The 144,179-nt window shown below is 47.2% G+C and overlaps 1 protein-coding gene across 3 annotated transcripts; it reads right to left on the reverse strand.

The window, feature by feature from the left end:
- Positions 1 to 14,636: 14,636 nt before the first annotated feature.
- sdc2 (syndecan 2) lies at positions 14,637 to 99,992 on the reverse strand. Of its 3 annotated transcripts, XM_055631783.1 has the most exons (6): positions 99,883 to 99,992; positions 99,351 to 99,710; positions 28,927 to 29,065; positions 21,312 to 21,463; positions 20,407 to 20,551; positions 17,072 to 17,265 (listed from the first exon to the last, which is right to left on the reverse strand). In XM_055631783.1, the coding sequence occupies exons 2-6, from the start codon at positions 99,408 to 99,410 to the stop codon at positions 17,102 to 17,104; spliced, it is 660 nt and encodes a 219-aa protein (XP_055487758.1). In that variant the 5' UTR covers positions 99,411 to 99,710; positions 99,883 to 99,992; the 3' UTR covers positions 17,072 to 17,101. The 3 variants fall into 3 exon arrangements, with proteins under 3 accessions (XP_055487759.1, XP_055487758.1, XP_055487757.1); XM_055631784.1 differs by lacking the exons at positions 17,072 to 17,265; positions 99,883 to 99,992 and adding an exon at positions 14,637 to 17,014 and having other exon boundaries at positions 99,351 to 99,876; XM_055631782.1 differs by lacking the exon at positions 99,883 to 99,992 and having other exon boundaries at positions 99,351 to 99,876.
- Between the last annotated feature and the right edge of the window lie 44,187 nt (positions 99,993 to 144,179).

Here is a 144,179-nt window from a genome sequence, read left to right on the forward strand (position 1 = left end):
AGATGCTGGCTGACACAAAGAGAGGTGGACTCACCCATTCCTTCTCTCCAGAGATACTGCCTGTCCCGCTGAGTTACTCCAGCTTTTTGCGTCTATCTAAAGAAACTCCTCCTCATCTCTCCTAAAAGGACGTCCCTTAATTCTGAGGCCTTTTGTGTCTGTCAACGGATGATCGATGACTTGGTGGGCCGAATGGCCTGTTCCATGCTGTAACTTTAAATTAAACTAAATTAATGTCTGCTGAACACAATGCCAAGTGGATAAATGTGAGGTTATCCACCTTGGCAGCAAAAACAGGAAGACAATTATCTAAATGGTGTCAAGTTGAGAAAAGGGGAAGTACAACGGGATCTGGGGGTCCTTGTTCATCAGTCCATGAAAGTAAGCATGCAGGTACAGCAGGCAGTGAAGAAAGCGAATGGCATGTTGGCCTTCATAATAAGAGGAGTTGAGTATAGGAGCAAAGAGGTCCTTCTGCAGTTGTACAGGGCCCTAGTGAAACCACACCTGTAGTATTGTGTGCAGTTTTGATCTCCAAATTTGAGGAAGGACATTCTTGCTATTGAGGGAGTAGGTTCACAAGGTTAATTCCCGGGATGACGGGACTGTCATATGCTGAGAGAATGGAGCGGCTGTCCTAGTTTAGAAGGATGAGAGGATAACTCATTGAAACATATAAGATTGTTAAGGGTTTGGACACACTAGAGGCAGGAAACATGTTCCCAATGTTGGGGGAGTCCAGAACCAGGGGCCACAGTTTAAGAATAAGGAGTAAGCCATTTTAGAACGGCGATGAGGAAACATTTTTTCACACAGAGAGTGGTGAGTCTGTGGAATTCTCTGCCTCAGACAGCGGTGGAGGCAGGTTCTCTGGATACTTTCAAGAGAGAGCTAGACAGGGCTCTTAAAGATAGTGGAGTCAGGGAATATGGGGAGAAGGCAGGAACGGGGTACTGATTGGGGATGATCAGCCATGATCACATTGAATGGCGTTGCTGGCTCGAAGGGTCGAATGGCCTACTCCTGCACCTATTGTCTATTGTGTATTGTTTGACTGCATGTGATCCATATCCCACCATTCTCTGCATATCAAAGGGCATTGTACCTAACTAAACCTCTTAAGGGCCTTTCCCACTTGGGCGTCATTTGCGCGTCATTTATGCGACATCGTTTACGCGCCACAATGCTTGACGCGTATTAGGCGTGCGTGGTGACGCAAGTAGTGATGTGCGGTCGGTGGCGGCGCCCGAGGATTTTGGGATGTACAAAATCTTTGCGGGCCATCTGCGTGACGTGCAAATGGGACAAGTGGGACAGGCCTTTTAACACCAACCACTATTGTATCTGCCTCCACCACCATCTGTGTGTTCCAGGCACCAAACACAAACCCTCACACATCTCCTTTAAACTTTCCATCTTGGTTCGGTTTAGTTTACAGATACACTGTGGAAACAGGCCCTTCGGCCTGCTGAGTTCACGACAACCAGAGATCCCCATACACAAACACTGTCCCACACACACTAGGGACAAGTTGCAATTTTACCAAAGCCAATTAATCTGGCAGCTGTTGGGCGACTCGGTGGTGCAGCGGTGGAGTTGCTGCCTTACAGCGCTCACAGCGCCAGAGACCCGGGTTCAATCCCAACTACGGGTGCTGTCTGTACTGAGTTTGTACCTTCACCCCGTGACCTGCGTGGGTTTTCTCTGGGTGCTCCAGTTTCCTCCCACCCTCCAAAGACGTGCAGGTTTGTTAGCTTAATTAGCTTGTTATAAGTGTAAATTGTCCCTAGTGTGTGTGGGATAGCGTTAGTGTCAGGATCGAACCGGGGTCTACGACGCTGCAAGCTCTGTCAGGCAGCAACTCTACCGCTGCGCCACCGTGCCGCACAATTCTGCTTCCGCCCTTGCCACCTGGTCAGGTCCATTAAGTGCCACGTTTGGCTTAGCCACGAGGCATGGAAAGAATGCGGCTAGCAGTTGCACACATGCCTGGTTTGTTTCTTAGCCAAGAATTGGCAATTTAAAATGAATGAATGACAATTATAGTCACAGTAAAGTGTATCTGTCTGGAAGGTATCTGAAATATACTGTGGTCACAATGATATATAGCGCCAGACTCCCGAGTTTGATCCTGACCACTGGTGCTGTCTGTACGGAGTTTGTACGTTCTCCCCGTGACCTGCGTGGGTTTTCCTCCGAGATCTTTGGTTTCCTCTCACACTCCAAAGACGTGCAGGTTTGTAGGTTAATTGGCTTCTGTAAAATTGTCCCTGGAGTGTATATAGTAGGAATGAAGGCTTAAGGGCCTGTCCAACTTGGCGATTTTTTCGGCGACTGCCGACGTCATACCAGTGTCGCGAAAAGATTTTGAACATTTCAAAATCCAGCGGCGACAAAAAAAAATTTGCGACACTTGAAAAATCACCGCGCGTCGATACATCATCATGCTGCATCAGCGCCGCGTCATACGGTGTCACGCCGCATCACGCTGCGTATTTATCATGACATGTTACATCAGTCAATGATGCCGGCAGTCGGCAAAAAAATCAGCAAATGGGACAGGTGCTTCAGACTACTTTCTAAATGGGGAGAGAATCCAGAAATCAGAGTTGCAAAGGAACTTGGGAGCGCTGGTGCAGAAAGTTAATCTGCAAGTCGAATCGGTAGTAAAGAAAGCAAACTCAATGCTCGCATTTATTTCAAGAGGGCTTGTATACAAAAACAGGGATGTAATGCTGAGGCTCTATAAGGTGCTGGTCAGGCCGCATTTGGAATATTGTGAACAATATTGGGCCTTATATCTGAGGAAGGATGTGCTGGCTCTGGAGAGGGTCCAGGGGAGGTTTACAAGAACGATCCCAGGAATGAGTGGGTTAACCTATGATGAGCATTTGTCAGCACTGGGCCTGTACTCGCTGGAGTTTGGAAGAATGAAGGGGAACCTCATTGAAACGTACAGAATAGAGATAGGCTTGGATAGAGTGGATGTGGAGAAGATGATTCCAATAGTGGGAGAGTCTAGAATTAGAGGTCATAGCCTCAGAATTAAAGGATGTTCTTTTCGGAAGGAGATGAGAAGACTGTCTTTAGTCAGAGGGTGATGAATCTGTGGAATTATTTGCTTCAGGAGGCTGTGGAGGCCAAGTCAGTGGATATTTTTAAGGCAGAGATAGATTTTTGATTAGACCAGAGGTCAGAGGTTATGGGGAGATGGCAGGAGAATGGGGTTAGGAGGGAGAGATAGATCAGCCATGATTGAATGGCGGAGTAGACTTGATGGGCCGAATGGCCTAATTCTGCTCCTATCACTAATGACCTTATGAACTAGTTGGTGATATAGGGTGATCGCTGGTGGGCGCGGACTCGGTGGGACGAACGGCTCCGTTTCCACGCTGTATCTCTAAACTAAGAAAACCATTAAGCATTACAATTTGAAGATCAGAGTCTGCAGGAAAGTCCTGAACTGGAACGTTAGCCACCCATTCCATCCACTGATGCTGCCTGACCGGCTGAGTTCCTCCAGCACTTTGTGTTTTGCTCATGAGTTACAGCTTGGTGGGAAGAATGAGAAGAACAAGGGGTCACAGTATAAGGATAAGGGGGAAATCTTTTAGGACCGAGTTGAGGAAAACATTTTTCACACAGAGAGTGGTGAATCTCTGGAACTCTCTGCCACAGAGGGTAGTTGAGGCCAATTCATTGGCTATATTTAAGAGGGAGTTAGATGTGGCCCTTGTGGCTAAAGGGATCAGGAGGTATGGAGAGAAGGTAAGAACAGGATACTGAGTTGGATGATCAGCCATGATCATATTGAATGGCGGTGCAGCCTACTCCTGCACCTATTTTCTATGTTTCTATGTTTAAGAGGTAATAGAGATGAGAGGGCACAATTCAAAAAGTGTTTGAAGCAAAAAAGAGTTTGCGGTTTATAGAAATAAGTCATTCAAAGCGAAGTGGCAAGCTGAGAAGTTTGTAAATCTTGAAGATTGTGAGATCTGGGACTCCATAAAAATTAGACAATAGACAATAAGTGCAGGAGTAGGCCATTCGGACCTTCGAGCCAGCACCGCCATTCAATGTGATCATGGCTGATCATCCCCAATCAGTACCCCGTTTCTGCCTTCTCCCATATCCCCTGACTCCGCTATCTTTAAGAGCCCTATCTAGCTCCCTCTTGAAAGCATCCAGAGAACCTGCCTCCACCGCCCTCTGAGGCAGAGAATTCCACTGGCTTACTCCTTATTCTTAAACGGTGGCCCCTTGTTCTGGACTCCCCCAACATCGGGAACATGTTTCCTGCCTCTAGCCTGTCCAAACCCTTAATAATTTTATATGTGTCAATAAGATTCCCTCTCATCCTTCTAAACTCCAGAGTGTACAAGCCCAGCCGCTCCATTCTCTCAGCATATGACAGTCCTGCCATCCCGGGAATTAACCTTGTAAACCTACGCTGCACTCCCTCAATAGTAAGATTGTCCTTCCGCCACTGATCTATCCTGCCTTCTCCCCATAACCCCTGACATCCTTACCAATCAAGAATCTGTCAATTCCCGCCTTAAAAATACCCATTGACCTGGCCTCCACAGCCATCTGCAAGGATGAATTCCACAGATTCACCACCCTTTTATGCACCACATATATGGAACAAACTTCCTGAAAAAGTCTGCTCCAACCCTCAGTTCTTTTAAAATCGGGGCTGAAGACTTTTCTATTTGGCGCTGCCTTTGATTACTTTTAATTTAAATTAAATTAATTAATTATTCATTTCCAACACTGCACCGTAATTTTTATTCTTGTATTTTATACGTCTTATTCTATTTTAGCTTGTTTTTTGTTTCTATTCTTTTTAATGACTGTTTTTAATTGCTTTTGATTGCTTTTTAATGCTTTGTGTAACACACTTTGAATCGCCTCATTCCTGAAGTGTGCTGTATAAATATACTTGCTTGCTTGCTTCCTCTCTCTTTTTTAAAGGTACGTCCTTTTATTCTGAGGCTGGGGCCTCTGGTCCTAGACTCTCCCACTAGTGGACACATCCTTTCCACATACACTCTATCCAGGTTTAGTTTAGTTTAGTTTAGAGGCACAGAGCGGGAACAGATCTTTCGGTCAACTGAGTCCGCACCGACCAGCGATCCCCGCATATTGACACTCTCCTATGCTGGGGCCAATTTTTACACTTACTCCAAGCCAATTGACCTACAAACCTGCACGTCTTTGGAGTGTGGGAGAAAAACCGATGACCTCGGAGAAATCTTCTGCATTGCGATCCTCTGTAAGTCTCAGAGTTGCGGGCTCCTCCCAAAGTGACTTCCAAGAAAAATGGGTGCAGTCGCCAATATTCCCTCTAATATCACATCCCAGTATGTCAGGAATTTTCCCAATGTGCAATCAATTATCCAGCAACAACCTCTCAGGAAAATGTCTCAACCAGATTTTGTAGAGCTCTTTGGGATCATTTTATATTAACTAGATCGAGAAAGCAGCTGTGAAGTTACAAGCGTGAGCAGTTTAGCATGGGTTAGGAGCGAAATCCGGTGATCAGATTGTGGCCAGCGATCAGGGGAATTGCCACAGGGGGTCGGTCGGTGTTGGGACCACTGCTGTTTGGTAAATACATTAACGCTTCGGACAGAGTGGATGTGGAGAGCATGTTTCCACCAGTGGGAGAGTCTAGGACCAGAGGTCACTGCCTCAGAATTAAAGGATGTTCTTCCAGGAAGGAGATGAGGAGGAATTTCTTTAGTCAGAGGGTGGTGAATCTGTGGAATTCACTCCCACAGAAGGCTGTGGAGGCCAAGTCAATGGACATTTTTTAGGCAGAGATAGATTCTTGATTAGTACGGGTGTCAGGGGTTATGGGGTGAAGGCAGGACAATAGGTTTAGGAGGGAGAGATTGATCAGCCTTGAGTGGATGGCGGAGTAGACTTGATGGGCCGAATGGCCTAATTCTGCTCCTACCATGTATGAACTTTGGATGAACCACCCGTCAACACAAATCCTTCATGAATCTAATCCAACTTTATTCTGGTCTGAAGAAGGATTCCGACACGAAACATCACCTATTCTTTTTATCCACAGATGCTGCCTGACCCGCTGAGTTACCCCAGCATCAGGGGACTCTTTGAAACCTTGTCGGCCCCTTTGTGTGGGTATTCTTCTCCGTGGATTGTCACCTTGTCAAGGTGGAGAAGCTTGTGTGGACCTGAGATCCTGAGAGCGATGCCGTCTGGAGCTACGCTCCTGGTAGGGCCACCCATGGCGGTAAGGTCGAGGGGGAGGTCCCTGACAAAGAGCAATCCAACCAAGACCTCAACGGTGGAACAGGCGGAGGACGATGGCTGACCTTAGTGGAGTGTCACAACGGCTGGGAAGGCGGATGAAGGCTTCAGCAGAAAAGGGTCTCCGGTCGTCTTGGACTCCATGCCACTGGATCCTGACCCAGATCTGTCAAGGACCATGGGGTGGCTGTCTGTGCACCAGTCTCCCCACGTTAAACAAAGTCACGCACAGGCGTCCTCCATGAGGGGACAGTCATAGCCGTTTAGAGTGATCGCCGATGACCGTGGGTACGTAAGCAAAGAATTTCACTGTGACTTGTCACATATAACATTTTTAAGGGATTGGACAGGCTAGAGGCAGGAAAAATGGTCCCGGTTGGGGGAGTCCAGAACCAGGGGCCACAGTTTAAGAATAAGGGGGAGGCCATTTATGACAGATGAGGAAAACCTTTTTCACCCACAGAGTTGTGAATCTGTGGAATTCTCTGCCACAGAAGGCAGTGGATGCTAATTTTCAAGAGAGAGTTAGATGTAGTTCTAACAGAATCAAGAGATATGGAGAGAAAGCAGGAACAGGGTACTGATTTTAGATGATCAGCCATGATCATATTGAATGGTGGTGCTGGCTCACAGGGGCAAATTGCCTACTCCTGCACCTATTTTCTATGTTTCTATGATATGGGAGGTCTCGGCCCGAAACATCACCCATTCCTTCTCTCCAGAGATTCTGCCTGTCGCACTGAGTTACTCCAGCATTTTGTGTCTATCTTATGTTTAATGATCTTTCATCAGGGGCATCTAATGTCAAGTTGTCTGAAACTCTGTTCAGTCCACAGGTGCCAATGGTCAATGTTAATATATTGTCACACCTACCTTATGTCAGGGGTTATGCGGAGAAGGGGTTGAGAGATGAAAGATAGATCAGCTATGATTGAATGGCGGAGAAGACGATGGGCCGAGTTCTGCTCCCATTACTTATTAATATCACCAGTTTGGAATTAAATGAAGTCTTTTGTACCATGGCTATCTAGACTACATCTTCCCACCCTGCCTCCTGTAAGGACCATCCCCTACTCCCAATTCCTCTGTCTACGCCGCATCTGCTCCCAGGATGAGGTGTTCCACACTAGGGCATCGGAAATGTCCTCATTCTTTAGGGAACGGGGGTTCCCCTCCCCTAGTATAGATGAGGCTCTCACCAGGGTCTCCTCCATACCCCATAACATTGCTCTCTCTCCCCATCCCCCCACTCGGAACAAGGGCAGAGTCCCCCTAGTCCTCACCTTTCACCCCACCAGCCATCACATACAACAAATAGTCCTCCGTCAGTTTCGCCACCTCCAACGTGACCCCACCACTCGCCACATTTTCCCATCTCCTCCCCTGTCTGCTTTCCGTAAAGACCGCTCCCTCCGTAACTCTCTGGTCAATGCTTCCCTCCTCTCCCGTACCACCCCTCCCCGGGCACTTTCCCTTGCAACCGCAGGAGATGCTGCACTTGTCGCTTTACCTCCCCCCTCGACTCCATTCAAGGACCCAAGCAGTCGTTCCAGGTGTGGCTGAGGTTCACCTGTATCTCCTCCAACCTCATCCATTGCATCCGCTGCTCTAGATGTCAGCTGATCTACATCGGCGAGACCAAGCGTAGGCTTGGCGATCGTTTCGCCGAACACCTCCGCTCGGTCCGCATTAACCAACCTGATCTCCCTGTGGCTCAGCACTTCAACTCCCCCTCCCATTCCATATCCGACCTCTCTGTCCTGGGTCTCCTCCATGGCCAGAGTGAGCAACACCGGAAATTGGAGGAGCAGCACCTTATATTCTGCCTGGGCAGTCTGCACCCTAGCGGCATCAACATTGGATTCTCCAATTTCCGGTAGCCCTTGCTGTCTCCTCCCCTTTTCAGCTCTCCCTCAGCCCTCTGGCTCCTCCTCATCCTTTCTACTTCCTGCCCCCCCGCTCCCCACCCTACATCAGTCTGAAGAAGGGATTCGGCCCGAAACGTTGCCTATTCCCTTCGCTCCATAGATGCTGCCGCACCCGCTGAGTTTCTCCAGCATTTTTGTCTACCAAGTGATGCAAGTTGTGAGGAGATTAATTTCATGACCCAGGTTGATTTCAAACCTCACTGTGGTAAGTTGTTATTGATGGAGAAACAGTAGCCTTCAGCCAGTGTGAGGCCTCAAGCAAACTAGATGACAACACCTGAGGTTCCGCTTGAGTAGCTACAACCCAATGTTCTGAAGCTTGTATCTCCAAGATAAGGTCCCCCCCCCCCCTCCCCTCTTCTCCTCATGACTCTTTCCTGTGTACCTCTCCCCCCCCCCCCCCCCCCCCCCCCCCCCCCCCCCCCCCCCCCCACACACACACACACACACACACACTGGTGCCTCGACAAGGCCAGCAACATAATCAACGACCAGTCTCGGCCTGGCCACTCCCTCTTCTCCCCTCTCCCATCAGGCAAGAGGTACAGAAGTGTGAAAACGCACACCTCCAGTTTTGGGGACAATTTCTTCCCAGCTGTTATCACGCAACTGACCATCCTACCACAACCAGAGAGCGGGCCTGAACTACCATCTACCTCATTGGTGACCCTCGGACTATCTTTAATCTGACGTGATCTTAGAGTGATAGTGATACTGTGTGGAAACAGGCCCTTCGGCCCAACTTGCCCACACCGGCCAACAATGTCCAGGTGACACTAGTCTGTGTTTTGGTCCATATTTCTCCAAATCTGTCCTATCCATGTACCTGTTAATTGTTTCTTAAATGTTGGGATAGTCCCAGCCTCAACTACCTCCTCCGGCAGCTTGTTCCATACACCCACCACCCTATGTGTGAAAAAGTTACCCCTCAGATTCCGATTAAATCTTTTCTTCTACACCTTAAACTTATGTCATCTGGTCCTCGATTCCCCTACTCTGGGCAAGACACTGTGCATCTACCCGATCTATTCCTCTCATGATTTTACACACCTTTACAAGATCACCCCTCATCCTCCTGCTCTCCAAGGAAGTCCCAGATTACTCAACCTCTTATAGCTAGAGGGTCTTATAGCTTAGACCCTCTAGCCCTGGCAACATCCTCGTAAATCTTCTCTGTATCCTTTGCACCTTTATCCTGTATCTGTACACTGTGGACGGCTTGATTGTAATCAAGCTAATGGCATGTTGGCCTTCATTGCGAGAGGATTTGAGTTTAGGAGCAAGGAGGTCCTACTGCAGTTGTACAGGGCCCTGGTAAGACCGCACCTGGAGTATTGTGTGCAATTTTGGTCTCCTAATTTGAGGAAGGACATTATTGCTATTGAGGGAGTGCAGCGTAGGTTTACCAGGTTAATTCCCGGGATGGCGGGACTGTCATATGATGAAAGAATGGGCCGCTGGGCTTGTATTCACTGGAATTTAGAAGGATGAGAGGGAATGTTATAGAAACATTAAAAATTCCTAGTTGCAGGAGAAATGTTCCTGATGTTGGGAGATTGCAGAACCAGGGATCAGAGTTTAAGACTAAGGGATAGGGCATTTAGGGCATTGAGATGAGGAAAAACCTTTTTACCCAGAGAGTTGTGAATCTGTGGAATTCTCTGCCACAGAAGGCCAATTTACTGGATGCTTTCAAGAGAATTGGATTTAGTTTAGGGCTAATGGAATCAAGGGATGTGGGGAAAAATCAGGAATGTGGCACTGATTTTGGATGATCAGCCATGATCACATTGAATGGCGGTGCTGGCTCGAAGGGCCGAATGGCCTACTCCTACATTATTTTCTATGTTTCTACATATAGTCTTTCTACTGAGTGGAGAGCAGGCAACAAAAACCTTTTTGCTATACCTCATATAAGATGAAACAAAAAAGGCCGCACGGCCATTTCTCGTTCGAGTTCCCACCACTCCATTACCCTCCGGCTTTACATTCCACTCCACTTCTCACCTTATCTGACATCCTTTTATCTTCTTCTACATCTCAAGCCTTCGTCCACTCACCGACCGATCAAAACTCACCATCACCTGTACCCACCCATCACTCACCAGACTCCGTCCCGCACCCACCCCTCTTCCAGCTTTCCACCGCCATCAGTTCCAAGAGTCCTGACCCGAAATGTCACCGATCCCATGGTCCTCCATCGATGCTGCCTGACCCCAGCTGAGTTACTCCAGCACATTATGTTTTGTTCCAAGATTCCAGTATCTGCGGTTCCTTGTAACACCATCGGATGCATTCTGTTCTCTCGGTAGGCTAACATACCAAACCCTTCTTCACCCACTTCTACTTGTGATGCCACTATCAGGGCACCTTGTACCTGTATACATACACCCTGAACTTTTTTTCCCTCTCGTTTTTTACAGTACAAGCGGTTGGCCTGGCTCGAGGGTAACGGCGCTCCCATGAGGGTGGCCTGGCGCAGGGCTGAGACGCTCCCGTGAGGGCGGCCTGGCTTGAGGGTGGAACGGCGCTCACGTGAGGGCGACCCGGCTCGGGGATGGAACGGTGCTCCGGTGGCTGAGACGGCGTTCTGGCGGCGGCGGCCTGTGTCCAGGGTTTGGCCACGGGCCAGTGGACGACATCGTCAACAGCTGCGTCCGCTGGACTGCAGGGCGGCAGCTTCGACCACCCCCGGGTCGCGGAGTTTGAACCGGCCCGTTCGCGGAGCTCGGTGAGCTGCAGGACTGACTTACCATCGGCCGGTGGGGGATCGCCTCAGCGCAGAGGGAGAAGAGGAGGGAAGAGACAGCAGCCCTAAGATTTTTACCTCCATCACAGTGAGGAGGTGCTTGGTGAACTCACTGTGGTGGATGTTAATTTGTGTTTACTGTCTGTTCTGTTGTTTATTATTGTATGTATGGCTGCAGGTAACGACATTGAGGCAGTACAGCGTAGGTTCACGAGATTGATCCCTGGGATGGCGGGACTGTCATATGAGGAAAGATTCAAAAGACTAGGCTGGAGTTTAGAAAGATGAGGGGAATCTATAGAAACATATAAGATTATAAAAAGATTGGACAGGCTAGATGCAGGAAATATGTTCCCAATGTGGGGCGAGTCCAGAACCAGGGGCCACGGTCTTAGGATAAAGGGGAGGCAATTTAAGACTGAGGTGAGAAGTTGTGAATTTGTGGAATTCCCTGCCACAGAGGGCAGTGGAGACCAAATCACTGGATGGATTTAAGAGAGTTAGATAGAGCTCTAGGTGCTGGTGGAATCAAGGGATATGGGGAGAAGGCGGGCATGGGTTATTAATTGGGGATGATCAGGCATGATCACAATGAATGGCGGTGCTGGCTCGAAGGGCCGAATGGCCGCCTCCTGCACCTATTTTCTATGTTTCTACAAAAAAGCTGGAGTAACTCAGCGGGTGAGGCGGCATCTATGCAGCAAAGGAATAGATGATGGTTTGAGTGGAGACCTTTCTTCAGACTGATCCTATTTCTTCACTCCATAGATGCTGCTTCACCCGCTAAGTTTCTCCAGCTTTTTTTGTCTACCTTCGATTTTCCAGCATCTGCAGTTCTTGCTTAAACATCTGTAAGTTACTGGAGAGTATTCTGAGGGTTAGGATATACAGGCATTTGGATGGGCAAGGGCTGATTAGCGATAGTCAGCATGTTTACAGTGTACTATGTTTACATATTATGTTGCTGCTGCTGCAAGTAAAGGGCCTGTGTCCCACTTGGCAATTTTTTCGGCGACTGCCAGCATCATATCAGAGTCGCCAAAAGATTTTGAACATTTCAAAATCCAGCGGCGACAAAAAAAATGTAGTGACATTTGAAAAAACAGCGAGCGTCAATACCTCATCACGCCGCGTATTTTTCGGTGACCTGATACATCAGTCAATGATGCCAGCAGTCGCTGAAAAAAATCACCAAGTGGGACAGGCCCTTGAGAATTTAGTTGTTCTAACTGGGACACACGACAATAAAACACTTGACTCCCTATCCAAGTATTCTGCTTGGCAGAAATATCCCAATTTCTTTCAGAAAAAGGGTCTCGACCCGAAACGTCACCCATTTCTTCTCTCCAGAGATGCTGCCTGTCCCGCTGGATTACTCCAGCATTATTTTGTGCCTGTCCCAGATTTCTTTAGATCAGTTTGGAAGTTGGACATTAGTTGGATCAGATTAGTTGACTGGGGCGGCACGATGGCACAGTGGCAGAGTTGCTGCCTAACAGCGCCAGAGAGCCAGGTTCGACTCCGACTGTGGGTGCTGTGTGTATGGAGTTTGTACTTTCTCCCTGTGACTGCGTGTGTTTTCTCCGGGTGTTCCGGTTTCCTGCCACACGCAAAAGCCGTACAGGTTTGTAGGTTGCGTAAGAAAGAACTGCAGATGCTGGGTTATAAATCGAAGGTAGACACAAAATGCTGTAGTAATTTAGCGGGTGAGGCAGCATCTCTGGAGAGAAGGAATGGGTGACGTTTCAGGTCAAGATGCTGTCTGAAGAAGGGTCTCGACCCGAAACGTCGCCCATTCCTTCTCTCCAGAGATGCTGCTTCGCCCGCTGAGCTACTGCAGCATTTTATGTCTACCCCAGATTTGTAGGTAAATTGGCTTCTGTAAATAGCAAATTGTCCCTAGTGTGTAAGATAGTGCTAGTGTACAGGGCACAGGCTCGGTGGGCAAAGGGCCTCGGTGGGCAAAAGGGCCTGAATCCGCACTGTATCTTGAAAGTAAAGGCTTATCAATAACTATTATGGGATCCACAAATATTCTTTTGATAGATTTCCTATTCCCTGGAGCGCAGGAGGACGAGAGGTGATCCTATAGAGGTGTATGAAACTATGAGAGGAATAGATCGGGTAGATGCACAGTCTCTTACCCAGAGTAGGTGAATCGAGGCCCAGAGGACATAGGTTTAAAATGAGAGGGAAGGGGGGGGGGGGGGGGGGGGGAGAATTTAATAGGAATCTGAGGAGTAACTTTTTCACACAAAGGGTGGTGGGCGTATGGAACGAGCGGCTGGAGGAGGCAGTTGAGGCTGGGACTATCCCAATGTTTAAGAAACAATTAGTCAGGTGCATGGATAGGACAGATTTAGAGCGATATGGGCCAAACGCAGGCAGGTGGGACTGGTGTAGATGGGACATGTTGGCCGGTGTGAGCAAGTTGGGCCGAAGGGCTTGTTTCCACGCTGTAACACTCTATGACTCTTTAAGTGCAGGAAGGAACTGCAGATGCTGGTTTAAACCAAAGATAGACACAAAATGCTGGAGTAACTCAACGGGTCAGGCAGCATCTCTGGAGAGAAGGAACGGGTGACACTTCGGGCCGAGACCCTTCTTCAGACTGAGAGGAACTCTTGCTTTCCATCCCTCCTCCATTCCAGATCTCCGACCAGTCTGGCTGTCCTCCTAATTAAATTTTATCTCTGTATGCTTCGTTGTCACCTTTGCCCAACTAACAGTTCGACATTTTCCTTGAACCTCAGCCCCTTTGATCTCTCCTTTTCACTAGATACTTGTGCGGAGACGGAAGCGGGTTACGGAAACATCCTCGAAAAATAAAAGTTATTTGGTAAAAATCTTCTCCTCATTTTCAGAATTATATTTCATTATCACAAACTGTTCCCCTGCAACGTTGATTACACTGCGGGTCGGGTCGGGTCGGGTCGGGTTACGGAAATGGGTGAAAAAAAGGACCATGTTCCGCTCCGTTGCGTACTACACATCAGCCCATTGCATTTAGCAGGAGTGATCTATCTTGCTCCGCTATAGGATCTTTGGACCATGCAACATGTTGACCGTTGATCATTTATCCATTAAAAGTGATAACAAGAAAATCATTCACCTCACGCCCCCAACCTTGGCACAGTACAAGGAGCAGGAGGAGAGATTATGTGGTGGTATTAAATTGTACAAGGGTCTCTTACCCTTGTCGATTCATACAGCATGGAAACAAGACCGAAACGTGGGCGGCACGGTGGCCCAGCGGTAAAGTTGCTGCCTCACAGCGCCAGAGACCTGGGTTGGATCCCGACTGTATGTAGTTTGTACGTTCCCCCCGTGGGTTTTCTCCGAGATCTTCAGTCTCCTCCCACATGCAGGTTTGTAGTTAATGATTGGCTTGGTACAATTGTAAATTGTCCCTGGTGTGTGTGTAGGATAGTGTTAGCGTGCGTGAATCGCTACTTGGTGCGGACTCGGTGTTTCCGTGCTGTATCTCTAAAACGGAAACGTCGCCTATTCCTTTTCTCCGCGGATGCTGCCTGACCCGCTGGGTCATTCGTCATTCGTTTATCCATGTTCGGCATGGACATTGTGGGCCGAAGGGCCTATTCCTCTGCCATCCAACTGGTCCAAGTTTGGAACACAATTGAAATTCTTTTTTGATCGAAGAATGCAATAAATATATATCTCGTTAATATTTTTATTTGGTCCCTGACATGACTACAAAGGCGAAATTCACGTTATATATCGGTAACAACCTTCGGTAACCAGAGTTTTGTCAAAGACACGTGAAAAAGGCAAATGATAATTATTGGTGGGCTACACAATTTATTCAGTAGTTTATGTCCCCCCCCCCCTCCCCAATCAGATTAAAACTCGTGTTAAAATGGTAAAAACCGTAGCACTTTTAAATTACCTGGTCGTACATATCACCATACATTCCCTTATACTTAAGGGCCTGTCCCACTTATGCGACTTTTTCGGCGACTTGCTGGCACCTGTCATAGGTTGCCGAAGATTTTCAACGTGCTACAAATTCAGCAGCGACCAGAAAGACGCTACGACTCTTTGGGCGACTACTCACAACCACACACAGGCGAGGGGTGAAGCCTGTATGGGAGTCAAGTTGGGAAAAGGGGAAGTACAACGTGATTTGGGGGTCCTTGTACATCAGTCTATCAAAGTAAGCATGCAGGTACAGCAGACAGTGAAGAAAGCGAATGGCCTGTTGGCCTTCATAACAAGAGGAATCGAATATAGGAGCAAAGAGGTCCTGCAGTTGTACAGAGCCCTAGTGAGACCACACCTGGAGCATTGTGTGCAGTTTTGGTCCCATAATTTGAGGAAGGACATTCTTGCTATTGAGGGAGTGCAGCGTAGGTGTATCAGGTTAATTCCCAGGATGGCGGGACTGTCATATGCTGAGAGAATGGAGCAGCTGGGCTTGTACACTCTGGAGTTTAGAAGGATGAGAGGTGATTTTTAAGGGTTTGGACACGCTAGAGGCAGGAAACATGTTCCCGATGTTGGGGGAGTCCAGAACCAGGGCCACAGTTTAAGAATAAGGAGTAAGCCATTTAGAACGGAGACGAGGAAACACTTTTTCTCAGAGAGTGGTGAGTCTGTGGAATTCTCTGCGGTGGAGGTGGGTTCTCTGGATGCTTTCAAGAGAGAGCTATACAGGGCTCTTAAAGATAGTGGAGTCAGGGGATATGGGGAGAAGGCAGGAACGGGGTACTGATTGGGGATGATCAGCGATGATCACATTGAATGGTGGTGCTGGCTCGAAGGGCCGAATGTCCTACTCCTGCACCTATTGTCTATTGACATGTTGCGGGGTGAAGCCTACATGGTTGTGTGTAGTCACCCAAAGAGCCATACCTTGTTCTGGTCGCCTCTGGATTTTCAAATCTCAAATTTGAAAATCTCTCGGAGACCTGCGGTGGTCATAGATCGCGGGGAAAAAAAATGGCGTAAGTGGGACAGGCCCATAAATTAAAGATACAAGGCAAAGAGATTTGCAGGTACTTCATAGGTGTGTGTAAAACCTGTACCTTGTTGATTTAGGAAAAAAACCTCTGGTCCAAAGTTGGCATTTCCTACCAAATTTTAAAACAAAATTAATACATAATCGATAAAATTAACACACAAGTCTGTCATTGTACAAGGTTAGGCCTCAGCTGAAGTCAATCGTCTTTGGGTGTGTCGATGATTAAGCATTATTTTTATATCAGACCTCACGCGCAGTGGATCCGCAAATACAGCGTCCGGGGCCACGATTTTTACAGGTTTTGCCAAAAAATAAATTTTGTAACTCTCGTCTGCCCACGTATTCATTTGCTAGATGCATTATCCAGTGCAGTGTGAACTGATCATGAAGCACAGTTGGAATCCAGATTTACTTGCATCCCAGAGCAGAAATTACATTTGCACATATCCGTATTATGTTTGGAAAAGACAAATTGCACCAACGAAAACTATAGGAAGGCATCTTAACATATCTGAAACAAAGAAGATAAATTAATGAACATTTTACTTGCAAGATCAATTTTATATGCATTATTGTGACTAGAATTATAGAACTCTGATAGAAAATTTAAGAAAACAGAAATATTTTTCGTACTTTCTGTTTGCAGATGCAGCTTTTAAACTTGTCTCTTCAAAAATTCAGTGAGCCAATATTTACTGTCAACATCTTTCAAGCGTTAAGAATAGATCAGATGGCATTTTTTTTTAAAGAATACAGGAGAATGTTTTAAATACAACAGGGTTTTGTTACAAAGAAAGCCAGATAAGATGGCTGTTCGTTAAGAAAAGATCTTCATTTATCTCTATGCAAAAACAAAAGAGCTTTAATTATTATAGTTCAGTGATCTCACAAATGGAGATATCTTGAAGGTTTACGCGTAAAACTCCTTGGTGGGTGCCTTCTGATAAGCCGTGGTGGAAGGTTTACGCTCTCCAAGATCGTAGCTGCCTTCGTCCTTCTTCCTCATGCGGTAGATCAAAAGCAAGATGAGGAAAATGGCGAACAGGAAACCGATGACCCCTCCCGCAATGACAGCTGCGAGAAAGACATTTGGATTAGTCGGAGGTAGACCCAAAATGCTGGAGGGTTCAGTGATCTCACAAATGGAGATATCTTGAAGGTTTACGCGTAAAACTCCTTGGTGGGCGCCTTCTGATAGGCAGTGGTGGAAGGTTTACGCTCTCCAAGATCGTAGCTGCCTTCGTCCTTCTTCCTCATGCGGTAGATCAAAAGCAAGATGAGGAAAATGGCGAACAGGAAACCGATGACCCCTCCAGCAATGACAGCTGCGAGAAAGACATTTGGATTAGTCGGAGGTAGACCCAAAATGCTGGAGAAACTCAGCGGATGAGGAGGCAGCGTCTATGGAGCGAAGGAATAGGTGACGTTTCGGGTCGAGACTCTTCTTCGGATGGATGTGGGGGTAGAGGGGGGCGGGAAGAAGAAAGGAAGAGGCGGAGACAGTGGGCTGTGGGAGAGCTGGGAAGGGGAGGGGAAGGAGGGAGAAAGCAGGGACTACCTGAAATTGGGGAAGTCAATGTTCGTACCGCTGGCGTGTAAACTACCCAAGCGAAATACGAGTTGCTGCTCCTCCAATTTGCGGTGGGACTCACTCTGGCCATGGAGGAGGCCCAGGACAGAAAGGTCGGATTCGCAATTGGAGGGGGAGTAGAAGTGCTAAGCCACCGGGAGATCAGATTGGTTATTGCGAACCGAGCGGATGTTTTTCCAATAGATAATAGGTGCAGGAGGAGGCCATTCGGCCCTTCGAGCCAGCACCGCCATTCAATGTGATCATGGCTCATCATCCCCAATCAGTACCACGTTCCTGCCTTCTCCCCACATCCCCTGACTACGCTATCTTTAAGAGCCCTATCTAGCTCTCTCTTGAAAGCATCCAGAGAACCGGCCTCCACCGCCCTCTGAGGCAGAGACTAGTCATAGTCATCTCTGCAGAAACGGACAGTTACATGAGAGCACCTCGCGCGCCAACGAACCGCAGATGCTGGTTCACACCAAAGGTGGACACGGAATGCCGGAATAACTCGGCGGGACAAAGGCAGCATCTCTGGAGAGAAGGAATGTCGAGGCTCATTCAGGCCGCACCTTTGGGCACCCCGATATCTGCGGAAGGACGTGCTGGCTCTGGACCTGGTCCAGAGGAGGATTACAAGAATGCTGAACATTTTTCAGCCGTCGCCGGTAGCGGGGGAGGCCTATAAATAATGCCATCTATAGAAAGCAAACTCAATGCTAGCATTTATTTCACGAGGGCTTGTATACAACAACAGGGATGCAATGCTGAGACTCTATCAGGCTGCATTTGGTCAGGCCGCATTTGGAGTAATGCGAGCAATTTTTGGGCCCCATATCGGAGGAAGGATGTGCTGGGCTCTGGACAGGGTCCAGAGAGGTTTACAAGAATGATCCCAGGGATGAGCAGGTGAACCAACGATGAGTGTCAGCGCTGGGCCTGTACTCGCTGGAGTTTAGAAGGATGAGGGAGGACCCTCATTGAAACATACAGAATAGTGAAAGGCTTAGATAGAGTGGATGTGGAGAGGATGTTTCCATTAGTGGGAGAGTCTAGGACTAGAGGTCATAGCCTCAGAATTAAAGTACGTTCTTTTAGGAAGGGGATGAGGAGACATTTCTAGAGGCCAAGTCAGTGGATATATTTACGACAGAGATAGATAGATTCTTGATTGGTACGGGCGTCAGAGGTTATGGGGAGAAGGCAGGAGAATGGGGTTAGGAGTGAGGGAGAGATCAGCCATGATTGAATGGCAGAGTAGACTAATTCTGCCCGTATCGCTTATGAATGGGTGAAGTTTCGAGTCGAGACCCTTCGTCACCCATATAACCATATAACAATTACAGCACAGAAACAGGCCATCTCGGCCCTACAAGTCCGTGCCGAACAACTTTTTTCCCTTAGTCCCACCTGCCTGCACTCATACCATAGCCCTCCATTCTCTTCTCATCCATATGCTTATCCAATTTATTTTTAAATGATACCAATGAACCTGCCTCCACCACTTCCACTGGAAGCTCATTCCACACCGCTACCACCCTCTGAGTAAAGAAGTTCCCCCTCATGTTACCCCTAAACTTCTGTCCCTTAATTCTGAACCCATTTCCTCTATCCAGAGATGCTGCCTGTCCCGTCTTAAATGGAAACACTTTTAGTATAGAGATACAGTGCGGAAACAGGCCCTTCGGCCCACCGAGTCAGCGCCGACCAGCACTATCCTAAGATTGATTAGTAGGACTGAATGTTACAATCCCTAAGGTTTTTCACTACAATTGACATTTGATATTCTTGGGGGTGACCACTAGGTGATTTTGCTACCAATCAGACACATCTTCAGTTGTGTACCTCAACGTCACTGGGTGTTTCGGCCTTTTATCACAAGACACCCTCAGTCAAGGCAGGCCCACCGCAGGTTGATCAGACCTGGGTGTGTGTCTACCTCTTATGGTCTGACTGTGGCCGGTTGGGCTCTGGACTCGTGTCCGTTGGTGGAACAGTACTTGGTTGAGTTTGGCCTGGGGTGCTGATACCCTGTGGACTGTGGTGGTTAATCTGCCACTGGGCTTCACTCCACTGATTTGGCCTTCCTCTTAGAAAGTACACATTAGGGACAATTTATAATTGATGCTATTGATGGATGTGAAGCAGAAACATTTGAATACTCCAAGATGACTACAGTTCACCTTGATGGAAACAGAGGAAGAAAGAACCCCCTAAGACTCTAAGCACCACTTCAATGTTTCTATAAAACTTGGGCAGTCACGGCGGCTCAGCGGGAGAGTTGCTGCCTTGCAGCGCCGGAGACCCGGGTTCGATCCCGACTACGGGCGCTGTCTGTACGGAGTTTGTACATTCTCCCCGTGACCTGCGTGGGTTTTCTCCGAGATCTCCGGTTTCCTCCCGCACTCCAAAGACGTGCAGGTTTGTAGGTTAATTGGCGTAAATGTAAGAAATCGTCCCTTGTGTGTGTAGGATAGTGTTAGTGTGCGGGGATCGCTGGTCGGCACGGGCACAATAGGACGGTGGAGGCCGGTTCTCTGGATACCTTCAAGAGTGAGCTAGATTGGGGTCTTAAAGTTTGCGGAGTCAGGGGATATGGGGAGAAGGCAGGAACGGGGTACTGATTGCGGATGATCAGCCACGATCATATTGAATGGCAGTGCTGGCTCGAAGGGCCGAATGGCCTACTCCTGCACCTATTCCTTTTCTCTCCAGAGAGGCTGCCTGACCCGCTGAGTTAATCCAGCACTCTGTGACCGTCTTTGATTTTATTTATGCAGGGTATATCTGATCTGTTTGGAGTTTTAATGTGCAAGGCAAAGCTTTTCACGGTACCTCGGTACACGGGAGGATCGTAAACCTTAACGCAAGGGAACACGATGCTTGCAATTACCTGCCAGCACTTCTGTTCTCTGGAAAAGACTTTCCGAATGTTTCTCTGCAGAGACGTCATCTCCGTCCGTGTTATGAGTTGGTTTCTCAATCACAAAATCATCTCCTTTCTTTGTCTCCTCTTTAACCAGGGTGTCGACAGTTGTCTAAGTTCAAAAGAGCAATGAAATGAGAAATCAATTCCAAGAGTAACGGAGCGGAATGGAAACAAAAACGTTGTTGGGTTCAATCCTGACTACGGGTGCTGTCTGTATGCAGTGGGGTTTCTCTGGGTGCTCTGGTTTCCTCCCACACTAGAAACATGTGCAGAGACCCGGGTTCGATCCTGACTACGGGTGCTGTCTGTACGGAGTGGGTTTTCTCTGGGTGCTCTGGTTTCCTCCCACACTAGAAACATGTGCAGGGTTGAGGGTTCATTGGCTTTGGTAAAGTTGCAGATTGTCCAGTGTGTGTGAATGTGTGTGTGTGTGTGTGTGTGCGAGTGTGTGTGTGTGTGTGTGTGTGTATATGTGTGTGTGTGTGTGTGTGTGTGTGTGTGTGTGTGTGAATGTGTGTGTGTGTGTGTGTGTGTGAGTGTGAGTGAATGTGTGTGTGTGTGTGTGAGTCTGAGTGTGTGTGTGTGTGTGAGTGTGAGTGTGAGTGTGTGTGTGTGTGTGTGTGTGTGTGTGTGTGTGTGGGTGTGTGTGTGAGTGTGTGTGTGTGAGTCTGTGTGTGTGTGTGTGTGTGTGTGTGTGTGTGTGTGTGTGTGTGTGTGTGTGTGTGTGCAGGATAGTGCATTCGGCCCATCAAGTCTACTCCACCATTCCATCATGGCAGATCTATCTGTCCCTCCTCACCCCATTCACCTGCCTTCTCCCTGTAACCCCTGACAACCCGCACTGACCGATCTAAGCTGCGATTACTTGCCTCCGTTCGGACGGGTTTCCTGCCCGTTTTCTTCTGCGTGGTGGTCTCCACTCGCACAGTCGCTGCTCGCGAGGCGTCTACAGTGGGCTTGGCCTCTGGGTTGACTTGTGCCAGGTTAAAGGTCACCATTTCAATCTCCGTTTCAAAATTCCCTGCGGATACAGAAATATCCATGTCAAAACATATCGGAAACTCCATTTTAGAGGCACCACAGTGGCGCAGTTCAGTTCTGTGTCTATTTCAAGTCAACATTATTTGTCACATACACATACAATATGTACAGTGAAATGAAAGTGGCAATGCCTGCGGGATTGTGCAAAATAACAGAACCAGCTGCCAGAGGAGGTAGTTGAGGCAGGTACCATCGCAACGTTTAATAAACATTTCGGTAGATACGCAGATAGGACAGGTTGAGAGGGATAGCGGGCCAAATACAGGCAGGTGTAGATAGGGCTTGTTGGTTAGCGTGGGCAAGTAGGGCTGAAGGGCCTCTTTCCACACTGTATGATCTATGACTCTATGACCTATTTTCCCCTCTCATACCTATTCTGCTTGTGCTGTATCTCTAAACAAAAGTATCTCTAAAGTGCTTGAAAACAAGCAGCAACAATGCTAGTTTGGTTTGTTTATCTTCCTCAAAACGGGCGGGCACTGTGGCGCAGCGGTAGAGTTGCTGCAGTATAGCGCTTGCAGCGCCGGAGACCGGGGTTCCATCCCGAATGCGGCCACTGACTGTACGGAGTTTGTACGTTCCCCCCCGTGACCTGTGTGGGTTTTCTCCGAGATCTTCGGTTTCCTCCCTCATTCCAAAGACGTGCAGGTTTGTAGGTTAATTGGCTTGGTGTAAGTGTGTGTGGGATGGTGTTAATGTGCGGGGATCGCTGGTCGGTGCGGACTCGGTGGGCCGAAGGGCCTGTTTCCGCGCTGTATCTGTAAAACTATAAAAGAAAAACTAAATAGTTAACAAAATATAAAATTAAACCATTTAATCGTCAATGAAGTATTGCGACCAGTTTATAGGAAGGATGTTGACAAGCTGGAAAGAGTGCAGAGATTTAGAGGATGTTGCCAGGACTCTGGGGGCCAGAACTGCAGAGAAAGCAGTTGGGCAGCCTGGGACTTTATTCCTTGGAGCTCAGGAGGCTGGAACAGTGATCTTATAGAGGTGTACAAAATCATGAGGGGAATAGATAGGGTGAATGTATAGTCTTTTTCCCAGGGTGCGGGAATCAAGAACAAGTACCCCTCGACTCCATCCAGGGACCCCGACAGTCTTTCCAGGTGAGGCAGAGGTTCACTTGCACCTCCTCCAACCTCATCTGCTGTTCCAGGTATCAACGCCTCTAAATTGGTGGCAGGCTCGGCGATCTTTTCGCTGAACACCTCCGCTCAGTCCGTCTTAACGTTCACCTGATCTCCCGGTGGCTCAGCACTTCAACTCCCCCTCCCATTCCCAATCTGACCTTTCTGTCCTGGGCCTCCTCCATGGCCAGAGTGAGGCCCAGCGCAAATTGGAGGAGCAGCTTGGGTAGTTTGCACCCTAGCGGTATGAACATTGATTTCTCTAACTTCAAGTAACCCATTGCTTTCTCTCTCCATCCCTCCCCCTTCTTAGTTCTCCCGCCAGTCTTACTGTCTCCGACTACATTCTATATTTATCCCGCCCCCTCCTCTGACATCAGTCTGAAGATGGGTCTTGACCCAAAACGTCGCCCATTCCTTCTCTCCAGAGATGTTGCCTGTCCCGCTGAGTTACTCCAGCATTTTGTGTCCATCCAAGAACCAGAGGACATTTAATGAGCAAGTGGGATAACATAGATCTAGTGCAAATAGGTGATTGATGTGGACTCAATGGGCCAAGGGGCTGTATGCTCTATGCTGTATCTTTATACTAAACTAAAATCTGTAGCAAACACAGTGCCAAGTTGATCTCCTTTGCCTGCACCCGATTCATATCCCACCGTTCCTTCATTCATTAATTTGGAACTGCATGGTGGGTCGAAGGGACTGTTTCCATGTTCATAAGCCATAGGAGCAGAATTAGGCCATTTCACCCATCAAGACTACTATGCCATTCAGTCATGGCTGAACTATCTTACACTCGTAACCCCATTCTCCTGCCTTCTCCCCATAACCCCTGACACCTGCACTAATCAAGAATCTGTCCTTCTCTGCTTAAAAAATATCCATAGACTTTGGCCTCCACAGCCGTCTGCGGCAAATAATTCCACAGATTCACCACCCTCTGACTAAAGAAATTCCTCCTCATCTCCTTCCTAAAGGAACGTCCTTTTATTCTGAGGCTGTGACCTCTGGTCCTAGACTCTCCCACTAGTAGAAACATCCTCTCCACATCCACTCTATCCGTGTCTTTCACTATTTGGTACGTTTCTATGAGGCCCCCCCCCCCTCGACCTTCTAAACTCAATGCTGTCCCTCAATATTTTCCATGCTGTATCCTTCAGCCAAACAACCAATCACTCACAAGTAGCATCTTACAGACAGACTTCATTTTCTTTTTTAAAAGTTCAAAAGACAAAATGGCCGACATGCCAAATGTAACAGGTGTCAAATTAAAACATGCAATATTTTAACATCGCAGATTAAACTGATCAGATGATAAGTGATAGTAGGATTAGGCCATTCGGCCTCAAGTCTACTCCGCCATTCAATCATGGCTGATCTATCTCTACCTCCTCATCCCATTCTCCTGTCTTCTCCTCATAACCTCCGAGGGGTGGGAGCTTGCAACCTTCACGTGGTCCGCCCTGTTTCGACGAATGCACAATCAAATATGATCAAATAGAACACGTTGTCCTGCGACTTTAGGCCGTGCACGCCATACGCAAGAAGAAGATAGAACCTCTGACACCCGTATTAATCAATCAAGAATATATCATATTTCTGCCTTAAAAATCTCCACTGACTTGGCCTCAACAGCTGTCTGTGGCATTGAATTCTCCAGATTCACCACCCTCTGACTAAAGAAATTTCTCCTCATCTCCTTCCCAAAAAGGCTATTCTAAGGCTACGCCCTCTAGTCCTAGACTCTCTCTCCCACTAGTGGAAACATCAGATGGTCGTTCGGAGGCCGGAGGTGGTTAGATTTGCAGCGCTTTGTAATGAACATACGAGAAATAAAGTGTTATCTGATGTTAGATTGAGCAGTGGCAGCAACGGAGGTGGTTAGATTTGCAGCGTTTTGTAACGAACACACGAAAACCATAAATAAAGTGTTATCTGATGTTAGATTAAGCAGTGGCAGCAACGTTTATCTCCACACTGGTTTAACAAGTGTAAGTCTCACAACAGTCCCAGCAGGGTTCAAACTAAATAACACCTGGAAACTGCAATAACCTAAAAATAAGTTGGATTTTAACATTTATTTAAACAGTTGTGCAAGTAGAAAGGTTTAGAGGAAATAAGAACTTGTTTTCTTTTTGGTTGGGTTGGCCACCATGTTATAGGAAAGACGTTGTCAAGCTGGAAAGGCTGGAAGGAAAGAGAAGATTTACGAGGATGTTGCCAGGACTCGAGGGCCTGAGCTGTAGGGAGAGGTTGAGCAGGCTGGGGCTTTATTGCTTGGAGCGCAGGAGGATGAGGGGTGATCTTATAGAGGTGTACAAAAACCATGAGTGAAAAAGATGGGGTAAATGCACAGTCTTTTGCCCTGAATAGAGGAATCGAAAACCAGAGGACACGGGTCTAAGGTGAAGCGGGGGAAGAGATTTAATAGGAAGCTGAGGGGTAACTTTTTTTTACATAAAGGGTGGTGGGTGCATGGAACGTGCTGCCAGAGGAGGTATGTGGAGGGAGGAACAGCAGATGCTGGTTTAAACCGAAGATAGTCTATCTTGCAGAGGAGGTAGTCGAGGCAGGGAGGATTGATCGCAACATTTGGACAGGTACATGAATAGGGCAGGTTTGGACGGATATGGCCAAACGCGGGCAGTTGGGACTATTGTAGCTGGGGCTTGTCGGTCAGCATGGACAATTGGGCCAAAGGGACTTTACGATGATTCAATTTGTTACTTCTGTACGGAGAGGATTTTGTTTTCATGCTTTTTAGGTGAGAGTGGCAAAGTTCAAATTAGATCAATGGACCAAAAAAACAGCTCAAAACAGATTAAAAAAACCAGCTTTTTTCCACGAGTAGTAACTCTACTGAATAACCAAAAATCTGTAGCCTCCTTTTGCTCTGGTAATTTAATTCCCATGTTTAATCAATAATGTTTTATTATTAATGTTGAATGTTTTATGCGTCATTCCTAACTGTCACTGTATGTCATGTTGTCACTTGCGGATGGAGCACCAAGGCAAATTCCTTGTATGTGAATACGTCAATAAACTTATTCATTCATGTGGGGCTGTAGGCAAGGCATTTATTTCCCACACCGCACCTGTATGTGAATTTCCCATTACCTTCATTCCTGTTCATTCATTCTTCTTGGTCAAAGGTGCTTAATCGGCACAAAACACACTGTGACATTCTGTATTTACATACAGTAGAGAAAGAGAGAGAGAGACATAGAGAGACAGAGAGAGAGAGAGAGAGAGAGAGAGCGAGAGAGAGAGAGAGAGAGAGAGAGAGAGAGAGAGAGAGAGAGAGAGAGAGAGAGAGAGAGAGAGAGAGAGAGAGACAGACAGAGACAGACAGACATAGAGACAGAAAGACAGAGAGAGATACAACCTGTGGGCTTATGACTTGAATATTACTTATCCATGAGTACGTCACAATGCAGCTTTATAGGACTTTGGTTAGGCTGCATTTGGAAAATTGGGTGCAGTTCTGGTCACACACAATGCAGGAAGGATGTGGAGGCTTCGGAGAGGGTGCAGAGGAGGTTTACCACAATGATGCCTTGATTAGAGGGCATTCACTACAGGGGGAGGTTGGACAGACTTGGATTGCTTTCTCTGCCTCCTGTATCATATCTGCCTCCACCACCACCCCTGCCAACACGCCGCCACACATCTCCTTTCGACTTTGCCCTCCTCACCTCATAGCTATGGGGCGGCTGGGCATATATACTCTGGAATTTAGAAGGATGAGAGGAGATCTTATTGAAACATATAGGATTATTAAGGGTTTGGACACGCTAGAGGCAGGAAACATGTTCCCGATGTTGGGGGAGTCCAGAACCAGGGCCCACAGTTTAAGAATAAGGGATAAGCCATTTAGAACGGAGACGAGGAAACACTTTTTCACACAGAGAGTGGTGAGTCTGTGGAATTCTCTGCCTCAGAGGGCGGTGGAGGCCGATTCTCTGGATACTTTCAAGAGAGAGCTAGATAGGGCTTTTGAATATAGCGGAGTCAGGGGATATGGGGTAAAGGCAGGAACGGGGTACTGATTGGGGATGTTCAGCCATGATCACATTAAATGGCGGCGCTGGCTCTATGCCTTTCTAGTCTAGTTCAATTTTTGGTCACGTGCACCGAGGTAGTGATTAGGTTTTGTTGCGTGCTAACCAGTTAGCAGAAAGACAGTACAGGATTCCAATCCAGCCGTATACATGATAAGGAAATAACCTTTAGTGCAAAGTCCAATCAAAGATAATCCGAAGGTCCCCAAATGAGGTAGATCATGGGTGGGGAACCTGGGGCCTTTTGAATGAATCCAAATTTTGTAGAACAAATCCTTTTATTTTTATTATATGTTTTTGTTCGTCTTTTACTATTTTTATATTAATCTTAAAATGAACGTATTTAAAATATCACAGAGTAAAAGAAAATTCAACAAAATAATCCTCCCGACTGACGGCCACAATTAAAACATTAGTAAGTCATGAGGGCTATTTTAACAAAATAATGTACATTTTGAAGTATATCAAATTGAGATTTCTTGGATGCGGCCTTATTAGATTACAGCTAACTTGATGCGGCATTCCAACATGAAAACGTTCCCCACCCCTGAGGTAGATAGTAGTTCAGGGCTTAGCGTAGTTTAGAGATACAGCGCGGAAACAGACCCTTCGGCCCATCGAGTCCGTGCCGACCAGTGATCCCCGCACATTAACATTATTTACATATACACCAAGCCAATTAACCTAGAAACCTGTACGTTTTTGGAGTGTGGGAGGAAACCTACGCAGGTCACTGGGAGAACGTGCAAACTACGTACAGACAGCACCCCTTGTCGGGATCGAACCCGGGTCTCCGGCATTGCAAGCGTTGTACGGCAGCAACTCTACCGCTGCGCCACTGTGGACGGCCAATTACTCTAGTTGCGGTAGGACGATTCAGTCACCTGATCCTAGTCTTGGGCATTTCCACCCTGGGAAAAAGACTCTGACTGTCTACACTATCTATGCCTCTGTTAATTTGATATACTTCTATCCGGGCTCCCGACAGCCTTCGACAAACAATCATTGTGTCGGGAGACAATCTGACTATTGTTGAATGTCGAACAAGTCAACACTGTTCAGAGAAAGCAATCTCAAAGTTTGCCTAAGTTCGCCTTAGGGATAATGTCTTCAGACCCAGACAGTGACTCAATATTAAGTCTGAAAGACAGCAAAGCAGAAGGTGGAAGACGTTTCCTGTAACGCAATACTAATGGGAAATAAATGCCTTGCCTACAACCCCCCCCCCCCCCCCCCCCCCCACATGAATGAATAAGTTTATTGGCCAAGTATTCACATACAAGGAATTTGACTTGGTGCTCCGCTTGCAAGTGACAACATGACATACAGAGACAGTTAGGAATGAGACATAAAACATTAATAATAAAACATTATCGATTAAACATGTGAATGAAATAAAATACCAGAGCAAAAGGAGGCTACAGATTTTTGGTTATTGAGTAGAGCTACTGCTCGTGGATAAAAGCTGTTTTTATGTCTGGCTGTGGCAGCTTTGACAGTCCGGAGTCGCCTTCCAGAGGGAAGTGGTTCAAATGATTCACATGATATAAAAGAGCACACTTATCAATGCTAGAGTATCAGGAGGACAGAAAGGTCTGTATCTTTATAATAAGTTCCAGCAGAAGAATAAGGCCATTCGGCCCATCAAGTCTACTATGCCATTCAATCATGGCTGATCTATCTCTCCCTCCTAACCCCATTCTCCTGCCTTCTCCCCATAACCCCTGACACCCGTACTAATCAAGAATCTATCTATCTCTGCCTTAAAAATATTAATTGACTTGGCCTCCACAGCCTTCTGCAGCAATGAATTCCACAGATTCACCACCCTCTGACGAAAGGAATTTCTCCTCATCTCTTTTCTCAAGGTGCGTCCTTTTGTTCTGAGGCTATGTCCTCTAGTTCTGGACTCTACCACTAGTGGAAACATCCTCTCCACGTCCAGTCTGTTAACCCGATCATTTTGGTGCAGCAGCAACTGAAAACATGGTGAATCTCCACAGAGGATGGATGGTCATCATGGACTCAGTGGGCCGAAGGGCCTCTGCTCTGTATCTCTAATGTCTAAAGGGATATGGGTCACCATGGACTTGGTGGGCCGAAGGGCCTCGATGGGCCGAATGGGCCGAAGGTCCTGTTTCTGCACTGTATCTAAAGGGCATTAGTGTCTAAAGGGATATGGGTGGTCAGCATGGACTTGGTGGGCTGAAGGGCCTGTGCCCATGCTAGGCTGCTATAGTCCAGCTTACCAGAGCCTGATCCAGAGGTGTCGTAGTCATCATCGTCGACTGGCCAGTTGCCGGACTCCACGGGCTCTCCATTGTCGATCGACTGCTCGAGATAAAACTCCTCACGCCAAGGCATCTTAGTGGCCGACACAGACTGCCGCTGCGGAAGGAGGGAGAACACTGTCGATTACCAATGACCAATTCACACCCCTTCAAGTACTGGTCCACCCAGCGATTTGCCTTGGTTCCCACCCTTGGTTCCAGGGCCTTGCTGGATTATCCGCTCTGCCTTACCAACAGAGGTCACGGCCTCTGAGCGGAGTCCAACGGTACAGGGACGTTCCGCCTAGACCGGCGGCGGGGGGGGCCGAGATACCGGCTCTCAAAGCCCGGCCTCGGAAGTCGGCAATGGGAACAGATTTGCCGGCTAGCCGGGTCGCAGTTCCGGAGCCCCGGCCGCAGGGAGCAGATTCAACTCGACGATTGGCCGCGGAAGTCCCGATGGAGTCGAGATTGGCCGCCTCACCCGGCCTAGGGGCCACATTTTCGGGGGGAGGATTAAGAGGGGGGGGGGGGCACCAGTTACTGGAAGATCAGGGTGGACCGGTACAAGTTATTCTTTTTCAATCAAACACAAAACCACAATTTGCTTTTTACTTCTTGTATTCGCTGGAATTTAGAAGAATGAGAGGGGATCTTATAGAAGCACATAACATTCGTCAAGGATTGGACAGGCTAGATGCAGGAAAAGTGTTCTCCATGTTGGGGGAGTCCAGAACCAGGGGTCACAGTTTAAGAATAAGTGGTAGGACTGGGATGAGGAAAAACTTCTTCACCCAGAAAGTTGTGAATCTCTGCCAGTGGAGGCCATTTCACTGGAGGTTATCAAGAGAGTTATGCCCCTGTCCCATTTAGGAAACCTGAACGGAAACATCTGGAGACTTTGTGCCCCACCCAAGGTTTCCGTGCAATTCCCGGAGGTTTTTGTCAGTCTCCCTACCTGCTTCCACTACCTGCAACCTCCCGCAACCTCCGGGAACCACACGGAAACCTTGGGTGGGGTGCAAATTCTCCAGAGGTTTCCGTTCAGGTTTCCTAAGTGGGACAGGGGCATTAGATTTAGCTCTTAGGGCTAACAGAATCAAGGGATATGGGGAGAAAGCAGGAACGGGGCACCGTTATGTTGTATAATCAGCCATGATCATATTGAATGACGGTGCTGGCTCGAAGGGCCAAATGGCCTACTCCTGCACCAATTGTCTATTGTTTATTCACAACTCTCTGGGTGGAGAAGTTTTTCCTCGTCTCCGTCCTGGCCTACCCCTTATTCTTAAACTGTGACCCCCTGGTTCTGGACTCCCCCAACATCATGAAATATTTTTCCTGCATTCAGCCCTGTCCGATCCCTTAAGAATCTAAATCTGAAACTAAAGGGTTCCAACAGGTCTGTGGACAAATGTGTGTGGTGCTCTCCAAGGCCCCAGGGAGGCGGAAAGAGTTGTTCTCTCGCTATCTGCTCGCTGACTTAACTCACATTTTCCAATGCTCTTTTTCTCAGGCCGCTCACCCTCCCACACTAAACCCACACTCCATTCATCGGTCTGCTAATCTCAACCTCAAGAGTGTAATGGGCATTACAAGCTGTGTCTCGTAGCTCCCACATGTTGGGGCCAGGAACTGCAGCTAGCTGAACGTTTACAACAACAACAACCAAGTGCTGGATTAACTTATTGGGTCAGGCGGCATCTCTGGAGGACATGTGTAGGAAGGAACTGCAGATGCTGGTTTACACCCAAGACAGACACAAAATGGTGGAGTGACTCAGCGGGTCGGGCTGCATCACTGGAGCGAAGGAATGGGCGACGCTTCGTTTCGAGACCCTTCCTCAGACTGACTCTGTCTGCCTGTGGAGAAGACATTCCACTTGTATAGTTTACAAGCCATCGGTATTATAGACAATAGGTGCAGGAGTAGGCCATTCTTCCCTTCGAGCCAGCACCGCCATTCAATGTGATCATGGCTGATCATCCCCAATCAGTACCCCGTTCCTGCCTTCTCCCCATATCCCCTGACTCCGCTATTTTTAAAAGCCCTATCCAGCTCTCTCTTAAAAGATACAGAGAACCGGCCTCCACCGCCCTCTGAGGCAGAGAATTCCACAGACTCACAACTGTGAGAATAAGTGTTTCCTCGTCTCCGTTCTAAATGGCTTACTCCTTATTCTTAAAGGTTGAGAGGGATACGGAACAAATGTGGTCAAATGGGACTAGCTTTGTTTGAGCATCTTGATTGGCATGGATAAGTTGGGCTGAAGGGCCTGGTTCTTTGTGACTCTATAACGGTAACTCGCACCCCGCACCCACTGCAAAAGAAGCGGTCATCGGTCATGTAATTCCTGCCATGTTCACTGTCTGAAGAGACACAGTGTGGCTGGAGTAACTCAGCAGGTCAGGCAGCATCTCTGGAGAAACAAGGATGGGTGACGTTTCGGGTTGAGGTCCTTCTTCTGACTGAGAGTCAGGGGAAAAGGGAAATGCGAGACACCAGCGTTGATGTAGGACAAATGAATGAAAGATAGACACAAAATGCTGGAGTAACTCAGCGGGACAGGCAGTGGGTCAGTCTGAAGAAGGGTCTCGACCCGAAACGTCACCCATACCTTCTCTCCAGGTATGCTGCCTGTCCCGCTGAGTTACTCCAGCATTTTGTTCCTATCTCAGGAAAGATGTTGTCAAGCTGGTTTAAACCAGAATCTGCAGTTCCTAACTACACACACACACAAATGAATGAAAGATATGCCTAGATGTTGTCCTAAAGACGGCCAAAAACTACACACGCCCTTTCTAAAAAAAGCGCACTTTTTATTTTGGCATCTTTTGATCCAAAATTAAATTTATTCAAAAGTTAAAATTATCTTTGCAATATTTTAGTACAGTATGAGCTGTTTCAATGCAAACGTTTAACAAACAGTTAGTTCTATTTACATGCACCATTGCCATATGTCATGACAAATGTTGCCACTATTGAACACTAATGTACCAGGGATGAGGCAATGTTAAGGGCAATCTTTGGTTTGTATCATTGCAACTGGAGCATGGGCCTGTCCCACTTAGGCTTCATTTGTGCCACATAATTTACGCGTCACGAGGTGCATGGTGCATGGTGATGCGCAGTCGCCGCGGCACCCCAGGATTTTGGGATGTACAAAATCTTTGCGCTGCTGCACTCCATGGGCTGCACTACATCGGGACGGGAGAGGCGGGGCCGGACGTGGCGCTCCGACCCAACAGTCCCCTCGACCTGAGTAGTAGCAGTAAAATACGGGACAAGGGCCGTCACGTACGGGACAAACCAATATACGGGATGTCCCGGCTAATACGGGACAGTTGGCAACCCTAGAATGGGGTGACATTTCGGGTTGAGACCCTTCTTCAGACCGAGAGTCAGGGGAGAAAGAAACAAGAGATATGGAAGGTTAAGGTGTAAAAAGGAGAGATCAAATGGAACAAAGTTTAAGTAAAATATCGAATAGGTCATTGTTAGCTCGGGGAAGGTGACAACGAGGAGTACAGAGATAAAATTTGATCAGGAGGATGGTCAAACTGGTCGGAGAACTAGGATGGGAGAGGGGATGGAGAGAGAGGGAAAACAAGAGAATGGAGCGGCTGGGCTTGTACACTCTGGAGTTTAGAACGATGAGAGGATATCTTATTGAAACATTTAAGATTGTTAAGGGTTTGGGCACGCTAGAAACAGGAAACATGTTCCTGATGTTGGGGGAGTCCAGAACCAGGGGCCACAGTTTAAGAATAAAGGGTAAGCCATTTAGAACGGAGATGAGAAAACACTTTTTCTCACAGAGAGTGGTGAGTCTGTGGAATTCTCTGCCTCAGAGGGCGGTGGAGGCAGGTTCTCTGGATGCATTCAAGAGAGAGCTTGATAGGGCTCTTAAAGATAGTGGAGTCTGGGGATATGGGGAGAAGGCAGGAACGGGGTACTGATTGAGGATGATCAGCCATGATCACATTGAATGGCGGTGCTGGCTCAAAGGGCCGAATGGCTTACTCCTGCACCTATTGTCTATTGTCTATTGTCTAAGGGTTACTTGAAGTTAGAGAAGTCAATGTTCATACCGCTGGGATGTAAGCTGACCAAGCGAAGTATGAGGTGCTGTTCCTCCAATTTGCGCTGGGCTTCACTCTGACAATGGAGGAGGCCCAGGACAGAAAGGTCAGTGTGGGAATGGGAGGGGGGGGTTTAAAGTATTCAGCAATCCATTCTCCGACGAGAGTTCCACAACATTTTATTCCACATGATCTCCCTCCCCATTGATCCGTAGCCTAACAAAATCCACACAAAATAGCCGCCATCACGCAAGTTCACAGGTCCTTGCAAATGGCCACAGATTTGAAAAAAATGCACTCATTTTCATGAATGACCCGGAGTACAACAATGTACTAATGCTACGGAAATACTTTAAATGCCCCAGTATTGAATGTCCAGGCAAAGCTGAGGGGGACGCTACAGTATACATGGCAGCTGCTAACAGCAAAAGCACCTCTTGGTTTTAGTTTAAATGTATCATAGGAGTACGAGAATGATCCCAGGAATGAGCCTTTGACGGCGCTGGGTCTGTACTCGCTGGAGTTTAGGATGAGGGTGGGGGGGGGAGGGGGGGGCCTCATTGAAAATTAACCGCATAGTGAAAGGCCTGGATAGAGTGGATGTGGAGAGGATGTTCCTAGTGGGACTAGTGGGAGAGTCTAGGACCAGAGGTCGTAGCCTCGGAATTAAAGGACTTTCCTTCAGGAAGGAGGTGGAAGAGGCATTTCTTTAGTCTAAAGGTGGTGAATTTGTGGAATTCTTTGCCACAGAAGGCTGTGGAGGCCAACTTAATGGATATTTTTGAGGCAGAGATAGATAGATTCTTGATTAGTATGAGTGTCAGGGGTTATGGGCAGAAGGCAGGAGAATGGGGTTAGGTGGGAGAGATAAATAGACAATAGACAATATGACAGTCCCGCCATCCTGAGAATTAAACTTGTAAACCTACACTGCACTCCCTCAATAGCTAGAATATCCTTCCTCAAATTAGGGGACCAAAACTGCACACAATACTCAAGGTGTGGTCTCATTAGGGCCCTATACAACTGCAGAAAGACGTCTTTGCTGCTATACTCAACTCCTCTTGTTATGAAGGCCAACATGCCATTCGCTTTTTTCACTGCCTGCTGTACCTGCATGATTACTTTCATTGACTGATGAACAAGGACCCCCATATCTCGCTGTACTTCCCCTTTTCCCATCTTGACAGCATTTAGATAATAATCTGCCTTCCTGTTTTTGCTACCAAAGTGGATAACCTCACATTTATCCACATTAAACTGCATCTGCCATGCATCTGCCCACACACCCAACCTTTCTAAGTTACCCTGCATTCTCATAGCATCCTCCTCACAGTTCACACTGCCACCTAGTTTTGTGGCATCTGCAAATTTGCTAATGTTACTTTGAATCCCTTCATCCAAATCATTGATGTATATTGTAAATAGCTGCGGTCCCAGCACCGAGCCTTGTGGTATACTGCCTGCCATTCTGAAAGGGACCCGTTAATCCCTACTCTTTGTTTCCTGTCTGCCAACCAATGTTCTATCCATGTCAGCACTCTACCCCCAATACCATGTGCCCTAATTTTGCCCACTAATCTCCTATGTGGGATCAGTCATTATTGAATGGCAGAGTAGACTTGATGGGTCGAAAGGCCGAATTCTGTTCCTATATCTTGATGGGCCGAATGGCCTAATTCTGCTTTATCACCTATGAATTTATGAGCTTACAAACAGGTCCTTGGGCCCCCGGCATTCTCCCTATGACTGTCTGGGTGCCCACATCAATCCCAAAGACGTGCGGGTTTGTAGGTTAATTGGCTTCTGTAAAATTGTCGCGAGCGTGTAAGGTGGATGAGAAACTGGCTTAACATAGAACTGGTGTGAACGGGTGATCGATGGTCGGCATGGACACAGTGGGCTCGTTTTCATGATGTATCTCTTAACTAGTTTAGTTTAGTTCAGAGATACATCGCCCCTGAATACATACATTTACAGATACATCAGCCATGATCACATTGAATGGCGGTGCTGGCTCGAAGGGCCAAATGGCCTACTCCTGCACCTATTGTCTATCGTGGAAGTAGGCCCTTCTGCCCACTGAGTCCGCACCGATTAGCGATCCCCGCACATTAACACTGTCCTACACACACTGAGGTCAATTTACAATTTTACACCAAGCTAATTATCCTACAAACCTGTACGTCTTTGGAGTGTGGGAGGAAACCAAAGATCTTGGAGAAAACCCACATCGGTCACGGGGAGGAGGTACAAACTCCGTATAGACAGCGCCCATAGTCAGGATCGAACGCGGGTCTCTGGCGCTGTGAGGCAGCAACTCTACCGCTGCGCCACCGTGCTGACTTTTACAAAGCAGAATAGCCTCTAGTTTGTCAATATTAGGCCCTAAAATCTATAAACTAAAACAGAGCTCGGAATTCCCTCGCTAGTTTGATCAATAATTATCCCAAAATCAACACCAAAACAAGAATGAATAATCCATCTCACTAATTAACTAATTCCCTGCTGCACAGGGTGGCACAGTGGCACAGCGTTAGAGTTGCTGCCTTACAGCACCAGAGACCCGGGTTCCATCCTGACTAGGGGTGCTGTCTGTACGGAGTTTGCATGTTCTCCCCGTGACCTGCGTGGAGATTTACTCCAGGATCTCCGGTTTCCTCCCACGCCCCAAAGACGTACAGGCTTGTAGGTTAATTGACTTCGGTAAAATTGTAAATTGTCCCGAGTGTGTGTCGGGTAGTGTTAGTGTGCGGGGATCGCTGGTCGGCACGGACTCGGTGGGCCGAAGGACCTGTTTTCTACGCTGTATCTCTAAACTAAACTAAACTAAAATTTGCTGCCATTTTAAAGTACTGTGAACACCAAGCCTTACATCATTTCTTTGCTCAAAGTCGTACCATCTGTAAGCAATTAAATCATGTACAAAAGAAATAGCTAGCATCAGTAGTTTTAAAATATCAGCATAATTTCCTCAGCGTCGACGTTATGTGAATTAATATCCAGGACACTCACTAAACTTTACGCACGTCTGTGAAGGAGTTGTGTTTATTTAATATCTTCAACCATGTTTGCAACACAAGTGCATATTCTCTTTAACAAAAATGCAGCACAGAATGATTGTGCCCCTCGGAAAATCTCAGAACATTCCAACCTCCTAAAAAAACAGTGGATACCAAATACAAACATAGCGACAGACAGCAGCAAGTTTGGGATGAGGGTGGGAGAAGCAGCAAGCTGGTGGTGTTTAAATGGTGGGGGACAGGGAGGGGGGGAGAGAGTGAGGGAGAGAGGGAGACAGAAATAAATTAATATTGAATTGCTAAACTTGCTATTGTGTTGTACAGCTTACAGCTGCAAGAACGTGTAGCAATCAATAAAGGGCTATAGGTCTATTGCGAGTACGTGTACAGGGACATATCTATCCATGCACTGTTTACTTGTATTTATATTTATGCATTTTAAATACAGTATGTATGTTATGTTTTATACTTTGGCAAAATAACGATGTATTTTATCATGCCAATAAAGTTTTTTAAATTGAAATTAAATTGGAAAATTGTGAGAGAGAGAGAGAGAGAGAGAGAGACAGAGAGAGAGAGAGAGAGAGAGACAGAGAGAGAGAGAGAGAGAGACAGAGAGAGAGAGAGAGAGAGAGAGAGAGAGAGACAGAGAGAGAGACAGAGAGAGAGAGAGAGAGAGAGAGAGAGAGAGAGAGAGAGAGAGAGAGAGAGAGAGAGAGAGAGAGAGAGAGAGACAGAGAGAGAGAGAGAGAGAGAGAGAGAGACAGAGACAGAGAGAGACAGAGAGAGAGACAGAGAGAGACAGAGACAGAGAGAGAGACAGAGAGAGAGAGAGAGACAGAGACAGAGAGAGACAGAGAGACAGAGAGAGAGAGACAGACAGACAGAGAGAGAGACAGAGAGAGAGAGAGAGACAGAGAGAGAGACAGAGACAGTGAGAGAGATGACTGAGACTGAGAGGCCAAGACTGAGAGACACACACGCACATGATGGCAGAATTTAAACAAAAATAACTTTTTTTTTAACCAAATATTGCTTTTAATTCTCAGGGACCTAGGTGCGATGGGAAAGATGTATTAGGAACCCGAGAGGCAACATCTTCCACACAGAGGATGGTGGGTGTATGGAACGAGCTGTCAGAGGAGGTAGTTGAAGCAGGGACTAGAACAGCATTTAAAAGACACTAGACCAAGTGCAGACCCATCGGGTCTGTTTCCCCAACGCATGTTTTGTAGGGGGGGGGGGGGGGGGGGGGGGAGGGGAGGGGAGGGAGGGGAGGGAAGGAGGCAAGGAGGCATGAGAGTGGAAGGGGAGAGAGGGGGCAGGAGAGTGTGGAGGGAGGGGGGAGAGCGGTAGGAGGCGGGGGAAGAGTGGGATGGGAGGGGGAGAGAGGGGGGAAATAGTGGTGAGGGAGTGGAGAGGGTAAGAGTGCGGAAGAGGGGCAGAGGGGAAGGGGGAGAGTGGTGGAAGAGGCAGAGATGGGTAGGGGGGAGGAGGTGGGGTGGGGGTTGGGGTGGGAGGGGGGAAAGGGAGGAGGAGAGAGGGGTATGGGAGGGGGTGAGAGAAAGGTGGAGGAAGGAGGGGGGGGGGTAGGGAAGGAGGAGGGAGAGGGGGAAGAGTGTGGAGGGAGGAGGATAATGGTAGGGGGCGGGGGAAGAGGAGTGGGATGGGAGGGGGAGAGGGGTGGGGGGGGGAGAGGGGGAAAGAGTGGGGAGGGAGAGTGGGAGGGGGAGGGGGGGGGATAGAAGTGGAAGAGTGGGGAGGGAGGGGTAGGAGGGTAGCGGGAGTGGTGGAAGAGGGACAGGGGGGTAGGGGAAGGGAAGGGGGAAAGAGAGAGGGGGTGAGGAGGTAGAGGGATGGGGTAAGGGGGAGAGAACTGGAAGAGTGGGGAGGGAGGGATAGGGGGAGTGGTGGAAGAGGGACAGGGGGGTAGGGGGAATGGGGCAAGGGGAGAGGGTGGGGGAGAGAGAGGGATGGGGGGGAGGAGGAGGGGGGGAGGAGGGAGAGGGGTGAAGAGAGGGAGTAGGAGATGGAGAGAGGGGTGGGGGAGGGGGAGGAGAGAGGGTAGGGAGAGGGGAGAGGGGAGGCGAGGAGGTATAGATGGGGTAAGCAGTAGAGGGGGAAGAGTGTGGAACGAGGGGGGAAGAATGGGAGAGAGGAAGGGGGTGGGGGAGGGAAGGGGGGTGGGGGGAGAGGGAGTGGAGAGGAGAGGAGAGGGAGATGGAGAGGGGGAGGAGAGAGGGGTGGGGAACGGGAGGAGAGAGGGATGGGGAGGGGAGAGATGTGTGTGGGGGGGGGAGGGAGGGGAGGAGGGAGATGAGGTACGGGATGGAGGGAGAAGAGTGTGGAGGGATGTGGAGAGGGGGGTAGGGGGAGTGGTGGAAGAGGGACAGAGGGGTAGGGGAAGGGGTGGGGGAGAGAGAGGAGGGGGGGGGAGGGGTTGGGAGGGAGAGGGGTGGGGATAAGGGGGAGAGAAGTGGAAGTGTGGGGAGGGAGGGGTAGGGGGAACGGGGTGGGGGAGAAGAGGGAAGGGGTGGGCGGAGGAGAGGGAGAGGGGCGAGGAGAGGGCAACATAGAAATTAGGTGCAGGAGTAGGCCATTCGGCCCTTCGAGCCTGGACCGCAATTCAATATGATCATGGCTGATCATCCAACTCAGTATCCCGTACCTGCCTTCTCTCCATACCCCCTGATCCCCTTAGCCAGAAGGGCCACATCTAACTCCCTCTTAAATATAGCCAATGAACTGGCCTCGACTACCCTCTGTGGCAGAGAGTTCCACAGATTCACCACTTAAAATGTGACCCCTTGTTCTGGACTTCCCCAACATCGGGAACAATCTTCTTGCATCTAGCCTGTCCAACCCCTTAAGAATTTTGTAAGTTTCTGTGAGATATCCCCTTAATCTTTTAAATTCTAGCGAGTACAAGCCGAGTCTATCCAGTCTTTCTTCATATGAAAGTCCTGACATCACAGGAATCAGTCTGGTTAACCTTTTCTGTACTCCCTCTATGGCAAGAATGTCTTGGCAAGGGAGGAGAGGAGGGGGGGGGGGGGGGGGGGGGAGGGGGGGGGGGGGGGGAAGGGGGGGGGGGGGGGGGGGAGGGAGAAGGGGGGGGGGAAGGGGGAGGGGGGGGGGAGGGGGGTGGGGAGGAGAGGGAGGAGGGGGAGAGGGAGAGGGGAGGGAGGGGATGGGGAGGGGAGGAGAGAGGGCGGGGGGGGGGAGTGAGGGAGATGGGATAGGGGAGGGAGGGGGAAGATTGTGGAGGGAGGGGAGGGGGAGAGAGGGTAAAGAGTGGGGAGGGAGAGTGGGAGGGGGGAGAGAGGGAGGGGGGGAGATGGGTTGGGGGTGGTGGAAGAGGGACAGAGGGGTAGGGGGAAGGGGTGGGGGGGAGAGGGGGGGAGGGAGGGAGGGGGAATGGAGGGGGAGGAGAGGAGAGAGGGGTGGGGGACGGGGAGAGGAGAGGGGTGGGGTAAGGGGGGAGAGAAGTGGAAGTGGGGAAGGAGGGATAGGGGGAGTGGGTGGAAGAGGGACAGAGGGGTACGGGGAAGGGGGGGAGAGAGGGGAAGGGGGGGTGGGGAGGGGGGAATGGGGGGGGAGGGGAGGTGAGAGGGGGAGGAGGAGGGAGGGAGATGGAGAGGGGGGAGGAGAGAGGGGTGGGGGAGGGGGAGGAGAGAGGGGATGGGGGAGGGGGGAGGGGGAGAGGGATGGGGGGGGGGAGGAGAGAAGGATGGGGAGGGGGAGAGAGGGGGAGGGAGGGGAAGAGGGAGGGGGGGGAGGGAGGTGAGGAGGGTGAGGGGGTAGGGGAAAGAGTGTGGATGGAGGGGGAAAGAAGAGTGTGGATGGAGGGGGAAGAGTGTGGAGGGGAAGGGGTGGGCGAGAGAGAGGGGGAGAGGGAAAGGGGTGGGGGAGGGAAGGGGGTGGGGGGGGGAGGGTGGTGGGGAGAGAGGGGAAGGAGAGAGAGAGATGGAGGGGAGGGAGAGGAGAGAGGGATGGGGAGGGGGAGAGAGAGAGGTGTGAGGGAGGGGAGGGAGGCGAGGAGGGAGATGGGTAGGGGAAGAGTGTGGATGGAGGGGTAAGAGTGGGGAGGGGGAAGGGGGTGGGCGAGAGAGGGAAAGGGGTGGGCGAGAGAGGAGAGAGGGATCGGGGGGAGGAGGAGGGGGGGGGAGAGGGGGGGGGAGAGAGATGGGGGTGGGAGGAGGAGGGGGAGAAGGAGGGGGAGAGGGAGAGGGGTGGGGGGGAGAGATGGGAAAGAGTGGGGAGGGAGAGTGGAAGGGGAAGGGGGAGGGGCAGTCCATCTATTCGCCATTCCCTTTCATCGCCAATCCTCTTTCTCTATTCCCACACACGTGATGACGCTTCGACTCAGGCTGCGGGGGTGGGGGGGGGGGGGGGGGGAGGGGCTGCTGCAGAGGCATATGTAAATGGATCCATTCCGATTGGACATCGGTGAGCATTGGGCATTGTGACATCACACGATGGAACGTTCACCAACATTCTATGGGTGAGAAAGCAGTTTTTTTTGTTGACATTTTGGAGGGGGGGGGGGGGGGGGAGGGTGGGGAAGGATTTTATTAAAAAAATGATTACATAAACACGGCAAAAATTTAATCAGGAGTAGATACTTGGAATGAAAAGTGAAATCTCTACCGAAATGGAAAAAATCTAGCAACAAATTAAAGACTGGCAGTCACAAGTCAGGCAGACATAGATAGATAGATAGATAGATAGATAGATAGATAGATAGATAGATAGATAGATAGATAGATAGATAGATAGATAGATAGATAGATAGATAGATAGATAGATAGATAGATAGATAGATAGATAGATAGATAGATAGATAGATAGATAGATAGATAGATAGATAGATAGATAGATAGATAGATAGAGACATGTACATGGATAGGAAAGGATTAGAGGGATACGAGTCAGACGTGGAGACATGGGTGATGGGGCATCTTGGTCGGCATGGACAAGTTGGGCCGAAGGGCTTGTCACCGCCCTGTGTGACTGTGATATTCATCAATGAAACTTGCGAGTGTATTCCAGATGTGGAAGTGTGTGTAGGGAGGGAACTACAGATGCTGGTTCACACCATGGACACAAAATGCCGGGGTATCTCAGCAGGAGAGGTGGCATCTTTGGAGAGAAGGAATGGGTGACGTTTCGGGTCGAGACGTTTTCACACGTCATTCCATACACCCACCACTGTGTGAAAAACTTATCCCTTAGATTCCTGTTAAATCTTTTGGATGGAGTTGAACCAGGGGCCATAGTTTAAGAATAAGGGGTAAGCCATTTAGAACGGAGACGAGGAAACACTTTTTCTCACAGAGAGTGGTGAGTCTGTGGAATTCTCCGCCTCAGGGCGGTGGAGGCCGGTTCTCTGGATGTTTTCAAGAGAGAGCTAGATAGGGCACTTAAAGATAGCGGAGTCAGGTGATATGGGGAGAAGGCAGGGACGGGGTACTGATTGTGGATGATCAGCCATGATCACATTGAATGGCGGTGCTGGCTCGAAGGGCCAAATGGCCTACTCCTACTGACCTATTGTCTATTGTCTAACCAATTTGGCTGCACAATTGTGAGTGTAATGGAAGTATAAGACGGGCAGACACAAAATGCTGGAGTAACTCAGCGGGACAGGCGGCATCCCTGGAGAGAAGGAATGGGTGACGTTTCAGGTCGAAACAACTTCTGAGTCTGAAGAAGGGTCTCGACCCACTCCTTCTGTCTGGAGACGCTGCCTGTCCCGCTGAGCTACTCTGTGATTTTGTGTCTGCATCTTTCAAATACAGAAGTGACTGGTTATGAGATGAAACCAAATGTGAATCATGAATGAGTCAAGGAGGGGGGCGTCTGACATCAAAGAGCACAACATCAGGTGACATGCAGCTGGGCACAATTCATCTGAACATGAATATCCACATTTGTACAGGGAAATCATGAATCAGCAGGATCGACAGTAACGAACAGACATGAGGTCTATTGTGTCCACATGAATTTTTTTTAATGCATTGTTTAGTTTAGTTTAGAGATACAGCGCGGAAACAGGCCCTTCGGCCAACTACCACTATCCTACACACACTAGGGACAATTTACAATTATACCAAGCCAATTACCCTACAAACCTGTACGTCTTTGGAGTGTGGGAGGAAACCGAAGATTTCGGAGAAAACCCACGCGGGTCACGGGGAGAACGTACAAACTCCGTACAGACAGCACCCGTGGTCGGGATCGAACCTGGGTCTCCAGCACTGCGAGGCAGCAACTCTACAGCTGGGCCACCGTGACTAATATTTTAAAACTAAGGACTAGCCTTTGAGGCGGTATACAAGTAACATTGAACACACAAACTACTCTAGTAACATTGAACACGACTCCTGCACCTGTTGTCTATAGGCATGAAGAGTCGGAGTAACTCAACGGGTCAGACAGCGTCTCTGGAGAGAAGGAATAGGTGTGACGTTTTGGGTCGAGAGGTGTGAAGAAGGGTCTTGACCGAATCGTTAAATCCAAGTTAAACTAATCTGCTCCTCCTGCTTGTGATCCATATCTCTGTGGGTTAATGAACTCATGTCATTGGAGCAGAATTAGGCCATTCAGCTCATTGTGTCCAGAGGTATAGTGTGATACAGTGTGGAAACAGGCCCTTCAACCCAACTTGCCAACATGTCCCAGCTGCACTAGTCCAACCTGCCCGCGTTTGGTCCATATCCCTCCAAACCTGTCCTATCCATGTACCTGTCTAACTGTTTTTTAAACATTGCGATAGTCCCAGCCTCAACTACCTCCTCTGGCAGTTCGTTCCATACGCCCACCACCCTTTGTGTGAAAAAAGTTACCCCTCAGATTCTTATTAAATCTTTTCCATTTCATCTTAAACCTATGTCCTCTGGTCCTCGATTCCCCTACTCTGGTCTACTCCGCCATTCAATCATGTCTGATCCATCTCTCCCTCCTAACCCCATTATCCTGCCTTCTCCCCATAACCTCTGACACCTGTACTAATCAAGAATCTCTATCCCTTAAGAATATCCACTGACTTGGCCTCCACAGCCTTCTGTGGCAAAGAATTCCAGATTCACCACCTTCTGATTAAATAAATTTCACCTCATCTCCTTCCTAAAAGATTGTCCTTTAATTCTGAGGCTGTGGCCTCTAGTCCTAGACTCTCCCACTAGTGGAAACATCCTCTCCACATCCACTCTATCCAAGCCTTTCACTAATCTGTACGTTTTAATGAGGTTCCCCATCATTCTTCTAAACTCCAGCGAGTACAGGCCCAGTGCCGACAAACGCTCATCGTAGGTTAACCTGGGATCGTTCTTGTAAACCTCCTCTGGACCCTCTCCAGAGGCAGCACATCCTTCCTCAGATACGGTGCCCAAAATTGCTCACAGTATTCCAAATACGGCCTGACCAGCGCCTTGTAGAGCCTCAGCATTACATCCCTGTTTTTGTATACAAGCCCTCTTGAAATAAATGCGAGCATTGAGTTTGGGTAAAGGGCCGATTGCAGTCTCCAATTGGGCTCTATGGCTCCATAAGACTTTAAGGTCAGCAGTGGCACCAAAAAACAATAAAAGTCTCCAGTCGGTAATTTCTAACTCACTAAAGGTTGAATAAGTTAGGTCTTTATTCTCTGGAGCGCAGAAGGTTAAGGGGGAACTTGATAGAGGTCTTTAAAATGAGGAGAGGGATAGACAGAGTTGATGTGGACAAGCTTTTCCCTTTGAGAATAGGGAAGATTCAAACAAGAGGACATGACTTCAGAATTAAGGGACAGAAGTTTAGGGGTAACATGAGGGGGAACTTCTTTACTCAGAGAGTGGTAGCGGTGTGGAATGAGCTTCCAGTGGAAGTGGTGGAGGCAGGTTCGTTGGTATCATTTAAAAATAAATTGGATAGGCATATGGATGAGAAGGGAATGGAGGGTTATGGTATGAGTGCAGGCAGGTGGGACTAAGGGAAAAAAGTTTGTTCGGCACGGACACGAGACACCCAAGGATATAACTTTAAAATTAGCAAGCTCACACGATTGGGTTGTAAGCCACCCAAGCAGAACACAAGGTGCTGATATGAGTGGTGTAGATTGGTTGAGTGGCTAAAAATAAGGCAGGCTATGTATTTCAACCAAAGTGGTAGACATGAAAGCCCTTGGTGGATGTGGGTGGAGTAGATGGGGTTCTTTATCAAGATGTTGTACTGTGTACTTTCCTTATGACATGTATGACACTATTCAGTGTGGGAGGAAACCGAAGATCTCGGAGAAAACGCACGCGGTCACGGGGAGAACGTACCGACTCCGTACAGACAGCACCCGTAGTGGGGATCGAACCCGGGTCTCTGGGGCAAGGCAGCAACTCTACCACAGTGCCATCATCATGCTTTAACTAAAGTGCCTGATTTAGTTCAGCAGACCCCCACCGACCCGGGCACGTCCCTCAGCCTCCTACAATGCCAGAGGGAAACCAAGCGACAATCTGACAAGCCCGCACTTCATACAGGCCGAACGGCGATAATGCAGCACCCTTGGATCCAGCGTACGTGCAGACTCCGCACAAATAGCACCCGAGGTCAGAATCGACCCCGGGTCTTTGACACGGTGAGGCAGCAACTCTCCCTTCGTGCCAGCACCGCCATTCACTGTGATCATGGCTGATCATCCTCAATCAGTATCCCGTTCCTGCCTTCTCCCCAAATCCCCTGACTCCGCTATCTTTAAGAGCTCTATCTAGCTCTCTCTTGAAAGCATCCAGAACCTGCTTCCACCCGAGGCAGAGAATTCCACAGACTCACCACTCTCTGTGTGAAAAAGTGTTTCTTCGTCTCCACTCTAAAGAAAAAGTGTTTCCTCGTCTCCGTTCTCAGTGGGCCGAAGGGCTTAATTCCACGCTGTATCTCTAAGCAAAACTAAGAAATGGGGGCAGCAGGACTAAGTCACAAAATCAACATTTGAAGCCATGACGGTAATAAATATCCTCCAGGGACAACAGATGCTGGAGTAACTTACTGGATTGTGGACCCCGACAGGCCTCCTCTCTATGTTGTCCGGTGATAGACACAAAATGCTGGAGTAACTCAGCGTGACAGGCAACATCTCTGGAGAATCAGTCTGAAGAAGGGTCTCAACCCGCAACGTCGCCTATTCCTTCTCTCCAGAGATGCTGCCTGTCCCGCTGAGTTACTCCAGCATTTTGTGTCTATCACTGGACAACATGGAGAGGTGGCCTGTCGGGGTCGAGACCTTTCTTCAGACTGTTTTCGACAACCTGTTGCTAAATGACATCTAGTTCAGAGCCACCACCCATTTTCCTGCAGCCGCCACCTTTGACCCGTGACATAATTACGAGGGCGCCCTTGAAATCCCCCCCCCCCCCCCACCAAAAATGTGCCCCCTAGGCCGGGTGAGGGGGGCGATCTCCACCTCATCGGGACTTCCGCAGCCGATCGCCGGGTGGAATCTGCCCCCTGCAGCCGGACTCTGGAACTGCGGCCGGGCCGGGCCGGAGCGGGCAGATCCGTTCCCATCGCCGACTGTGGGCCGGCATCTCGGCACATGTACCGAGGTACAGTGAAAAGCTTTTTTGTTGCGCGCTGTCCAGTCAGCAGAAAGACAAAACGTGATTACAATCGAGCCGCACACAGTGTACAGATACAGGATAAAGGGAATAAGATTTAGTACAAGGCAAGGTCCGATTAAAGATAGTCCGAGGGTCTCCAGTGAGTAGATGGGAGCTCGGGACCACTCTCTAATTGGTTAGAGGACCGTTCCCTTGCCTGATAACAGCTGGGAAGAAACTGTCCCTGAATCTGGAGATATGCGTTTTCACACTTATGTACCTCTTGCCTGATGGGAGACAGAGAGAGCGACAGAGAGAGAGAGTGAGAGAGAGAGAGTGAGAGATAGAGAGAGATAGAGATAGATAGAGACAGAGAGAGAGAGAGAAAGAGAGAGAGAGGCCGATAGAGACAGAGAGAGAGAGAAAGAGACAGAGCGAGAGAGAGAGAGAGAGAGAGAGAGAGAGAGAGAGAGAGAGAGAGAGAGAGAGAGAGAGAGAGAGAGAGAGAGAGAGAGTGAGAGAGAGAGAGAGAGAGAGAGAGAGAGAGAGAGAGAGAGAGAGAGAGAGAGAGAGAGAGAGAGAGAGAGAGAGAGAGAGAGAGAGAGAGAGAGAGAGAGAGAGAGAGAGAGAGAGAGAGAGAGAGAGAGAGAGAGAGAGAGAGAGAGAGAGAGAGAGAGAGAGAGAGAGAGAGAGAGAGAGAGAGAGAGAGAGACAGACAGAGAGAGAGAGAGAGAGAGAGAGAGAGAAGAGACAGTGAGACAGACAAACAGACACAGAGAGAGAGACAGAGGGGTGAGGACAAGAGAAAGGGAGACAGAGAGAGAAAGACAGAGACACACACAGACCTGTAAATATTACATAAACCAGTGTGAAAAACAAGTTCCCAGTTCAAGCTGAAAACTTAACTTAAAAAAACATATTTTGTGCCCCACTGCTTGTAGAGTACTGGCTGGAATGTGTGTGTGAAGAGGAGGGGGGCGGGTTGCTGATGCAGCTCCACAGTGTGGAGGGGGGGGGGGGGGGGGGGGGGGGGAGCAGTTTGACAAGAGGCCGGCTGTACTCATGTTTCACCGGCCCCTACCACGACACCCCCGCGCTAAAACCCCAACAGGAAATACCTCCCATCCTGCAACAGATCACAAACATCAAAATAGAACTTGTCCCAAGATTCTTCAGCTGTGTGTTAATTAAACCAATACGTCCACAGGGGTCTATATATAGAGTGCGAGGGGAATGGGGGGGTGGGGAGCTAATATTTAACCAGGCAGGAAGTACAATACAAAAATAAACGAGGAAAACACTGCACTTCCTTCCTCTCCCCCACCCCCACTCCAATCCCTTTCCAATGCACCACATCACTCTTCACAGCCACTCACTCATAGAGTGATACAGTGTGGAAACAGGCCCTTCGGCCCAACTTGCCCACACCGGCCAACATGCCCCATCTACACTAGTCCCACCTGCCTGCATTTAGTCCGTATCCCTCCAACGTTTCTCGCCTTCTGCTGCTGAAACCACTATTTACTTACGTATGGGACACGGAGATTTGGGACTTGAGACTAAAGGGCTTGTCCCACTGTACGAGGTAATTCAAGAGTTCTCCTGAGTTTCCCCTGATTCGAACTCGGAGATTTACAGTAATAGCCGCTCGTAGTTACTTGGGGCTCTCGTGGACATCTTTCAACATGTTGAAAAATCTTCAGGAGCTTACCGCGTTTCCCGAGTACCTGCCGTTAGCGTTACGAGCCGCTAAGAGACGTCCCCGAGCACCGATGTACCCGCTACGTACTTACTGCGAGTTTGATTTTTTTTTAATCTCGAGAGAGCTCTTGGGTAAAGTCGTATAGTGGGGCAGCCCCTTTACTTAGGACTTGGGACTTACTTAGGACTTTGTTATAGAGTCATAGAGTGATAACAGGCCCTTTGGCCCACATCCCTCCCAAACCTGTCCTATCCATGTACCTGTCTAAATGTTTCTTAAACGTTGGGTTAGTCCCAGCCTCAACTACCTCCTCTGGCAGCTCGTTCCCACACCCACCACCCTTTATGTGAAAAAAGTTACCCCTCAGGTTCCTATTAAATTTTTTCCCCCTTCACCTTGAACCAATGTCCTCTGGTCCTTGATTCTCCTACTCTGGGCAAGAGATTCTGTGCGTCTACCCGATCTATTCCTCTCGTGATTTTATACACCTCTATACGATCACCCCTCATCCTCCTGCGCTCCGAGGATTGTAGATTGTAGAGTTAGAACTGATCTGGCTGCACAGTTGTGAGTGTGTAGAGAGTACAATAAGGGTCGACACAAAATTCTGGAGTAACTCAGCGGGACAGGCAGTGTCTGAGAGAAGGAGTGGGTTACGTTTCAGGTCGAAATAACATGAGTCTGAAGAAGGGTCTCGACCCAAAACGTCACCCATTCCTTCTCTCCAGAGATGCTGCCTGTCCCGCTGAGTTATTCCAGTATTTTGTGTCTATCTTTGTGTGTGGGGAGTGGATGTGAAAGTGGGATAACATAGAACCAGTATGCACTCGGTGGGCCGAAGGGCCTGTTTCTGAGCTGTAACTCTAAACTAAACAGCAAAGTTGCTGTGTGCAGTTCAATGCTTTGCGGCTCTTCCCACTCAATGCTTCCCCATTCAATCTCGCAGCTGAACACATTCCTCAGACAAAGGTCATTCTTTTTTCTCCATTCTTCACAAAACACACAACTATTTCAGACGGTTTGCAAAACCTGGACGTAGAAACATAGAGAATACATGCAGGAGGAGGCCGTTCGGTCCTTCAAGCCAGCACCGCCATTCAATTTGATCATGGCTGATCATCCAAAATCAGTACCCCGTTTCTGCTTTCTCCCCATATCCCTTGATTCCGTTAGCCCCAAGAGCTACATCTAACTCTCTCTTGAAAACATCCAGTGAATTAGCCTCCACTTTCTTCTGCGGCAGAGAATCCCACAGATTCACAACTCTCTGGGTGAAAAGGTTTTTCCTCATCTCAGTCCTAAATGGCCTACCCCTTATTCTTAAACTTTGACCCCTGGTTCTGGACTCCCCCAACATCGGGGAACATTTTTTCTGCAACTATCCTGTCCAATCCCTTTAAGAATTTGTGATGGAAAGAACTGCAGATGCTGGTTTAAATCGGTTAGACACAAAACTGCAGGAGTAACTCAGCGGGACAGGCAGCTTCTCTGGAGTGAAGGAATTGGTGACTTTGCTTGACCCGAGACGTTGCCCGTTCCTGCCCCGCTGAGTTACTCCAGCATTTTGTGTCTAGAGTGTGTCGACGACCACATCCATGGTTTACTTGCTGCAACTCTGCTTGTGCCAGGCACAAAGGCTGCAGATCAGCCGATTACAGCAATTCACAGCCAAGTGTTCGGCTCATTAACCTCCCCCCTGACACTTGTTCATTTCCGATTTCTTTCAGCGCTTCCTCAAAGAGGAAGTTTTTCGGAAGGGATTAAAAAAAAGGCTCGGAGCGTCCAAAAATAGCAACCGAAAAAGAAATCGGCACCTGATCTCTCGCAGAGAAATCACTGTCAGAGAGTGATAGAAACATAGAAATTAGGTGCAGGAGTAGAGGCCATTCGGCCCTTCGAGCCTGCACCGCCATTCAATATGATCATGGCTGATCATCCAACTCAGTATCCTGTACCTGCCTTCTCTCCATACCCTCTGATCCCCTTAGCCACAAGGGCCACATCTAACTCCCTCTTAAATATAGCCAATGAACTGGCCTCGACTATCCTCTGCAGCAGAGAGTTCCAGAGACTCACCACTCTCTGTGTGAAAAAAGTTCTTCTCATCTCGGTTTTAAACGATTTCCCCCTTATCCTTAAGCTGTGACCCCTTGTCCTGGACTTCCCCAACATCGGGAGAAATCTTTCTGCATCTAGCCTGTCCAACCCCTTAAGAATTTTGTAAGTTTCTATAAGATCCCCTCTCAATCTCCTAAATTCTAGAGAGTATAAACCAAGTCTATCCAGTCTTTCTTCATAAGACAGTCCTGACATCCCAGGAATCAGGAATGATAGATTGATACAGTGTGGAAACTGGCCCTTCGGCCCAACTTGCCCACACCGGCCAACAATGTCCCAGCTAAACTAGTCCCACCTGCCCGGTTTTGGTCCATATCCCTCCAAACCTGTCCTATCCATGTGCCTATCCAGTTTGAAGAAGGGTCTCGACCCGAAACGTCACCTATTCCTTGGCTCCATAGATGCTGCCTCACCCGCTGAGTTTCCCCAGCAATTTTGTCTACTTCCTATCCATCTGTTTATTTAACGTTGGGATGGTCCCAGCCTCAACTACCTCCTCTGGCAGCTTGTTCCATACACCCACCACCCTTTGTGCGAAAAAGTTACCCCTCAGATTAAATCTTTTCCCCTTCACCTTGAACCTATGTCCTCTGGTCCTCGATTCACCTACTGTGGGCAAAAGACTGTGCATCTACCCAATCTATTCCTCTCATGTTTTAGGAAAGATGTTGTCAAGCTGGAAAGGGCGCAGAGGAAATTTACGAGGATGTTGCCAGGACTAGAGGGTGTGTGCTATAGGGAGAGGTTGAGTAGGCTGGGACTCTATTCCTCGTGTTCAGTTCTGGGCACCATGTTATAGGAAAGATGTTATCGATACTCTAAATGTGACTTCACCAAAGTCTTATAAAACTGCAACATAATCTCCCAAATTCTATACTCAATACTCTGCCTGATGAAGGCCAATGTGCCAAAAGCTCTTTTGACCACCTGCGACTCAACCTTCAAGGAAAACATGCACCTGCACTCCTAGATCCCTCTGCTCTACAACACTACCCAGAGGCCTACCATTTACTGTGTAGGTCCTGCCCTTGTTAGACTTCCTAAAATGCAACACCTTACACTTCTCTGTATTAAATTTCATCAACCATTCCTCCACCCACCTGGCCAATCGATCCAGATCCTGCTGCAATCTTTCACAACCATCTTCACTATCTGCAAAACCACTCACTTTTACATCATCAATAAACTTGCTAATCTTGCCCTGTGTGTTCTCATCCAAATCATTGATGTAGATGTCAAACAGTAACGGGCCCAGCACCGAACCCTGAGGCACACCACTAGTCACAGGCCTCCAGTCCGATAAGCAACCTTTCACCATCACCATCTGCTTCCTTCCATGGAGCCAATTTGCTGTCCATTCAGCTATCTCTCCTTGGATCCCATGCGATCTAACCTTCCAGAGCATCCATCACATGCACATGCACAAGTGACCAATGTAAATCTTTAAACAACAGTAAAACTCTGGGGTAAGTCAGCAGGTCAGGGAGCATCTCTGGAGAGAAGGGATAGGTGATGTTTTGGGTCGAGATCCTACTTTTGTGTTTGTGTGTAGAATGTTAACAGAAAGGCACACAATTCAGATAACCAGTACACCATGCGTCAGGGTTCACATCGATGCAAGGAAACACCTTACAACATAGAAGGGTACAGCACACTTTCAAAAAGCATTTGATACGGTTCCACATAGGAGGTTAGTGGGCAAAATTAGGGCACATGGTATTGGGAGTAGAGTGCTGACATAGATAGAGAAGTGATTGGCAGACAGGAAACAAAGAGTAGGGATTAACGGGTCCCTTTCAGAATGGCAGGCAGTGACTAGTGGGGTACCGCAAGGCTCGGTGCTGGGACCACAGCTATTTACAAGATACATCAATGATTTGGATGAAGGGATTCAAAGCAACATTAGCAAATTTGCAGATGACACAAAGGTGGGTGGCAGTGTGAACTGTGAGGAGGATGCTATGAAAATGCAGGGTGACTTGGACAGGTTGGGGGGGGGGGGGGGGGGGGGGGTGGTGGGCAGATGCATGCAGATGAAGTTTAATGCGAATGAACGTGAGGTTATCCACTTTGGTATCAAAAAGAGGAAGGCAGATTACTATCTAAATGGCGTCAAGTTGGGAAAAAGGAAAGTACAACGGGATCTGGGGGTCCTTGTTCATCAGTCAATGAAAATAAGCATGCAGGCTGTGAAGAAAGCAAATGGCATGTTGGCCTTCATAACACGAGGAGTCGATTATAGGAGCAAAGAGGTCCTTCTGCAGTTGTACAGGGCCCTAGTGGGACCACACCTGGAGTATTGTGTGCAGTTTTGGTCCCCTAATTTGAGGAAGGACATTCTTGCTATTGAGGGAGTGCAGCGTAGGTTTACAAGGTTAATTCCCAGGATGGCTTGTACACTCTGGAGTTTAGAAGGATGAGAGGGGTTCTCATTGAAACATATAAGATTGTTACGGGTTTGGACACGCTGGAGGCAGGAAACATGTTCCCGATGTTGGGGGAGTCCAGAACCAGGGGCCACAGTTTAAGAATAAGGAGTAAGTACGGAGATGAGGAAACACGTTTTCTCACAGAACGTGACGAGTCTGTGGAATTCTCTGCCTCAGAGGGCGGTGGAGGCCGGTTCTCTGGATGCTTTCAAGAGAGAGCTAGATAGGGCTCTTAAAAATAGCGGAGTCAGGGGATATGGGGAGAAGGCAGGAACGAGGTACTGATTGGGGATGATCAGCCATAATCACATTGAATGGTGGTGCTGGCTCGAAGGGTCGAATGGCCTACTCCTGCACCTATTGTCTATTGTAATCATGTGTTTCCTTTCCGCTGACTGTATCGCACGCAACAAAAGCTTTCCTTTGGTACATGTGACAATAAACTAAAGTGGACTGAAGGTTTGTAGGTTTATCGGCTTTGTTAAGGTGTAAAAAAAAATTGTCCCTAATTTGTAGGACACTGCCAGTGTATGGGGTTAGGGTTGGCCACTGGTCGGCGTGGACTCGGTGGGCCGAAGGGCTTGTTTCCGCGCTGTAGCCTATGTAAACGGCACCAGGACCGTTGTGTGAGCTTTGGTGGATGCAACAGATTCTGGTTCAAACTAACACTAATAATCTGCCAAGGGACAGACATTGTAGACAGTCAGAACCTTCTTCCCCTCAATGATAAAAAATCTAGAGGGTACAGTTTTAAGACAAGAGGGGCAAAATTTAAAGGAGATGTGCGATATAAGTTTTTATTGTTACTCAAAGTAGGTGGTGAGAGTCATAGTTATACAGCGTGGAAACAGGCCCTTCGGCCCAACCTGCCCACACTGGCCAACAGGCCCCATCTGCACTTGTCCCACCTGCCTTTATTTGGCCCTTATCCCTATAAACCTGTCCCATCCACGTACCTGTCCAAATGTTTTTTTATACTCAGTGATGGTACCTGCCTCAACAACCTCCCCTGGCAGCTCGATCCAATTTGTGTAAAGAAAAATACCCTTTGTGCAAAGTCATTGGGTATTTTTAAGAGAGATAGATTCTTGATTAGTACGGGTGTCAGGGGTTATGGGGAGAAGGCAGGAGAATGAGGTTAGGAGGGAGAGATAGGTATGCCAGGATTGAGTGGCGAATTTGACTTGATGGGCCGAATGGCCTAATTCTGTTCCTGTAACTTATAAACTCTGCCGACACCTGATCGATCCATACCCCTCCATATCCATGGGCCTATCCAAAAGGCTCTTATGCACCGCTTTCAATTCTGCTCCAATCACTTATGAACTTAAGTCAAGGAAGACAAGATTTGTTGTCGCTGGCATGGTTGGCACGGACCTGGTGGGCCGAAGGGCCTGTATCCCTAAAATTAGAACTAAACTAAAGCCCACATTTAGTCCATATTCCTCTAAACCTGTCCTTTCCATGTAACCATCTAAATGTTTCTTAAACGTTGGGATAATCCCTGCCTCAACTAGGTCCTCCGGCAGCTTGTTCCATACAACCACCCCGTGCAAATGTTACCCCTGAGATTCCTTTAGTTTAGAGGCCCTTCAGCTCACCGAGTCTGCGTCGACCAGCGAACCCAATCACTAACACAATCCTACACACACTGGGGACAATTTTCAATTTTACTGAAGCTAATTAACCCACAAACCTGCACGTCTTTAGGGTGTGGGAGGGAACTGGGTACCCGGTGAAACGACATGCAGGTCACGGGGAGAACGTACAAACTCTGTACGGACAGCACCCGCCCGGGTGGTGGTTGAACCCGGGTCTCTGGCACAGTTAGGCAGCAGCTCTACCGCTGCGCCACCGTGCCGTACAGTGCCGTACAATTTTGGGATCGCATCTGCCTCAAATACATCCTCCTGAAGTTTGTTCCACACACCCACTACCCTTTGTGTGAAAAAAAAACTACCCCTCAGATTCCTATTAAATCTTTGCCTGATCAAGTGAGTGAGTGTGGAAACAAGGAACTATAACCCAATGACGTAGCAATTACTATTGAGGGAGTGCAACGTAGGTAGGTTCACAAGGTTAATTCCCGGGATGGCGGGACTGTCATATGCTGAGAGAATAGACAATAGACAATAGGTGCAGGAGCAGGCCACTCGGCCCTTCGAGCCAGCAATGTGATCATTGCTGATCATCCCCAATCACTACCCCGTTCCTGCCTTCTCCCCATATCCCCCGACTCCGCTATCTTTAAGAGCCCTATCTAGTTCTCTCTTGAAAGTATCCAGAGAACCAGCCTCCACCTCTGAGGCAGAGAATTCCACAGACTCACCACTCTCTGTGAGAAAAAGTGTTTCCTCTTCTCCGTTCTAAATGCTCTATCCCTTATTCTTAAACTGTGACCCCTGGTTCTGGACTCCCCCAACATCGGGAACATGTTTCCTGCCTCTAGCGTGTCCAAGCCCTTAATAAGAATCTCTCTCATTCTGAATTCCATAGTGTACAAGCCCAGGCCGGTTCTCTGGATACTTTCAAAAGAGAGCTATATAGGGCTCTTAAAGATAGCAGAGTCAGGGGATATGAGGAGAAGGCAGGAACGGGGTACTGATTGTGGATGATCAGCCATGATCACATTGAATGGCGGTGCTGGCTCGAAGGGCCGAATAGCTATTGCCGGTTGCCTGCACCTATTGCCTATTGCTCATTGTTTATAAGACTTCCTCAGAGATAATGGAGAGGTCAGAGTCGTCATGTGTGCATGTTTGTTAAACCCGCAGGGCTAATGGAATAACTGGCCATTTTCCATCCCAAATTCCTGTCTATTTTTGCTCACAAAAAGTCATAAGATTTTTCTTTTGCAAAAAAAAGGCTGCAAACAAGTAATCCACAAACAGCATCTTAGATTAGTATAGCGATACAGGCCCTTCTGGAGTCCGCACCGACCTCAGGTCCCTATTAAACCTTTCCCCTCCCCTCACCTTAAACCATATAACAACCATGTAACAATTACAGCACGGAAACAGGCCATCTCGGCCCTACAAGTCCGTGCCGAACAACTTTTTTTCCCTTAGTCCCACCTGCCTGCACTCATACCATAACCATATAACATATAACCATATAACAATTACAGCACGGAAACAGGCCATCTCGGCCCTACAAGTCCGTGCCGAACAAATTTTTTCACCTTAGTCCCACCTGCCTGCATTCGTACCATAACCCTCCATTCCCTTCTCATCCATATGCCTATCCAATTTATTTTTAAATGATACTAATGAACCTGCCTCCACCACTTCCACTGGGAGCTCATTCCACACCGCCACCACTCTCTGCGTAAAGAAGTTCCCCCTCATATTACCCCTAAACTTCTGTCCCTTAATTCTGAAGTCATGTCCTCTTGTTTGAATCTTCCCTATTCTCAAAGGGAAAAGCTTGTCCACATCAACTCTGTCTATCCCTCTCATCATTTTAAAGACCTCTATCAGGTCCCCCCTTAACCTTCTGCGCTCCAGAGAATAAAGACCTAACTTATTCAACCTATCTCTGCAACTTAGTTGTTGAAACCCAGGCAACATTCTAGTAAATCTCCTCTGTACTCTCTCTATTTTGTTGACATCCTTCCTATAATTGGGCGACCAAAATTGTACACCATACTCCAGATTTGGTCTCACCAATGCCTTGTACAATTTTAACATTACATCCCAGCTTCTATACTCAAATGTGAGGTGCTACACCTTGGCAGGACAAATCAAAATAGGACGTACATGGTAAATGGTAGGGAATTGAAGAATACAGTTGAACAGAGGGATCTGGGTATAACCGTGCATAGTTCCTTGAAGGTGGAATCTCATATAGATAGGGTGGTAAAGAAAGCTTTTGGTAAGCTAGGTTCCGAACAAGATAACCCTCCATTCCCTTCTCATCCATATGCCCATCCAATTTATTTTTAAATGATACCAACGAACCTGCCTCCACCACTTCCACTGGAAGCTCATTCCACACCGCTACCACTCTCTGAATAAAGAAGTTCCCCCTCATGTTACCCCTAAACTTATGTACCTTAATTCTGAAGTCATGTCCTCTTGTTTGAATCTTCCCTATTCTCAAAGGGAAAAGCTTGTCCACATCAACTCTGTCTATCCCTCTCATCACTTTAAAGACCTCTATCAAGTCCCCCCTTAACCTTCTGCGCTCCAGAGAATAAAGACCTAACTTATTCAACCTTTCTCTGTAACTTAGTTGTTTAAACCCAGGCAACATTCTAGTAAATCTATGTCCTCTGGTCCTCGATTCCCCTACTCTGGGCAAGAGACTCTGTGTATCTACCCGATCTATTCCTCTCATAAGGACCTTTCTAGATGTCTTAATTTCTACTTGAGCCCAATTCCCCAAGTTTTCAAGTTCCATTTGTTCATGTGATAGGAGCAGAATCCAGTCCATCAAGTCTAATTCACCATTCAATCAAGGCTGACCTATCTTTTCCTTTCAACCCCATTCTCCTGCCTTCTCCCCGTAACCCCAGACAACCGAACTAATCAAGAATCTATCTATCTATCTCCGCCTTAAAAATACCCAAAGACTTGGCCTCCACAGCCGTCTGTGGCAATAAATTCCACAGATTCACCACCCTCTGTCTAAAGACATTCCTCCTCATCTCCTTTCTAAAGGTACGTCCTTTTATTCTGAGGCTGTGTCCTCTGGTCCTAGACTCTCCCACTGGTGGAAACATCCTCTCCACATCCACTCTGTCCAGGCCTTTCACTATTCAGTAAGTTTCAATGAGGTCCCCCCTCATCTTTCTAAATTGCAGCAATTAAGATTAAACCCACTGGCGGTGAATTTGTGGAATTCATTGCCACAGAAGGCTGCAGAGGCAAGTCAGTGGATATTTTTAAGGCAGACAAATTCTTGATTAGAACGGGTTTCAGGGAGATGGCAGGAGAAGGGGTGAGATCAGCCATGATTGGGTGACCGAGTAGACTCGATGGGCCGAATGGTCTAATTCTACTCCTATAACTTGTGAACTTGAGTTAGAGACCCAGTGCCATCAAATGCTGCCCAGGCCCAGTACAATCGTTCCACGGTGACAGGAGATCTTCTTCTTGCGAATGAAACACAAATAAACCAAAGAAATAGTTAGATCTCAAGCCGAGTGTTGAGCAGCCAGGTTGTTGTCTCTGTTGGCGTCAATGTCTGCCAGGCCCTGACAGCTCCATTTGGTGGGTGGTAGAGCGGGCACCCAGAGATGACATGGTTGGCTGTCTGTTGTACTGCTCCACATTCACAGGCTGGGCTCTGGCGGAGGGAGCCCCCATCTCCACACACTGGCGTTGAAACGCCCAACACCAGTACCAAGTCTGACAGGAGTTGAACACTAACTAACAGCGTTGCCCATTTTTTTTTTGCTGCTTCCTGAATTTTCTCTCTCTGGAGCAGGGCCAGGCTGCTGACCAGAAAGGCAACTGGGGTTGTCTCATCTTGTTGGAATTTGCACACAGAAAAAAAGGCCAACCAGTCATTGTTTCATTGGGCCTCCTAATCCCCTGGAGAGGGGGGGGTTAGCTTCACCGTACGCATGAATGGGCACATTCCTCAACCCGTGAATCATCCGTACCCGTGCAGTCTCCTGTGGGTTCAGATGCCGTCGGTGGAAGGGAACGAGGGTTACTTTGCGATTCCTTTAGCTCTCGACATCGGACGGCCCTTTGACGTCACAAGCCTGTTTCTAAGTGAAGAAACAAACCAATTCCCCAATTCGTAATGGGTTGAAATTTCAGAATTTCATGACTTACTAGACCAAGCGGTGGACCCATTGGGTTCCACCAAACTGCGCAGGCACGACTGCCGCGTTCAAAGTTGTGCCGTTGATGGCCGAAATTAACTTAAAGTTAATAAAGTGAATAGAGGACCCATGGAGCTTTTTGTAAAATAGAACGAAAATTACCCGTGGAGTCATTGGGTGCCCATTTTTTTTTTTAAATGGCGATCTGAAAATCGGCAAAGGCCCCAACTGTTCATGCGCGGACATCGGCCGCCCTTGCGCACGGAGACGCGTCATTGCCGCATCACCGGCCCCATTTTCAATTGTGACGTGGCTGACGGGCCTTCCCCAACCAAGTGTATTGTAAACTGCCCCTAGTGTGTGAGGGATAGTGTTAATTTGTGGGGCTCGTTGGTCGAAGCGGACTCGGTGGGACGAAGGGCCGGCTTCCGCGCTGTATCTCTAAAACGCTGTAAAAACATCGAAGGTTGACGAGTTATTTCTCTCAGTGTTCAAAATATACAAGTGCTTCTGACGTCTTTGACAAAGTCACATTACTGGCCACAGTTTTGTAATGTACATTTGTGACAGCTTTTAATGGATTCAATAAATGTGGCGCTGGGAAACAAAGTATGCACTGATTTAAGCTTTATACCTGCCTACAGATTGTTCAAAAAACGTCTGGTTTCCTCAAGCCGGTGACAAATTGTTATTAAAATTTGTTTGTGTGCATAAATCATCACTAAATAATTATTCTCAAATCCCAAGATAAATGGTATCTAAGATGGCGCCCAAGATGGATGGTATCCAAGATGGATGGTATGGTATGTTAGCTTTCATTGCAAAAGGATTTGAGTATAGGAGCAGAGAGGTTCTACTGCAGTTGTACAGGGTCTTGGTGAGACCACACCTGGAGTATTGCGTACAGTTTTGGTCTCCAAATCTGAGGAAGGACATTATTGCCATAGAGGGAGTGCAGCGACGGTTCACCAGACTGATTCCTGGGATGTCAGGACTGTCTTATGAAGAAAGACTGGATAGACTTGGTTTATACTCTCTAGAATTTAGAAGATTGAGAGGGGATCTTATAGAAACTTACAAAATTCTTAAGGGGTTGGACAGGCTAGATGCAGGAAGATTGTTCCCGATGTTAGGGAAGTCCAGGACAAGGGGTCACAGCTTAAGGATAAAGGGGAAATCCTTTAAAACCGAGATGAGAAGAACTTTTTTCACGCAGAGAGTGGTGAATCTCTGGAACTCTCTGCCACAGAGGGTAGTTGAGGCCAGTTCATTGGCTATATTTAAGAGGGAGTTAGATGTGGCCCTTGTGGCTAAGGGGATCAGGGGGTATGGAGAGAAGGCAGGTACGGGATACTGAGTTGGATGATCAGCCATGATCATATTGAATGGCGGTGCAGGCTCGAAGGGCCGAATGGCCTACTCCTGCACCTAATTTCTATGTTTCTATGTTTCTATGTATCCAAGATGGCGCCCAAGATGGATTTTCTCCAAGATGGATGGCACAGAGAAGAGCCCAAGATGGAAGCCAGGCGACTCTCTTCGTGCTGGACCTGCTATCATTGATTCGAATCGCCCCCCCCCCCCCCCTTTTTAAACCTCTACTCCATACAGCAGCCATTCTTACTCTAACTATGCTATTCCCTTTATCCCACATCTGTACACAGTGGACGGCTTGATTGTAATCATGTACAGTTTTTCCGTTGACTGGATAGCAGGCGACAAAAAATACCTCTCCACTGTAACTCTGTGCATGTGACAATAAATTAAATTAAACCAAAATCTTTCAATCGTCCTGTTAAAAGATGCAATAGAATGAAATAATGAACAGCTCAGAGCATATTGCACACCATATATTTTCACAATCTCAGTAAGGGGGGCAAACAAAATGTTTTAATTATTTATACACAATCCTCGATCTTTTTTAAACAAAATTTTGGGGAAACGCAGCGGGTCAGGCAGCATCTGTGGAGGGAATGAACAGACAACATTGGCAGGATCCTTCAGGCTCCAGTGTCCCCGTTATTGTTCCACAGCAAAACTCTGGATGGCTACTTTGAAGAAGGTATCCATAGCTCTCCTCTTCAGCTGCTTTAGATTAGCATAGACATGCAGTGCGAAAACAGGCGCTTCGGCCCAGCGAGTCCACGCTGACCAGCGATACTCGTACACTTGCGCTACCGTGCACACTAGAGACAATTGACAATTTCTGCCAAAGCCAATTAACCCACGCGTCTTTGAAGTGTGGGAGGAAACCCACGCAGTTCAAACCTCGTACAGACAGCGGACGTGGTCAGCATCGAACCCGGGTCACTAATGGGTCTGTCCCACTTAGGCGATTGTTTGGGCGACTACAGGCGACGGCCACAAAATTTTCAACATGTTGACATTTTTTCTGCGGCATTTTTTGCTGTCATAGTTTGTCGTAGGTGCTGTCGGAGGTTGTCGCTAGGTTTCGTAGATGAATTCCATTAAAACTAGTCCCTGGCAGTCGCCTAAGTGGGACCGGTCCATTAGGCAGCAACTGTACCGCTGCGCCACCGTGCTACCCCGTCATTAGACTGAAGCTTGTGTGGAGCCCATAAAAGTTGGCAGCTGTTCTGAAACCGATACCAGTGGAAACTGTTTGAGTAATCAGTGTCAAATTTACCACCCACATTAATGAGATATTTTGTCTATAAGTACCACTTCAAGGCATTTGAATGTAGCACCTTCGTTTGGAGTTGTGCCACATCATTGTGGTTCGTGCCAAGTTGTATCTTAGGACTGTGTGCAGGAAGGAACTGCAGGTAGGTAGTGGTTTAAAACGAAGATAGACACAAAAAGCTGGAGTAACTCAGCGGGTCAGGCAGCATCTCTGGAGAGAAGGAATGGATGACATTTCAGGAAGGGTCTCGACCCAAAACGTCACCCATTCCTTTCCTCCATGGTGGTGCCTGACCTGCTGAGTTACTCCAGATTTTTGTATCTCAGGGGCCTGTCCCACTTAGGCGACTGTTCAGGTGACTGCCAGGGACTAGTTTTAATGCAATTCACCTACGACAGCACCTACGGCAACCGACGACAACACCTAGGTCAACCCACGACAGAAAAATTGTCGCCACTGTCGCCGAAAAATTTCCAACATGTTGAAAATTTTGCGGCAGCCGCATGTAGTCGCCCAAAAAAATCGCCTAAGTGGGACAGACCCTTTAGGAGTGCAGTTTAAGGAGATTTTAGTTTGGAGATACAGCGTGGAAGCAGGCCCTTCGGCCCACCAAGTCTGAAGAAGGGTTCCGATCTGAAAAGTCTCCTATCCATTTTCTCTAGAGACGCTGCCTGACCCGCTGAGTTACTCCAGTACCAGAGCACTCCAAAAAGCAGCCTCCGCAACGCCTTGTACAACTTCATTATAAATATTATCTTGGGGCCACGTGATTGAATAGCTTGGTGGTCCATTCCAAACTAGGTAAAAACAAAAACAGGAAAATGAGGCAACTTGCGAGATATTTTCTTGCGGAACAGAATGCTTTTCTTGTTGCTGGTCACGGCAGATTATACCCAGGCTAATTCTGTTTGCACTTCACCGAAATACAAAGTCGATTCAGCTCACCCGCTGTCAAAAGCACAGCGATTGTAGCTGTGTACACCACAGACTAATACAGGCAAGGCTGCTGAGGCCAAGTCAATGGATGTTTTTCAGGCAGAGATAGATAGATTCTTGATTGTGAATCTGTGGAATTCTCTGCCACAGAAGGCAGTGGAGGCCAGTTCATTGGATGTGTTCAAGAGAGTTAGATTTAGCTCTTTTAGGGCTAAAGGAATCAAGGGATATGTGGAAAAAGCAGGAACGGGGTACTGATTTTGGATGATCAGCCATGATCATATTGAATGGCGGTACTGGCTCAAAGGGCCAAATAGCCTACTCCTGCACCTATTTTCTATGATTAGTTCGGGTGACAGTTCATAAGTTATAGGAGCAGAATTAGGCCCATCAAGTCTACTCTGCCATGCAATCATGGCTGACCTATCTTTCCCTCTCAACCCCACTTTCCTGCCTTCTCCCCCTAACCCCCGACACCCGTACTAATCAAGAATCTATTAATCTCCACCTTAAAAATATTCACTGACTTGGCCTCCACAACCTTCTGTGGCAATGAATTCCACAGATTCACCACCTACTGAATAAAGAAATTCCTCCTCATCTCCTTCCTAAAGATACGTCTTTTTATTCTGAGGCTGTGGCCTCTGGTCCTAGACTCTCCCACTAGTGGAAACATCCTCTCCACATCCCCTCTATCAAAAGCCTTTCACTATTCGGGAAGTTTTAATGAGGTCCCCCCCCCCCTCACCCCCTAACCCTTCTAAACTTCAGCGAGTGGTGCCGAACCATTTGTTAGTTCTACATATTAAGTTACTTTAGACTTTACAGATACAACATGGAAACTGATGCTTCAGCACACCGAGGCCCCGTCAACGAGCAATCCACCCCGTACACTAGCTCGTGGGATGATTCTCTATTTACAGAAACCAATAAGCTTTCAAACTTAGAAACAAAGAACTGCAGATACTGGTTTATACCAAAGATAGATACAAAGTGCTGGAGTGACTCAGAGGTTCAAGCAGGTTATGGGGAGAAGGCAGGAGAATGGGGTTGGGAGGGAAAGATAGATCGGCCATGATTGAATGGCGGCATAGACTTGATGGGCCGAATGGCCTACTCCTGCACCTATTGTCTATTGTTGTGCGGCCAATTAATTTCCATCGTTCAAGTGAGCAACAGCCAAAGCAGGGCGGCACAGTGGCGCAGCGGGTGGAGCTGCTGCCTTGCAGCGCCTGTGTTTATTTAGAGATACAGCGCGAAAACAGGGCATTCGACCCGCCGAGGCCGCGCCGACCAGCGATCCCTGCACACTAACACCAATCTACACACACGAGGGACAATTTACATTTATACCAAGCCAGAAACCTGTACATCTTTGGAGTGTGGGAGGAAACCGGCGATCTCAGAGAAAACCCACGCAGCCCACGGGGAGAACGTACAAACTCCATACAGACAGCGCCCGTGGTTAGGATGGAACCTGGGTCTCATGCGCTGGGAGGCAGTAGCTCTACCGCTGCGCCACCGTGCCTCCCAAATCTTGAATTTGTATGCATTGGAGTATTTCACTACCCGGTGAGAATTGTTTTGTTCATTCATAGTTAAGCTGGTGCGTTTGATTGTTCTCGAGCAATCTAATCAAGGAAGGAAACAATCCACAAATCTTTGTCTGCAATCGTAGGTAATGCATCAGTACACCCGGCAGTGAGCACAACATACACAAGCTCACATAAAGCAACACTCTCTGGAGTCTGTGGAACTATTAATATTCAACATAGGCACAAAAACTCGGGGTAACTCAGCGGGACAGGCAGCATCTCTGGAGAGAAGAAAAGGGTGACTTTTCGTGTTGAGACCCTTCTTCAAACTGAGAGTTAGAAACGAGAGATATGGAAGGGTGAGGTGTGAATGGGTGACGTTTTTGGTCAAGACCCTTCTTCAGACTGAGCCAGGAAAAAGGGAGACACAGAGATAAGGAGGGGAAAGGTGTGAAAACTAGAGATCAAAGGGGATGCAGCACAAGAAAAATACAGAATAGATCATTGAACATCGACACAAAATGCTGGAGTAACTCAGCGGGACAGGCAGCATCTCAGGATGGAAGTTTCAGGTCGAGACCTTTCTTCAGACTAGATCGGTGTTAGCTGAGGGAAGGTGACAACAAGGCAGACAATCAGTAACATTTAATCAGAACAGTCAGACTGGTCTGAGAACTAGAATGGAGAGAGAGGGAAAGCAAGGTCAACATTCATACTGCTGGGGTGTAAACTGCCCAAACGAAATATGAGGTACAGCATTAATATTATTTTCTATGTGAACCAATAGATAGGGATAATTCCCAGATTTAAAATAAAATAACTTCTCTGCCATCGAGCAAAGGGAATTTATTTATAATCCGTACAAATTCAGAGTATTAACACATTCTATCCTGCAGTTGCAAAGGATTAATCTTCCAGTCAAACATCACAGCACAAATCTGCCCGGTGACAGAGTACTATTCATAGAACACAACACTGCTGTTCAGAACAATCTTTTAGGTATTTAATGAAGCACGTCAACGAAGGCAGCATGGTGGCGTAGCGGTAGAGTTGCTGCCTTGCAGCGCTTATCATCTCTGACCCCTCTCACCCTGGCCACAAACTCTTTGAATCACTTCCCTCTGGAAGGCGACTCCGGACTGTCAAAGCTGCCACAGTCAGACAAAAAAGCTCTACTCAATAACCAAAAATCTGTAGCCTCCTTTTGCTCTGGTATTTTATTTAATTCACGTTTAATCAATAATGTCAACAAAATAGAGAGAGTACAGAGGAGATTTACTAGAATGTTGCCTCGGTTTCAACAACTAAGTTACAGAGATAGGTTGAATAAGTTAGGTCTTTATTCTCTGGAGCGCAGAAGGTTAAGGGGGGTCTTTAAAATGATGAGAGGGATAGACAGAGTTGATGTGGACAAGCTTTTCCCTTTGAGAATAGGGAAGATTCAAACAAGAGGACATGATTTCAGAATTAAGTGACAGAAGTTTAGGGGTAACATGAGGGAGAACTTCTTTACTCAAAGGGTGGTAGCGGTGGAAGTGGTGGAGGCAGGTTCGTTGGTATCATTTAAAAATAAATTGGATAGGCATATGGATGAGAAGGGAATGGAGGGTTATGGTACGAGTGCAGGCAGGTGGGACTAAGGGAAAATAATTGTAGGGCCGAGATGGCCTGTTTCCGTGCTGTAATTGTTATATGGTTGTGGTTAATGTTTTATTATTAATGTTTAATGTTTTATGTGTCATTGCTAACTGTCACTGGATGTCATGTTGTCACTTGTGGGCAGAGCACCAAGGCAAATACCTTGTATGTGAATACGTGGCCAATAAACTTATTCATTCATTACAGCGCCAGAGACCCAGGTTCGATCCCGACTACGTGTACTCTCTGTACGGAGTTTGTACGTTCTCCCCGTGAACTGCGTGGGTGTTCTCCAAGATCTTCGGTTTCCTCTCACACTCCAAAGACGTGCAGGTTTTGGCTCGGTGTGATTGTAAATTGTCCCTAGTGCGTGTAGGATAGTGTTAGTGTGCGGGGATCGCTGCTCGGCACGGAATCTGTGGCCAGAAGGGCCTGTTTCCGCGCTGTATCTCCAAACTAAACTAAACTTCTCCCCCCCCTCCCGCACCCCCGATGCCATCTGGTTTGTAAAATTGATTCAATTTTCCAATTGGGACGCTGCCACCACATCAAAGGACATTTGCCAGCTTGCAAACAGTAGGAAGTAGGGCCGAATTTATGTTAAATCTGATAAGTGCAACAAGAACGATACAGGGACCGGCCAGCAAATCCCGAACCAAATAAAAGAGAGATTCCAAAACTGATTTCACAACAGATGTCAATAATTAATATAAACAGAATTTAGAGTCAGAGTCACAGTGTGGAAACAGGTCCTTTGGCCCAACTTGCCCACGCCGGCCAACATGTCCCAGCTACATTAGTCCCACCAGCCCACGTATAGCCCGCATCCCTCCAAACCTGTCTAAATTGGTGCCAGGACAATCTTCTAATGTCGCGGGGTGACACCTGCATGGTCGTGAGTAGTTGCCCAAAGAGTCGTACCTTTTTCTGGTCGCTGCTGGATTTTCAATATTTTTAACATTTTGGGCGACCTGCTGCGACTATGACGGGTGCTGGCAAGTCACCGAAAAATCCCATAAATGGTGCAGGCCCTTAAGTATGCCAAGGGTGGTGGTGGAGGCAGATATGATCGTGGCGTTTAAGAGGCTTTTGGATAGACACATGGATATGCAGGGAATGGAGGGATATGAATCACGTGCTGGCAGAGTTCAGTTTAGTTTAGAGATACAGCGCGGAAACAGGCCCTTCAGCCCGCCAAGCCAGCGCCGACTAGCGATCCCCGCACATTAACACTATCCTACATACTCTAGGGACATTTCACAGCTTTACTTAAGCCAATTATCTACCAACCAGTGCGTCTTTGGAGTGTGGGAGGAAGCCGGAGCACCCCAGGAAAACCCACGCAGGTCACGGGGAGAACATACAAACTCCCTACAAACAGCACCCGTAGTCAGGATCGAACCCAGGTCTCTGCCGCTGTGAGGCAGCAACTCTACCGCTGCACCACCGTGAGGAGATTAGTCATGATGTCATGTTCGGCACAGACATTGTGGGTCGAAAGGCCTGGTTCTGTGCTGTAATCTTCTTTCTTCTAATATTGAGTTGAGCAAGCATTTACAGTTATTTTCGTGATTAGTCAAGCTGAAAGGTTAATCCCATGCACTAAAGTTTTGCATAACTAACACCCTATTTCCTCAGAAAGAATAAATGCTGCTAAAAGTTTCTTCGCAATTCGACACATTCCCATCGGGAAGGCTGTATAGAAGCTTGGAAGCGAGCGCCACCAGACTCGGGAACAGCCTCTTCCCCTTCTGAACGGTCCTTCCATAAGCTAGAGTACTGCCCGATTCACCTCTACCCCATTGCGGACATTGGACTTTGTCTGTGGAACTGGTGCGCTACAATGCTGAGAACCATATTCTGCACTCTGTATCTTCCCCTTTGCTCTACCTATGGGGTGGGAGATTGCAACCTTCACGTGGTCCATCCTGTTTCACCTAATGTAATCAACCCGTCTTGCACATCCAAATAGATCAAATTGGAGAAGTTGACCTACAACTTTAGGCTGTGCACGCCAATGCCAAGAAGATGAAGCTATAACTAATGAACTGGAAGACACACAATGCTGGAGTAACTCAGCGGGACCATCTCTGGAGAGAAGGAATGATGACGTTTTGGGTCGATACCCTTCTACAAACTAATGGTTTCTATGTGTGGTGTTATCTGATCTGATTAGATAGCATGCAAGACAAAGCTTTTCACTGTACCTCGGTACACGTGACAATAACGAACATAAACCTCATCCACACAGAAGATACAATACATTTTTGTATTGTACAAAACCTGTACGTCTTTGGAATGTGGGTGGAAACCAGAGCACCTGGAGAAAACCCACGCAGGTCACGGGAAAAATGTACAAATTCCATACAGCCAGCACCCGTGGTCAGGATCGAACCCGGGTGTCTGGCGCTGTGAGGCAGCGACTCTACCGCTGCGCCACCGTGCCGCCCCTCCCACAAAAGTGCGAATTAATACAACGTTACAACATTCTCACATCATCACAAGAGAAGCAGTCAGCATTACGCGTTAATAATATCAGCAAATGCCAATTCGAACTAGAAAATAATCTGCCAACTTCAATTAAACATAAGTGACATGCAACCAAATAATATTTGAAATGCTTCAATTTATAGCATTGATTCTAAAAATATCGTATGCGGTTTTGGAAATGTGCATAAAGCAAGAGATAAACAAATATCACATCAAAATGAACTGAGAAACTTCTGTATCACTGCCAGCACTTATATAGAAAAATCCCAAACTGCCCATTAAGAAGATACTTTAAATCCTTTTTTTTTCCTGGAATGGAAATGTCAAAGACTAGAGGTCTTTACCGCAGCGCGCCTCATGGTTAAAGGCGCAGTTTGTTCCCCATGTTGGTGGGAGTCCAGAACCAGGGGTCACAGTTTAAGAATAAGGAGTAGGCTATCTAGGACTGAGATGAGGAAAAACCTTTTCACCCAGAGGGTTGTGAATCTGTGGAATTCTCTGCCACGGATGGCACTGGAGGCCAATTCACTGGATGTTTTCAAGAGAGTTAGATTTATCTCTTAGGGCTAACGGAATCAAGGGATATGGAGAGAAAGCAGGGACGGGGTACTGATTTTAGATGATCAGCCATGATCATGTCGAATGGCGGTGCTGCCTTGAAGGGCCTACTGGCCTACTCCTGCACCTATTTTCTATGTTTAAAGGAGATGTGCGGGGCAAGTTTTTTTTCCCCTCACAGAGAGTGGCGGGAGGCAGATATGATAGTGGTGTTTAAGAGTCTTTTGGATGGGCCCATTTATATGCAGGGAATGGAGATATGGATCAGGAATAAGCAGAGTTCATAGGTTATAGGTTATAGCAGAATTAGGCCATTCGGCCCATCAAGTCTACTCCGCCACTCAATCCTGGCTGATCTAACTCTCCCTCTCAACCCTGCCTTCTCCCCATAACCCTTTGACACCCGCACAAATCAATAATCAGAGGAGATTAGCTGAGAAACAAGGAATGGCAGATGCCGGTTTATCGCCAAGATAGACACAAAATGCTAGAATTACTTGGTCAGGATGGGAGATAGACAAAAATGCTGGAGAAACTCAGCGGATGAGGCAGCATCTATGGAGCGAAGGAATAGGTGACGATTCGGGTCAAGACCCTTCTTCAGGACGGGTGTCAGAGGTTATATGGGGAGAAGGCAGGAACAGGGTACTGATTGGGGATGATCAGCCATGATCACATTGAATGGCGGTGCTGGCTCGAAGGGCCAAATGGTCTACTCCTGCACCTATTGTCTATTGTTATGGGGAGAAGGCAGGAGAATGGGGTTTGGAGGGAGAGATAGATCAGCCACGGGCCATTCTTTGGAAAGTGAACCAAAATTCCACACACATGACCAGATGGCATCACACCAAGTAATACATTAAAAAAATTATTGTAAGAGATTAATCTTATTCATTGCTATTTACCTACCCACAGAACTATAATGCATGTCTGCAGAAGATATGAACATTCTAGCTTTTTAAAACTCAGTGTCTGTATTGAATGGCGGAATAGAATTGATGGGCCGAATGGCCCAATTCTGCTCCTATTTCTTATTTGAATTTTTTTATTTAAACAGGGACAGTGCATATTGATGAACATTTACATGTAAATATGCAAGATTTTGGCCAATAGCCAATTTCCATCTTTAGTCCCTTATGACCTGATGATCTTACTCAGCGGGTCAGGTGGCACTCTGGAGAACAAGAATGGGCAACATTTCCGGTCGAGACCTTTCTTCAGACCTGTGTACCTTGAATGAGTTCAGATTAGTTTGTGAGCCAAAGGGCCTGTCCTGTGCTGTCCAGTTCTACGTTCTATGTGTACACCTCTGTGGAATAGAATAGCTCCACATGGAAAGGCCAGCAAGCTGTACATGTTTATTGTTGAGTATGAACCAAGTATATTCTATGAAACTGTGCATATCTTCACATTTGATTTTCTCACCAAAATTTAAAAGTTGACAGTGAGAGTCTGGGTAGAATCCATTTCATGTACAAGTATAAATTGTCATTAAAATAAAAATCCCAATGCATAGCAATTACTACACACTTGGGACAACTTAAAATTAGCAGAAGCCAATCAACCTACAAACCTGCACATCTTTGGGATGTGGGAGGAAACCGGAGCACCCGGATAAAACCCAGGGAGAACATGCAAACTTCGTACAGACAGCACCCGTAGTCAGGATCAAACCCAGGTCTTTGGCGCTGGAAGGCAGAAACTCTGCCGCTGCGCCACTGGAGTTCCTCCAGCACTTTGCGTTTCGCTGAAGATTCCAGCATCTGCAGTTCCTGAGTCTGATCCTATCCCTTCACTCCAGAGGTGCTGCCTGTCCCGCTGAGTTACTCCAGCATTTTGCAATTATCCGTCTATCTGCAGTTCCTTGTGTGCATCATTCTAACAAAGGAATCGGCTTAAAAATAAAATGCCACATTAACGTTTGCAACGGAACCTATAAATCTCTGCAAAGAATGAAAAATATGCAATATAGGCGCAAAAAAAATTCTGACTGTCATTAATTTTTAATGCAAAGCATCGGGTGGCACGGAGGCGCAGTGGTAGTGTTGCTGTCTTACATTCATCAATTGTGGTGGTGCAAGTTAAAAAATGTCAAGTGTCAAGAGTGTTTTATTGTCATATGTCCAAGATAGATGCAGGAAAAATGTTCCCAAGGTTGGGTGAGTCCAGAACCAGGGGCCACAGTCTTAGAATAAAGGGGAGGTCATTTAAGACTGAGGTGAGAAAAAACGTTTTCACCCAGAGAGTTGTTAATTTGTGGAATTCCCTGCCACAGAGGGCAGTGGGGGCCAAATCACTGGATGGATTTAAGAGAGTTAGATAGAGCTCTAGGGGCTAGTGGAATCAAGGGATATGGGGAGAAGGCAGGCACGGGTTATTGATTAGGGACGATCAGCCATGATCACAATGGATGGCGGTGCTGGCTTGAAGGGCCTAATGGCCTCCTCCTGCACCTATTTTCTATGTTTCTATAGGACAATGAAATTCTTACTTGCTGCAGCATAACAGAATATGTAAACATAATACGTAACTGGAGAAGAAAAAGTTTAGTGTGTGTGTGCATATGCACACATACTCAATAAATAAACAAATATAGTGCAATAATAATAATAATAGTCTATTGCAGTTCAGAGCTTATTTGTTGTAGTTTTTAATAGCCTGATAGCTGTAGGGAAGAAGCTGTTCCTGAACCTGGACGTTACAGTTTTCAGGCTCCTATACCTTCTTCCCGATGGCAACGGTGAAATGAGTGTGTGACCAGGATGGTGTGGGTCTCTGATGATGTTGGCTGCCTTTTTAAGGCAGCGATTTCGATAGATCCCTTCGATGGTGGGGAGGTAAGAGCCGGTGATGGACTGGGCAGTGTTGGCAACTTGTTGCAGTCAAAGACATCTGTGTATATCCTTGTTAAACCAGCATCTGCATCTCCTTGTATCTACAAGATTTTAGATCAGCTGTGTTTAATTTGTACAGAGAGAACGTGCAAACTCCTTACAGACAGCACCCATTGTCAGGATCAAACCCGGGTCTCCGGCACTGTGAGGCTGCAACTCCACCGCTGCACCAGATTTCATCACTCAGGAAATATATATCCGACTTGATAAATCTAGAGGTTAATATTTATGGTATCGCATCTCAATATATAAACAAAAGGCTAAAGGAAAAATTGCTCTACAACTGATACTACTCGGCATTCATGTGGAACGCCAACTTTTGTCATGTACCAAGGAGATTTGTCAATTCACTGCTCAAATGAATGTATGATCAATGGTAAATTGTATTTTAAAGCCACAAGCACCTTGGTGACACAGCGGTAGAGTCGCTGGCTTATATTGCCAGAGACCAGGGTTCGATCCCAACTACGGGTGCTGTCTGTACGGAGTTTGTATGTTCTCCCCGTGACCTGCGTGGGGTTTCCCCGAGATCTTCAGTTTCCTCCCACAATCCAGATGTACAGGTTTGTAGGTTAATTGGTTTGGTACAAATGCAAATTGTCCCTAGTGTGTGTCGGATAGTGTTAGTGTGCGGGGATCGCTGGTCGGGCCAAAGGGCCTGTGTCCGCGCTGTATCTAAACTAAACACCCGTCACAAAAGACACAAAATGCAGGAATAACTCAGTATCTCTGGAAGTGAAGGTAAATAAATTGTTCAGCAGACATAACACATGGGGGAAAAGAGTAAAGTCAATGAACTCAATTTGTATGGGTTCTACAACGGGTATGGGTGACGTTTCGGGTCGAGACACTTCTTCAGACTGAGAGTCGGGTGTGAAGGAGGCAGAGATATGGAAGGGTAAGGTCTGAAAACACAGATCAAAGGGGACAATGTTCAAGGAAATGTAGGATAGCTGTGAGGAAGGTGACATCAAGGCACACTATCTGTAATATTTAATCAGGAAGACAGTGGATCTAGTCGGAGAACTAGGATGGAGATGAGGAGGAACTTCTTTAGTCAGAGGGTGGTGAATCTGTGGAATTCATTGCCACAGAGGCTGTGGAGGCCAAGACAATGGATATTTTTAAGGCAGGGAGAGAGATCGATTCTCGATTAGTAAGGGTGTCAAGGGTTATGGGGAGAAGGCAGGAGAATGGGGTTGGTAGGGAGAGATAGATCAGCCATGATTGAATGGCGGGGTAGACTTGATGGGCAAAATGGCCTAATTCTGCTCCTATCACTTACAGCCTTAAGGGGGAGGATGAGAAATTTCTTCTCTCCAGAGATGCTGCCTGTTCCGCTGAGTTACTCCAGCATTTTGTGTCTATGTTCGGTATAAACTGGCATCTGCAGTTCCTAGTGTACGCAACATCACCCATTCCTTCTCTCCAGAGATGCTGCCCGAGTTACTATAGCATTTTGTGTCTATCTGCAGTTCCTTCCTGCACACTAAATCAAAAGAGTTACTTCGAGTTTCTCCGTGGATTGTCACCTTGTCGTGGTGGAGAAGCTTGTGTGGTCCTGAGATCCTGAGAGCGATGCCGTCTGGAGCTATGCTCCTGGTAGGGCCACCCATGGCGGTAAGGTCGAGGGGGAGGACTCTGACAAAGAGCAATTCAACCAAGACCTCAACGGTGGAACAGGCGGAGGACGATGGCTGACCTCAGTGGAGCGTCACAACGGCTGGGAAGGCGGATGAAGGCTGCAGCAGAAAAGGGTCTCCGGTCGTCTTGGACTCCATGCCACTGGATCCTGACCCAGATCTGTCAAGGACCGTGGGGTGGCTGTCTGTGCACTAGTCTCCCCACGTTAAACAAAGTCACGCACAGGCGTCCTCCAACCCTGGAGACACCCATGGTCAGCCACGACTGAAGGGGGCCTAAGAAGAAAACTTAGGCCACGTTAAATAAAAATCAAATTTTAAAAGATGACAGGCTGCAGAAATGGAGTCCACAAATTATTATTTTGGCTGCAAATATTAAACTTGTTGAACAAAGTACAGCCAGTTACTCATCTAAATGACATAAAACGGCTGTGTCTGTAAAGCGGTTAAATGAAATTAGGAAGATTTATCTATCTGGAATATCTGTTCATTCTGAAGACATGAAGAGCATTGAAAACTAGACACAAAACGCTGGAGTAACTCAGCGGGTCGGGCAGCATCTCTGGAGAAAAGGGACAAGTGATGTTTCGGGGTCGGGGCCCTTCCTCAGATTTAGAGTCCAACCCTTTCCAGTCTGAAGAAGGAAGGGTCTTGACCTGAAACGTCACCTATTCCTTCTCTCCAGAGATGCTGCCTGACCCGCTGAGTTACTCCAGCACCTTGTGTCTATCTTCAGTGTAAACCAGCATCTGCAGTTCCTTCCTACAGCATTGAAAGATTGGGAATGCAAATTTGTGAGGTTTTAGGGGGCGGCACGGTGGCGCAGCGGTGGGGTTGCTGCCTCTCAGCGCCAGAGACCCGGGTTCGATCAGAATAAAGAAAGACTTGGATAGAGTGGATGTGGTGAGGATATTTCCACTAGAGGGAGAGTCCGGGAGTAGAGGTCATTGCCTCAGAATTAAAGGACGATCCTTTAGGAAGGAGATGAGGAGGAATGGAGGGTTATGGTCTGAGTGCAGGTAGATGGGACTAGGGGAGAATAAGTGTTCGGCACGGACTAGAAGGGCCGAGATGGCCTGTTTCCGTGCTGTAATTGTTACATGGTTATATATGGTTATATGAATTTCTTTAGAGGGTGGTGAATCTATGGAATTATTTGGCACAGACGGCTGTGGAGGCCAAGCCAATGGATATTTTTAAGGCAGAGATAGATTCTTCACTAGTACGGGTGTCAGGGGTTATAGGGAGAAGGCAGGAGAATGGGGTTAGGAGGGAGAGATAAATCAGCCATAATTGAATGGTAGAATAGACTTGATGGGCCGAATGGCCTAATTCTACTCCTATCACTAATGACCTTATGATCCTGTATCTGTGCGCTGTGGACAGCGTCATCATGCATTGTATTTCTGCTGACTGGATAGGAGGCAACAAAAAAGATTTTCACTACTTCCACTCCTATCACATATGACCTTATGAATCTGGAGAGCCATCAAATCAGTTGTTTAATTTTTCCACATCCCTCCCAGTATGCCGACTGCGCTCTGGTTTTCTCTTCCCTCTTTAAGACACGTCGTCGCTGGAAAAAATTCCCACAATGATCCGACAATTTTTTCCATCCAGCCAGAGTGTCTGGAATGGTTCCACTTAATTACTCTAAAACAAATAGCATATGTTATCACAAGTGGTGTCGAGAGTTCCCAGACTAAAAGTATTTTTATAGCGCACGGCTTCAAAAAGGCGACACTTTCAGAGTCACTGGTAAGGAATCTGGAAAGCCACCCAAAGAGATCACAATGTATTTAGGAATATTTGCTAGACTGAAAAAAAAATTCTGATGGTTCGTTTTTTATGTGTAAGAAAGAACTGCAAATGCTGCTTTAAATAGAAGGTATACACAAAAATGCTGGAGTAACTCAGCGGTTGAGGCAGCATCTCTGGAAAGAAGGAATGAGTGACGTTTCGGGTCGAGACCATTCTTCCGAAGAAGCGTCTCGATCCGAATCATTTTTCCTGCCACAGCGTTCCAAGCCCTTAACAATCTTATGTGTTTCAATGAGATCCCCCTCATCCTTCTAAACTCCAGAGTGTACAACCTAGATAGGGCTCTTAAATGCTAGAGGCAGGAAACATGTTCCCGATGTTGGGGGAGTTCAGAACCAGGGGCCACTGTTTAAGAATAAGGGGAAAGCCATTTAGAACGGAGATGAGGAAACACTTTTTCACACAGAGAGTTGTGAGTCTGTGGAATTCTCTGCCTCAGCGGGCGGTGGAGGCCAGTTCTCTGGATACTTTCAAGAGAGCTAGATAGGGCTCTTAAAGATAGCGGAGTCAGGGGGTATGGGGAGAAGGCAGGAACAGGGTACTGATTGGGGATGATCAGCCATGATTACATTGAATGGTGGCGCTGGCTCAAAGGGTCAAATGGCCTACTCCTGCACCTATTGTGTATTGTCCAGCTCAAGTACAATAGGTGGAGCAAAGGGGAAGATACAGAGTGCAGAATATAGTTCTCAGCATTGTAGCGCACCAGTTCCAGAGACAAAGTCCAATGTCCGCTGTGGGGTAGAGGTGAATCGGGCAGCACCCTAGCGTATGGATGGGCCTTTCAGAAGCCTGATAACAGAGGGGAAGAAACTGTTCCTGAGTCTAGTGGTGTGCGGTTTCAAGCTTCTCTACCTTCTGCCAGACTTTGACAATGGAATTTAAAAAATAATAAAACATTTGAGCTGTCAGCATCTTTTAAAATAATATGCCTCAAAATCCATTGGAGCCTTTTGGACACAGAATTTTTTTTAAAATAAACTAATGAAGTCTTGCGTTTAGTAATCCAAAGAAGAGCTCTCTTTCGGGGACACCAGGAACTGCAAAGAAGGTGAAATGGAGTCTTGAGAAAAATCACAAAGTGCTGGAGGAACTCAACAGGTCCGGCAACAGCTGTGGAGGGAATGGACCAGCAAGCATTTGTGGGTCAGGGCCCTTTTTCAGATCTAGGAGCTGGGTCACATCGAGGAAACCAAAGACATCGAGTCACAAGGATCTGCAGATCGCAGGATCTTGAGGGGAAAAAAAACAAAGTGCTGGAGTAACTCAGCGGGTCAGGCAGCGTCTCTGGAGAACGTGGATAGGCGACGTTTCAGGTCGGGACACTTCTTCAGACTGATTCTAGTGCATGGGAGACGTGTGGGGATGGGAGAAAGACTGGATACAGGTGATGGGGTAGGGAGGGGATTGGTAGATGGTTGGACAAAGACCAGAGATGATAAAGAGACAAAAGGATAAGATCAATAAAATGTAAAGCCAGAGGTAGGGAGATAGGTGGCCACGAGGGTTGGGAGTTGGTGGTGGGGAATGGATTGATAGAGTCGCAGTGGTAGAGTTGCTGCCAGAGACCTGGGTTCGACCCCGACTACGGGTGCTGTCTGTACGGAGTTTGTACGTTCTCCCCGTGACCTGCGTGGGTTTACTCCGGGTGCTTCGGTTTCCTCCCACACTCCAAAGACGTGCTGGTTTGTAGGTTGCGTGGCTTTTGTAAAAAAAGTAAATTGTCCCAAGTATGTGTGTGTGGGATAGTGTTGGTGTGCGGGGATCGCTGGTCGGCACAGACTCAGCGGGCCAAAGGGCATGCTTCCACGCTGTATCTCTAAACTAAACTAAACTAAAATTAGTGTGTACCAGCGTGTTTAAGAAGGAACTGCAGATGCTGGAACAATCGAAGGTAGCACCTCATATTTTGCTTGGGTAGTTTGGGTAGCGGTGTGAACATTGACTTCTCCAAGCATAGTGTTTTCAATCTATCCTAATATGACAGTCCCGCCATCCCAGGGATCAATCTCGTGAACCTACGCTGCACTGCCTCAATCACAAGGATGTCCTTCCTCAAATTAGGAGACCAAAACTGTACACAATACTGCAGATGTGGTCTCACCAGAGCCCTATACAACTGAGCCCTCAACCTAAGATTGTGCTTACGTACAGTAATATTTTACTCAACTATATGCAATTTCACTGTACCTCGTTACATGTGACACTAAAGACCCAATGAACATGGAGAAAATTTGGTTAGCCCAAATCGGAGAATTCTTAGCGGGACCTCGGCAATCACGGTCGCTAACTGCCACATAATTCCACCCCGTGCGATACCGATGACTAAATACCGATACCATGTCTAAACTGTAGTTTAGTTTAGAGATACAGCGCAGAAACAGGCCCTTCGGCCCACGGACTCCGCGCCGACCAGCGATCCCCGCACATTAACACTGCCCTACACACACTAGGGACAATATTAATTTTTTTAAATAGCACGCCGATTGACTTAGAAAACTGCACATCTTTGGAGTGCGGGAGGAAACCGACGATCTCGGAGAAACCCACGCAGGTCAAGGCGAGAACATCCAAACTCCGTACAGACAGCGCCCGTAGTCGGGATCAAACCCGGGTCCCTGGCGCTGCAAGGCAGTAGGTCTACCATTACGCCGCCAGTATACTACAAATGTGCAGAGAGATATGGGGAGAAGGCAGGAACGGGGTACTGATTGGGGATGATCACATTGAATGGCGGTGCTGGCTCGAAGGGTCGAATGGCCTACTCCTGCACCTATTGTCCATTGTCTATTTACGAGGATGTTTCCAGTACTCGAGAGCCTGAGCTACAGAGAGAGGTTGAGCAGGCTGGGACTCTATTCCTTGGAGCGCAGGAGGATGAGGGGTGATCTCATAGGGGTGTATAAAAGGGGATGGCTCAAAGTATTTAGCCCAGAGCAGAAGAATGGAGAACCAGAGGACATAGGTTGAAGGTGAAGGGTAAAAAATGTAATAGCAACCCGAGGGGCAACCTTTCCACACAAACGGTGGTGGGTGAATGGGACGAGCTGCCAGAGGAGGTAATTGTATTGTATTGTATATCTTTATTGTCATTTTCCTGAATACTCACATACCCGGAGGAAACAAAAACACGTTGCTCAACCGTGCCTGCAGTCATACGTACAATAATACAATAATAAACAACAATAAACACAAATTAACATCCACCACAGTGAGTCCTCCAAGCACCTCCTCACTGTGGTGGAGGCAAAAATCTTAGGGCTGCAGTCTCTTCCTTCCTCTTCTCCCTCTGCGCTGAGGCGATTCCCCAGTTGGGCCTGTTTCCGTGCTGCGTGACTTTATGACTATAACAGAATTTCAAGGATACTTGGACAGGTACATGGATAGGACGTGGGCCAAATGCAGGCAAGTGGGACTAAGTGTGGATGGACATCTTGGTTGGCATGGAGCAGTTGGGCCAAAGGGCCTGTTTGTTGGCTCCATGACTGATATTGAATGTTCAATGTAATGAAGGTGTCTGAAACTTGCAGGAATTTCATGGGGAGGAACAAAAAGGAATTGTATCTCTGGGGAAATTGAAACACGACTTACATAGAAACATATAAAATAGGGCAGGAGTAGGCCATTCGGCCCTTCAAGCCAGCACCGCCATTCCATATGATCATGGCTGATCATCCCGAATCAGTACCCCGTTCCTGCTTTCTCTCCATATCCCTTGATTCCGTTAGCCCAAAGAGCTAAATCTTGAAAACTCTCTTGAAAACATCTAGTGAATTGGCCTCCACTGCCTTCTGTGGCAGAGAATTCCACAGATTCACAACTCTCTGGGTGAAAATGTTTTACCTCATCTCAGTCTAACTGGCCTACCCCTTATTCTTAAACTGTGTCTCCTGGTTCTGGACTCCCCCTAATACGGGGAACATTTTTCCTGCATCTAGCCTGTCCAATCCCTTAGGAGTTAAGACAGGTACATGGGTCGGGCAAGTTTGTAGGCCCTATGCAAGCAAGTGGGACCAGTGTAGCTGGGACATGTCGGCTAATGTGGGCAAGTTGGGCCGAAGGGCCTGTTTCCACACTGTATCACTTCTCCACCCTCATCTCCAAAACCGCTCATAATTCCAAGGTCCTTTTTAGCACCAACATTTGTCCTGCCACCAGCACCAGTCTTTAGTAACTTGTCAGTTTCTTTGTTGACCTAAATTAAACTGGGTTCCCTGCTAAGTGCAAGGAATTTACTTCATTTTTCACCAGCAAGGTAAAAAACATAAGAACAAGTATTTCCCCTCACACCTGTGACCTGGCTGTCTCATTGGTCTGCTCTTCAAAATTAGATTATTTCCAACTCGTTACTCTACCCTCCCTTGTAAAACTGATCACCACTATGAAACCTACTACCTGCCCCCTCAACACTGTCCCCTCTGCCCTCCTAAAGGATGTCATTCCAACAGCCAGTCCCAGCATCCTCGCCATCTTCAACAGCTCTCTGGCCACTGGCACTGTACCTACCTGCTTCAAGCATGCGGTGGTCCAGCCACTCCTGAAAAAAAAACCTAACCTCGACCCCACCTTGCCAAGCAACTACAGACCCATTTCTAAACTGCCTTTCCTCTCAAAAGCCCTTGAAAAGGTAATTTTGTCAACATGCCTTACCTTCGCCAAAACACTATCCTGGAAACTTTCCAATCAGGTTTCAGGGCTCACCACAGCACAGAGTCTGCCTTGTTGATGGTACACAATGACCTACTGCTCACCATTGACTCCGGCGACTGTGCAATCCTGCTCCTTCTTGACCTCAGCGCAGCATTTGATACTGTCGACCACACCATCCTAATTGACCGTCTCCGGTATGGGGTTGGTATTGATGGCATTGCCCTGCGCTGGGTCATCTCTTACCTCAAAGGTAGGAGTTTCTCGACTAACATAGGCAACTCATTCTCCTCCCCAGCTAATCTCTGCTGTGGGGTTCCACAAGGTTCCATCCTTGGCCCCATTCTCTTCTCCCTGTATATGCTCCCCTTAGGCCAAGTCATTGAAAGGCACGGCATTTCCTTCCATTGCTACACAGACGATACACAACTCTATCTCCCCCGGAACCAAAAAAACAATCAAATCTACTTAACCTTACCCGCTGCCTCGAGGATATAAAGTGCTGGATGGCCCAGAACTTCCTCCAATTAAATGAGAGTAAGTCTGAGGTCATCCTTCTCGGCCCCTCGGACCCAATCAAAATGATAGCAGGCAGTCTTGGAAGCCTTACCCGACTACTCAAACCTCACGTCAAAAACCTTGGCGTGATATTTGACAGCACTGAAATTTGACAAACAAGTCAATGCCGTGGTAAAAGCTAGTTTCTTCCAGCTTCGGACAATAGCTAAAATAAAACAATTCCTCCACTTTGATGACCTCGAAAAGATCATCCACACATTTATCTCCTCCCGCCTAGATTACTGCAGCTAGCATCATAGATTACTTTACACTGGCATCAGCCAATCTTCCCTGACACACCTGCAACTCGTCCAAAACGCCGCAGCGAGACTCCTGACGGGCACCCAAAAAAGGGACCACATCACCCCGATCCTGGCCTCTCTCCACTGGCTCCCTGTGCAGTTCCTTATACATTTCAAGACCCTCCTCTATGTCTACAAAGCCCTCAATGGGCTTGCCCCCACCTATATTAAAAGTCTTCTCACCCACCACTCCACCTCCAGGTCCCTCAGATCGGCCGACTTGGGGCTGCTGAATATCCCGCGGTCTAGGCATAAGCTTAGGGGTGACCGCGCCTTTGCGGTTGCAGCTCCTAGACTGTGGAACAGCATCCCCTTTCCCATCAGAACTGCTCCCTCCATCGACTCCTTTAAGTCAAGACTAAAATCTTATCTATACTCCCAAGCATTTCCTGACGTCCACTAAGCGAGGGTTATATGTATATATGTATGTAGTTTGTTTGTTTATACTATTCTTATAACAAATGTAAAGCACTTTGGCCAACGAGAGTTGTTTTTTAAATGTGCTATATAAATAAATGTGACTTGACTATGACTCTTAATTTTATACGTTCCTATAAGATCCCCTCTCATCTGTCTAAATTCCAGTTGCATCGTAGACTTGTAACGTTGCAGATGAACCTTGTAGGAATGAAATCTAGAAGCATTTTCCACACTGTGATGCTGTGATTCTACAGGCCCGCTGCGCTGCGCTGGGCCAGAATGCCTCCACAACCTCTCAGCCTGTGTCCCAAGTTGTTTCCGGGCCAACAGATTGAAAAAACAGGCCGAATCCAATAACGCTTGTCAGAACAATCACCAACCTCCGAGCCGACTATATTTGCTTTACTGTACCATCGTTCAATTGGTATTTCCCCCACGCCCTCAAAAGCTGTTCCGTCTCCGTGGCAACCAGCGAAAATACAGCAGCACAGAGGGCCTCAGTAACAGGGCCCAAACTCTACTGGACATGGGCACAAAATGGCGGAGTAGCCCAGCCGGACGGGCAGCATCCCAGGAGAGAAGAAATGGGTGGACGTTTCGACCCGAGACCCTTCTTCAGGCCGAGAGTGAGGGGAGAGGGAGTTGGGGCGACAAGGTGTGAAAATGACAGATCAAAGCAGACGGTGATTAAGGTAAATGTAGAATGGATCACTGTTAGCTGATGGGGAAGGTGAAAACAAGACGTACTAACAGTGAGATTTAATCAGGAGGACAGCAAAACTTTACCGGCATCTGCGACTATCCAGAGAAAATCTTTGTCCTTTCCGCTCTTCAGTGAAATATCGCGGCGCTGTGTCTGGCAACCAAGTCCCCAAATCAATGCACAACACATAATGCTGGAGTAAACTCGTGGGCAGCCACGGTGGCGCAGCGGTAGAGTTGCTGCCTTACAGCGCTTGCTGCGCCGGAGACCCCGGTTCGATCCCGACCACGGGTGCTGTCTCTAGGGAGTTTGTACGTTCTCCCCGCAACTGTGTGGGTTTTCTCAGAGATCTTCAGTTTCCTCCCGCACTCCAAAGACGTGCAGGCTTATATTTAAGAAGGAACTGCAGATGCTGGAGAATCGAAGGTACACAAAAAAGCTGGAGAAACTCAGCGAGTGCAGCAGCATCTATGGAGCGAAGGAAATAAGGCTTGTACGTTGATTGGTGTAAGTGTAAATTGTAACAGCGTGGAAAATGCTTCTTGATTTAATTCCTACAAGATGCAATTTACACTAACACCAAGGTGTTTGTAGGGTAGTGTTAATGTGTGGGGATCACCGGTAGACGCAGACTCAGTGGGCCGATGGGCCTGTTTCCGTGCTGTATCTCTATACTAAGCTAAACTACGCAAAATGCTGGAGTAACTCAGCGGGCCAGGCAGCAGCAACTCAGCGAGATGAATATTGATTTCTCCAGCTTTCAAGTAACCCTTGCATCTACTCTCTCTCCATCCCTCCCCCACCCAAGTCATTGTCAAGTCAAGAGTGTTTTATTGTCACATGTCCCAGATAGGACAATGAAATTCTTACTTGCTGCAGAAAAACAGAACATGTAAACATAATACACAACGGGAGAAAAAAAAGTTTAGTGCCAAAGCCGTCTTGTTGAGTCTCATTGTCTGTAACTCGTTTTCACCTAGCACACAGCTAATAATGGCCTGTTTCTCTTATCATCATTACCTTTTTGCATATCTTTCATTTCTTTGTATTATATCTCTCTATTTCACCATCTATATCTCTTGTTTTGTTTCCCTTTCCCCCACCCCCCTGACTCTCAGTCTGAAGAAGGGCCTTGACCAGAAACGTCACCTATTCCTTCTCTCCAGAGATGATTCAATTCAATGGTACTCTATTATCACTAGGTACAGTGAAATCCTTAGCCTTTTTGCAGTTAATACACAGAAGAGTTCGCTAAGTTTCTGGTGCTGACAAAGTCACAAAAAGCACCCATCAGAGTTATGTTGGTCTGTGTTCGTTCTCCCCCCCCCTCCCCCACCACACAAAGGGTGGTGGGTGTATGGAACGAGCTGCCAGAGGAGGTAGTTGAGGCTGGGACTAACAGTTAGACAGGTACATGGATAGGACAGGTTTGGAGGGATATGGACCAGGTGCAAGCAGGTTGCACTAGTATAGCTGGGACATTGTTGGCCGGTGTGGGCGAGTTGGGCCGAAGGGCCTCTTTTCACACTGTAACTAAAGTCCCAAGTAAGTCCCAAGTCCTAAGTAAGTCTCAAGTCCCAAATCCCCATGTCCCATAAGTAAGTAAATAGTGGTTTCAGTGGCAGGAGGTGAGAAAGATTATCAAAAAAAAAGCAAAAAGGGGGAAACAAAATCTAAAGCCGCCACCATTTATTTTTATCGATGGAGAGTGGAAGTGCGAGTTGTGAGTGACTTTCTTGCTGCGGTGTTAATGGTCAGTATGTTGGGTGGGCTGTGGGCGGGGGGGGGGGAGGGGGGTGGAAGGCAAGAGACACTCGATGCATTGTGGAGCAAATCAAAGCTGCCTTCATCCTGCTTGTGTACTGCTAATATGCTGCATGTCAAACGGTCAAACTCAGAGGAATGCGCAGTTATATATCAATAGCGGGGTAATTAGATTAACAAATTATTATGGTATGGGAAAACAAGGGCAAGGAAATGAGTCTATGAGATCAGCCAAAATGGGTTTATTTCCACAATTATGAGCTCAGCATTCCTCCCTCAAAATGCAAACCAACTGTGGCCTTTAATTCCTGTCGGTCTCAATTAAAACTAAAACTATCCCAGCTGTTTTAATTTCAGAAGGGGCGGCACGGTGGCACAGCGGTAGAGCTGCTGCATCACAGCGCCAGAGACCCGGGTTCCACCCCGACTACGGGCGCATGTCTGTACGGAGTTTGTACCTTCTCCCCCCTGGGTGCTCTGGTTTCCTCCCACACTCCAAAGACGTGCAGGTCTGCTTGCAACTCATAACTCTGGAGTAACTTCAGCGGGTCATGCAGCATCTCTGGAGAAACGGGGCAGGTTTTCTGCAGAGATGCTAATTTGCCGGTTTTACGGGCGACTGCCGGCATCATTGACTGACGTATCAGGTCACCGAAAAATCCGCGGCGTGATGACATATCGACGCGCGGTGTTTTTTCAAGTCTCGCAACATTTTTATTGCCGCCGTTGGATTTTGAAATGTTCAAAATCTTATGGCGACACTGACATGACGCCGGCAATCGCCGAAAAAAAATCGCCAAATGGGACAGGCCCTTTAGTGTCAGAGTGCGGGATCAGATCGCTGGTCGGCGCGGACTCGATGGGCTGAGGGCCTGATTCCACGCTGTATATTTAAACTTAAAAAAATATAACTGTGCCTTTAATTCTTGTCAGCCTTAATTAAAACTAAAACTATCCCAGCTGGTTTCATTACAGACGGGTTTAGGGGGGGGGGGGGGGGGGGGGGGAAAGTAATTTAATAATTTGACTTTTGAAATGCAGATGAGGCCCGGTATTGAACCCACCTGAATCTGGAACCACTAACGGCGGGGGAGATGACAGTTGAGGCTATCGCTAGAGACTTCAAGGGCACACATGGCCTGGACAGTTAAATTTGGAGGCGTGCAGTGTAGTCAGACCCAAGAACATCAAAAGATACAACCTCATCTTTATTTATCGGGCGGAGATTAAAATATTCGAGCTTTCTATGACCCAGATTAGTTAAAAAGTATAAATTGTAAACGGGCCTTTGATTTCGTCAAAAGGGCATCTCCTCCTGCCTGCTCCATGCAGGCTGTGGAATGTAGACTTAGCTTTGTCTAGTCTCGTTTAGCTGACTGTGGGGAATTGAGCGATGTTGATCACGTGCAGACAGAGATCAGTTTAACTTGGCATCATCTACAGCACGGACATTGTGGGCCGAAGGGCCTGCTCCTGTGCTGCACTGATCGATGTTCAAAGTTTGTTTGGTTTAGAGATACAGCGCGGAAACAGGCCTTTCGGCCCACCGGGTCCGTGCCGACTGGCGATCCCCGCGCACTAAACGGCCTGTCCCACTTTCGCGACCTAATTCACGACCTCTGCCGAGTTTGCCTTTGATTCATACTCGCAGCATGGTCGTCACAAGGTCGTAGGTAGGTCGTAGGTGGGTCGTGATGCCAGTCGTGGGTACTTGTGGCATCAAGTAGGTCGGGGCGTTTTTTATAGCCTGATGAAAAATGTCCACGAGTAAAAAAGGTTGTGAATTAGGTTGTGAAGGTGCTCTATCCTACACACACTAGGGACAATTTACATTTCATACAAAGCCAATTAACCTACAAACTTATACATCTTTGGAGTTTGGGAGGAAACCAAAGATCTCGTAGAAATTTGGTTTGGCAAAAGAATAAATCAGGGAAGGTAGTGCATCCGTGGATAACAAGGGAAATCAGGGATAGTATCAAAGCGAAGGATGATGCGTACAAATTAGCCAGAAAAAGCAGCATACCAGAAGACTGGGAGAAATTCAGAGACCAGCAGAGGAGGACAAAGGGCTTAATTAGGAAAGGAAAAATAGATTATGAAAGAAAACTGGCAGGGAACATAAAAACTGACTGCAAAAGTTTTTATAGATATGTGAAAAGAAAGAGATTAGTTAAAATAAATGTAGATCCCTTGCAGTCAGAAACAGGTGATTTGATCATGGGAAACAAGGATATGGCGGACCAATCGAATAACTACTTTGTTTCCGTCTTCACTAAGGAAGACATAAATAATATGCGGGAAATAGCAGGGGACCGCGGGTCAAAGGAGTTGGAGGAATTGAGTGAAATCCAGGTTAGTCGGGAAGTGGTTTTAGGTAAATTGAATGGATTAAAGGCCGATAAATCCCCAGGGCCAGATAGGCTGCATCCCAGAGTACTTAAGGAAGTAGCTCCAGAAATAGTGGATGCATTAGTAATAATCTTTCAAAACTCTTTAGATTCTGGAGTAGTTCCTGAGGATTGGCGGGTAGCAAACGTAACCCCACTTTTTAAGAAGGGAGGGAGAGAGAAAACGGGGAATTGCAGACCAGTTAGTCTAACATCGGTAGTGGGGAAACTGCTAGAGTCAGTTATTAAAGATGGGATAGCAGCACAATTGGAAAGTGGTGAAATCATTGGACAAAGTCAGCATGGATTTACGAAAGGTAAATCATGTCTGACGAATCTTATAGAATTTTTTGAGGATGTAACTAGTAGCGTGGATAGGGGAGAACCAGTGGATGTGGTGTATCTGGACTTCCAGAATGCTTTCGACAAGGTCCCACATAAGAGATTAGTATACAAACTTAAAGCACACAGCATTGGGGGTTCAGTATTGATGTGGATAGAGAACTGGCTGGCAAACAGGAAGCAAAGAGTAGGAGTAAACGGGTCCTTTTCACAATGGCGGGCAGTGGCTAGTGGGGTACCGCAAGGCTCAGTGCTGGGACCCCAGTTATTTACAATATATATTAATGATCTGGATGAGGGAATCGAAGGCAATATCTCCAAGTTTGCATATTACACTAAGCTGGGGAGCAGTGTTAGCTGTGAGGAGGATGCTAGGAGACTGCAAGGTGACTTGGATAGGCTGGGTGAGTGGGCAAATGTTTGGCAGATGCAGTATAATGTGGATAAGTGTGAGGTTATCCATTTTGGTGGCAAAAACAGGAAAGCAGACTATTATCTAAATGGTGGCCGATTAGGAAAAGGGGAGATGCAGCGAGACCTGGGTGTCATGGTACACCAGTCATTGAAAGTAGGCATGCAGGTGCAGCAGGCAGTGAAGAAAGCGAATGGTATGTTAGCTTTCATAGCAAAATGATTTGAGTATAGCAGCAGGGAGGTTCTACAGGGTCTTGGTGAGACCACACCTGGAGTATTGCGTACAGTTTTGTTCTCCAAATCTGAGGAAGGACATTATTGCCATAGAGGGAGTGCAGAGAAGGTTCACCAGACTGATTCCTGGGATATCAGGACTGTCTTATGAAGAAAGACTGGATAGACTTGGTTTGTACTCTCTAGAATTTAGGAGATTGAGAGGGGATCTTATAGAAACTTACAAAATTCTTAAGGGATTGGACAGGCTAGATGCAGGAAGATTGTTCCCGATGTTGGGGAAGTCCAGGACAAGGGGTCACAGCTTAAGGATAAGGGGGGAATCCTTTAAAACCGAGATGAGAAAAACTTTTTTCACACAGATAGTGGTGAATCTCTGGAACTCTCTGCCGCAGAGGGTAGTTGAGGCCAGTTTATTGGGTATATTTAAGTGGAGTTAGATGTGGCCCTTGTGGCTAAGGGGATCAGAGGGTATGGAGAGAAGGCAGGTACAGGATACTGAGTTGGATGATCAGCCATCATCATATTGAATGGCGGTGCAGGCTCGAAGGGCCGAATGGCCTACTCCTGCACCTATTGTCTATTGAGAACATGGGTAGGGTACCGCCCTCAAACATCATCTATTCCAAGTTCTTGTTCCGCATGCTATCCATTACATTACACGATGCACAAATGCAATGGATCCTGTTGCAGGAAGGAACTGCAGATGCTGTTTAAATCGAAGATAAGACACAAAATGCTGCAGTAACTCAGCGGGACAGGCAGCATCCCTGGAGGGAAGGAATGGGTGACGTTTCAGGTCGAGACCCTTCTTCAGACCGAGAGTGGGGGGAGAGGGAGTCTGGAGATGTGGAATGACATGGTGTGATTGTCTATCTACAACAGATCCAACTCAAAGTCACGGGATAGGGAAGCGAGATACGAAAAAAAAAAGGTGGCGCAGTGGTGGAGTTGCCGCCTTACAGCGAATGCAGCGCCGGAGACCCTGGTTCAATCCCGACTATGGGTGCTGTCTGCACGGAATTTGTACGTTCACCCAGTGACCCGCATGGATTTTCCCCGAGATCTTCGGTTTCCTCCCACCAGGTCTGCCAACTATCGACAATACCGCCAGCAGGCTGGCTACCGAAGCTGAAGGGAGGAATGTGCACACATTCTCGCTGTCCGAGCACGACGTGAGGAGGGCTCTGACACGGGTGAACACGAGAAAAGCTGCAGGCCCCAATGGCATCTCGGGGCGAGTACTCAAGTCCTGTGCTACGCAGCTAGCTCCAGTGCTCACTACAATATTCAACCTCTCCCTGGACAAGTCCGTGGTCCCTGCCTGCTTCAAAAAATCCATTATTGTACCGGTACCAAAAAATGCCTCCCCAGCCCTTACCTCGGTAGTCATGAAATGCTTTGAGAGGCTGGTGAAGAAACACATCTGCGCCTTCCTCCCTCGGAACATGGACCCGTTGCAGTTCGCATATCGTCCGAACAGGTCCACGGACGATGCGGTCTCCCAGGTTTTGCACACCGCTCTCTCCCATCTTGACAGCCAGAAGGGGGGCTACATGAGGATGCTGTTCATAGACTACAGTTCAGCCTTCAACATGATAGTCCCCACCAGACTGGCCGGGAAGCTAATGGAATTGGGGCTCAACACCTCCCTGTGTGCCTGGGTCCTGGACTTTCTCACCGCCAGGCCCCAGGTAGTCAAGATGGGAGGGAATACATCAAAGTCCCTCACCCTGAGCACAGGATCGCCCCAGGGTTGCGTCCTAAGCCCCCTATTGTACTCCCTATACACACATGACTGTGTGGCTAGGTTCAGCTCCAACTCAATAATTAAGTTTGCTGATGACACTGTGGTGGTGGGCCTGATCTCAGACAACGATGAGAAGGCCTACCGGGAGGAGGTGGCTGATCTAGCACTCTGGTGCCAGGATAACAGCCTCCTCTTGAACATCAAAAAAACGAAGGAGCTGATCGTGGACTTTAGGAGGGCACATCATCCGAGGACTTACACTCCATTGAGGATAAATGGGGATCCTGTGGACAGGGTGAACTGTTTTAAATATCTGGGAGCCCACATCTCTGAGGATATGACATGGGCATCACACGCCTCAGCACTCGTGAGTAAGGCAAGGCAGCGCCTTTACCACCTCAGGCAATTGAGGAAATTCAGAGTGTCTCCGAGGATCCTCCAGTGCTTCTACGCAGCGGCGGTGGAAAGCATCTTGTCCGGGAACATTACCATCTGGTTTGGGGATTGCTCTGCCAAGGACAAGAAGGCTCTGCAGAGAGTAGTGCGTTCGGCCGAACGCACTATGGGAACTGCACTTGCCCCCCCTGCAGGAACTATACATCAGGAGGTGCAACTCCAGAGCCAACAATATCATGAGAGACCTCTTCCACCCCTGCAACGGACTGTTCCAGCTGCTACGGTCAGGCAAACGCCTCCGTTGCCATGCTGTGAGAACGGAGAGGTTGAGAAGGAGTTTCTTCCCAGAGGCCATTCGGACTGTAGACGCCTATCTCACCAGGGACTAACTCTACTGAACGTTTTTCCTTCCATTATTTATTATGTAAAAGAATATGTGTGTTATGATTGTGTTTATAATTTGTTTGGTTGTTTTGTTGTTTGTCTTTCGCACAAAAGTCCGCGAGCATTGCCACTTTCATATCACTGCACATCTCGTATGTGTATGTGACAAATAAACTTGACTTGACTTGACACTCCAAAGACGTGCAGGTTTGTAGGTTAATTGGCTTGGTATAAATGTAAATTGTCCCCAATGTGTGTAGGATAGTGTTAAGGGCCTGCCCACATGGTGATTTTTTTCGGCGACTGCCGGCACCATTGACTGACGTATCAAGTCACCGATAGAGTCGCGGCGTTGTGTGGCGTGATGACGTATTGACGTGTGGTTCTTCCTCAAGTGTCGCAACATTTTTTTTGTTGTCGCTGGATTTTGAAATGTTCAAAATCTTTTGACTACCCTGATAGTCGCCGAAAAAAATCGGCAAGTGGGACAGGCCCTTAATTCTACACACATTGCAGACAATTTACATTTATACCAAGCCAATGAACCTACAAACCTGTACGTCTTTGGATCGCTGGCTGGCATGGACTTGGTGGTTTCCACGCTGTATCTGCAAAGTAAAAGTTTGAAGACCAGGGGGGCTGGCGAAAGGATGATGATTGTCATCGAGACACACTGGCCACGTCTCATGACAGAAGAGCAAGCGACCTTTAGAGAAAGCTAAGCTTCATTACAACAGGCTTTCCTGTTTAGTTTGGCAGAGTTACTGCTCGAGAGAGAGATGCGGCTTTGGAACCATCCACTTCTGAATAGCCTCTCGCACACAATGGAATTAAAATTAAAAAAAACCTGAAGCAAGCTGGTGCAAGATTACTTGCACATCTGCAAGCTATTTACTGAAGCCAGCGATCCGAGACCAACGAGGAATTGTGTGATCGCATCAGTGTAATTTTCCCACAATTGCTCAGGGCCTCAACAAGGCCATTCCTTGGAAATATATTCTCCCACCCGACAAAAAAGGTCACTAATTGGGCACAACGAAGGAACGCAAACTATTTAAGGATTTCCAAGCATTTCCTCCCGTTGGGGGCGAGGTAGATTGGAGCAGGAGAACAGGAGGAATAAAGAAGGTGGGCACAAAATGCTGGAGTAACTCAGCGGGACAGGCAGCATCTCTGGAAAGAAGGAATAGGTGGTTACAGGCCGAGACCCTTCTTCAGACTATGTGTCAGGGGAGAGGGGGGCACACAGAGACAGGAAAGGGCAAGGTGTGAAAAAGAGGGATCAGGGAAAACGTAGAATAGTTCATTGTTGGCATGGGGAAGCATACAAAGATAAAGTTTAATCGGGACAGTCAGACTAGTCGGAAAACTGGGATGGGGTGGGATGGAGAGAGAGGGAAAGCAAGGGTTGCTTGAAATTAGAGAAGTCAATGTTCACACCACTGGGGTGTAAGCTGCCCAAGCGAAATAAGAGGTGCTGTTCCTCTAATGTGCGTTGGGCCTCACTCTGACAGTCTGAATCTCATTGCCACAGGAGGCTGAGGAAGCCAGTTGAATGGATGTTTTTTTAAGACCGAGTTTATTAGATTCTTGATTAGTACGGGTGTCAGGAGTTATGGGGAGAATGCTGGAGAATGGGGTTGAGAGGGAAAGATAGATCAGCCATGATTGAATACAAGAGTAGGCCTGATGGGCCGAATGGCCTACTTCTGCTCCTATAACAAACGATCGCTCCTCCTATTACTGAGCTACTGAGTTTAGTTTATTGTCACGTGCACCGAGGTACAGTGAGATCTTTTGTTGCATGCTAACCAGTCAGTGGAAAGATAATATATGATTACAATCGAGCAGATTAGTGTATAGATACATGATAAGGCAATAACGTTTAGTACAAGGTAAAGCCAGCAAAGTCCAATCAAGGATAGTCCGAGGGTCACCAATGAGATAGATAGTAGTTCAGGACTGCTCTCTGGTTGTGGTTCAGTTGCCGGATAACAGCTGGGAAGAAACTTCCCTGAATCTGGAGGTGTGCGTTTTCACACTTCTGTACCTCTTGCCTGATGGAAGAGGGGAGAAGAGGGAGTGGCCGGGGTGCGACTCGTCCTTGATGATGCTGCTGGCCTTGCCGAGGCAGCGCGAGTTATAAATGGAGTCAATGGAAGGGAGGTTGGTTTGTGTTGCATCCACAATTCTCTGCAATTTCTTGCGGATACTGTTTTAAGCTCTTAAGTGATACGGATTGAATTAGGCCATTCGGCCCATCAAGTCTACTCCACCATTCAATCATGGCCGATCTATCTCTCCCTCCTAACCCCATTCTCCTGCCTTCTCCCCATAACCCCCCCGACACCCTTGCTAATCAAGAATCAGGACTTTCTTTAAAGTCCAGGGGCTACAAAAGCAGGACCATACAATTAACAACCAACATATTACATGACAGTAAACTAAACTAATAACCACAAAGTTGCAGAAGCAGAAAAAACGTGCCTGAAGAAGGGTCTCGACTCGAAACGTCACCCATTCTTTCTCTCCACAGATGCTGCACATCTCGCTGTGTTACTCCAGCATTTTGTGTCTATCTCGGAAGCCGAAAATATGTATCTTCACATCCCCATGAAAATCAATGTTGTTAAATTAATTTCCCGACATACCTTGATTAATTGAAAGATACAGCAGGCAATCAGGCCCTTCGGCCCATCGAGTTTGCGCTGACCATCGATCACCTGTTGGCACATTAGTTCTATGTTATCCCACTTTCTCATCCGCTCCCTATACACGAAGGGCAATTTACAGAGGGCCAATTAACCTACAAACCCACACGCCTTTGGGATGTGGGAAGAAATCCGGAGGAATCCACTGACTTGGCCTCCACAGCCGTCTGTGGCAAAGAATTCCACAGATTCACCACACTCTAGCTAAAGAAATTCCTGCTCATCTCCATCCTAAATAAACGTCCTTTAATTCTGAGGCTGTGACCTCTGGTCCTAATCTCTCCCACTAGTCCTCTCCACATCCATTCTATCCAGGCCTTTCACGATTCGAAAAATCAGTGGTAGGGATATTAGTGGAGAGGCATAGATACTGTCAGAACCTTCTGCCCAGGGTACTTAGAGGGATATGGGCATAACGAGGGCAGGTGGGACGAGTGTAGGTGGCACATCTTGGATGGTCAAGGTTGGCCGAAGGGCCTGTTTCCGTGCGGTAAGGCTCTAAATGTCAAAGGCTACAGGGCGCAGCTTTAAGGAGAAGCAAGGAACTGCTGGTGCTGGTTCACAAGAAAAGACAAAGTGCTGGAGTAACTCAGCGGGTCAGGCGGCATCTCTGGGAGAACATGGAGGGAGCCGGCAGCAGATGCAAGACGAAGGGCCTTTTACTTGGTGGGCTCCACCTTTCCCGAGTCATCGGTGCCGGCTGCCATTTGTTCTGTACCTCTTCATATCTCTAGTTTCCCTCTCCCCTGACTCCCAGTCTGAAGAAGGGTTTCTACCCAAAACGTCACCCATTCCATTTCTCCAGAGACGCTGCCTGCCCCGCTGAGTTACTCCAGCACTTCTGCTTTTGTAAACCAGCATCTGCAGTTCCTTGAGTCTACACATGTAAAGTTTAGTTTATTTAGTTTAGAGATACAGCGCGGAAACAGGCCTTTCGGTCCACAGAGTCCTCACCGACCAGCGATCCCCGCACATTCACGCTATCCTGCACACACTAGGGACAATTTACACTTATACCAAGCCAATGAACCTACATACCTTGTACGTCTTTGGGATGTGGGCGGAAACCGAAGATCTCGGAGAAAACCCGCACGCGGTTATTGGGAGAATGTACAAACTCCGTACAGACAAGCACCCATAGTCGGGATCGAACACGGGTTTCCGGTGCTGCAAGCGCTGTAAAGCAGCAACCTATGATGAGCGTTTGTCGGCACTGGGCCTGTACTTGCTGGTGTTTACAAGAGTGAGAGGAGGACCTCATTGAAACTCACAAAATAATAATAATAATAAAAAAAAACTTTATTACGGACTTGAGGTCGACAAGGGGAAACATTACATTTAAAAAAAATGCATTGCATATTAAAAAATATCATAAAATACATATAAAATCTTAATATAATCCATAAACACATCATAAATTATATTTAAAAAATAATAGTGAAAAGCTTGGATCGAGTGGATGTTCCCACGAGTGGGAGAGTCAGAATAAAAGGACGTTCCTTCAGGAAGGAGATGAGGAGGTATTTCTTTAGTCAGAGGGAGGTGAATCTGTGGAATTCTTTACCACAGAAAGCTGTGGAGGCCAAGTCAGTGGATATTTTTACGGCAGATATAGATAGATTCTTGATTGGTATGGATGTCAAGGGATATGGGGAGGAGGCAGGAGAATGGGGTTGAGAGGGAGAGATAGATCAGCCATGATTGAATGGCGGAGTAGACTTGATGGGTCGAATGGCTTAATTCCGCTCCGATCACATGACGTTATGGCCAAATGACCTCAAGGTCCTCTCTCTCTCTCTGTCCATCTCCTGCCTCCTCTTCTCATTTTTATTTGAAAGCTTTGCAAAACAGCCCAAACCATCCCAATTAATACCGACTGATGCTGACTTCTTGCAAACAAATCCCAAAATATATACTAAAGATAGACACAAGAATCTGGAGCAACTCAGTGGATTAAACCGCATCTCTGGAGTAGAAGGAAATAGGTGACGCTTCGGGTCGAAGCCCTTCTTCGGACCTGAAGACTTTTTGGGTCTGAAGAAGGGCCTCGACTCGAAACGCCACCTATTCCTTCTCTCCAGAGATGCTGTCTGACCTGCCAAGTTACTTCAGTTTTTTGTGTTTGTCTTTGGTTTAAGCCAGCATCTGCAGTTACTTCCTACCCAAAATATACTAAACACCAATCCATGACAGCAAATCAACTTTGTGGTTAGGTTTTGGAACAGCAACATTTCTACTTCAAACACACAACGGGAGGATCCAAACAAACTTCTGTGATCATACATGAAGCAACAGAGATATAGAGCTCCAATTGTCTGCATCAGCACATATTCCATGAATAGCAAAATAAACTACCCAGAACTTTTGCCCAGAGTATGGGAATCGAGGACCAGAGGACATAGGTACAAGGTGAAGGGGAAGAGATTGAATAGGAATCTGAGGGGTAACTTTTTCACACAAAGGGCGGTGGATGTGTGGAACAAGCTACCAGAGGAGGTGGTTGAGGCTGGGACTATCCCAATGTTTAAGAAACAGTTAGAAAAAAATGCTGGAGAAACTCAGCGGGTGTGGCAGCATCTATGGAGCGAAGGAAATAGGCAACGTTTCAGGCCAAGACCGTTCTTCAGACTGATGAAACAGTTATACAGGTATATGGTTCAGACAGGTTTGGAGGGATATGGACCATGCGTGGGCAGGTGGGACTAGTGTAGCTGGGACATGTTGACCAGTGTGGGCAACTTGGGCCAAAGGTTGTGTGACAGTATGACTCTACATCTGCCCATTGTTCTATTTCCACAAAAACCATTAACCCATTTCAAATGAAAACCACTTTGCTGGGCGGCATGGTGGCGCAGCGGTAGAGTTGCTGCTTTACACCGCCAGAGTTCCGAGTTCGATCCTGACTACGGGCGCTGTCTGTACAGAGTTTGTACGTTCTCCCCGTGACCTGAGTGGGTTTTCCCCGGGTGCCGTCTGTCCGGAGTTTGTACATTCTCATGCAGAGCTTGTCTCCGAGAACTTTGGTTTCCTCCCACACTCCAAAGACGTGCAGGTTTTGCAGGTTAATCGGCCTGGTGCAAATGTAAATTGCCCCTAGTGTGCGGGGATCACCGGTGGGCCGAATGGCCTGTGTCCGCGCGCTGTGTCTCTAAACTAAAAGTTTAAATTGTTTTTATGAATTAAAGGTGAAAGGTTTTAACACAAACTTTTGATAGTTATCATGAAAACAGTCAACATTTTCAAACAAAAAAAAAAAGACCATAGGCACGATTGTTTCTGTACATGTTATAAAATTCTACAATTCTCTTTGGGTGGAGAAAGCGGGCTAATGTCCAGATTCATACACCCTGAACCATTTCTGTTCTGTGGTATTTGACCAGCCTCCAACATTCCAGCTCTGGACATCCCGCTGTTTTGGCCTGCAAAACTTTATTTTCCGAATAAAACTGGAAAACGCAAGCAGACGTGTGGGAGGAAATAAGAGAAAATGGAAGGGAATGAGAAAACAGCAGTTTAACACAGCGATAAAAAGGAAAGGCACATAGTGCTGAAGTCAGGCAGCATCTCTGGAGAACATGGGTGACATAGAGCAGCATCTCAGGAGGGAAGGAATGGGCGACGTTTCGGGTCGAGACTCTTCTTCAGACTGATGTCAGGAGAGGGGGCGGGACAAAGATAGAATGTAGTCGGAGATAGTAAAGCCCCTGTCCCACGGTGCGAGTTTACCCAAGAGCTCTCCCAAGTTAAAAAAAAATCAAACTCGTGCACTTCATCACGAGTATTTTTTTACTCTTGGGACATTTTTCAGTGTTGAAAAAACTTCACGAGTTTCCGCGTTTCCCCGAGTACCTGCCATTAGCGTTACAAGCCACTACGAGACATCCACGAGCTACGACGTACCCACTACGTACTTACCACGAGTTTGATTTTTTTTAAAACACGGGAGAGCTCTTGGGTAAACTCGCATCGTGGGACAGGGGCTTAAGACTAGTGGGAGAACTGGGAAGGGCTATTTGAAGTAAGAGAAGTCAATGTTCACACCGCCGGGGTGTAAACTACCCAAGCAAAATATGAGGTGCTGTTTCTCAAATTTGCACTGGGCCTCACTCTGACAATGGAGGAGGCCCAGGCCACAAAGGTCAGATTGGGAATGAGAGTGCTGTGCCATCGGGAAATCAGGTAGGTTAAGAATCACAAAATGCTGGAGTAACTCAGCAGGTGAGGCAGCATATCACATCTTAACCTACCTGAAGAGGTAGGTTAAAAGGTCAGTGTATGAAAAAGGGACCCCAACACAAACGTCACCCATCCTTTTTCTCCACAGATGATGCCTGACCCGCCGAGTTACTCCAGCGCTCTGTGTCTATCAAGAGTATTAAAAGACTCTTGGATAGGTAGACAGGCACAAAATACTGGAGTAACTCTCAACGGAACAGGCAGCATCTGTGGAAACAAGGAACGGTGACATTTTGGGTCTAGACCCTTCTTTGGGACAGATATGCGGATATGAGCGGTTTAGGCGGATACAGGCCAAACACAGGGAGGTGGGGTTTGTGAAGACGGAGCATCTTGGTTGGCATGGGCAAGTTGGGCCAGTGAGCCCATTTCCATGCTGCACGATGGCGCAGCAGTAGAATTGCTACCCTACAGGGCCAGAGACCCGGCTTCGATCATGACTACGGATCCTGTCTGTACGGAGTTTGTACGTTCTACCTGTGACCTGTGTGGGTTTTCACCGAGATCTTCAGTTTCATATGTTAATTGGCTTGGTATAAATGTAAATTGTCCCTAGTGTAAAAGTGTTAGTGTGCGGGGATCGCTGGTTGGTGCGGGCTCGGTGGGCCGAAGGGCCCGTTTCCACGCTGTATCTCCAAACTACACTACTGTTCTATATTCTAAATAGTGGCAAAAAATCTTATAATCTGAACAAATTCTGATGTACAGTGTGGTTTAATGAAATTTTATTTATACACAGAGATAAGACACTAAATGTTGGAGTAAGCCAACTCTGGTGAACATGAATAAATGAGGTTCAAAGAAGGTCCCAACCCTAAACGTCACCTATGCATTTTATCCAGAGTAAGGGAATTTGCCCAGAGTCGGGGAATCGAGGATCAGAGGACATAGGTTTACGGTGATGGGGAAAAGATTTAATAGAAATCTGAGGGATAACATTTTTCACACAAAGGGCGGTGGGTGTATGGAACAAGCTGCCAGAGGAGGTGGTTAAAGCAGAGACAATCCCAACATTTAAGAAACGATTAAGACAGGTACATGGATAGGACAGGTTTGGAGGGATATGGGCCAAACATCAGCAGGTAGGACTAGTATAGCTGGGACATGTTGGCCGGTGTGGGCAAGTTGGGCCGAAGGGCCTGTTTTCAGGCTGTATCACTCTATGAATCTGATGAGTACTGGTGTCAGGGGTTATGGGGAGAAGTCAGGAAAATGGAAGGGAAAGATAGATCAGCCACGATTGAATGGCGGAGTAACTTATAACCATATAACTTGATGGGCCGAATGGCCTCATTCTACTATCACTTATGATATTATGACTCCAGAGATGCTGCCTGACCTGCTGAGTTACTCCAGCATCTTCTGTCTATATGTTGGTATTAAACCAGCATCTGCAGTAAATAAACATTGCTACATGTTTATTTACAGTTTTCTTTTGGAACAATCGAAGTAAGATTTCTTTACAAAACGTTCAGAACAAGAGACTACCGGTTGCAACACTGTTGCAGATCTATCGGCTTATTGCAACTATGATTTTAATGTCATGAAATGCAACATGTCTAAAGAGTATTAAATGATTCGGTGTTTAGCTTATTAGTTTTGCTGAGTGTACAATAGACAATGGACAGTAGGTGCAGGAGTAGACCATTCGGCCCTTCAAGCCAGCACCGCCATTCAATGTGACCATGGCTGATCATCCCCAATCAGTACCCCGTTCCTGCCTTCTCCCCATATCCCCTGACTGCCATCTTTAAGAGTTCTATCTAGCTCTCTCTTGAAAGTATCCAGAGAACCTGCCTCCACCCCTCTGAGGCAGAGAATTCCACAGACTCACAACTCTGTGTGAAAAAGTGTTTCCTCGTCTCCGTCCTAAATGGCTTACCCCTTATTCTTAAACTGTGGCCCCTGGTTCTGGACTCCCCCAACATTGGGAACATGTTTCCTGCCTCTAGTGTGTCCAAACCCTTAATAATCTTATATGTTTCAACATATACAAAATCATGAGAGCAATAGACAGAGTCTCTTTCCCACAGTAGGGAAATCAAGAACCAGATTTAAGGTTTAAGGTGAGGGGGGGGGGGGGGGGGAAGATTTAATAGGAATCTGTAGGGTTACTTTTTTTCAGGCAAATGGTGGTGAATGTAAGGAATGAACTGCCAGGGGAGGTAGTTGAGGCAGGGACTATTGTAACTTTTAAGAAACATTTATACAGGTGCATGGATAGGATAGGATTAAAGGGATATGGGCCAAACACAGGCTGGTGGAATGAGTGTAGGTGGGACATGCTGGCTGGTGTACGCAGGTTGGGCCGAAGGGCCTGTTTCCACACTGTATGGCTCTATGATATGTGTAGGAAGGAACTGCAGATGCTGGTTTACCGAAGATAGACACAAAAGGCTGGAGTAACTCAGCGGGTCAGGCAGCATTTTCTCCAGGGGTAAGCCATTTAGAGCAGAGATGAGGAAAATCTTTTTCACCCAGAGAGTTGTGAGTCTGTGGAATTCTCTGCCTCAGAGGGCAGTCAGTGGAGGCCAGTTTTCTGGATACTTTCAAGAGAGAGCTGGATAGGGCTCTTAAAGATAGCCGAGTCAGGGGATATGGGGAGAAGGCAGGAACGGGGTACTGATTGTGGATGATCAGCCATGATCACATTGAATGGCGGTGCTGGCTCGGAGGGCCGAATGGCCTGCTCCTGCACCTATTGTCTATTGCCTGACCTGTTGGGTTACTCCAGCTTTTTGTGTCTATCTTTGACTCGATTAAATACTCCATCCAGAACAAATATGTAACTTCACTTTGAATTCAGTAGGAAGGAACTGCAGATGCTGGCTTACACCGTAGACACAAAATGTTGGAGTAACTCAGCGGCACAGGCAGCATCTCGGGAGAGGAGGAATGGGTGACGTCTCGAGTGGTGAACCCAGAAGAAGGGTCTCGACCTTGAATCGTTCGTTTTCCATTCCTCCTCTCCAGAGATGCTTGCTTGCTGTTTGTCCCGCTGAGTGACTCCAGCATGTTGTGCCCCTCTGCACGATAGACTCACTGGGACTTTGTATACTTGGATGGTTTTTGTGGAGGATCATTCAGTGAGCTTCAAGTTAAATGAAAGAGCAAACTTGTAACTTGTACACTCCACAGAAGTGTAGGATGGCTGCCTTGTCCATTCAACAATGCAATCTTTCATTCAATTGTAACATTTCTTCTGTTCGATTGCAACATTCCTTCAATTGCAAATACGCAGATATTGCATTTCGTTTCGTTATATATTGCGTTTACTGCATTTTAAAATCTGCATTTAAACTTTTTTAAACTAGATAACAATGTCTTGAAAGATGCAGTTGAATCATTGACTCGAGGACTAGACTGCATTTGCACAACATCTGCGGCTTTGCACAATTTAATAATCGAGCATTTTTTACATAAAAGGGCGAATAAGAGCGTGCTTAAAAATCACACACGCCATCTAAAGGACTTGCAAAGTTACTTCAACGGAATATCCCACCTGCAGAGAAACTTTTTATGTGTGTGTACGAGTTGCTTCTTTTCATCTCTTACTTCCGGAGATTAATACATACTCAGTTTCTCCCTAACAGGTTTGATCCTCGCTCAGGGAGAAATCATTTCCTGCAAATCTCTCTCTTTGCACAGCCCCGGGGCAAAACCGCGGTGAGTTTTGTTCGGAGGGATTAAAAGAACTCGGCATTCCCGCAAAAAAAAACGCAATGCACATTGCACAAGGGTGCGTTTTGCAACGCATGCCAACGACCCCAGTGTTTGATTCCAACTCACTCAACCTTGCAATGCAATGTAATGCGACCTTGCAGGTCGGGGCATATTTAAAAAAAGCTCCCTACAACATAAAATCAATCAGATATAAATCAAAATGCATGCACAAAAGTATAGGTTGGCTGCCTTGTTCATTCATTCAACAATGCAATCTTCAATTCAATTGTAATAGTTCTGTTCGATTGCAACATTCCTTCAATTGCAAATACAATTGCATTTCGTTGTGTTATAGATATTGCGTTAACTGCATTTTAAAATGACAACTCTGCATTTGAACTTTTTTTTTGCTGGCAAGAGCAAAGATCCCATAGCTTGCTAGAGGATCTTTGGGCAAGAATGTGGAACTAGTCGAAATCATTCATAAATTGCGTCGGTGCGTATGCAATCTCTGGCGCTGGCTGCATGCATCTGATCCTCCCGGTTTAAAAAAGGATTTACTCTGGCCGTGATCGAGTGACAAGTCTCCCCCCTCCCCGTGTGTGTGTGTGTGTTTGTGCACAGGACTTACCAGCTCCCCGTTAGCCAGCGTGCAGAGACTGAGAGTCAGGAGTATCCAAGCGTTCTTCATGGTGCTTGTAGCCAAAGATACTAGAGGAGCTCTGCTCTATAATCTTTGCTTGCAGCTCTTCTCCGGGTTTGCAAAATTAAAAAAACATAAAAAAGAGGGAGGAGAGGGGGGGCGCGAGGCTGCAGAAACTCACGAGCTCCCGGGGCTGCAGATTCCTCCCCTTTGCTTCTTGCTGCAAAAAAAACCCCTCACTGCACGGCAAACGCTATCCTGTCTTCTTATTCTGGCTTCAGTTTCTTCTTCTCCAAGGAATATTCTTCCGCGGACTTTTATCCTCGCCCTCTTTAAATTCCTCCTTCCCTGGGGTTCAAATGCAGATGCATTATTTTTTTTTAAAGGTGAAAAAACTTTGCATTTCGGTGCAGGGAAATATATATATATATTTTAAATGCAACAAATTGCAATGCAAAAGATAATACTAAAAACTGAAACGGTTGCTTTCCTTCCTTTGCAGATGATCCCAAGTCCTTACCTAAACTCTTCTGGAAATAACCTCCAAACGCTCCAGCTTTGGGGATTTATGTGTGTGTGTATGTGGGGGGGACGAGCCGCTGCCCGGGTGGGTGGAGGCTGCTCGGCTTTGATTGACAACAGCGGCCCCGGGGCTGCAATGGTAGCGCCGCCCTATAGGTAGCAATGTGAAGCAACAGAGCCTATCATGCAGGCACATCCACACATAGAAAATAGGTGCAGGAGTAGGCCATTCAGCCCTTCGAGCCAGCACCGCCATTCAATGTGATCATGGCTGATCATCCACAATCAGTACCCCGTGTTTAAGAAGGAACTGCAGATGCTGGAAAATCGAAGGTAGACAAAAGTGCAGGAGAAACTAAGCGGGTGCGGCAGCATCTATAGAGCGAAGGGAATAGGCAATGTTTCGGGCCGAAACCCTTCTTCAGTCTGAATTTTTCAGCACTTTTGTCTACAATCAGTACCCCATTCCTGCCTTCTCCCCAGCCCCATATCCCTTGATTCTTCTAGCCTTAAGTGCAAAATCTAACTTTTGAATGCATCCAGTGAACCGGCCCCCACTGCCTTCTGAGGCAGAGAATTCCACAAATTTGCACCAAAGAGGCTGCAGATGCTGGAATCCTAAGCAAAAATTGTTTTTAAAGCAGTAATTTTTAGTTTAGTTTAGTTTAGTTTTAATTTCATAGCCCCCCTCAGACATGGCTGACCATGGGTGTCTCCAGGGTTGGAGGACGCCTGTGCGTGACTTTGTTTAACGTGGGGAGACTGGTGCACAGACAGCCACCCCACGGTCCTTGACAGATCTGGGTCAGGATCCAGTGGCATGGAGTCCAAGATGACCGGAGACCATTTTCTGCTGCAGCCTTCATCCGCCTTCCCAGCCGTTGTGACGCTCCACTAAGGTCAGCCATCGTCCTCCGCATGTTCCACCGTTGAGGTCTTGGTTGGATTGCTCTTTGTTTTGGTTTAGTTTAGAGATACAGCGCGGAAACAGGCCCACCGGGTCCGTGCCGACCAGTGATCCCCGCACGTTAACACTATCCTACACCCACTAGGGGCAATTTTTACATTTTACAAGCCAATCGACCTACAAACCTGTGGAGTGTGGGAGGAAACCGAAGATCTCAGAGAAAACCTACACACGTCACGGGGAGAATGTACAGACTCCGTACAGACAGCACCCGTAGTCGGGATTAAACCTGGATCTCCAGCGCTGCATTCGCTGAAAGGCAGCAACTCTACTGCTGTGCCACCGTGTCGCTTCTGAGGCAGGGAATTCCACAAATTCACACCAAAGGCCTGCAGATGCTGCAATCCTGAGCAAAATATTAAAAAAAAACTAAGCAGTCATGCAAAGAGGCTGAAGAGGGTAGGGTATTGACATGGATAGAGAACTGGTTGGCAGACAGGAAACAAAGAGTAGGAATGAACGGGTCCTTTTCAGAATGGCAGGCAGTGACTAGTGGGGTGCTGCAAGGCTCGGCGCTGGGACCCCAGTTGTTTACAATATATAATAACGGTTTAGACGAGGGAATTAAATGTGACATGTCCAAGTGTCCGGATGACACAAAGCTGGGTGACAGTGTGAGCTGCAAAGAGGATGCTATGAGGCTGCAGGGTGACTTGGAAAGGTTGGGTGAGTGTGTAGCAGATGCAGTATATAATGTGGATAAATGTGAGGTTATCCACTTTGGTGGCAAGAAAAAGGAGGCAGATTATTATCTGAATGGTGTCAGATTTAGAAAAGGGGAGGTGCAACGAGACCTGGGTGTGCTTGTACATCAGTCAGCATGCAGGTACCGCAGGCAGTGAAGAAAGCTATTGGCATGTTGGCCTTCATTGCGCGAGGATCAGTTTTGAAGCAAGGAGTTCCTACTGCAGTTGTACAGGGCCCTGGTATGACCGCATCTGGTGCAACGGTTCGATCCTGACTACGTGTGCTGTCTGTACGGAGTTTGTACATTCTCCCCGTGACCTGCGTAGGTTTTATCCCACACTCCAAAGACGTACAGGTTTGTAGGTTATTTGGCTTGGTGAATGTAAAAATTGTCCCTTGTGCGTATAGGATAGTGTTAATGTGCGGGGATCGCTGGTCGGTGCGGACCCGGTGGGCCGAAAGGGCCTGTTTCCTCGCTGTATCTCTAAACTAAACTAAACTATTGTGGACAATTTTGGTCTCCTAATTTGAAGATTGCTATTGTGGGAGTGCAGCGTAGGTTCACCAGGTTAATTCCTGGGATGGCGGAACTGGCATATTATGAAAGAATGGATCGACTGGGCTTGTTTTCACTGGAATTTAGAAGAATGAGAGGGGATCTTATAAAAACATTAAAATTCTTAAAGTATTGGACAGGCTAAATGCAGGAAAATGCTCCCGATGTTGGGGGAGTCCAGAACCAGGCGTCACAGTTTAAGAACAAGGGGTAGGGGGGAAAAAAATCACCCAGAGTTCTGAATCTATGGAATTCTCTGCCACAGAAGGCAGTGGAGGCCAATTCACTGGATGTTTTCAAGAGAGAGTCAGATTTAGCTCTTAGGGCTAAAGTAATCAAGGAATATGGGGACAAAGCAAGAATGGGGTACTGATTGGGGATGATCAGCCATGATCATATTGAATGGCGGTGCTGGCTCGAAGGGCCGAATGGCCTACTCCTGCACCTATTTGCTATGTTTCTATATTGCAATCCTGAACAAAATACAGACTAAGAAGGAAAATAAAAGAGGTTGCAGATGCTGCAATCCTGAGCTAAATGGAAACTGAGCAGTAATATAAAGTGGCAGACACAAATAGAAAATAGACAATAGACAAATAAGTGCAGGAGTAGGCCAATCGGCCCTTCAAGCCAGCACCGCCATTCAATGTGATCAAGGCTGATCATCCCCAATCAGTACCCCGTTTCTGCCTTCTCCCCATATCCCCTTTTAAGAGCCCTATCTAGCTCTCTCTTGAAAGCATCCAGAGAACCTGCCTCCACTCCCCTCTGAGGCGGAGAATTCCACAGCCTCACCACCCTCTGTGAGAAAATGTGTTTCCTCGTCTCCGTTCTAAATGGCTTACTCCTTATTCTTAAACTGTGGCCCTTGGTTCTGGACTCCCCCAACATCGGGAACATGTTTCCTGCGTCTAGCGTGTCCAAGCCCTTAACAATCTTATATGTTTCATTGAGATACCCTCTCATCCTTCTAAATTCCAGAGTGTACAAACCCAGCTGCTCCAATCTCTCAGCATGTGACCCTCCTGCCATCCCGGGAATTAACCTTGTAAACCTACGCTGCACTCCCTCAATAGCAAGAATGTCCTTCCTCAATTTAGGGGACCAAAACTGCACACAAAGACTGCAGATGCTGCAATCCTGAGAATAAAAAACGAGGCAGTAATGCAAAGTTGCAGACATTAAGAGGCAGCTTCTGCTGGAATCCTGAGAAAATACAACTGAGCAGTTGCCCACACAAAAGTTTGCAAAATTTTGTAAAGTTACATAAGTTAAAATGTAAAGTTGCAGACACATAATTTTACAAAATTTAGCAAAGGTTTTGCTGTCTGACCCGCTGAGTTACTCCAGCTGTTGGTGTCTATCTTCAGTTTGAACCAGCATAATCAGTTCCTTCTGAAAAAAATTAATAGTTCAATTCAGTTTAGTTTACTGTCACTGTATTACTGTTGTTACTTGTGGGCGGAGCACCAAGGCAAATTCCTTGTATGTGAATACTTGACCAATAAATTTACTTACTTACTTACTTTATTGTCACATATACCAGTGCAGTGAAAGAAGGGTCTCGACTCAAAACGTCATCCGTTCCATTTCTCCAGAGATGCTGCCTGACCTGCTAACTTCAAATAGCCCTAGCTTTCTCTCTCCCCCTTCCCAGTTCTCCCACTAGTCTTACTGACTCCACCTACATTCTATCTTTGTCCCTCCCCCTCCCCTGACATCAGTCTGAAGCTCTATCTTTGGTCTGAAGAAGGGTCTCGATCCGAAACATCGGCCATTCCTTCTCTGCAGAGATGCTGCCTGTCCTGCTGAGTTACTCCAGCATTTTGTGTCTACCTGATGAGTTACTCCAGCTCTTTGAGTCTATCTACAGTGAAAAGCTTTTGTTGTGTGCTAACCAGTCAGCGGAAAGACAATACATGATTACAATCGAGCCATTTACATTATATAGATGCATGTTCAGGGAATAATGTTTGGTGCAAGGTAAAGCCAGTAAAGTCCAATCAAAGATAGTCCGAGTGTCACCAATGAGGTAGATAGTAGTTCAGGGCTGCTCTCTGGTTGTGATAGGATGGTTCAGTTGCCTGATAACCGCTGGAAAGAAAAACTGTCCCTGAATCTGCAGATGTGTGTTTTCACACTTCTACACGATATATATTCTATAGAGTCTACATGATGTACAGTTATACAGTGTGGAAACAGGCCCTATGGCCCAACTTACCCACGCCGACCAACATGTCCCAGCTACACTAGTCCCACCTGCTTGCGCTTGAAAGGCCGAATGGCCTACTCCTGCACCTATTGTCTATTGTCTAATCCTGTCCTATACATGTACTAGTCTAAATGCTTCTTAAACATTGCAATAGTTCCTGCCTCTGGCAGCTCGTTCCATACACCAACCTCACTTTGCGTGAAAAAGTTACCCCTCAGATCCCTAAAAAATCTTTCCCCCTTCACCTTAAACATATGTCCTTTGGTTCTCGATTCCCCCACCCTGTCCAAGAGACTGTGCATCTATCTGATCTATTCCTCATGATTTTATACATCCCTCATCCTCCTGCGCTCCAGGGAATAGATTCCCAGCCTACTCAACCTAACCCTAAAGCTCACACCCTCTATCCTTGGCAACATCCTTATAAATCTTCTCTGTGCATTTTCCAACAACAAGATCTTTTCTATAACATGGTGCCCAGAACTGAACACAATACTCTAAATATGGCCTCGCCAACGTCTTATACAACTGCAACATGACCTAAAACAGAATGGGACCAGAGTCACTGTATGTCATGTTGTCACTTGCGGGCGGAGCACCAAGGCAAATTCCTTGTATGTGAATACTTGGCCAATAAACTTATTTATTCATTCATTCATTCATTTATTTCAAACTGATGTTGAATCAACTCAAATCTACCGGGAGGTTCTTTTAGGAAGGAGATGAGGAGAAATATCTTCAGGTGAATCTGTGGAATTCTTTGCCACAGAAGGCTGTGGAGGCCAAGTCAATAGATATTTTTAAGACACAAATCGATAGATTCTTGATTAATACGGGTGTCATGGGGTTATGGGGAGAAGGCAGGAGAATGAATGAATGAATAAGTTTATTGGCCGAGTATTCACATACAAGGAATTTGCCTTGGTGCTCTGCCCACAAGGAGAACATGACATACAGTGCCAGTTAGGAATGACACATAAAACATTAAAGGGGTTTAGAAGGGAGAAATAGATCAGCCATGATTGAATGGCGTAGACTTGATGGGCCGAATGGCCTAATTATACTCCTATCACTAATGACCTAATGCCCCAGAAGCCTTTTTGACCACCCTATCTAACTGTGTGGCTTGTACAGAGGGACTGGTACAGAGTACAAATGTAAAGATGCAAACACAACAAATTGCAGATGCTGGAATTCTAACCAAAAAATAACTAAGTAATGCAAGTTGTGGACACAAGAGACGGCCTGTGCTTCTTTGGAGTGTGGGAGGAAGGGGTAAGCCATTTAGAACGGAGATGAGGAAACACTTTTTCCACTTGAGGCCGGTTCTCTGGATACTTTCACGAGACAGCTACATAGGGCTCTTAAAGGTAGCGGAGTCAGGGGATATAGGGAGAAGGCATGAACGGGGTACTGATTGTGGATGATCAGCCATGATCACATTGAATGGCGGTGCTGGCTCGAAGGGCCGAATGGCACCTATTGCAACCGGAGCACCCGGAGATATCCCAGGAGAACATACCGGGAGAACATACAAACCCTGCACAGGGAGCACCCGCAGTCAGGATCCAACCCGGGTCACTGATGCTGTGAGGCAACAACTCCACCTGCCGCGCCACCCAGTCCACGAAGGCACGGAAAGTAATTTAGAGCGTCTTTTGGAACGTCTCAAAGTCTGACAACGTAGCTTTTGCTAACGTCACACAAAACACATCGTCGGGCGTTGCCACCAGGTTATCCAGGGGAACGTAGTTGGGCTTAGATGGGTCATACTAGGCCACATGCTGGAGAAACAGGTGTCGATCTTTTATCCTCAAAATTTGCATTGAAAGCCTAGGTCAATAAATAACAAGGACCTCGTATTAATAGTGGGGGGGGGGTGGGGGGGTCAGACTTCCCAATAATTAGGTTAACATTAGAAAAATACACAAAAGATTTTTGAAATGTACTTGACAAAATAAAATGTGTTGGAAGGATCTGCAGACAAAGACAGTCACAAAAAGCTGGAGTAACTCAGCATGCAGGTACAGCAGGCAGTGAAGAACGCGAATGGCATGTTGGCCTTTGTAACAAGAGGAATCGAATATAGGAGCAAAGAGGTCCTTCTGCAGTTGTACAGGGCTCTAGTGAGACCACACCTGGAGTATTGTGTGCAGTTTTGGTCCCCTAATTTGAGGAAGGGCATTCTTGCTATTGAGGGAATGCAGCATAGGTTTACAAGGTTAATTCCCGGATCTAAGATACTAGATATACAGGTGCACAACCTTTTATCCGACGATCCAAATAACGAAAACCTCCGAATAGCGAAAAAAATTTCGGTCCTTGAAGAAAGGTCCTTGAAAACGTTCACCGAGGGCGGCCCGCAGAGGTGACAGCGGAACCTCCGGTCGGTCCCGGTCCTCGAAGAAAGGGGAACTAAATCCCCATTCATAAAAGAAAAGGTGAGGGTATATTGAGCGGGAGGGTTAATAATTGACAATATGCCGCTGCCTGTCCGAGATCCCAGAGACCCACAGCCAGCAGCAGCCCAGCCCCGTTCCAACTACAGAGGAAAACTGCAAACTGGCCGGAGACGTCAGGACCACCAGAAGCCGCTCCCCGAGCTGCGCCCCCTCATCGGGACACCGACCCCCAGGCCCACTGCAAGCACGGAGATCCCAGATCAGCAACCCCAGCCCAGCCCCGCTCCAACTCCAGAGGAACACGCTCCCCGTATGGACAGAAGCTGATGGTGTGCAAGGGCCGTCGTGTTTTTTGGGTCGCGCAGCTCGGGCTGTGGGCGAACTGCCACTTGTCGCCGTAGCGGCCCATCGGGGAGCGGATTCCTCTGGAGTTGGAGGGGAAGTGGGGTATTGTGCTGTTTGATGGCCCCCTGCTATCCCAGGGACAGGGAGACAGGACGTTCACCGAGGGCGGCCCGCAGAGGTGACAGCGGAACCTCCGGTCGGTCCTCAAAGAAAGGGGAACTAAATCCCCATTCATAAAAGAGAAGCCGAGGGTACATTGCGCGGGAGAGTAGGAATCCAAAGACAAAGTTGAATTAGCGTTCACCGAGGGCGGCCCGCAGAGGTGACAGCGGAACCTCCGGTCGGTCCTCGAAAAAAGGGGAACTAAATCCCCTTCATAAAAGAGAAGTGGAGGGTATATTGCCCGGGAGGGTATATCGCCTACCTGGAAGAAACCGGACATTTTTTCCAGGATGTCGTCTGCACACCAAAGCTCACCAGTTTATGTTTAAAGTTTTACTTAACGTTTATCTCGTCTTTATTATTTATTCGGGGGATTCAAGAATCCCCGAGCTAGGCCGCCTATGTATCGTGAGTCTACCGTGGGAACTCTTTAACTCAGGGAGGCAGCAGCAGATTGTCGCTCCCTTCAGTTTCCCAGCGACAGTCACCTGCCACGGGAGAGAGATCATGCACTGTTGTAGGTCTCCTTTGCACGTCGGTGTTTCTGTCTTTCTCCACTCATTGTTGGCCCCATCTGTCACCACCCCCATCTACACCCCTCTGCTTCCCGGCCATGTGTGTGACCCCATCCCTCCCCTCTCCAGCTCCCCGCTCATTGCACCGGCGCGGGGGCTTTGTACTGTCTTCACGTCGGCGATGGCAGCAGATCGGTGCGAGTCACCGGAGACGTCAGGACCAATTGGACGTCGAGCACCAGGCCCACCGCAAGCACGGAGAACCCAGAGACCCACAGCCAACAGCAGCCCAGCCCAGCTCCAACTACTTAGGAACCTGGGTTGCGGATGACGGGGCGCAGCTCGGGGCGTCGTAGGGGCCCATCGGGGAGCGGGTTCCTGTTGGTCCTGACGTCTCCGGCCACCTGCGATCCTCCGGGAACTGTACCGCCCTTGCAGGAGAGTGGGATTGTTTGCAGTTGCAGAGGGAGGGGGCAAGGGCGGTACAGTTCCCAGTCTCAGCTCCTGTCCAGGGGGGTGGCCGGAGACGTCAGGACCAACGGGACAGCGACCCCCCAGGCCCACTGCAAGCACGGAGATCCCAGAGACCCACAGCCAGCAGCAACTCCAGCCCAGCCCCGCTCCAACTCCAGAGGAACACGTAGGGGCAGAACCTGATGGTGTGCAAGGTAAGTCTTGGGGTGGCGGATGAGGAGGCGCAGCTCGGGCTGTGGGCAAACTGCCACTTGTCGCCGTAGCGGCCCATCGGGGAGCGGATTCCTCTGAAGTTGGAGGGGGAGGGGGGTATTGTGCTGTTTGATCGCCCCCTGCTATCCCAGGGACAGGGAGACACAGCGGCTTTTTAGACTGGTGGGCAATCACTTCCAAAGTTCTGCCCACACAGTCAGTACACCTCTCCTACACTGCATTTCATACAAACATTTATTCTGCAAGAAAAAACTACATTGAAGACTCAAACTCGCGACCGAGTAACTGCCGGGATCAAGGCGCAAACTCGCGACCTTAGATCGCCTAAGGGCATGTAGCCCCGCTAGGGTGACATGAGTGCGGGAGGTGATTCAATGCTGCGGGCACATTTACAAATTGAGGAATTCATTCAACACACTGCATTTCATACAAACATTTATTCTGCAAAAAAAAACCTACATTGAAGACTCAAACTCGCGACCGAGTAACTGCCGGGATCAAAGCGCAAACTCGCGACCTTGCGGATATGAGCCGGGCACTCTACCACTGAGCCAGCCATTAAAATCTACGCTAAAAAATTTCCATTCCGAAGACCGACAAATTCTGAATTACGAAAAGTGTCTGGTCCCAAGGCTGTCGGATAAAAGGTTGTGCACCTGTACTACTATTTACTAGATCTAAACATCTATCCATTTCTTAAGAATAGATTAACATTTTTAAATAGCCTGTATCCAAATAACATTCACACAAGAATTCACAATATAACATAATTTTTAAATCTCATTGTCATGGGTTTATAGGCCAAATGGAAGGAATGTTTAATACCTGTAAATTAATAGCCATTTAAATCAGCTTGCTAGTGGGTTTTTCTGGAACGCGATCAATTGGAATGTTGCGGTTGCAGTGGATTTAAACCCGTATCGGCAGCAAAAACACTACCGGTACGTTCGGGGAAAAAAATCACTGTTTCGCAACTTAAAATGTGAATTAAATGCATCTTAAGAAACACTTTTATACATAAAAATAAACTACTTTCTTTTACCTGTCCCCTACGTAAAATCCGGCCCCGTTGTCGGCATTGACGGCTTCAGAAGTTGATTTTAAAATCACTCCAGCGATTAACTTGTCGGGCGAATTTTTTTTAAGACACACAGAGCGACCATCGGAACGATCCTTCAGTAAAAACTTGCACTCCAACAAAATATAATCCAGGACCAGGTCGGAGAACACCGCGTTGTAACCCCACCCCCTCAAACGCGCCAAAATCGTGCACACGGCCAATGGCAGAATTGCAGCGCCACTGAAGGTAAGTATTGTAACATACCTAGGTAATTCATTTCCAAGATTGTAACTCACATCTAAGATTTTTATTTACTCTGGTAGAACCCAATGCTGGCATGTGTAAAAAGCATTTTAATGATGAAATCATCTGTCCCCACACTGACCCCGTGGGTTTCCTCCTGGTGCCCCGGTTTCTTTTCACGTCCTAAAGGCGAGCCGGTTTGTATGTTATGACGAAGAACCCATTTTCACGCTGTGTCTCTAAACAAACTAATCGAGCTCTTTAAATTGTCCCTGGTGTGTGGAGAGTGGATGAGATAGTGTGATAACATAGAACTAGTGTGAACGGGGATCGCTGGCCGGCATGGACACGGTGGGCTAAAGGTCCCGTTTCCATGCTGCATCTCTGAACCAAACTAAATGCTAATATATACTATTAGCTATCATGTATACTATAGATACTATGTTACTAGTTTAAAATGTGTTTATTTTGGTAGAATCCAATGCTGATACGTGAAACCCCCCCGCTCAACCCATTCCTTCTCTCCAGAGATGCTGCCTGCCCCCCTGAATTACTCCAGCATTTTGTGTCTATCTTCGGTTTAAACCAGCATCTGCAGGTCCTTCCTACACATTCAATCATGGCTGATCTATCTCTCCCTCCTAACCCCATCCTCCTGTCTTCTTCCCATAAACCCCTCATCTACTCCCTGAACACTCGGGGCAATTTTACCGGTCAATTTACCTACAAACCTGCACATTTTTGGGATGCGGGAGGAAACAGGAGCACCCGGAGGAAACCCACGTGGTCACAGGGAGAATTCAGTGGGCTCAAGGACCTGTTTCTGAACGTGTTCATAATTGATTGATGCAGAATTAAGCCATTCAGCCCATCAAGTCTACTCTGCCATTCAACCAGGTCTGAAGAAGGGTCTCGACCCGAAACGTCACCTATTCCTTCGCTCCGTAGATGATGCCTCGCCCGCTGAGTTTCTCCAGCATTTTTTGTCAACCATGGCTGATCTATCTTTCCCCCATCAACCCCATTCTCCTGCCTTCTCCCCATAACCCCTGACACCCGAATCAAGAATCTATGCATCTCTGCCTTAAACGTATCCATTGATGGATATCCGGTGAAAGCGGATGATGGGGGATGGGTATGATAGGGCAGGTGGTTGGAGCAACGCCATAGGTCAACTCACACAACGTGTGAAGCTAGAGGATTAGAGAGATGTGAAGAGTCTGTGGAATTCTCTGCCTCAGAGGGCGGTGGAGGCAGGTTCTCTGGATACTTTCAAGAGAGAGCTAGATAGGGCTCTTAAAAATAGCGGAGTCAGGGGATATGGGGAGAAGACAGGAACGGGGTACTGATTAGGGATGATCAGCCATGATCACATTGAATGGAGGTGCTGGCTGGAAGGGCCGAATGGCCTACTCCTGCACCTGTTGTCTATTGAAGCTGGAGGATGGACGAGGTGCAAATTGTGTAGGAATGTAGGTGGTGGGAGCGGAGAGATAGGTACAGAGGGGGGGAGGGAGAGAGGGGGGAAGGGGGGGGGGGGGGGGGGGGGGAGAAAGGGGAGGGAGGTTATGGGGAAGAAGGGAGAGTGTCTCTGGGTTTCATAACGATAAGTAAAATAAATTTTGTGGCTCCAGAACATATTTATTTCCACAAACTGATACTGGTAGTGGGGAGAATGCACGAGGATGGGGTTGAGAGGGAAAGATAGATCAGCCATAATTGAATGGCGGAGTAGACTTGATGGGCCGAATGGCCTAATTTTGCAACTGTGACTTATGAGGGACTATCCCTAATAGAAAGACAAAAACAAATTGGATGGCTGCAGATGCTGGAATCCTGAGACTGCCGGAGGAACTCAGCGGGTCAGACAGCATCTGTGGAGGGAATGGACAATTAAGGTCGGGACGTTTCTTCAGCGCAATGGAGTGGAGGAAGGAAAGCTGGTAGAAAGATGTGTGGGGAAGCGGTGGGGCAAGAGCTGGCACCTTTTTCACACAGATGGGTGTACGGAACAAGCGGCCAGTGGGGGTAGCTGAGGCTGGGACTAGAACCATTTTAAAGACAATAGACAATAAACAATAGGTGCAGGAGCAGGCCATTCGGCCTTTCGAGCCAGCACCACCATTCAATGTGATCATGGCTGATCATCCCCAATCAGTACCCCGTTCCTGCCTTCCCCCCATATCCCCTGGCTCCGCTATTTTTAAGAGCCCTATCTAGCTCTCTCTTGAAAGAATCCAGAGAACCGGCCTCCACCACCCTCTGAGGCAGCGAATTCCACAGACTCACCACTCTCTGTGAGAAAATGTTTCCTCGTCTCTGTTCTAAATGGCTTACTCCTTATTCTTAAACTGTGGCCCCTGGTTCTGGACTCCCCCAACATCGGGAACATGTTTCCTGCCTCCAGCGTGTCCAAGCCCTTAACAATCTTATATGTTTCAATAAGATGCTCTCTCATCCTAAACTCCAGAGTGTACAAGCCCAGCTGCTCCATTCTCTCAGCATATGACAATCCCGCCATCCCGGGAAGACATTTGGACAGTCATTAACCTACTGTCACGTGGAAAGCTTTTTGTTGCTCGCTAACCAGTCAGCGGAAAGACAATAAGAGATTAAAATAGAGCCATTTATAGTGTACAGATACATGATAAATGGAATAACATGAATAACTTTATGATAGTGCAAAGGAGAAAGAGACAAGAGCCCAGAATATAGCCCTCAGCACTGTAGCAGAACTGGTCCTTAGACAAATGATAGACACAAAGAGAACAACGTGAATAATGTTTAGTGCAAGATATAGGCAGTAAAGTTTAGTTTAGCTCAGAGGTACAGCGCGGAAACAGGCCCTTCGGCCCACCGGGTCCACGGCGACTGGCGATCCCCGCACATTAACACTATCCTACACCCACTAGGGACAATTTTTACATTTACCAAGCCAATTAACCGAGACGTAGCTGGTCTCCCGGTTGCTAAAACACTTTAATTCCCCCTCCCATTCCCACACTGACCTTTCTGTCCTGGGCCTCCTCCACTGTCAGAGAGAGGCCCAGCGCAAACTGGAGGAACAGCACCTCGTACACCCAGCGGTATAAATATTGACCTCAAGTAACCTTTGCTGTCTGCCCTGTCCTTCCTTCCTTCCCTCATCCTAGTTCTCCGACTTGTCTGACTGTCCTGATTACATTTTATCTTTGTATGCTTTGTTATCACCTTCCCCTTTGCGAACAATGATCTTTAGTTTAGAGATACAGCGCAGAAACGGGCCCTTCGGCCCACCGGGTCCGCACCAACCAACGATCCCCGAACATTAACATTGTCCTACACACAGTAGGGACAATTTTTACATTTACACCAAGCCAATTAACCTACAAACCTATACGTCTTTGGAGTGTGGGAGGAAACCAAAGATCTCGGAGAAAACCCACGCAGGTCACGGGGACAAACTCCGTACAGACAGCGCCCATAGTCGGGATTGAACCAGGGTCTCCGGCGCTGCATCTGCAGCATCTCCACCGTGACCGTATCAAAGATAGTCCGAGGGTCTCCAGTGAGGTAGATAGTTGTTTCGTTGTTGGTAGGATTGTTCGGTTGCCTGATAACAGCTGGGATATGGGCCAAACACAGGCAGGTGGGACTAGCTTAGATGGGGAATCTTGGTCGTACATGGATGAGTTGGGCCGAAGGGCCTGTGTTGTATGAGCCTGTGATAGATGGATACAAGCATAGAGGCACGTCCGGTGGGAGAGATAGGTGGTGGGAGCAACCGAGGCTGGAAGGGGTGTGGAGAAGACAAAAGGGTGCAGCTGGAGGAAGCTGACAGTAAAAGGAAGGTGTGAAGTGAAAGGTAGAACCAGAGGGAGGAATGGAGGGTGGCATTTTGGGGAGGGATGTGCGGAGGTGGTGCTGGGGAAATGGAGGACCCAGAGCGAAGCTAGGATGGATGATAAGTGTCAGACCAGACGGCTCAGTGGTGCAGTTGTAGAGATCATAACTTCATAAGTGATAGGAGTAGAATTAGGCCATTCGGCCCATCAAGTCTACTCCGCCATTCAATCATGGCTGATCTATCTCTCCCTCCAAACCCCATTCTCCTGCATTCTCCCCATAACCTCCGACACCCGTACTAATCAAGAATCTATATCTATCACTGCCTTAAATACAGTATATCCACTGATTCACCAACCCTCTGACTAAAGAAATATCTCCACATCTCCCTCCGAAAAGAATGTCCTTTAATTAGCTTCAGAGTCATAGAGAGATACAGTGTGGAAACAGGCCCTACGGCCCAACTCGCCCACACCGGCCAACAATGGCCCAGCTACACTGGGCAGGTCCCACCTGCCTGCGTTTGGTCCATATCCCTCCAAACCTGTCCTATCCATGTACCTGTCCAACTGTTTCTTAAACGATGGGATAGTCCCAGCCTCAACTGCCTCCTCTGGTAGCTAGTTCCACATACCCACCACCCTTTGTGTGAAAAGGTTACCCCTCGGATACCTATTAAATCTTTTCCCCTTCACCTTGAACCTATGTCCTCTGATCCTCGATTCCCCAACTCTGGCCAAGATCTACCCGATCTATTCCTCTCATGATCTTATACACCTCTATGAGATCACCCCTCATCCTCCTGCGCTCCAAGGAATACAGACCCAGCGTCCTCAACCTCTCCCTATAGCTCACACCCTCTAGTCCTGGTAACATCCTCATAACATCTTTTCTGAAACCTTTCAAGCTTGACAATATTTTTCCTATAACATGGTGCCCAGAGCTGAACACAATATTCTAAATGCGGTCTCACCAACGTTTTATACAACTGCAACATGACCTCCCAACTTCTATACTCAATACTCTGACTGATGAAGGCCAATGTGCCAAAAGCCTTTTTGACCACCTTATCTACCTGCGACTCCACCTTCAAGGAACCATGCACCTGTATTCCTAGATCCCTCTGCTCTACAACACTACCCAGAGGCCTACCATTTACTGTGTAGGTCCTGCCCTTGTTAGACGTCCCAAAACGCAACACCTCACACTTCTCTGTATTAAAATCCATCAACCATTCCTCCGCCCACCTGGCCAATCGATCCAGATCCTGCTGCAATCTTTCACAACCATCTTCACTATCTGCAAAACCACTAAATTTTGTATCATCAGCAAACTTGCTAATCTTGCCCTGAATGTTCTCATCCAAATCATTGATGTAGATGTCAAACAGTAACGGGCCCAGCACCAAACCCTGAGGCACACCACTAGTCACAGGCCTCCAGTCTGAGAAACAACCTTCCACCATCACCCTCTGCTTCCTTCCATGGAGCCAATTTGCTACCCATTCAGCTATCTCTCCTTGGATCCCATGTGATCTAACCTTCCAGAGCAGCCTACCATGCAGAACCTTGTCGAACACCTTGCTGAAGTCCATCTACACAACATCTACAGCTCTGTCCTCATCAACCTTTTTGGTCACATCTTCAAAAAAAATCAATCAGATTTGTGACACAACCTCCCACGTACAAACTATCCTTAATCAGCCCTTGTCTATCCAAATGCCTGTATATCCTATCCCTCAGAATACTCTCCAGTAACTTACCAACTTCAGATGTTTAAGAAAGAACTGCAGATGCTGGAAAAATCAAAGGTAGACAAAAATACTGGAAAAACTCAGCGGGTGAGAGCATCTATGGAGCGAAGGAATAGGTTCCTTCGCTCCATAGATGCTGCCTCACCCGCTGAGTTTCTCCACCATTTTTGTCTACCCACCAACTACATAGGTTAAGCTCACCGGCCTATAGTTCCCAGCATTCCTTCTTGAAAAGAGGCACAATGTTTGCCACCCTCCAGTCTTCCGGCTTCTCTCCTGTATTTAAGGACGACTCGTAAATTTCAACCAGGGCTCCCATAATTTCCACTCTAGTTTCCCACAATGTCCTCGGATATATCGGATCAGGCCCTGGAGATTTGCCTACCTTCATACACGACAGTACCTTCAGTACTTCTTCGACGGTAACACAGACTGCTCTCCAGACACTTCCAGTGACTGCCCTAAATTCCTCCGTCCTACTGTCTTTCTCCTCGGTAAATACAGCAGAGAAATACTCATTGAGGACCTTGCCCATCTCCTGTGGCTCCACAAAGAGGTGACCGCTTTGATTCCTGAGCGGTCCCATTCTCTCTCTAGTTACCCTTTTCCCCCTTATGCATTTATAAAATATTTTGGGATTGTCCTTAATGCTACCCGCCAGAGCTAACTCCTATCCCCTTTTTGCCCTTCAGATTTCCTTTTTTTGTTTACTCCTTAGTTCCCGAAACTCCTCCAGGGATGCACTTGGTCCCAGCTACCTACACCTGTCCTATGCATCCTTCTTCTTTTTGTCCAATGCCTCAATTTCCCTCGTCAGCCAAGCTTCCTTACATTTGCCCGCTTTGCCCTTCACTCTAACGGGGCCGTACACATCCTGGGCTTTCTTCAGTACACTTTTAAAAACAACCCACTTGGCCGATGTTACTTTCCCCTCAAATAACCTGCTCCAGTCAACTTGTGCAAAACCTCCTCTCATACCCTCCTCTCAGGGCCGGCCTTAAGCCGATTGGACCAATTGCTCCCAATTGGGCCCCGCGAGTAAGGGGGCCTCGCGCCGGAGTAAGCTCGGGTAGATCTACCCCGGGTGGAGGGGGAGAGAGGGACGGAGAGAGAGTAGAGGGGTAGAGGTGGAAGAAAGGGGTAGACGGGGAGGGGGCATGAGGGGGAATGGAGGAGAGGGGGAGGTGGGTCGTTCCCTCACGGTCCCGTGGCAGCGCTCCCGCCCCTCCAGTCGCCGTGCTTCACGCACACAGCCCCAGCTCCACCCTGCTCTCTCCCCGGGGAGACGCAGTGAACAATACAGGGAGGGCCGGGCCGGGGGTTGGAGCAACGTTTACAAACCTCGGCCTCAGCTCACACCCGTCCGCCCGGACATCCGCTCCTGCCGCCGGCCCTCTCCTTCCCTTCTCTCCTTCCCTTCTTCCCTCCTTACCTCCTCTCCTTCCCTCCCTCCTTCCTCTCTCTTTTCCCTTCTCTCATTCGCTCCCTCCCGTCCTTGCTCCCTTCTCTCCCTCCCTTCTCTCCCTCCCTCTCTCCCTCCCTCCCACACACACATCACGCAGACAACTAACACACACAACTAAGTTAGGATGGGGTAGAAGGTCAAAGGGTAGGATTGGGCTGAAGCCCAAAATGTATTGCCTGGATTGTTTTTTCACCAATGGTTATTGGTTTTCCAGGATATATTTAATTAAATTACTTTTTTTTCATTCCAGTCACTAAAACAAGTGGTATTGTAACCATGTACTTTTCAGAGGTGATCTACAGATTTTGTTTGTTACTTGTAGGCTTATATGTATGCAATTTTATATTAAAATGTAATTTAGATCTGTTTGGTCCATTAACCAGCAGACACTTTTTAAGCGCACATTTTGATTACTTTCCATTCTACCATGGACATATAAAGTCAATAATAGACTTTAATTATATTTCTATGATTCTACAGACTTTGGCTGGGAACCTGGGGCTCACCAAATTTGTTCCCAATTGGGCCCCGTACCTCCTAAGGCCGGCCCTGCCTCCTCTCATGTCGGCCTTACCCCAGTTGAGCATTTTAACCTCTCCGCTCCGATCCACAACTTAGTTCTGAGGCTGGCCTCTAGTCCTAGACTCTCCCACGAATGGAAACAGCCTCTCCACATCCACTCTATCCAAGCCTTTAACTATTCTGTATGTTTCAATGAGCTGCCCCCTCTTTTTTCTAAACTACAGCGAATATAGGCCCAGTGCCGACAAACACATAGAAACATAGACAATAGGTGCATCGTGCCCTTCGAGCCAGCACCGCCATTCATTGTGATCATGGCTGATCGGCCCCAATCAATAACCCGTGCCTGCCTTCTCCCCATATCCCTTGATTCTCCTAGCCCCTAGAGCTCTATCTAACACTCTCTTAAATCCATCCAGTGACTTGGCCTCCACTGCCCTCTGTGGCAGGGAATTCCATAAATTCACAACTCTCTGGGTGTAAACGTTTTTTCTCACCTCAGTCTTAAATGACCTCCCCTTTATTCTAAGACTGGGGCCCTGGTTCTGGACTCACCCCGCAATGGGAACATTTTTCCTGCATCTAGCTTGTCCAGTCCTTTTATAATTTTATATGTTTCTATAAGACCCCCCTCATCCTTCTATCTCACTGTGTTGCTGCCTCACAATAGAGTTGCTGCCTTACTGCGCCAGAGACCCGGGTTTGATCCTGACTGCTGGTGCTGTCTGTGTGAAGTTTGTACGTTCTCCCCGTGACCTGCCTGAGTTAACCCCGGGTGCTTCGGTTCCCTCCCACACTCCAAAGATGCACAGGTTTGTAGACTAAATTGTCCGCAGTGTGTAGGATAGTGTTAGCGTACGGGGTGATCGCTGATCGGCGCGGACTCTGTGGGCCGAGTGGTCTATTTCCGCGCCGTCTCTCCAAAAACTAAACACTAAAATGAGTGGACTGAGGAAGGAAAGGTTCAGTTCAGTTCAGTTTATTGTCACGTGTACCGAGGTACAGTGAAAAGCTTTTGTTGCGCGCTATCCAGTCAGCGGAAAGACAACACATGATTACAATCGAGCCGTCCACAGTGTACAGATACATGATGAGGGAATAACATTTAGTGCAAGGTAAAGCCAGCTAAGTCCGATCAACGAAAGTCCAATGATGGAGTAACTCAGCGGGATGGGATCCAGCTCTGGAGAGAAGGAATGGGTGACGTTTCAAGTCGAGACCCTCTCTCCCATGCAAGTCACCAATGAGGTAGGCAGTAGTTCATAACTGCTCTCTGGCTATGGTAGGGTGGTTCAGTTGCATGATATCAGCTGATATACAAGGTGGGGGGGGGGGGGGGGGGGGGAGCAGGAATTGAGTGAGTGGGGTGGTGAGAGGAGTGGAAAGGTGGGGGGGGGGAGGAGGGGGTTACCTGGAATTGGAGAATTCAATGTCAATGCCACTGGGTTGTAAGGTACCCAAGAGGAATATGAGGGAGGACATTCTTGCTATTGAGGGAGTGCAGCGTAGGTTCACAAGGTTAATTCCAGGGATGGCGGGACTGTCATATGCTGAGAGAATGGAGCGGCTGGGCTTGTACACTCTGGAGTTTAGAAGGATGAGAGGGATCTTATTGAAACATATAAGATTATTATGGGCTTGGACATGCTAAAGGCAGGAAACATGTTCCCGATGTTGGGGGAGTCCAGAACCAGGGGCCACAGTTTAAGAATAAGGCAGGTTCTCTGAATCCTTTCAAGAGAGAGCTAGATTGGGCTCTTAAAGATAGTGGAGCCAGGGGGATATGGGGAGAAGGCAGGAACGGGGTATTGATCGGGGATGATCAGCCATGATCACATTGAATGGCTGAATGGTCGAATGGTGTGCTCCTGCAGCTATTGTCTATTGTGCTGTTCCTCCAGTTTGTGTGTGGTCTCTCTCTCTGGCAATGGAGGAGGCCCAGGACAGATAGGCCACTATGGAAATGGGTAAAGGGTACTGATTTCCCAGTTACACTTCACTTTGCACAAGAGATCACAGACAAATTCATGTTTAGATTTCCTTAAGGACTGTATTGCATGTTTGCACAGCCGTTGCAATGTGTTCAAAGGCTAAGTATCAAAAATAAACTTAATTTTGCTACATTTTTATGTGTTTAGCCAACTGATTGCAACTATATGCTGATTGAGTTCAGAATCTATTTAAAAAAAAGGTTTATTGTCGCAATTAGTAATCTGTTCTGTATTACAAATATATTGTTCCTTTCCTGTCACTAATTGGATTCAAATTCAGACCTTAATGCCCAAATTATGTGTTTGTTAGCTACAAAGAAAGTTTGCCTTAATTTACTCTGGATGCATTGGAGTGAATGAGAGTGAACTCTGACACAAAGTGCTGGAGTAACTCAGTGGGAAAAGGGGAAGTACAACGGGATCTGGGGGTCCTTGTACATCAGTCTATGAAAGTAAGCATGCAGGTACAGCAGGCAGTGAAGAAAGCGAATGGCATGTTGGCCTTTATAACAAGAGGAATCGAATATAGGACCAAAGCGTTCTTCTGCAGTTGTACAGAGCCCTAGTGAGACCACACCTGGAGTATTGTGTGCAGTTTTGGTCCCCTAATTTGAGGAAGGACATTCTTGTTATTGAGGGAGCGTAGGTTTACAAGGTTAATTCCCGGGATGGCGGAACTGTCATATGCTGAGAGAATGGAACAGCTGGGCTTGTACACTCTGGAGTTTAGAAGGATGAGAGGATATGAGAGGGGATCTCATTGAAACATATAAGATTGCTAAGGGCTTCGGCACGCCAAAGGCAGGAAACATGTTCCCGATGTGGGGGGAGTCCAGAACCAGTGGCCACAGTTTAGGAATAAGGAGCAAGTCATTTAGAACGTAGACGAGGAAACACATTTTCTCACAGAGAGTTGTAAATCTGTGGAATTCTCTGCCTCAGAGGGCGGTGGAGGCAGGTTCTCTGGATGCTTTCAAGAGAGAACTCGATAGGGCTCTTAAAAATAGCGGAGTCAGGGGATATGGGGAGAAGGCAGGAACGGGGTACTGATTGGGGATGATCAGCCATGATCACAGTGAATGGCGGTGCTGGCTCAAAGGGCCAAACTCCTGCACCTATTGTCTATAGTCAGGCAGCATCTCTGGAGAATATAGTAACATAGAAAAAATGGTGATGTTTTGGTTCGTGCAGAAGAAGGGTCTCGACTAGGCTAGCCAACTTTCTCACTCCCCAGATAAGGGCCAAAAGTCGTTGGCCCGGGTGCTGGACTGCACACAAAGCCCAGCCGGTGGGCCAGCTGAGGAGTTTTGGCCTGGGCCGCACGCAAAGTCCTGCGCCCCATCCAACTCATGAACCGATGATCGGCCGTGAGAAGGAGGGATGGTGGTGGAGTCGGTGGGAAGCGAAGGTCCGAAGGTCGGACAGCTGGCTGGGCTGCCGCATGGGCTGCACTCCACGGGCTGCACTACGCTGGGATGGGTGAGGCGGGGCCGGACGTGGCGCTCCGACCCGACAGTCCCCTCGACCTGAGTAGTAGCGGTCAAATACGGGACAAGGGCGGTCCCGTACGGGACAAACCAATTTAGCCCAATTAGCCCGGCTAATACGGGACAGTTGGCAACCCTAGTCTCGACCCGAAATGTCACTGATCCATTGTCTCTGGAGATGTTGCATGACACCTCTGAATCACACAAGCACTTTGTGTCTTTCGGACACATGAGTATAAAACACTGTTGGACCATTGAAATAAGACGTTTCCTCAATTCAAGCTTTGTCCCCCCCCCCCCCCCCCCCACCCCCCCCATCAGTCCCCACATCATTATTACACTTTTTAGTTAGTTTAGTTCAGTTTAGAGATACAGTGCGGACACAAGCCCTTCAGCCCACCGAGCCTGCGCTGACCAGCGATCACCTGCACATTAGCACTATCCCACACACACACACCTGTACGTCTTTGGAGCGTGGGAAGAAACCGGAGCACCTGGAGAAAACCCACACAGGTCACGGGGAGAGCGTACAAAACTCCGTACAGACAGCACCCATAGTCGGGATAGAACCCGGGTCTCTGGCGCAATGTGGCATCAACTCTACCGCTGCGCGACCCTGAGGAAGCTGAGAGAACACCCCTTGAGTCGGCGACAAGCCTCTGGAACCGCATGCAAACCATGATGAAACAAAGTACTAGAAAGAGAACCCAGTGCCCTTGTGCTCTGACAATAACCTAGCCCCCAACGTCAACTGGATGGCATAGTGGCACAGGGCTAGAACCACTGCCTCACAGCGCCTGAGACCCGGGTTTGATCCTGACTACGCGTGCTGTCTGTACGGAGTATGCATGTTCTACCCGTATTTTCTCCGGGTGCTCTGATTTCCTCCCACAGCCCAAACACATGCAGGTTTGCAGGTTAATTGGCCTCTGTAGATTGCCCCTAGTGTGTAGGGAATGGATGAGAAAGTGAGATAACATGGAACTAGCGAATGGGTGATCAACGGTCGGTGCGGACTCGTTGGGCCGAAGGGCCTGTTTCCATGCTGTATCTTTAAACTAACCAAAAACTAAGTTTGCCGTTGACAATAATGGAACGAGGTGGTGAATACAACCCTGCCCTCATCCACAGACATGCTGATAGAATCACAAAGACGTACAGCGTGGAAACAGGCCCCTCGGCCCAACTTGCCCACGCCGACCAACATGGGTCTGAGCTGTAGGGAAAGGTTGAGCAGGCTGGGACTCTATGCCCAGGACCACAGGAGGATGAGGCGTGATCTACAAGGTGTATAAAATCATGAGAGGAATAGATCGGGTAGATGCACAAAATCTCTTGCCCAGAATAGGTGAATCGAGGACCAGGGGACATACTGTAGGTTTAAGGTAAAGGGTAAAGATTTACGAAGGAACTACAGATGCTTGAAAATCAAACGTAGACAAAAGTGCTGGAGAAACTCAGCGTGTGAGGCAGCATCTATGGAGCGAAGGAAATAGGCAACGTTACGGGCCTAAGTATGAAGAAGGGTTTCGGCCCGAAACGTTGCGTATTTCCTTCGCTTCATAGATGCTGCCTCACCCGCTGAGTTTCTCCAGCACTTTTGTCCTCCAAGGGAAAACATTTAATAGGAATCCGAGGGGTAACTTTTTGACACAAGGGGTGGGTGTATGGAACGAGTTGCCAGAGGAGGTAGTTGAGGCTGGGACTATCCCAACGTTTAAGAAGCAATTAGACAGGTACATGGATAGGACAGGTTAGGAGGGATATGGACCAAACGCAGGCAGGTGGCACTAGTGTAGATGGGACAAGTGTGGGCCTGTTTCCACACTGTATTACTATAAGTCTATCTACACTTGTGCCTGCTGCCTGCACTTGGTCGACACCCATCAAATGTTTTTGGTCTGTCTCATCTACCTCCTCTGGCAGCTCGTTCCGTATATCTACCACTGTTTGAGTAAAAATGTTGCTCTCCAAGTTCCCCTGGTCATGGTTAAAATATGTTACTATCATTGTTATACCATAGTCCTCAAGATATATTTTTTAAAGTCACTTAATGCAAGGTCATTTTAAAGCCATTGTAAAGACTACACTGCCCCCTACAGACAGCTCAAGGTATATCAAAGTGTGGGTAGACAAAAGTGCTGGAGAAACTCAGCGGGTGCGGCAGCATCTATGGAGCGAAGGAAATAGGCAACGTGTCGGGCCAAAAATTGTGGGAGTCGGGGTAAGTGTGAGAGACATGTACCGAACTTCAGAATTCCAAACGTGAAGCGAAATGAAGGTATAGAGAAGCGAGAACTGAAGGGACAACAGCAGCTAAAGTGCTTGGTAAACATTGGCCGTGCAGATATCGGAATTGAAAATATTGGGAATTATCGCTTATCGCATTTCATCAACAGAAAGGCATTATTTGTGTTTTTTCTTGATTCTTTTGGTATCTAAAAAGTCTCAGAATTGATAAATCTGGCTGTAAATTTTTCTTCAGATGCGTTTTCATTTTGTACGTAAAACCCCACTTGGGGATTTAAATTTTTTTATCACTTCTGAAACTTTTTAGATGCCAAAGGAATCAAGAAAAACACAAATAATGCCTTAGTTGATGCAGTGAACAACTGGCCAATGTTCGCCAAGCACTGTTGTTGTCCCTTCAGTTCTCGCTTTTATCTACCATAATTTAACCATATAACCATATAACAATTACAGCACGGAAACAGGCCATCTCGGCCCTACAAGTCCGTGCTGAATAACTTTTTCCCCTTAGTCCCACCTGCCTGCACTCATACCATAACCCTCCATTCTCTTCTCATCCATATGCCTATCCAATTTATTTTTAAATGATACTAACGAACCTGCCACCACCACTTCCACTGGAAGCTCATTCCACACCGCTACCACTCTCTGAGTAAAGAAGTTCCCCCTCATGTTATGCCTAAACTTCTGTCCCTTCATTCTGAAGTCATGTCCTCTTGTTTGAATCTTCTCTATTCTCAAAGGAAAAAGCTTGTCCACATCAACTCTGTCTATCCCTCTCATCATTTTTAAAGACCTCTATCAAGTCCCCCCCTTAACCTTCTGCGCTCCAGAGAATAAAGACCTAACTTATTCAACCTTTCTCTGTAACTTAGTTGTTTGAAACCCAGGCAACATTCTAGTAAATCTCCTCTGTACTCTCTCTATTTTGTTGACATCCTTCTTATACTTGGGCGACCAAAATTGTACACCTCACTTTTAGAATTCTGAAGTAGGCTAAATGTCTCACACGCTTATCCCAATTTCCATAATTATTTACAGCTCAAAAATTGACAATTTCAGCGGGTTTTAACGGGCTCGCTACGCTGGAAATAATGGTAAGTGCCTACCGTGAAACCTCCCTATAGGGGTTTGGAGGGGTTTAGAATTGATTAAAGGGGTTTAGAGATGTATTTGGAGGGGTATCAAATGATTTAGAGGGGTTTGAAGGGATTTAGAGTAATTTAGAGGCGTTTACCGGGGTTTACAGGTGTTTAGTGGGGTTTACAGGGGTGTAGGTGAGTTTAGATGGGTTTACAAGGGGTGTAGATGAGGGGTTTACTTCTGTAGGTAGATGAGGGGTTTAGACTGGTCTAGAGAGGGTTTGCAGATGCTTAGATGGGGTTGCAAGGGTTTAGAGGTGTTTACAGAGGTTTACAAGCGTTCACATGTGTTTAGACGGGTTTAGGGTTGTTTAGAGGGTTTAAGTTAGAATAGAATAGAATAGAATAGAATCTTTATTTGCCACACAACCAGGGTTGGTGGTATTTGGGTTCGGTACATGATGGTACACTGCTTTAGTCACATTAACACTAATAACAATACAGATCACAGCAATAAAGTGCATCCATACCACATCACAAATCTCACCAACAATACATAGTGCAAAAGAACAAACAAAGACCATAGACAAGACACTGTATACATCATAAGTCTTAGTATTGTCTGATTATTGGAGAGAATTGAGTGTTCTTATTGCTGAGGGGAAGAAACTGTTTTTAAAGTGGGTGGATTTTGTAGCAAGTGACCTGAGGCACCAGACTGTGATTGAGGGGGTGATGATGCTTTCAATGATGGATTGATAGAAACGGACCAGGAGGTGTTTGTGGACTGAACGTTTTGAGCTGTCTGAGGAAGTTTAGGCGTTGTTGTCCTTTCTTGATGATGTGGTCTGCGTTGATGTGCCAGTTTAGATTATTGCAGATATAGGTGCCCAGAAACTTAAATGAGTTTGTGGAGGTTATGGGATGGGAGTTGACATGGACCGGGGGTTTGGGGTTTTGTTTGCGTCTGAAATCTATGATGATTTCTAAGGTTTTTGAAGTATTAAGCTGGAGGTTGTTGTCTGCGCACCATTTGACTGCGCTGTCCACTGTTTGATGGTATTGTGATTCGTTGTTGTCTGAGATGAGGCCAATTATTGTTGTGTCGTCTGCATATTTGAAAATTTTGACTGAGCTGAATTGGGATGTGAGGTTTACAGGGGTTTAGAAGTGTTTAGTTGGGTTTACCAGCGTTTACAGGGGATACAGATGTTTATATGGGTTTAGAGGGGTTGGTAGGGGTTTACAGATGTTTAGAGGGTTTAAACCCCCTCGAAACTGCCGGAAACCACTAAACCTCTAAACATATGTAAACAGGTCTCAACCACTCTAAACCCCTCTAATCTCCTATAACCCTCTGTATACCCCTCAAAACCCATATAATCACCTGTAAACACCTGTAAACCCTGCAAACCGCGTAAACGAACTAAAAACTAAACCACTCCAAATTCTAAACCCCTCTAAATACTTTTATACCCCCTTGAAAGCCCGTAAACCCCTCTAAACACTGTTAAATGCCACAAAACCCTCGGAACCCCACCAAACTGAACACCTCTGAAACCCTCTAAACCTGTCTAAATCCTTCTGAGCAGTATCCTCTAAACCCCTTTAAAGATCTCTAAGCCCTCGGAACCCCACTGAACCTCTCTAAACCCCTCTAAGCGTATCTAAAGCCTTCTAAACACCTCTACCCTCTGAACCTCTCTGACTCCCTCTAAACCCCTCAAAACACCTATAAACCTTCAGAAACCCCTCAACCCCTCACCTGGACCCCTTTGAACCCCTCTAAACCAATCCAAAACCGCTCTAAACCCCTGTAATCCTCTGTAAACCCCTCTAAACACTTCTAAACACGTCTAAACCCCTGAACCCTTCGAAACATCTCTAAACACCTCTAGCCCCCTCTAAACACCTCTGAACTCCTCTAACCCCCTCTGCATCCCCCTAAACCCCTCCAACTCCCTTGGAACACCTCTGAACAAATCTAAACCCCTCTTAATCCATGTTAACCCCTCTAAACCACTCCAAACGCCTCTGAATCCCTCTAAACACTAGACCCCTCTAAACCTCTTTAAAGACCTCTAAGCCCTCGGAACCCCACTGAACACCTCGAAACACCTCGAAACACCTTTAACACACACCTCTAAACCACTCAAAAACCCCTCTAAATTCTTCCGAACCCCTCTGAACCCCTCTAAAGTCTAAACTGCTCTAAGCAACTTTCAACACCTCTAAACCCATCTAATCTCCTATAACCCCCTGTATATCCCTCTAAACCCATATAATCACCTGTAAAACACCTGTAAACCCCCTGTATATCCCTCTAAACCCATATAATCACCTGTAAACACCTGTAACCCTGTAAACCAACTACAAATGAACCGTCTAAAGCCTTATAAACTTCTGTAAACCCCTCCAAACTCTAAACCCCTCTAAATACTTTAAAACATCTCGAAACATCTCTAACCCCTCCAAACTCTTCTAAGCCCCTCTAACCCCCTCCGAATCACTCTCAATCCCTCCAACTCCCTTGGAACACCTCTGAACCCATCTAAACCCCTCTCAATCCCTCCGAACTCCATGTTAACCCCTCTCAACCACTCAAAACGCCTCTGAATCACTCTGAATCCCTCTAAACCCCTCTAAACCTCTTTAAAGACTTCCAAGCCTTCGGAACCCCATTGAAACACCTCTAAACCCCTCAAAACACCTCTGAACCACTCAGAACCCCTCTGAATTCTTCCGAAGCCCTCTGAACCCCTCCAAAGCCTTCTAAACTCCTCTAAACAATTAAACCCCCTATAAACCCCTTCAATCAACTCTGAGCCACTGAACAGCTGTATACCATTCGCACCCCCTCTAAACACCTCTAAACCTTTCAAAAACACCCTAAACCCCTCTAACCTCAGTAAGCCCCTCTAAAACCGCAGGAAACCACTCTAAACACCTATGTAAACACCTGTAAACCCTCTGTAATCACCTGTAAACCATGCAAACCTCCGTAAACCAAAACTAAACACGTTTAAACCACTTTAAACCCATCCAGCCACCTGTAAATCCCTCTAAACATCTGTACATCCATGTAAACCCCTCTAAACTCTATACCCTTCTGAAAACCTCTAAACCCCTCTGAACCACTGAACCCCTCTAAACTCTTCTGAACCCCCTATAAAGCACTCCAAATGCCTCTGAACCACTGAATCCCTCTAAACACCTCTAAACCTCTCTAAACCTCTTTAAAGACCTCCAAGCCCTCGGAACGCCTCTAAATCCCTCCAAACCCCTCCACATATCTAACCCCACATATCTAAAAGAGGTTTGGAGGGGTTTGGAGGGGTTTAGAGCGGCTTGAAGTGTGTGAAGGCTTAGAGGATTAAAAGGGTTAGAGGCGTTTAGAGAGGTTTAGAGTCGTTTAGAGGGTTTTATAGGTGTTTTGAGGGGTCTAGAGGGGGATTCGAGGGTTGTAGAGGGTTTTGGAGGGGTTTGGAAGTTTTCAGAGGCAGAGAGGTTTAGAGGGGTGTAGATGGGTTTCGAGGGGTTGTGGTGGTTTGGAGGGGCTTAGAGGGGTGTAGAGTGGTTTAGACGGGTTTGGACAGGTTTAGGGTGCTTTAGATGGGCTTAGAATGTTTAGACAGGTTTAGAGGGGTTTCGAGGGTTAGATGGGTTTCGAGGGATATAACCCCATTGGTTTAGAAGGGTTTCGAGAGGTTTAGCGTGGTTATTGAGGTTTTGAAGGGGTTCCGAGCGGTTTAGGGTTCAGAGGAGGTTTGAGAGGTTCAATGGTGTTCAGGGATTCAGAGTAGATTTGACGTGTTTAAAGATGTTTAGAGGAGTTTAGAAGGATTCCGATGGGATTAGAGGGCTTTACATGGATTTAGCTGTTTGGAGGGGGTATCGGTTTTTAGAGGTGTTTTGATGGCTTTAGAGGGGTTTACAGGGGTTTTAGAGGTGTTTGCAGTGGTTTCTAGGTGTTTACATGGGTTACTGGGCTTTACAGGTGTTTACAGGTGCTTATATGGGTCTAGAGGGATATACAGAGGTTTACAGGGGTGTAGAGAGGTTTAGAGGTGTGTAGTTGGGTTTATGGGGGTTTACAGGGGTTACAGGTGTTTACTGGTGTTTACAGGGGTTTATAGGGGTTTACGTGGGTTTTGATTAGGGTAAGGGTTAGATTTAGGGTTAGTGTTCGGCCTACAGAAGGGTTTAGAAGGTTTGGAATGGTTTATTGACCCCCTATAAACCATTCCAAACGCCTCTGAACCACTCTGAATCCCTCTAAACCTCTCTAAAGACCTCCAAGCCCTCGGAACGCCTTGAAATCCCTCCAAACACCTCCACATATCTCTCTAAACCCCTCTGCCCCGTAACCCCCTCCAAACCCCTTCAGAAACCTCTAAACATATCGAAACCATTCTAAACCCATAATAAACCCCTCTAAACCACTCCAAACCCTTACACTAACCCTAACCCATACCCTTTAAACTCCTCTGTCCCGTAAACCCCTCTAAACGTATCTAAAGCCTTCTGAACACTGACCGCTATTTACATTGCCTTTTACATTGGTTTGCAGGCGTTTAGAAGGGTTTAGAAAAGTTTCGACGAGCTTAGAGATGTTTAGATGTTTAGATAACATCTTACGATGTTAAGAAAGTTTAGAGTGGTTTAAAGAGGCTTACATGGATTTATAGGGGTTTAGTTGTGTTTACGGACGTTTACAAGGGTTACAGGTGTTTATAGGGGTTTATAGGGGTTTAGAAGGGTTTATGTGGGTTTAGAGGGCTTAGAAGGGTTTAGAATGGATTAAAAGGGTTTAGAGGGGATGGTGTTTAGTGGGGTTTAGAGGATTTTAAAGGTGTTTAGAGGGGGTTAGAGGTGATTAGAAGGGGTTAGAGGGTTGTAGAGGGGTTTGGAGATGTTTACAGAGGCTTAGAGGGGTTTAGAGGGGTGTAGATGGATTTCGAGATGTTGTGGTAGTTTGGAGGGGCTTAGAGGGGTTAGACGGGTTTGGACAGGTTTAGAGTGCTTTAGATGGGCTTAGAATGTTTAGAGTTGTTTAGGGGTTTAGAAGGATTCCAATGGGATTAGAGGGGTTTAGCTGTGTTTGGAGCGGGTTATAGGTTTTTACAGGTGTTTTGATGGCTTTAGATGGGTTTACAGGGGGGTTAGAGGTGTTTGCAGTGGTTTCTAGGTGTTTACATGGGTTACTGGGCTTTACAGGTGTTTCCGGGTGCTTATATGAGTTTAGAGGGGTACACAGTGGTTTAAACGGGATTAGTAGAGCTGTTTAGCAGGGGTTTAATGGTTTAGAGAGGTTTACAGGGGATAGAGGGGTTTAGAGGGATTGTGAAGGGTTTAGACGTGTTCAGAGGGGTGTACAGGTGTTTAGAAGGGTTTACGAGGTTTAGATGGGTTTAGAGGGATTTAAATGGGCTTAAAGGGGTGTAAAGTGGTTTAAAGCCCTCCAAACGTCTGTAAATATGTAAACACCTCTACACTTAACCCCTGTAAACACTTTTAAACCCCCCGAAAACCTCTAAACCCATCTAAACCACTCCAAACGCCTGTAAATCCCTCCAAAGCCCTCCACATACCTCTAAACCCCTCTGTCCCGTAACCCCCTCCGAACACCAGCAAACATCTACATCTCTCCAAGCCAATAAACCCAATCGAAACCACTACAAACCCCTCTAAACCCTTCTGAAGGCTGAACCCTAACGCTAAATCTAACCCTTTCCGAATCCTAACCCTCTAAACCCCTCTATCCCGAAAACCCCTGTAAGCCTCTCCAAAACCCTCTAAACAGCTCTTAACCCCTCAGAACTCCTCTAAACCCTAACCTGTTAAAACACTCTAAAACCCCTCTAAAATACTCTAATCCTCCGGAAACCATTCTAAACCCATCTAATGCACTCTAAACCCCTATCAACCCCTCTAAACCCCTCTAAATTCTTCCGAACCCCTCCAAACCCCACTAAAACTACTAGTTCCGGTAGGCGGCGCGGCTCTGGCCAGCAGCGGCCTCTGCAGTCTGTCCGCGTTTTTATTATTTTCTGTCTGTGTTTTAATGTAGTTTTTGTTATTTTTTCTAAACCCCACTTTTTTAAATCTCTCCCTGCACTGGAGACCCGACCTTTTTCTCGTCGGGTTCCGTTGTCGTTGAGGCCGCAACGAGGAGCGGCCTCCAACAGGAAGAAGCCGGGGACTCAGGTGCCGACTCACCGTTGCCGTCGCGGAGCTGGCCGAGACCGGAGCGGTGGAGGAACGCTGCTGCTGCTGAGTCGGGGGCTGCTGCTGCGGGTCTGCGGACAGCGGCGCCGGGAGCCCGCGGCTCCCTGGAGAGAGACCGCTTTTCGGGGCTCCTGCAACGGCGAATTCTCCCGCCCGTGTTGCGGGGTTGAAGAGCTCCTGGAGCGGGGCCTCACTACACCGCCCCGCGTGGCTGGAATGGCCGCGGGTACTTGCGAACGCACACCGGGGGCTCCAACACCAAGACCCGGTGTGCGACCTCGCACCACCCGGCGTGGCTTCAATGGCCGCGGGACAATCGCCATCGCCAGCCGGGGGCTTTGACTTTGACTCTGACATCGGGGGGGGGGAGAGTGCAGTGGAGAGATAAGTTTTTTTTGGCCTTCCATCACAGCTATGTGATGGATGTTTATGTAAAATTGTAATTATGTTGTGTCTGGGTCTATTTGTGTGTAATGTATGGCTGCAGAAACGGCATTTCGTTTGGACCTCTAGGGGTCCAAATGACAATTAAATTGACTCTTGACTCTCTCTTGATAAACCCGTAAATCCCTCTGAACCCCACTGAAGCCCTCTACACCTCTACAAACCATTCCAAACAACTACCCTTCTAAACTCCTCTAAACCCCTTATAAACTAAACTCGGAACCCCTCTAAACCGATCTAAAGCCTTTTACTCCTATAAACACCATACTGGGTTTAGAGGGTTTACATTGGTTTGCAGGTGGCTACAAGGCTTTACCAGTGGTTTAGAGGTTAGAAACGTTTAGACGGGATTAGAGATGTTTAGTGGTTTAAAGATGTTAAGAAAGTTTAGACTGGTCTAGAGAGGGTTTGCAGATGCTTAGATGGGGTTGCAAGGGTTTAGAGGTGTTTACAGAGGTTTACAAGGGTTCACATGTGTTTAGACGGGTTTAGGATTGTTTAGAGGGTTTAAGTTAAAGAGGTTTACAGGGGTTTAGAAGTGTTTAGGTAGGTTTACGGGCGTGTACTGGGGATACGTGTTTATATGGTTTTAGAGGGATTGGTAGGGGTTTACAGATGTTTAGAGGGTTTATTTTTATTTTTTTTATTTTTTTTATTTTTTTTGTTTTGTTTATTTTATTAGGAGTTAATACAGTACAAAACAATACAGTGGAACCTAATTTTAGGTGCCAACTATGTCATACCGTAATCCATTCTATGTACAACTTCTAGTTTTATGTTATGAAAAGGAAGTAAGCAAGACAAGAAAAAGAAAACAATAGAAAGAGGAAAAAGTGGAAACATAGATGGTAGAGAGTAGAAAAACGTGAAGTGTGTATATAAAAAATAAAAAAAAATAAAAAATAAAAAGTGGAAAATAGAAATAGAAGAGAAGGCCCCTTAAAAGAGAATTTTTCAAATCTGTATTCGGAGATGTAGATCTATCCACGTCATGAACGGAAAACAGCAATCTTTACGGTACCGCTGCATCACATGATTCCAAAAAGTCGATGAAAGGAGATCAACTCCTTAAGAATTGGTCATATTTATCTATTAGTCGGAGTCTCATTTCTTCCCAAATATGATGACGTTCCCGGAGATAGCGATATTCCCGGATATGAGGACATTCCCAGATATGACGACATACCCGGATATATCAACATTCCCGAATATGGCGACATGCCCACATATGATGACATTCCCGGATACGATGACATTCCTAGATATGACGACATACCCGGGTATGACACCAATCCAGGATATTACGACATACCTGGATATGACGACATTCCCAGATATGCCGACATACTCGGATATGACAACATTCCCGGATTTTACAACAATCCCAGATAAGCCGACATTCCCAGATAGATAGCCATTCCTGGAGATGGCAACATTCCCGGATAAGTGGACATACCAGGATATGGCAAAATACACAGACATGGCGACATTCCCGAATATGACGACATACCCGGATATGACGACATACCCGGTTATGACGACATAACCGGATATGACGACATACCCGGATATGACAACATTCCCGGATATGACAACATTCCCAGATTTGATGACATACGCGGATATGATGACATACCAGGATATGACGACATTCCCGGATATGACGACATACCCGGATATGAGGACATTCCCGGATATGACGACATTTCTGGATAAGACGACATACCCAGATATGACAGCATTCTCAGATATGAACACATACCCGGATATGATGACATAACCGGATATGACGGAATTCCCGGATATGACGAAATTCCCGGATATGACGACATTCCTGGATATTACGACATTCCTAGATATGACGACATACCCGGATATGACGACATTCCCGCATATTACGACATACCCGGATATGACGACATACCCGGATATGACGACATTCCCGGATATGCCGACATTCCCAGATAGGAAGCCATTCCCGGAGATGGAGACATTCCCGGATAATTGGACATACCCGGATATGGTGAAATACACAGATATGGCGACCGTCCCGGATATGGCGACATTCCCGGATATGACGACATTCCCGGATATAACGACATTCCCGGATATGCGGACATACCCGGATATGCCGACTAAAGTGCATCCACTAAAACTAGGAAAGCAAATCCTGAAACAATATGAAATATTTGTGATGGAAGGTGAGTGGGTGTGATAAGGATCAATAATGTTGAATTAATCTCTGTAAATATTGTTACCTATAATGAATGATGAGAGATGGCGGGAATTGTGAGACTTCTTCCACCCGGTGAAAAGTCAAACAACTGGGGAAGTGATTTTGTTCATTGATTCTGTAATGATCAGCAGAGATGGGTGATAATAGTTTGATGACTTCACTGGGAACAGCAAATCAATGAATCTAGCCGCAGCGAATACCATGGTCTTCTTGCCGGCACACGGTAAGGTGATCGCGACAAGCAAGGTGGTATGGAACCAATGTGTCCATGTAGTGGTCCCGGGGTGACACTGCTACTTAATGTTACCCTGTGACCAGGTGGATGGAAGTTCATCCATCACCTGTGGAACATGGGCTCTGTCATAGAGTTCACCTCTTGGGACCAATCAGATACACCTAGAAGGAGTGGAAATAGATGCATTTTCAACAGTTTGTGAATATTTGAAACAGAGCATGTGTAAATACAACAACGCCTGTATGTTGCCGGTTCCACCTGCAGTCCCACGGTGAGTAGCGTTGTTCAAATTCCTGGGCGTGCATATTTCCAAAGGTCTCTCCTGGTCCCAGAACACTGAGGCAATTATAAAGAAAGTACATCAGCGCCTCTACTTCCTGAGAAGATTACGGAGAGTTGGTTTGTCACGGAGGACTCTCTCGAACTTCTACAGGTGCACAGTAGAGAGCATGCTGACTGGTTGCATCGTGGCTTGGTTCGGCAACTTGAGCGTCCAGGAGCGGGAAAGGCTGCAGAAAGTTGTAAACACTGCCCAGTCCAACATCGTCTCTGACCTCCCTACCATCGAGGGGATTTATCGCAGTCGCTGCCTCAAAAAGGCTGGCAGCATCATCAAGGACCCACACCATCCTGGCCACACACTCATCTCTCCACTGCCATCAGGTAGAAGGTACAGGAGCCTGAAATCTGCAACGTCTAGGTTCAGGAACAGCATCTTCCCCACAGCCATCAGACTATTAAACACAACTTCAAACAAACTCTGAACTATAACAGCTTATTGTACTCTATCTGTTTATTTATGTGTGTATATGTATAAATATTCTATGGTATATGGACACACTGTTCTGTTCTGTATTTATGCCTACAATATTCTGTTGTGTTGCAGCAAGCAAGAATGTCATTGTCCTATCTGGGACTTGACTTGTACAAACCACTACTCACTCTGAATCTCATTGATCTGTTTTTCACAGTTGAGGCAAGTCCACAGAGGCCTTAGCTGGGCAGTGACGTCACACTCAGCTGCACCATCTCCAGACTGTCAGATACAGTCAGTCTTCACTGGAGACCCATGGACTCATCCCAGCAGAACAGGAGCAACACTGATCAGATCTGCCTGGATAACACGGTCTATCTGATGGTTCAACACGTTACAGTGGAGGATGGGAAGCTGTATGTGTGTGAAGTGCGGGAAAACGGAAACATTCTTCACACAAGTAACGGAGATTTTACTGTAAACACCAGTGAGTGCAAACACTTCCCATTGGATATAGAAACATAGACAATAGGTGCAGGAGGAGGCCATTCGGTCCTTCGAGCCAGCACCGCCATTCAATGTGATCATGGCTGATCGTCCCCAATCAATAACCCGTGCCTGCCTTCTCCCCATATCCCTTGACTCCACAGGAACTGATCCTGAATCTATTGAACATTGTAAAATGATCACCAATGCATCCACTATTTCTAGAGCCACCTCCCTGAGGACCCTGGGATGCAGACCATCAGGTCCAGGGGATTTATCATCCTTCAGTCCCATTACCCGACCCAATACTTGTTAAAATTGTACAAGGCATTGGTGAGGCCAATTCTGGAGTATGGTGTACAATTTTGGTCGCCTAATTATAGGAAGGATGTCAACAAAATAGAGAGAGTACAGAGGAGATTTACTAGAATGTTGCCTGGGTTTCAGCAACTAAGTTACAGAGAAAGGTTGAACAAGTTAGGGCTTTATTCTTTGGAGCGCAGAAGGTTAAAGGGGGACTTGATAGAGTTTTTTAAAATGATAAGAGGGATAGACAGAGTTGACGTGGAAAAGCTTTTCCCACTGAGAGTAGGGAAGATTCAAACAAGGGGACATGACTTGAGAATTAAGGGACTGAAGTTTAGGGGTAACATGAGGGGGAACTTCTTTACTCAGAGAGTGGTAGCTGTGTGTGGATGAGCTTCCAGTGAAGGTGGTGGAGGCAGGTTCGTTTTTATCATTTAAAAATAAATTGGATAGTTAGTTATGGACGGGAAGGGAATGGAGGGTTATGGTCTGAGTGCAGGTATATGGGACTAGGGGAGATTATGTGTTCGGCACGGACTAGAAGGGTCGAGATGGCCTGTTTCCGTGCTGTAATTGTTATATAGTTATATGGTTAATACCATTTGTCGCCTAATGCAAATTTCTTTCAGTTCCTCTACCCCCTTAGATCCTCTGTCCTCCAGTACATCTGGGAGATTGCTTGTGTGTTCCTTAGTGAAGACAGATCCGAAGTACCTGTTCAACTCTTCTGCTATTAACTTGTTGCCCATAATAATTTCACCGTGTCTGCCTTCAAGTGACCCACATTTGACTTTGCTACTCTTTTTCCCTTAACATATCTAAAGAAGCTTTTACTCTCCTTCTTTATATTCCTGGCCAGCTTCCCTTCGTACTTCATCTTTTCAGCCCATGTTGCCCATTTTGTTTCCTTCTGCTGTCCTATGAAAGTTTCCCAATCCTCTGGCTTCCGGCTACTCTTTGCTGTGTTATACATCTTTTCTTTTAGTTTTATTCTATCCCTAACTTCTCTTGTCAGCCACGGTTGCCTCCTACTCCCCTTAGAATCTTTCTTCCTTTTTGGAATGAAATAATCCTGCGTCTTCCGGATTATGCCCAGAAATTCCTGCCATTGCTGTTCCACCATCATTCCTGCTAGGATCCCTTTCCAGTCTACCTTGGCCAGCTCCCCTCTCATGCCTTCATAGTCCCCTTTGTTCAACTGCATTACTGACACTTCCGATTTAACCTTCTCCTTCTCAAATTGAGAAGTAGACACTTGATTCACGGTGCTTCTTGTAATATTATATGTGTGCGCTCCGTGAAGAACTGTGGCAGTGCATGGGAGGCTGTATGTGTGTGAAGTGCAGGAAAACGGAAACATTCTTCACACAAGTATGGGAGATTTTACTGTAAACAACGGTGAGTGTGTACACCTCCCATTGGGTATCAAGTAGACAGTTGTATCATGGTGCTTCTTGTAATATTATATGTGTGCTCCGTGAAGAACTGTGGCAGTGACCAACTGCTCTCCAGTATAAAATGCTGCAATGATCAGGGAGAAGTTTCCAGAAAGTCTCTGTGTGGAGCAGCTGCCTGCTTGTCTCTGTGTGACAGACACACAGCACAGGAGGGTGATGTCTTTCTGTGACCATTGTTCAGTAAAGTATTTTGTCAGTTTATCTTGCCATCAATGCTCCAGTATCTGAGACTGAGATACTGATACAGGACTCATCTTGCCATCAATGCTCCAGTATCTGAGACTGAGATACTGATACAGGACTCATCTTGCCATCAATGCTCCAGTATCTGAGACTGAGATACTGATACAGGACTCATCTTGCCATCAATGCTCCAGTATCTGAGACTGAGATACCAGATATGCTGCTCAGGACTCACACTGGGGGTGCCATCAACACTGAACAACAATCCAGTATCTGAGACTGAGATACTGATACAGGACTCATCTTGCCATCAATGCTCCTGTATCTGAGACTGAGATACTGATATAGGACTCATATTGCCATCAATGCTCCAGTATCTGAGACTGAGATACAGGACTCATCTTGCCATCAATGCTCCAGTATCTGGGATACTGATACAGGACTCATCTTGCCATCAATGCTCCAGTATCTGAGACTGAGATACTGAAAAAGGACTCACATCAAAGTGTCAGATAGAAAGTGTAGTCACCAGCACTTGCTGCCCACACTCATACTGGGAGTCCCGACCCACACATTTTACCGCTCCAGCACCGATCACAGTGAACTTCACCTGGTTTGTTCTGGGAGTAATGGTGATGGCTATTCCCATGCTCAGTGGGCCTGGACACCTCATCACCATCAACAACAAAAAGCAATAGCATCTGCAGAACGTTCTCAGCCCATCATCATCAATGTCAATGGGACCAACTTCAGGAATCGACTGGTGACCTCAGGGAAACTCTTCGATGGCAAGGATTTCATTGTTAGGATTGTCCCCGTTGTGTTTCAAGATGCCGGAGTTTACATCTGTTTTCTGGAATCAAATATATTTCCCACCATTGATCTAATCACAGTGAAAGGTAGGAGTCAGAATGTTGCCACTGAGTTTACTGATGAACTTATTATTTAAAATGTAAACAACCTGCTTGTTTCCACAGTCACAGCTGAACCGTCTGATGCAGTGACTGAGGGAGACACCGTTACCCTGACCTGCTCTGTGTCTAACGTCATTGGGTCAATGAGACTGGTTTGGATCAATGGTGATGGCAAACGTGTTGGAGAAAAGACACTGACTGTGGAAGAGAAATCACTGAGTCTGGTTATTCAGAAAGCTGAGAGAGGCAGAGGGAACTGGAGATGTGTTTTGTTTGATCAAGACCTGCCCCGGCTTTTTGTCCCGTATCAGAAGCCCAGTGGTAAGTGATAAGGGTTTGTTCTTCATACTTAGAGTCATGATTGAGTTTCGATGTCCTGACATTTGAAAGGGGAATATAGTTGTACCTTGACTGTGTGAAATACTTGACATTAGAGGCATTTCCAAACAAAATTCTAAATACAGATTTCACAAGGACCAATAACAACCTTCAACCACTGCTGGAGTAATAATTATACTTTTTCCTGTATCTTCTTCTTCTTGCGTGTGGCGTGCACAGCCTAAAGTTGTTGGGCAACTTGTTCTATTTGATCTTCCGTTTGGACACGTCGAGTTGATTGCATTAGTTGAAACAGGGCGGACCACGTGAAGGTTGCAAACTTCCACCCCTTTTTCCTGTATAATCCTAAATAAAACAATTTCTCTCAAAGTCTCCAATATTTCCATCAATGCCCAATGCTACTGATCAAGGTGTAACTTCACTGGAGCCTGCCAATTGATGGCATAATGCTATATCCGTGAATAAAGCAACAAATATGAAGTATTTTGTGTTTACATGTTACAGAAACACAGATCTTTCAAACCTATACATGAGGCTAACATTGAAGCAAGATTGCACCTTTGTAAAATGGACATTTCTTTAAATGAACCCAAGTGAATGAGCCATGCCTCTCACACCTCATTGGGTAATGGATAGAACAGGTTTGTAGGGATATGGACCAAGCTTGGGGGAGGTGGGACTAGTGTAACTGGGACATGTAAGTTGGGCTGAAAGATTTGTTTCCACACTGCATCACTCTATGACCCTATTAGCTCCTCAGGCAATACGGCCCAGAGTAAGAATTCAGATCCTGCAGAGTCTCAGCTGTGAATCTGTATCCACGCCCTCTTGTGTAGACACCTGGTTGACATCAGTTTAGATAATGAATCAACCTATTTTGTGTATATTCAGACCCAAAACATATTCACATTGTTCCAAAAGTATTGAAGCAGAAAATATCAAACAGAAATACTCAGATGTTATGGACACGAAATAAAAGGTACCCTGGACTTAGACGTGGCACAAATATTTCTCACTGTGTCCCAGTGTCTAATTCAGAATGTTGTCACGCCACAGACAGGAGTATTTAATTATGAAACACGGTGGAGAAAGGAAATTAAAATGTCAATTTTGTCCTTCAAAGGATCATTAGACATTTCGTCCTTCACAGACATTAGGATCATCATAGTTCTGGGCTACTTGGTGATTAAACTGGCCGTTGCTCTTGGACTAATTTGCTGCTCGTGGAGGATGAACAGGGTGAGAATTTCATGAGCTTTTCAATATATCAGAAACCAATGGCGGGCTGTCTCTGACATTGAGGAAATGGCTGTTCACAGAACATATTAGAGTGATGACAATCTGTATTTTAGTGTTTTGTATCGAACAGTGCAGCACAGAAATAGTGTGTGGACGTGGCATCAAAGGATGAGAATCTGAAGCAAAGAAGTTGAAGACAAATAGCCGAATGGAAACGTAGCTGAAACGCCAAATAACCGAATGGAAACGAAGCTGAAACGCAACGACCCGAATGGAAACGTAGATGAAACGCCAAATAACCGAATGGAAACGTAGCTGAAACGCCAAATAACCGAATGGAAACGTAGCTGAAACGCCAAATAACCAAATGGAAACGTAGCTGAAACGCCAAATAACCAAAAGGAAACGTAGCTGAAACGCCAACTGCTGCACTGACCACACTGCCGAAAAGTCAGATAATGGCTTGTGTGTGAAAATGACCCCCACCCTCCCGTTTCCACCGGCCAGTGATGTGATGGACGCGTGGGGTCTGGAACAATTGCTGACAAGTCTCGCCTCCCGTGATATCATGTCCATTATTTGACTTTTCGGCAGAGCGGCCTTTCGGTTTATTGGCGTTTCCGCTTCGTATGTTTTTGGTTATTTGGCTTCGACTTCTTTGCTTCGACTTCTTGTCCTTCGATGCCACATCCGGGTACCACAGAAATAGCCCTTTTGGCCCATAATGTCGATGTTGATCATGATGCTAATTTAAACTAATTCCTTTTGCCTACTCATGATCTGAATCTCTCCATTCCCTGCATATTAATGAGCCTATTCTAAATAATGTGCCTATCTAAATAATGTGCCTATCTAAATAATGTGCCTAAAATAATGTGCCTATCTAAATAATGTGCCTATCTAAATAATGTGCCTATCTAAATAATGTGCCAATCTAAAAACCTGCTCATGATCCAAACCTCTCCATTTCTTACATATTAATGAGCCTATCTAACTATCTAAAAACCTCGTAAACGCCATTCTCTGAGCAGTTTCTACCACAACCCTTCATAAAACTTCATAAATGTTGCATTTTTTCCCACTCCAAATGCAGACGACATCCTGGTAAATCTCTTCTGCATCTTCTCCAAAGCCTTCACATCCTTCCTTCAATGGGGCTACAGAACTCCTCGTACTTCTAATGAGTGTTTATGTTTACATGAAATGGCCATGTAAATGTTCCCAACTTTGTCTACAATCTCCCTCTTACCTATCACTTCCAGCCTATTGTTTATCATTGCAGGATAAACTCTTTATTTTAAAACATATTTGTTGCTCTTGTTTGATACAGAGCTGCAGAAATCCACGGGAAGTTACAGGAAATGTCACAAACAATTCAAACGAAGCTGTCGCATTGCAGACCCTGAATTCTGACCCAGATCTGAGAGATCAGAATGAATGACCCAGCGCAGAAGAGGCCGTTCAGCCCATCAGGCTCATGTCCAAGGAAATCTGTATTCCTACAAAAATATTGAGCCGAACGGAGACTTTGGAAATTGTTTTGTGGGTTTATTGTGCATTTGCTTTGTGCTTGTTTGGTTGTCATCTCTCCGAACTGTCGTAAGTCTGTCTTGTACGCAGACCCCAAATTAAGGAGACTTCCCCCTCCTAATCAAGTCCCGGAGTCTGTCCCAACCCCATCTCTTTTTTCCAGCTTTCTCCCCCGACTCCATCAGTCCAAAGAAGGGTCCAGACCCGACACGTCACCTGTCCATTCCCCCCCAAAGTGCCGGTAGAACTCAGCAGGTCAGCCATCCGTGGTGGGAAACAGATGGAGAAGTGTTCCTATTACAAGCTCTCCTTGGCCCTGTCAAGAATGTGGTGTCCATTCTTGGGATGAGATACAAGGTCCGAGCTGACCAGTCATCGACAGCCCCCCTTCCCTTCCCTTCCCTCGTGGGCCATCTCTTTGTCATTCCTCTGTCTTCTTCTCGCTGGATGACAAGCAGAACCATCTTGGTTTAACAGTAGATGTATCTTGTTCAAGAAGGAACAGTAGATATATCTTCTTCTCACTGGATGACAAGCAGAACCATCTTGGTTTAACAGTAGATGTATCTTCTTCCTTTTGGCCTTTCGTTTCTGCAGGTATTTACAGCGGAATCAAAACTACTTCCCTTAGGTCCTGATCTTCCTTTTGTTTTAGTAAAGGTAGAACCTTTGACATTTGCGATTGGTTTAGGATCTTGAATACTCCCATAGCGTGTGTAAATTTGACATGAACCGTACTTCCTTTTCTATAAACTTCCCCAGATCAGGAAGCATGGCCTCTCCATTCTCATATTCCTCTAACAGACCAGCTTTATCGTTTCTCTAAGTCTATAGGGCAGTTTTAGAGTGATCATTTTCATATTGCTAATAACATTCATTTCTTGCATGTGGTCTGCCTAAGAGGGTAGTCATTTCTTTCACACTTATAAGAAATATCACAAACTCCCGCAATGCTTTCGCATCTTCTGGCTGGATAGCTGTCCAAGCATAGGCCTTCTTCATGAGGATGTCTTTGGATCATGGAAGTTTAAAGGGACTTTTATGTCGTGTGTCGGCAGTGAGTGAGCGGCGACTGTGGAGGGTTCAACAGCCCCGACCGAGCACGGGTGAACAAAAGGGGAAGATGATTGAACTTTATTACCTTCCATCACAGTGAGGAATGTGGATTCCACTGTGGTGGATGTTTATATTAGATTTTATTTTATGTGGCTGTGTGTCTTGTTGATTTTTACTCAGTGTGGCTGTATGGTAACTCAAATATCACTGGACCTTAATTGGTGCAAGTGACAATAAATTCCAACTTGAACTTGATCAGCTTTTGTCTATTTATTAAAACAAGGATAATGCTGACGGATCAGCCTCCTCCTGCACCTATTTTCTATGTTTATATCGTGCACATTTGTGACGGCTTGATTTCAAAGACAGGACAGGGGCATTCCCTGAGGGATTCGGGTGGTTGGAAGAGGTTTTGTCTGTGTTTTACCCCTCGGTTGTTGTCCGGGGAGGAAGGAGACGACACTCGGCCCATCGGGGCTAGGATGCACGGGAGGAAGGAGACGGCACTCGGCCCGTCGGGGATAGGATGCACGGGAGGTGACACTCGGCCCGTCGGGGCTAGGATGCACGGGAGGTGACACTCGGCCCGTCGGGGCTAGGATGCACGGGAGGTGACACTCGGCCCATCGGGGCTAGGATGGGAAGGCTGAGCTTGGATTGAGGCTTGGAAGGCTGAGCTCGCCTCCCCTGCCCCGACCTGCATCCGGTCCATCACGGAGAGGGAAGCGTGCAAACTCCACACGGACAGCGTCGGCGGTCGCCCTGCCCTGCCCTGCCCAGACACAGGCCCTTCGGCCCCTCTCATCAGTGCTACCCTGGATTTTCTGCAACACAATCTTGCATTTATTACAGCGTTTGTCATCATTGTATGTACACTGTTCTGCACTGGATATTGCATTTATTGTCATCATTGCATGTACACTGTTCTGCACTGGATATTGCATTTATTACAGTCATCACTGTTTGTCATGTACACTGTTCTGCACTGTATTGCATTTATTACAGCATTGCACTGGATATTGCATTTATTACAGCGTTTGTCATCACTGTATGTACACTGTTCTGCACTAGATATTGCATTTATTACAGCGTTTGTCATCACTGTATGTACACTGTTCTGCACTGGATATTGCATTTATTACAGCGTTTGTCATCACTGTATGTACACTGTTCTGCACTGGATATTGCATTTATTACAGCATTTGTCATCACTGTATGTACACTGTTTGCTCTGGCGGCTGCGTGTGAACGGGCGATTTCAACGCCTCCCGATCGATGTGCAGAACAACAAACTAATGAAGCATCTGGAACACAGTTCTCCTGGGTTGCAGCAGGCTGAAGCATCAAACTACTACCCTGTTGAGCCCCGTCAGTCAGTCCCACAGCACAGAAACACACAGCCATGTCTATCGAAGCTAGTCCCACATGCCCACGTCTGGCCACTCACCCTCTCTGCCTTTCCCACCCATGCCTTTAGAAAGGAGATGAGGAGGATTTCTTTAGCCGGAGGGTGGTGAATCTGTGGAATTCATTGTCACAGAGGGCGGCGGAGGCCAAGTCACCGGGTGTTGTTTAGATTTTAGAAATACTGCACGGAAACAGGCTCTTCGGCCCAACGAGGCATCGCCAACCAGTGATCACCCCGTACACTAGCTCCATCCTACACACATTAGGGACAATTTTACACAATTTAACCTACAAACCAGCAGGTCTTTGGAGCACCCGGAGAAAACCCACGCAGGTCACGGGCAGAACGTGCAAACTCCGTACAGACAGCACTCGTATTCAGGATGGAACCCGGGTCTCTGGTGCTGTGAGGCAGCAACTCTACCGCTGCACCACTATCTATCAATTCATTTATTACTCACATCAGCAGAGTTGTGTACAAATGGTTCACATTAATAATGTCTATCTGAGGGGCAACTTTTCCACACAGGTGGGTGTATGGAATGAGCTGCCAGAGGAGCTAGTTGAGGCTGGGACTACCTCAACGTTTAAGATGGATTGCGCAGAGAATCATTGGGACAGAGCTACCAGCCTTGGAGGGCATCTACCACACACGGGGCCCCAGGAAGGCCGTCACCATCCATAAGGACTCATCACACCCTTGTAACGGACTGTTTGAACTACTTCCCTCCGGCAGACGTTACAAGGCCTTCTACGCCCGAACCTCCAGACTCAGAAACAGCTGTATTCCAAGAGCTATAGCAGCTCTGAACCCCCCCCCTTCCTGGACAGTCTCCCTCGGATGGTCACGTCACTCAGCTTGCTTATTTATTTATTTTACTTTTCTTGTACATCGGTTGAGCTGCATACAAAATCTCGTTGCACTGACGTGCAATGACAATAAAAGATATTATTATTATTATTATTATTGTTATTGTTATTGTTATTATTATTATTATTATTAAGATACACTTGGATAGGACAGGTTTGGAGGGACATGGGCCAAACGTGGGCAGGTGGGACTAGTGTAGATGGGGCACATTGGTCGGGGGGGTGGGACTAGTGTAGACGGGGCATGTTGGTCGGGGTCGGAATAGTGTAGATGGGGCATGTCGGTCGGGGTGTGTAGATGAGTCGGGGTGGGACTAGTGTAGATGGGGCATGTCGGTCGGGGTGGGACTAGTGTAGATGGGGCATGTTGGTCAGGGTGGGACTAGTGTAGATGGGGCAT

This window comes from Leucoraja erinacea, unplaced genomic scaffold (assembly GCF_028641065.1).
Source record: "Leucoraja erinacea ecotype New England unplaced genomic scaffold, Leri_hhj_1 Leri_90S, whole genome shotgun sequence".
Lineage (NCBI taxonomy): Eukaryota > Metazoa > Chordata > Chondrichthyes > Rajiformes > Rajidae > Leucoraja > Leucoraja erinaceus.

Excerpts from the sequence above, each read along its gene's own strand:
- sdc2 (XM_055631784.1), bottom strand. The coding sequence starts at position 99,410 with ATGAAGAACGCTTGGATACTCCTGACTCTCAGTCTCTGCACGCTGGCT. Across the intron at positions 21,464-28,926 it reads CACCTCTGGATCAGGCTCTG|GGAATTTTGAAACGGAGATT; the intron begins GTAAGCTGGACT and ends CTGTATCCGCAG. Across the intron at positions 17,015-20,406 it reads GAGAACAGAAGTGCTGGCAG|CTGTCATTGCGGGAGGGGTC; the intron begins GTAATTGCAAGC and ends TCTTTCTCGCAG.